This window comes from Solanum dulcamara, chromosome 6 (assembly GCF_947179165.1).
Source record: "Solanum dulcamara chromosome 6, daSolDulc1.2, whole genome shotgun sequence".
In the NCBI taxonomy this organism is placed as follows: domain Eukaryota; kingdom Viridiplantae; phylum Streptophyta; class Magnoliopsida; order Solanales; family Solanaceae; genus Solanum; species Solanum dulcamara.
The window spans coordinates 77651855-77772262 of NC_077242.1; the positions used below are offsets into that span (position 1 = coordinate 77651855).

At 35.4% G+C, this 120408-nt stretch overlaps 9 protein-coding genes and 1 pseudogene across 15 annotated transcripts; 6 read left to right on the forward strand and 4 right to left on the reverse strand.

Annotated features, from left to right (window-relative positions):
• Positions 1-8355: 8355 nt before the first annotated feature.
• On the reverse strand, positions 8356-12748 carry LOC129891635 (receptor kinase-like protein Xa21). The gene is made up of 2 exons (XM_055967050.1): positions 9491-12748; positions 8356-8856 (listed from the first exon to the last, which is right to left on the reverse strand). Exons 1-2 carry the CDS (start codon positions 12486-12488, stop codon positions 8513-8515), a joined length of 3342 nt encoding a protein of 1113 aa, XP_055823025.1. The 5' UTR covers positions 12489-12748; the 3' UTR covers positions 8356-8512.
• Positions 12749-19074: 6326 nt separating this feature from the next.
• LOC129891636 (uncharacterized) lies at positions 19075-28328 on the reverse strand. Of its 4 annotated transcripts, none has more exons than XM_055967051.1 (15): positions 27861-28328; positions 26721-26800; positions 26345-26462; positions 26049-26227; positions 24282-24364; positions 24018-24202; positions 23387-23448; positions 23111-23219; positions 22886-23002; positions 22507-22626; positions 22246-22366; positions 21999-22155; positions 21085-21157; positions 19998-20125; positions 19075-19420 (listed from the first exon to the last, which is right to left on the reverse strand). In XM_055967051.1, exons 1-15 carry the CDS (start codon positions 28087-28089, stop codon positions 19298-19300), a joined length of 1884 nt encoding a protein of 627 aa, XP_055823026.1. In that variant the 5' UTR covers positions 28090-28328; the 3' UTR covers positions 19075-19297. The 4 variants fall into 4 exon arrangements, with proteins under 4 accessions (XP_055823026.1, XP_055823027.1, XP_055823028.1 ...); XM_055967052.1 differs by having other exon boundaries at positions 21999-22095; positions 27861-28217; XM_055967053.1 differs by lacking the exon at positions 27861-28328 and adding an exon at positions 27419-27448 and having other exon boundaries at positions 26345-26506.
• A 5571-nt stretch (positions 28329-33899) lies between these two features.
• Positions 33900-41896, forward strand: LOC129891639 (dihydrolipoyllysine-residue acetyltransferase component 2 of pyruvate dehydrogenase complex, mitochondrial-like). The gene is made up of 19 exons (XM_055967057.1): positions 33900-34140; positions 35223-35316; positions 35480-35601; positions 35713-35795; positions 35890-35930; positions 37994-38049; positions 38145-38219; positions 38329-38421; positions 38893-39129; positions 39227-39299; positions 39471-39559; positions 39745-39830; positions 39907-39982; positions 40640-40707; positions 40785-40851; positions 40947-41042; positions 41118-41220; positions 41296-41391; positions 41492-41896. The coding sequence occupies exons 1-19, from the start codon at positions 34102-34104 to the stop codon at positions 41560-41562; spliced, it is 1665 nt and encodes a 554-aa protein (XP_055823032.1). The 5' UTR covers positions 33900-34101; the 3' UTR covers positions 41563-41896.
• A 554-nt stretch (positions 41897-42450) lies between these two features.
• Positions 42451-43836, reverse strand: LOC129893013 (zeatin O-glucosyltransferase-like). The gene has a single exon (XM_055968505.1). It carries the CDS (start codon positions 43834-43836, stop codon positions 42451-42453), a length of 1386 nt encoding a protein of 461 aa, XP_055824480.1.
• A 1123-nt stretch (positions 43837-44959) lies between these two features.
• Positions 44960-56813, forward strand: LOC129891640 (bifunctional dethiobiotin synthetase/7,8-diamino-pelargonic acid aminotransferase, mitochondrial). The gene is made up of 14 exons (XM_055967058.1): positions 44960-45814; positions 46985-47155; positions 47360-47627; positions 47948-48031; positions 48692-48812; positions 49569-49717; positions 50172-50266; positions 51435-51550; positions 51625-51771; positions 52180-52313; positions 52425-52556; positions 52747-52881; positions 53823-53935; positions 56419-56813. Exons 1-14 carry the CDS (start codon positions 45078-45080, stop codon positions 56582-56584), a joined length of 2568 nt encoding a protein of 855 aa, XP_055823033.1. The 5' UTR covers positions 44960-45077; the 3' UTR covers positions 56585-56813.
• Positions 56814-57128: 315 nt separating this feature from the next.
• On the reverse strand, positions 57129-59189 carry LOC129893014 (60S ribosomal protein L10-like; annotated as a pseudogene).
• A 2406-nt stretch (positions 59190-61595) lies between these two features.
• LOC129891641 (transcription initiation factor TFIID subunit 1) lies at positions 61596-88502 on the forward strand. Of its 3 annotated transcripts, XM_055967061.1 has the most exons (23): positions 61596-61820; positions 62088-62149; positions 64714-64820; positions 66140-66202; positions 66369-66414; positions 66921-67178; positions 68398-68498; positions 69207-69375; positions 69465-70554; positions 71761-71963; positions 72303-72540; positions 76347-76683; positions 77807-78016; positions 78169-78261; positions 80302-80508; positions 80956-81159; positions 81677-82163; positions 85277-85467; positions 85584-85709; positions 85836-85892; positions 85975-86967; positions 87649-87988; positions 88095-88502. In XM_055967061.1, the coding sequence occupies exons 2-23, from the start codon at positions 62104-62106 to the stop codon at positions 88100-88102; spliced, it is 5574 nt and encodes a 1857-aa protein (XP_055823036.1). In that variant the 5' UTR covers positions 61596-61820; positions 62088-62103; the 3' UTR covers positions 88103-88502. The 3 variants fall into 3 exon arrangements, with proteins under 3 accessions (XP_055823036.1, XP_055823034.1, XP_055823035.1); XM_055967059.1 differs by having other exon boundaries at positions 87649-88502; XM_055967060.1 differs by having other exon boundaries at positions 85590-85709; positions 87649-88502.
• Positions 88503-90079: 1577 nt separating this feature from the next.
• LOC129891642 (calmodulin-binding protein 60 B-like) lies at positions 90080-99206 on the forward strand. 2 transcript variants are annotated; one of them, XM_055967062.1, is made up of 9 exons: positions 90080-90201; positions 90414-90523; positions 91092-91167; positions 91885-91943; positions 94329-94822; positions 94910-95070; positions 95170-95373; positions 95576-95813; positions 98284-99206. In XM_055967062.1, the coding sequence occupies exons 2-9, from the start codon at positions 90426-90428 to the stop codon at positions 98853-98855; spliced, it is 1902 nt and encodes a 633-aa protein (XP_055823037.1). In that variant the 5' UTR covers positions 90080-90201; positions 90414-90425; the 3' UTR covers positions 98856-99206. The 2 variants fall into 2 exon arrangements, with proteins under 2 accessions (XP_055823037.1, XP_055823038.1); XM_055967063.1 differs by having other exon boundaries at positions 90084-90201; positions 98278-99206.
• Positions 99207-110181: 10975 nt separating this feature from the next.
• LOC129891643 (NAC domain-containing protein 1-like) lies at positions 110182-112807 on the forward strand. Its single transcript, XM_055967064.1, has 3 exons — positions 110182-110557; positions 111016-111305; positions 111801-112807. Exons 1-3 carry the CDS (start codon positions 110248-110250, stop codon positions 112491-112493), a joined length of 1293 nt encoding a protein of 430 aa, XP_055823039.1. The 5' UTR covers positions 110182-110247; the 3' UTR covers positions 112494-112807.
• A 1761-nt stretch (positions 112808-114568) lies between these two features.
• LOC129891644 (xyloglucan endotransglucosylase protein 7-like) lies at positions 114569-118668 on the forward strand. The gene is made up of 5 exons (XM_055967065.1): positions 114569-114849; positions 115446-115555; positions 116793-117015; positions 117384-117577; positions 118204-118668. Exons 1-5 carry the CDS (start codon positions 114757-114759, stop codon positions 118586-118588), a joined length of 1005 nt encoding a protein of 334 aa, XP_055823040.1. The 5' UTR covers positions 114569-114756; the 3' UTR covers positions 118589-118668.
• Positions 118669-120408: the final 1740 nt, after the last annotated feature.

The window sequence follows — 120408 nt, forward strand, 5'->3', positions numbered from 1 at the left end:
TCCGATATAAAGAAGAACGAGACAATGAAAAGCATATAGCAAATAATAAGAAAACAATGCAAAAGTCTACCAGTGAGAAAAGTTAAAACAACAATAAATTATATGATAGTCGAAACACCATGAACAACATACTAAAATAGATTATTAAAAATAAAATAATAGCCAATGATAAAATCGAAAGAAAAAAAATAAGAACTACAATAATACAATTAATATCATCGCAAACACCAACCATTTAAGCAATACAACACAACACTACCTACTAAATTTCTACCCTAATACTAACCTTCTACCTTAATAAATAATGGCACAGAGTTTAAGAAAGAAAAAATTTGAAACTTGTGATCTAAAATAAATTTTGTGTGGCTATAAATCATTTCATTAAAAATAAAATAGATATTTTAATTGTTACTATAGAAATGTGTCAGTTTTTTTAGAACTGACAAAAAAGGAAAGTAAATTATATAAATTAGGACATCGGGTGTAAATATTAGACATTTTGAGCGTATAAGAATTTCTTTTTATTAAAAATTACTCTTTTATAATCGTCTTACCCACCGAATAATTAGATTAATTAAAGCTCCAATATATGTATCAAACGTTAAATAAAAAGCTAAAACTTCAATATGAATATTGTACATTAGATAAAAAATTCCATTATATGTATGTGATGAATGAATAAACCCTAGCTTTCCGCTCCTGCATTAAGATTGAAAACGAAAACTTGTCGTCAAAAAAAAGGCAATCAATCAAAAAAAAGAAAAAATATGAAGCGAGAGGTTTGGAGTTCAGCTAATAGTGTTGAAATTTTTATTATATTAGGATATTTTTTTCTTTAACGACTTTATATAGCGAATAATAAAACTAATTGAAGTTTCAACATGAATATCGAATCTTAAATTGAAACTTCATTAAAAATTATTGAATATGTGATGATTTTTTTTTTAAAAAAAAAAAGGGAATAAACTAATATAGGCACTATGGATGGTCCAAATTAAATTTGGTGAATATGTTTTATAACTTTTTTGCGAGAATTTTCTTTAGGAAAGTACATCAAAAGTGTCTTCAATTGAGATACTATTTTTTTGGAAAAACAACAAAAAGTGCTTCAAACAAACATTTAGCTTTCTTTCTTTGTAAGGGTATTAGCATTTTTAATCCTTCAAATATTAATAAATTCGATTTTGATCCTTATAATTTTTTATTAAGCATATTTTGTGACAATTATGATGAAAGACGAGTTTATGAGGACAGTTCAAATAAGATTGACAGATTTCTAGACTGATAAGTTTTTGAAAGTGAGGTGCATATAAAATCTTATATGAATTTCATGTCAAAACGACAGAAAAATATGAAAATCTTCATATGATACAATTAAAATTCATATGGTACGTGTGCTCTTAAGCCTCGATATGATATTAACTCAAAAGATAAATTCGTGAAATCTAAATCTGAAGCGAATAATAATGAAAATTTTCATCTATAGTATTTTGTCGCTGCCAAATGCCACATTTCAAATTTAGTTTTTTTCTTTTGTCAATGAAAAGCAAAGCAAATTGGGAGTACTAAGCCATATAGACAATCAAGATAAAGCATCTATTATAAAAAAAAATGATGAACCATTTGTTATTCAGTAATTGCTTATTTGACTAATTCAAATTTATACTATGTAAGTGTATAGGTCTATTATGAAGAATAAAGCGCTAAGAAAAGGATTTGAGATTTAAAGTTTATTGACAATTATAACTAACTCAATTTAATGATATGATAATAACTAGTTTACAGTCAAATATTCATAAATATTTTGTAAATTTCTTAATATATATATACATGATTTCAGCAAAAGGAACTATGCGTTCACGTGAATCCATAATCATCATTGCAGATTCATTTTTAAATGCGCTCGATTTCTACCAAGGATATATTTCTCCATTTGTAAAGCTCAAACTTAATTTCCAATTGTGAGTGAAGAAATTCTAACTATTTCATATCACAACCTTGAATTACGTGCATCCTAATATTTGGATGAAAAAAATGTTCACATGTTTATGTAGCACATCACCTTCAACATACTTATTCAAAAACACAATTGTTTATTGATAAATTAAATCAATTTCAATGATTAAAAGTGTTTTTTAACATTTGATACTTATCGACTACTTTAATCAACTAACTTAAATAAACTCATAGTTATGTCAAATTTATAAATAACAATGCTTCTCGTGTGACATGCTAGAGCATATTTCAATATAAGTCAATAATAGTCCCTCCGATTCATCTCAATTTATGTGATAATGTTCGAATTTGGTGAGTCAAGCAAATTATTGAAGTATGTATTATCATTTATGTGATGTGTTTGGCAAAAGTGGTTCCATTTGAAGCATCATTTTGATATTTATGATGTGTGTTTTCTGCTTTTGTGCCTATCATACTAAGAGCATATGATTCCTTTTGTTGGTCATAAATATACTATGAGACATATAATTATATTTCAAGAGCGCGAATGCACTATTATAAAAAAATAAAAAAATAAAAAAACTAAAATGTCAGATTCAGTAAATTTAATTTTAAGATTTTTATTATTAACTTACTACACTTTTGGAATTATAAATTTAAAATTAAAGTCTTTTTATAATTTTAGTCTTCAAAGCTTTTGTTCGATGACGTTAGTTTTGTAAAATAAAAGCTAAATCTATTAAATTGATATCAATGTTTTAATAGTCAATGTTTTAATATTTATGATTATTTTTCTTTCTTTACTAAAAGAAATTAAGAGAAGTGGATGAAAATAATAATTAAAAAAATCGTGATTCATAATAATTAAAAAAAAAATAGATGTGGAGGTATAATTTTAAATTAGTCAAATAAGTAGGTATCGGATACTAAATGCTTCTTATAAAAAAAATTAATGTAATATTCTCCTTAGCTGCTTCTTGGGAAATTTTTTTTAATGTAACATTGTTTTTAGCAAACAAATTTGATTATGTAAATCCAGATTAGTCAACATTACAAGAGCAACTTTAATGCTACCAAATTAAATACAAATATTAAAATACAAAGTACAACACCATATATGCATAATCCACATATTGTAACTAATTAAGCATTAACACTTGAAAATTGCAATATTAATAATCTATCTTTATATATATATATATATATATATATATATATATATATAAAAGAAGCACCATCAGTTCATCAAATCACAAGACAATAAATTAGTCCAAAAACAATATGGCTAAAAAGAATGAAATTATTCCATTGATGACAATTATGATGATGCTAATTTTGATCTATAATTCAAAATTAGTATATTGTAAATTGGATGAAAATTGCTTTAAGGAGTGTATTAGAGGATGCCAAGGTCAAAAACCTGATTGTTATTTAGTTTGTGAAAAAATATGTCAAGATCTTGGTCAAATGAATTATTGCAATCTTGATTGTTCAATTAACAAATGTACAAGTTTAATCAAAGGTATATTTTTTTCCCTAACTTCTTTTAGGAATTTTTCCACTTTGATTACATTTTTTTAGTATCGAAGATCTATCAAAAATAGGTCTTTATCCCGTACAAAGTTAAGTAGTCTACAAATATCTTAATTTTCTCAAACTTTATTTGTGAAATTACATAGATTAGGTTGGTATTGTTGTTTAGGATTTTGAGAGATCGATTGTATGATTTATTATAAATATTATTTGAGACATGTGCTTTTCACGCCATAAGATCGATTAAGAATAAACTCAATGTTTAAAGTACGGTCGGGAGATCGATTTTATATTGTCGACTCGTTACAAATGTTTATTTAGCCATATGGTCCTTTCGTAGAATCAAATCTGCGTTGGAAAGTCTCACTTTTGGAGATAAAACGCTCACACCAATAAAAACTTTATTCTCGTATTTCGAATTCGAGATATCTGATTAAAGATGAAGGAGTATTTACTACTCTGCCACAACCATTGATAGTTAAGATTATTATTTTTTAAAATTCTTTTGATTTTGAATAAATCTTTAAAAAATTTCAATATTTGAAAGAGGTCGATCACATTATTATTTTTATAGGATATTTTTTTTCTATTCAGCTTGTAACGGATTGTATGAGGTCATTTCCATTTTGTCGTATTTTTTAAATTATTATTTAATTTTCCTCCAAATTTACTACTAATATATTTATTTTACATATTTATTTACAGATGACAAACAATGGAAAGGTTGCATAAATTATTGTTCCAACAATTACTGCAAAAATTAGAGCTTAAGAGGATATAGTCTTCAAAGCTTTGTTTTATGATTATAGTTTTGTAAAACAAAAGCTACTCTATGAAATTATTACCAGAATTTCAATAATATATGTTTTTCTTGACTCTATATTTAGATTAATATTTACAATTTATTTTCTTTTTTTCCAGAAGAAATTAAGAAAAGTTGAAGTGACATTTTGCAGTTAGAAGATATTATAAATGAAAATTTTAATTGAATCATGATTCTTTATAATGTTAAGTCATTTAAAATAGATGAAATTAAGAAAAGTTGATGAAAAAATTAATTAAATTATGACTGTTATACTGTTAAATCATTACTCCATTGTGGGTAAACAGGAAACCCAACTCTATGAACTCAAAAATAAACTAGAGGAAAAATTACTTGAGTGAATAGTTTTTAATAAATAATTATTGATGTTAGCTATACTTTTTATTTATTATCATCTATAACAATACATAACAATACTATGATAAATCTGTTATGTATTAAAAGTGAATTATGAATGCAATATAAATAGATTATAAGTGTTTTAAAATATATTATTCTTGTTTAATAAGAAACCGATACAATGTATTATAAGTATATTAAAGTGTGTGATAAATGTATTATCCATGAATAAAACTTGTATTATATGTGTTTTAATCATGAATCCTCCTCTTAATGCCTTACACCTCATAGTAGACTTACGAAGTGTAATTCTGAAGTAATTAAATAAGTGAGTACTCGAAATCAAATATTTCTTGAAAAAAGAATTAAATGTAATCTCCTCCTTAGCAAATTAAATAAATCTAGATTAGTCAACCATGTTGGTAATATTGTCATAGCAACTTTAATGCTACCAAAGGGAAGTGCAGATATTAAAACACAAAGTACAACACATATATACATAATTCACATATTGTAACTAGTTAAAAATTACACTTGCAATATAAATAATCTATAAGAAGCACCATCAAATCATTAGCCCACAAAATAATAAAGTAGTCCAAAAAAAATATGGCTAAAAAGATTTAAATTATTCCATTGCTTACAACTATGGTGATGCTAATTATGAACTCTAATTCAAAATTAGTATATTGTATATTGGATAAATATTATTTTAAGGAGTGTATTAGAGGATGCCAAGGTCAAAAACCTGATTGTTAATTATTTAATTTGTTATAAAGTATGTGATGATCCTCCAATGAATTATTACAATCTTGGTTGTTGAATTCACAAATGTGCAAGTTTAATCAACGGTATACATTTTTTTTTTCTACCTTCTTTTAAGGCTTTGTATAAATGATTATTGATTATATAATCCATAACAAATATTTTTTCGTTATATGATAGGAACATATCTATATAGTATTAGATCTGTTCACACAAATTTTGTACCTTTGTCCTAACCTTGTGAGATCAATTTTTATGGTCGATTATAAATGCTATTTGAGTCATGTGATGCTTTTCACTCTCAAGATCTATTGATAAGAATAAACATGACTGTGGTTGGGAGATCGATTTTATGTCGATTCGTTACAAATGTTTGTTTAGCTCTTTTTGTAGGAGATCGATAAACAAAATATAAGAGATTTTTATATGGTTATTTTCTTCTCTTTTTTCTTTTAATTATTGATCTAATTTCTGGGACATTCATTTTGGGGTACTTCGATTAATTTGGATTTGAGTCATAAAGTTTCATTTTTGGGGGGTACAACGTTCTTGATTATCAAAGATGAGTCTCTTTTTCATGGTTCGAACCCGAAATTTCAAGTTAAGAATGAAAGAGTATTTATCACTCTATCTCAACATTGATGGTTAGGATCGATCATTTTTTAAAACTTCTTTTGGATTTGAATGGATGTTAAAAAAAATTCAATATCTCTAGGATATCGATTTTATAGTCCGTTATAAATGTTCTTCAATTCATGTACATGGTGTTTTTCATAGGAAATCACAAAAATAAACTCAGCGGATCGATAAATAAAACATTGAAATACTATCTTTATAGGATAATTTTTTTGTGTATTCAGTTATAAACTGGTCATATGATATTACTTCCTCTTTATCGTATGTTTTTATTATTATTATTATTATTATTATTCAATTTTCCTCCGAGTTTACTACTAACATATTTATTTTATGCGGGTTTTTTTTTATATTCATGATTTGAATTCGAGAATCTCTACTTAAAGTGGACCATTCACTCCTATTTTTAACTAATCTTCTCTTTAGTAAATAAATCAAATCATTTCAATATAGCTACATTTACTTTTTATCCAAATATATACTATATAACAGATTTGTTGCTCTTACAAATATATCAACTTTTTAAATATATATCCTTTAATTTCCATGATATATATAAATAATAGATTTGATGCTCTTACAAATATGTCAACTGTCTAAATATATATCCTTTAATTTCCATAAATATGATATCTAACAAATATGTCAATTATTTTAAATATATTTAATTTTATTTCCATTTAAAAAGATAATGGTAATATAATGCAAGATCAGCAACAACTATATAAGTCACATATAATGACTCAAATCTATATATTATAAGGCAAACAAAAACAAAAAGTGAGAACAAATAAGTTAGCAAAAAAATATGGCAAATATTATTCCATTTATGAAATTAATGGTGATGCTAATTTTGATCTCTAATTCACAATTTGTATATTGTAAATTGGATCAAAAATGTTTTAGGGACTGTATTAGGGCATGTTTCCAAAATCCCGGGTGTTATATATCATGTGCAAAAGAATGTCAGGTTTCTTCTGTCAATAATGTTTTTTCTCCAATGGATTATTGCAATCTTGGTTGTTCAATTGACAAGTGTGCAAGTTTAATTAAAGGTACATTCTTTTTTCACCTTTTTTTTGGCTTTGAATAGATTTTTATGACCCGTTACGAATGTTTTTTTAGTTATGCTTATGATTTTTTTTTATTTTTACAAAAAATTGATAAGTAAAATATATGAGATCTTTATTCGATCATTTTTTGAATTTTCAATATTTAGGAAGATTATGATTTATGGGTAGTTATAAATGTTCTTTTGATTATATGATACGGGCAGATCTGTCGTATTAAGTATGAATTCACGTGAATTCAGTGTTCGAATTTTATATTTGTATTAAGAAATTCATGAATATTTAGCTTCAAATTCAATTGGTTGGTTTGATTAAAATATATTAATTTACTTGGTAAAATAATTTATAACGATTAGTAAATGACCCTCTTATTATTTTTCTTGCAATTAATGAACCTTTTAGACCACGATCAAAAGATTCTTTTTGAATAAATTGAAAAATCTTATGAGAAATCGTAGACTACGGTACGTTGTCCGTAAAGATAGTTTTGAAGGGTTATATTTGCACAATTTATAAGAAAATTGGGACAAAATCTAATTATTGGACTAAAAAATGGAACGTTAATGTAAATCAACCCTTAATTTGATATTGTTGTAGAAATTCATAAACTTCAAATTTTAGATATGTCTATGAGTAAATGAGTCATTTTCTTCTATTCAAATCGTAACGGATCATATCTGTGAGATCATTTTTTTCCTTGGCTAATTGTATCTTGTCTTTCTTATTATTACTTTTTTCTTCCAAATTAGCTAACATATTTATTTTGTACAGATGACAAACAATGGAAAGGTTGCATGAAGGATTGTTTTGGCGATTATTGCAAAAATTAGAGCTTAGAAGATAAATAAGAATATTAATTAATTAATGTGATATCAATAATTAATGTTGTGAATGAAAAACTACTCATATGTCACCATTTTTATATAATAGATGTTTTTCTTGAATCTTTGTTAATTAATTAGAAGATAGTAGTATTTTCTAGTATTGTTTTCTCGTTTCGAACTCATAAAATTTAAATTACAATTTTTTTTCTAATTAGTGAACCGAAAACCAAATCAAAACTAATTCTCTATTCCTAAGACTCAAAGTTGAAACCTTCAGTTGAAGAAAAGGAATCCCATAGGCATAGAGTAGAAAGGGAGAAAAAAAGCCCAAAAGGTTCAATTGGCCGAAATAATTTTTTAGATCGCAAATTTATTGACATCAAATTTATAAAACGAACTTAACTACCCGTCCAAAAAAAAAAGACAAACCGATAAATATATGATATATGATAGTTAGGATACAATATATGTATATTGACTACCAAGTAGTAACAACAAATATTTTTGATCGAGCGGTCAAATATGTAACTTCCTTGTAAATAAACAAAAGTTAACAAATTTCACTCTTAAGGTTTTTTCTTTTTTGTCTCAAAGAAGAGGCCCTCTTTAATTTTGCCAAGTCTATTCACAACATCTTTCATATTTATCCTCTCTTCTTGTCTTTCTTTTGTACATTCCAAAGCCAACTCCATCATACTAAATATGCAAATCTCATTTTCTCCTAAGAAAATATTTTCATCAACAATTGTCTTCAAAGAACTTGGAAATGATTCACTTACCCATTGCCTCAAGTTCATGTTTTCATTGAAAAAATCATTTGTTGGTCTTCTTCTTGTCAATATCTCTATTAACATTATGCCGTAACTATAAACATCACCACTCGTGGACACTATTCCCTCCGAGCCATACTCTAAAAACACACAAAGGAAAAGCAAATTAATATGTTATAACGAGTTAAACATAGTGATAGTGTAAAAAGCTTCTCTATTATCAGTACATATAAGTTAAGTCAGGTTGATTCTACCCTAGTCGATAAGGGGTGGAATTTTTCTTAGTTCAAGTGATTTATTGAGTGGGGCACCAATAGCACATGAAGGATAAGCACATGTTTCAGGGGACAATATAAAAGTGGATCCGATCTATTAAAAAAATAACTCTCAACACAAAATACTAAGCTAGAATTTATCAAGATCAATAGGAAGCTAGGAATCTATTGACAGAGTTCATGCCACGACAATCTATATGGAAGGGCAGTTTAATTGATACAACCAATAATCTTTCTTGTCCTTCTACTTGAGGTTAAGGGGCAAAGAGAAGCCCTTTTGCTATTGAGAAAGCGAACGGTCAGCGCAAAGGTTCAAGACTTACCCGAGCGTTAGTGAAGCTAGATTCTCATAGTGAAGTGCTTAGTAGCACCGAATTCACCTTAATTGACTAATATTCTATTTTTTAGATAGAAGAATGACCGAAAATATGCCATAGTAGGAAGAGTAGGTGTATGTAAAAATATATGATAAAAAATTAGTCAGAGAAGAATTGTTTACCTGGTGCAATGTAGCCAATAGTGCCCAATGTGTTAGTTTGTGCCATGGACTTGTTTTGAGCTAGAATCTTCGAAATGCCAAAATCACTAACATGTGCCACTATGTCACCATCTAATAAAACATTTTCAGGCTTCAAGTCACAATGGACTATAGGTGTATCATAACCATAGTGAAGATATTCCAATGCCACTGCAACATCAAGCATTATGTTAAGTCTTTGTAACATGTCTAAGACTTGATGTTCCTTACCATACAACCAATTTTCAAGGCTTCCATTTGGCATATACTCGAGAACGATGGCTCTAACGTATTGATTGGAACATGTAGTGATCACCTTGACAAGGTTTCTATGCTTGATGCTTCTCATCACTTGACATTCGGTATCAAACCTCTTGCATCCTTCCTCATTTTGCAGATTTAGAACCTTTATCGCGACCGTAGTTCCATTAGCTATTATGCCCTTGTAAACAGAACCAGAACCTCCCGAACCAATCATGTTAGAGTCACTGAAACTATCTGTTGCTTGTTGAAGCTCCCGGTATGAGATCAACTGGTGTGTTGTCATTTCTGGTAACTCTTCATGGTCTTGAAGTTTCGTTCTTCTTGATCTTCGCTTAATCCAGACGAAAAGAACAACAAATATGAGGAAAAATGATGCAATCACAGGAATGACAACAAGTAGCACATGTTTCCTAGACTTTGATCGTTTCGTTGCACTATTCGTAGCACATTGAGAAACTTCTGATAAAGGTTTTCCACATAAACCTCTATTTCCAACAAAAGATTGAGGAAAAGATTTTGCAAACACATCACTAGTAGGTATTTCACCTTCTAAATGGTTGTAGGAGAGATTGATTTCTTTAAGGAACTGAAGTTTTTCTAAGGACTTTGGGATGTTTCCTGATAACTCATTTGAAGATAAATCCAAGAATTCCAAGCCTAACAAACTGCCAAATGATGACGGAATTGCACTCCGAAATGAGTTGTTTGACAGTGAAAGATAACTCAGGCTTACGAGGTTTCCAAATGTACTTGGAATCACACCGGAAAGTTGATTGCTTGAAAGATCTATACCTTCAATACCTTTCAATTTTCCAATGTCAACAGGAAGTTCCCCTTGTATCGAATTTCGTGTCAGGTTTAGAAAAATCAGGCTATCCATTTCCCATAGACTTGTAGGTAGGCTTGAGGTGAACTTATTGAAGCCAAATGAAAGCCTTTGCAGCCTAGTGAGTTTTCCAATGCAACTCGGAATAGCTCCAGAGAGCTCGTTTTCGTCTAGAAATGTGTCTCCCAAATTTACCAAGTCACATATTTCCTCTGGAATTGAACCTTGTAGCTTGTTTTTTCTTAGATAAAGCCTCTGAAGTTGCTTTAGCTCGCCAATCTCTGGTGGAATGGTTCCTGTCAATTGGTTATCGCTCAAGATTAGCGATAACATGCTGCTCATGTTGCCTACTCCTCTTGGAATTTGTCCATTGATCTGACCATTCTCTATGTTGAACATTTCTATAGTAGACGAAAGATTGCTAATTGAATCAGGCAAGACGCCATTCAAGGGGTTATTAGCCAATATCAGAAATTGCAGCATCCTACAATCCACCAAAGAATTCAAGAATCCAAGCTCTTGTTGTCCTGGTTCATTTGTAAGCTGATTGGCACCAAGATTCAAGAACTCGAGCTGGCGTAGATTTCCCAAATTACTTGGCACTATGCCTGTGAAAAAGTTATAGGCCAACTCCAGCTCAATAAGGTTGGAAGAATTTGTTATGTACAATGGGATTTCTCCTTCAAGTTGATTATCTGGCAAGAAAATTCCTTTAAGGTTTGGAAGTTGAAGGCCAAGAGTGGTTGGAATTCGCCCTGAGAGATTGTTGTCAGTGAAAGCAATGTACTCCAAGGAAGATATGTTGAAGATAGATTCTGGTATTTCACCAGTTAGATCATTGAAATCAAATCCCAACATCTTCAAGTTTGGTAAATTTCCCAATTCTTGAGGAATTTTACCACCTATATGGTTGTTCACACAACCAAGGGATTCCAAGGTGGAAATATTAGTCACTGAAAGTGGAATTGTACCACTTATTTCATTTTGAGACACATAAAAACTTTCAAGCTTTGCTAAACAACCAATATTTCTTGGAATTTGACCTGTTAAATTGTTGTAAGACAGAACAAGAGTTCTTAACTCACTGAATTGGCATAGTCTTGAAGGAATCTCACCGATGATTCGATTATGACTAAGGTCTATAACTTCAAGATTCATCAGACCCTTTGCTTCATTAACCAAGAATGAACCAGAAAGACTATTGTTAACCAAATACACAGCACGTAACGACGATATGCTGAAAATTGATGCAGGAATTGAACCTGAAAGCTGATTATGTGACAAATCCAATTCTACAAGTTGGCTTAGATTTCCAATCTCAGTTGGAATTTTACCACTAAATCTGTTTCCATCTAACCTCAATCTCTTCAACTTAGTGATGTTACCAACAAAAGGATGAATAGTACCATTTAAAACATTTCCAGCAAGATTCAAGATTCTAAGTTGTGATGAATTGTACCTCAGATTCTTGAATAGACTTTGAGGAACAGTTCCTTCTAGCTGATTGTTGTGAACATCAATGACTTCCAAAAGAGGCAAATTTCCAAGTTCAAGAGGAAGAGTGTCATGAAAAATGTTGTTACTAAGATTAAGCATAGTAAGAAATGACAAGTTGGCTATTGATGGTGAAACTTTGCCTTCAAGATTCATGTTTGGTAGAGTTAAAGCCATGACCCTTTGGTTTTGTGGACTACAAGTGACACCAAACCAAGAGCAAAATGAAGTATTTGTGGTCCAATTCTTGGAAAGGAAGGAAGAGTTATTTGTAATGAGTTGCTTAAAAGATAACAAAGCTTCCATGTCTGTCTCATTTGTGGAAGTTGCATATAGGGAAAAAATGGATTCTTGAAATATTAATAGAATAAGGAAAAGAACATAACTTTTCTCCATCTTTGTTTGCTTTGAGAAGGAAGATTTGTAGTCTTGACAGGATTTTTTCTGCAAGAAATCTGTAATTTGAATTGAGCAAAGATATACTATTCGAATTACAAGCAACAAACAAAAATAAGAAGAGGCTATTGTTAAAGGAGGCTAGTGTCTCTTTGGAAATAGTATACTTATTTCAATTTGTATAATAATCAAAACAATTTGCAATACTTGCTATGGTCTTTTTTCCAATGGGTATCTAGAAGATTTTGTGAGATGTTCATGTTTGACCAAAGATTATAAACTCCTATTTAACTGTGAACATTAATCAGTCAAATGCATGAACCAAGCAAATATATCAAAATTCAAGATGGTAAAAATGGTGTAATAGTCAATACTACTGTACTCTTTACAAATTAAAATTTCCAATTCTTGATGTACTTTTTAGGGATAAATATCTGAAGTAATCTTTAACTGTTAAACAACAAATATGCAAGTGGATTGTCCACTTCAATTATTTTATCTTTTATATGGGGCCCACTTATCCATCGCTTGATTTCTTTCACTACTATAAATATGCCCAATTGCAATGTAAAATACAGAGATAGTGAACACAATACATATACGCTTTCATCTTTCTTTCTTCTGCTCTTCCTTCTCTTCTTTTATTCTCTCCATTTTTCTTTGCTAAATATAGTTTATTTTTATAACACGTTATCAGCACGAGACTTCGGCTATTTTTTTTAAGGTAACAAAAAGCGGTAAGAGTTTCATTAAAAAGCGATAAGAATTTCACTTAATTTTATTTTCATAAAATGGCAAATATTTTCAAACTTGAATTTACTACTCTTGATATCTCTGGAAAAGGCTACTCATCATGGGCACTTGATGTCGAAATTCATTTAGAATCAATGGGTCTAGCAGACACCATTAAAGATGACAATACGGCATCCAATCAAGACCGTGCTAAAGCCATGATATTTCTCCGCCACCATCTTGACGAGAGGCTAAAATTACAATATCTCACATTAAAAGACCCCCTTAAATTGTGAAAAAAATTAAAAGAAAGATATGACCACCTGAAGTTGGTCATGCTTCCACAAGCTTGTCATGATTGGCTAAATATGAGATTAATGGATTTCAAAAATATAACTGAATATAATTTTGCTCTGTTTAGAATTATAGCTCAGTTAAATTTATGCGGAAAAGAGATCACTGAGCAAGATAAACTTGAAAAGACATACTCCACATTCCACCCGCGAATATGCTCCTACAGCAGCAATATCGCGAAAAAAAATTTAAAAAATATTCTGAATTACTTTTTCACTTTTTGATTGCTGAACGCCACAATGAACTATTAATGAAAAATCATGATAGTCGGCCCGTTGGTTCTTTGTCACTCCCTGAAGTGAATCAGGCAAATTATAACCAACGAGAAAGAGGTCATGGCCCCAGTCGTGGTCGTGGTCGTGGTCAAAGAAGAAATTTTAATCATGATACTCGGCTGGCACCGAGAAATGATCAGCAATATAAAAGGCAGGGTAAAAAGCCAGAAGTTTTACCGAAGAATAATTCAGAAAGTATATGTCATAGATGTGGAGGTGTGGGGCACTGATCGCGGACTTGCCGGTCGTTAAAACGTTTGATTCAGCTATATCAGGCATCATTAAAGAGGACAAAAAATAATCCAGAGATAATTTTATCTCTGAAGATAATAATTAGCCCATGCATTTGGATGTAGCTGATTTCTTTAATTTTTCAGACAAAAATATGAATATTGATAGGACTAATAATATGTAAAAAAAAAATTTCTTATCTGTATTAAATATGATGTTTGTATTTTCCTAGTCAATGTAAATAAATAAAATTTGTGTAATGTACCATGTGTTAATACTTATTTTATTTCTTATTAAAGAAAATATAAAAATGCCTCAAATTTTATTTGGATCAATGACCAATCATGAGGATATTTGTGTAATTGATAGTGGAACAACCCATGCTATATTTAAAGACGAGAAATATTTTTTAACTTGCTAAGAAGAAAAGCAAATGTTACTACAATTTCTGGTAATTCAAAAATGATAAAAGACTCCGAAAGAGCTACTATAATTCTGCCTAAGGGGACAAAAATTGTTATAGAAGATGCACTATTTTCTTCTAAATCCCCAAGAAACTTGTTAAGTTTTAAAGATATCCGCAGAAATGGCTATCATGTTGAGACACTAAATGAAATGAATATTGAATATCTTGGTATAACCATGAGTGTCTCAGGCCAGAAATATATTTTGGAAAAATTACCAACTCTGTCATCTGGCTTATATTATGCAAAAATTAGTGCAATTGAAGCACATATGATCGTAAACCAGAAGTTTACTGATCTAAATACATTGTGCTATGGCATGATCGAATAGACCATCCTAGATCAATAATGATGAGACGAATTCTTGAAAATTCAACTAGACATCCGTTAAAGAACCAGAAGATTCTTACAAATGATGAATTTTCATGTGCTGCTTGTTATCAAGGCAAATTAATTGTCAGACCATCGACCCTGAAAGTTGGCATCGAATCTCTTAGCTTTTTAGAGCGTATACATGGAGATATATGTGGACCTATTCATCCACCTAGTGGATTATTTAGATATTTTATGGTCCTAATAGATGCATCATCTAGATGGTCTCATGTGTGCCTGTTATCATCTCGCAACCTGACGTTTGCGAAGTTGTTAGCACAAATAATAAGATTGAGAGTGCAATTCCCAAATTATCCAATTAAGGCCATTCGTCTTGATAATGCTGGAGAATTTACATCCCAAGCTTTTAATGATTATTGCTTATCAATTGGAATAAAAATTAAATATTTTGTTGCTCATGTTCATACTCAAAATGGTCTTGCAGAGTCATTTATAAAGCGCCTACAATTGATAGCAAGACCTCTGCTAATGAAAACAAAATTGCCAATTACTGTTTGGGTCATGCTATCTTACATGCAGCAGCACTTGTACGTCTCCGACCGACACATTATAATAAATACTCTCCATCCCAATTAGTATTTGGTCATGAGCCAAATATAGCCCATCTAAAAAAATTTGGTTGTGCGGTATACGTGTCTGTAGCACCACCACAACGTACCAAGATGGACCCTCAACGAAGGTTGGGCATATATGTTGGGTTTGACTCACCCTTCATAATTCGATACCTTGAACCGTTGACTAGAGACTTATTCACTGCTCGATTTGCAGATTATCGATTTGATGAAATAATTTTTCCGCCATTAGGGGGAGACAAAAAGGAACCCGAAAAAGAAAAAGAAATTGTGTGGAAAGTTTCATCACTATCTCATTTTGATCCACGCACCTGCACATGTGAGCAGGAGGTCCAAAAGATCATCCACTTACAGAGAACAGCAAATCAAATGCCAGATGCATTTACTGATTTGAAACGGATACCTAAGTCACATATCCCTGCAGAGAATATGCCTATCCGGATTGATGTCCCAAAAGGACCATCTACAAGTATCATAGCTTCTGAATCTCAAACACGCCAGAAACGTGATAGACCACTGGGTTCAAAGGATAAAAATTCTAGAAAGAGAAGTGTGAAAAATAATAAAGATGATATTACACAAGAACCTCTTGAAGGAGGTCAAGATTTGAGTAATCCTGATATTCCTGAAGAAATTAGTGAACCCGAGACTCAAGTGAATGAAGAACTTTCAATAAGTTCTACCGGTGATGAGATAAATTTAGATCGATCGAAAATCACAGTTGATAATGTTTTTGCATATAATGTTGCAATTAACCTTATGCAAGATAGTGAAAGTCTTGAGCCTAAATCCGTCAAAGAATGTCGACGTAGATGTGATTGGCCAGAATGGCAAAAGGCAATTCAATCAGAATTAGACTCACTTACTAAACGTGAAGTTTTTGGACCTGTAGTCCAAACCCCTGAAGGTGTGAAATCAGTTGGATATAAATGGGTTTTTGTGCGAGAACGAAATGAGAGAAATGAAATTGTAAGATATAAGGCATGCCTTGTTGCACAAGGATTCTCTCAAAGACCCGGGGTCAATTATGAAGAAACATATTCACCCGTTATGGATGGAATAACATTTCGATATCTCATCAGTTTAGCTATATATAAAAATCTTGATATACATGTAATGGATGTAATTACAGCTTACCTTTATGGTTCACTTGATAATGAAATTTACATGAAAATCCCAGAAGGATTAAAATTGCCTGAAGCATGTAATAAGTCTCGGAAGATGTACTCAATAAAACTACAAAGATCATTATATGGTCTGAAATAATCAGGGCGTATGTGTTATAATCGCCTAAGTGGGTACTTAATAAATGAAGACTATATAAATGATGTTATTTTTTCATGTGTTTTTATTAAAAAAAACAGAATCAGAGTTTGTTATACTCGCCGTTTATGTTGATGACATAAATCTCATTGGGACCCCTGAAGAGGTCCAAAAGGCGATTGAGTATCTAAAGAAAGAATTTGAGATGAAAGACCTTGGAAAGATAAAATTTTGTCTAGGTCTGCAAATTGAATATTTAGCAGACGTGGTTTTTGTCCACCAATCTGCCTACATTGAGAAAATCTTAAAAGATTTTAAATGGACAAAGCACATCCATTAAGTACTCCAATGGTTGTTCGATCACTTAAAATGAAAAAAGATCAATTTCGACCTCCAGAAGAGGATGAAGAAATTCTTGGTCCTGAAGTACCATATCTCAGTGCTATTTGTGCACTTATGTACCTTGCTAACGCAACGAGGCCTGATATAACATTCTCAGTTAATTTGCTGGCAAGGTATAATTCATCCCCAACGCGAAGGCATTGGAACGGTATCAAACATATTTTGCGATACCTGAAGGGTACTATTGATATGAGTTTGTTTTATACTAACAAAGGTTGTGCGGACCTTATTGGTTATGCAGATGCAGGTTATTTATCAGACTCATATAAAGCTCGATCTCAGACAGACTATCTGTTTACACACGGAGGAACTGTTATATCATGGCGATCTACAAAGCAGTCTATTGTTGCTACTTCTTCAAATCATGCTGAAATAATAGCAATTCATGAAGCAAGTAGAGAATGTGTGTGGTTGAGATCGATGATACAGTTCATCAAAGAAAGATGTGGTCTGGAAAATGATGTTAAAATACCCACAATTATATTTGAAGACAATGCCGCATGCATAGCTCAATTAAAAAGTGGCTTCATAAAAGGAGACAGAACGAAACATATTTCACCAAAATTATTCTTCACACATGATCTACAGAAGAATGGTGATATAGATGTACAACAAGTTCGTTCAAGTGATAATCTTGCAGATTTATTCACAAAGGCATTACCAACATCAACTTTTGAAAAACTAAGATATAAGATTGGAATGCGTCGTCTCCAAAATATCAAATGAAGTTTTCATCAGGGGGAGAAAATACGCGTTGTATTCTTTTTTCCTTAACCAAGGTTTTATCTCACTGGATTTTTCTGGTAAGGTTTTTAATGAGGCAGCACTCAAGGCGTATTACCAAATGTGTGTACTCTTTTTCCTTCACTAGGCTTTTTCCCACTGGGTTTTTCTAGTAAGGTTTTAACGAGGCACAACATCTATGGATGTTCAGTGTAACAATGTTTATTGTTTGTTGTAAAACATTTTTTTTTACGTGGACATCCAAGGGAAGTTTTAAACAACAAATGGGCAAGTGGATTGTCCACTTCAATTATTTTATCTTCTATGTGGGGCCCACTTGTCCACCACTTGATTTCTTTCACTATTATAAATATGCCAAATTGCAATGTAAAATGCAGAGACAGTGAACACAATACATACACGACTTTCATCTTTCGTTCGTCTGCTCTTCCTTCTCTTCTTTTATTCTCTCCACTTTTCTTTGCTAAATACAGTTTATTTTTATAACATTAACTTAATTTTAATATTTTTTTTATAATGTTCGCCTTTATTCTTGATTATGACTTTCTTCGACAAAGCAAGTGACCTTTGTGACGTGAGAAATCAACACCAAACGATGAACTCATTAACAAAATGGGAACACGTCAATATGTTTTTGTCTAATCATTTATAAAATGGTTAATAAAAGGCTCAAATTGGTGAAGAATAGTATTCCTAATTTAATGCATTAATTAGTAAAGGGAAAAATACGCCCAACTTCCACCAAACATGACACTGACATTAGTTTGTCAACAAAATTAAATAAAGACTAATAAGTCAAAGGATTCGTAGATTGATTTGATGTACAGCTAATTGATGTTGATGGTAAAATCTCACCAAACATATTTAACTTAGATTTAATAAAGCGCGAATTTCTTATTTGTGTTATATGTATGTATTATACACACATTTATACGTATAATGCATACAAGCAGAAGGAATGGACGCATTTAAGAATACTTTAGTGTTAATGTGAGCTTACAATTTTGTTACTTTTGTTATGTAATATTCGTTTAACTTTGAGTTCTGCAATCATTTCATTTAATCATTTCGAAATGAGTTTAAGTTATATACACTGTCGACCTAAAGAAATTTCAAAACTAGAACTGGAAGATCCCTAGAGGGAAAGAAAACCATATGACATGAACAAGTCAAACAAAATTCCACTGTACATGTGATAATAGTTGAATAGGTGATACATTTTGAAATATCTTTTTATACACCTACATAATGTGGTTCAAAGAAGTGCAGGAGGAAGAGGAGGGGGACTAGGAACTGGCGTCGCGTTTTCCTTCATTCCTGGATGACCTGTTTGTAGCATGTCAAATACCAAAAGGTGCGACAACAATGAAGAATAAACCTCAAGCCAAAGCCTCAGCCATAAGTAAACGATGCTTCTGTTGCTGCTCATAAAGGTCGAGGAAGATGCTGTATTTGGCATCGTGGTACTTCTTCACTTTCATGTCTTTAGACGGATGAACAACCTGCCATCAACCGCATGAGAAACCATAAGAACAATAGGGCAGAATGAACGTTAATGGTAAAGACGTTTTTCCATAGTGGAAGATAAAGATAAAATTACTAGAATCTGGTGTGTGGCACCAGTAAGGGTGGCAGTGGAGGAGAAAAGACGGGATGTCTTGCCATTAGGTTGTCGGGAAGAAGCAAACACACAAACGAAGACAGCCTCTCTAAGCAAGTACAGGAAAGTGCAGTAAAAGACTTCGCCGAACATTTAATCTGTTGTCCCAACAAGATCTTAACACAAGAAATTTTATTTTCTATGATTTTCTGCATCAGGATGTAGATGGTATAGTTCCTAAAAGAGCCAATTTTACCCAATCGACCAACCACGGAGAGGTAAAGTCAGAGTCAATGAATGTTAGAAGTTAAAAATGCAAAAGCATGAGCAAATTGCAAGAGAGAGAGAGAGAAATGGACGATAAATAAATAAATGAATTGTTTTAAAAAGTAAAAAGGAAGGCAACAGCTAGTGCCCGGACTTCTGTAGCAAAAGGTTCCTCTTTTAGTGAGACAGGTAGATAGTGTCAACAGTCACACCTGACCAGCTGCGTTCATTGCCTTCATGGCGTCACGAACAGTAGGATATTTCTTTGAAGCAACAGCACCAAGAATAGCAGACCCCAATAGCACAGATTCATTTTCGCGAGGGAGAATGGTAGGGTAACCTGCACAAGATATGATACAGCTTGGAATTGATTAATATATCCAATCACGGAGAAATCTAGGATTATTCAGTACCGAAGTTGAAGGCTTCACGTAGATACTGAAAATAAATTGAAATTTATAATACACCCTTTCAGCAATTGGGAAGCTCAAGGGAAAGTTTAGGATTCACTACCATCCATAGAAGTCTAGCACTTTCTAACTTCTTGTTTCAGATTATTTCCTTCTATTTCATCGTTTACTGTTCTAGAGGTAACCAAGTTGTTGTAGTATAGTGGTGACTACTCCCGCCCGCCACGGGGTGACTGGGGTTCGACCACCTGGCAATGGAAAGTTTCTATTCAGCTGACCCAACTTGATTGGGACCAAGGCGTAGTCGTTGTTGATCTGTTCTGGAGGAGATCAAGCGAGGATATTGTGCAAGCTTTGATTTTTTGAGTTGGTATCAACAACGAGGATATTAAGCATGCTTTGTTTACTTTTGCCAGCGTCAACAAGGATGGAAGGACAATGAATTTTACAAGTATAGCTGATCTGTGGTCCACTTCTAAGAACTGAAAACAAATACACCAAAAGCTCGATTTGTTCAAGATGCTCTTCTAGACCTAAATGCCAGTTAGCAGCTCCCGGACCACTGGGTAACAGAATAACATTTTAGCTTTGGTTTAAATTTGCTTCAACTGACTAACTGATGGGAATGTTGCGTGAGACACAATCTACTAACTAATCTATTTCTTTCAAATGCCCCACTAGAAACAGATCATAATTTCATTTTATAATACCTCGGGAGCTAATGAAACTATTTTAATAAATTTTAATTCTCTCATTGATCGCTAGCAATGTATTTATGCAGAGAGTAAATGCATTACATATTCATCCAATTCATGTATAATTGTACATCACATAACTCATTGATAAACAGCATAAAAAGGGAATGAGAGAGAGAGAGAGAGAGAGAGACCAATAATATCCGCATGCTCTTGAACAAATAGACGATTCTTTGAAAGTCCACCACAGGCAAGTAGTGTGTCAATCTGAACATAAAGAAACAATATAAGGAAGAAGATCATTTCAAGCAATGCAGTAAATATTGGTTCAGGTATCAAAATGGAATGCATGTACACTTCACGATAAAAGCTCTCAGCATAAGAAAAGCAACAAATAGAAGAGCAAAGTGATGTTGGTAGTTGAACGTTGTCTCGCTTTCCGGTGGGATAGGTTTGGTGGTAGTTTAAAGCATTTTATCTCCATATTCTTTCTTGCTAGTAGTATTAGTATTATTCTCATAGTTTCTTGTTCTTCAATTTCTGTTATTATTTGTTGCTTCTTGTACTTCGGTTATCTTATATTTAGTTGTGGAATGCTGTGTAATGTTTTCCTAACTATTTGTCATGGTTTCTTCACTTACCGTATTTTTTTTGTCCAAAACTGCTTTAGAATGCTTTCCCTTTCTTTATTTTCTTTTCTTTTCCTTTTCTTTATTTGAGCAGAGTGTCTATCGGAAACAGTCTCTCTACCTTCACAAGATAGGGATAAGGTATGCGTACACACTATCCTCACCAGACCTCACTCGTGGGATTACACTAGGTTCATTGTTGTTTGTTGTTTTAGAAGATCAAAGTGATCAATAAGAAACTTTGAGACACAAAAACACTGTATGACTAGGTTCTTTCTCAGACACATCCTAACCTCCCACCACTGTTACCAAAAAGCTTACATCATCTTTTCTTTGAACGACCGAGTCTCAAAATTCAAAGTCTATTCAAAGATGCATGTGCTTGCCAGAAAAGGTCATACAAGACAACAATGTGGAGAACTGAAGCATACCAAACTTAGCTAACTAAATACAAGTAGTATCAGGAAATGAGTCCTCACCTTGTGTCCATTAGCATTGCAGTGCTCTACTATATGGCGGGTTCCATATGCAATGCCCTGTACTGTAGCAAGGTAGAGAAGTGCCAGCTGCTTTTCACTAGTGTCAAGTGTTAAACCAGAAATCATACCTTTTGACTTTGGATCTGCAATAGGGGACCTGACAGAAATTTTGCATTTTGCATGTAATTTTTAACAGATAGTAGGCAATCAAGGTAAAAAGCTTATTAACCATTATAAAACACTATACCTGTTACCATGAAAATCTGGGAGAATATGAATATCATTAGTCAATGCAGCTATAAATGGTGACCCCTCATCTTGCTTCATTGATTCCAGTATCTCATTTAACAAGTCAAATATTGAGATTCCTAGCAGAAGATATAAACTTACAACTTTTAAACAGGAGACCACCGCAAAAAAGGAGAGCAAAAAGCAAATTGCCAGGGAGTCGAGAAAACTTTGACAAGGAAGACATATTTCCATAAATGCCACATCAAGGTCATCTTACTTCGAGATGCAGCACGATTTGCAAGATGAGGAGATGCAACATGATTCTCAATTATATGGTCTAGTAATGAACCAGTAGCACTCTGTCCTCCTTCAGTAAGCCAGTACTCGGGCACCATCGCTGAAATTATTGCAAAGAGAAAAATGATGGAACATCAATTGCTTGTAACAAAAGCAACAGCATATGCAGATGAAAGATGGGAACCCTCCAAGATTAATGTTTCAACTAAATGCAGAACCTATATCTAACCATAAGCATTTCTTTTACAGCTTTTCAGCATTACAATGTCAGTTCAACTATGCATATCCTGAGCGGCATTTACATCATTTGAACAAAAATGGTTTGAAAGAACAACCGCACATTGCAAGTGGAAGTGTACCTGACCAGAAAGGTCCCCAGACTCCAGGTATGAATAATTTTGTCCTGGATACAGCCATGTGGCATGTGGAAGTACCACATACAAGCACCATACGCCTACTTATAGCATCCTCATCAACTTTCAAACATGCAGAAACAATACGTTAATAAGTAAATCTAGTCAACAATATAAGCAAAGATATTTTGATCATTCAACATATCCAGAAGATTACTCAATATTAACAACCTATAGATTCAGAATCTGATGCAGGCACACTTTCCATTACACCAACACCGCCAGCATGAGCATCTATCAGAGCAGTACCTACTGGTGTCCCTGCCATCAAACCCAATTCCTGAAACATAAAGCAGTGACTTAGTAAAGTAACTCAAAAGCATGAAGAAAGTAAGGGGACTTATAACCGCCAAAACCACAAATGCTTGCATCATTGGGAATGATTGTGTGCTTCTTTTCACTTTTGCTAATAATCAAGATGCAATGTGATTCTTATAAATTCTTCACCTTTGCAGCATGCGGTGTTAAACCCGAACCCAATGCATGACCAGGGAATGCTACACTTCGGCCTGCGCATTTTTATTATAAAATCATGAATAAGAATACTAAGCAGTTCTTAAGACAAAGATATTCCACTATACGAACAACATAAATAAATATTGACCCTTTGAGACAATGTGCCTAAACAGTTCAAAAGATATTTTTTTAAGTGGCAGGTTTATAAATCTCAATCCATAGATAAATTAGAAAACAATACAAAACAAAAAGAAATACACAAAAATGGAAAAGAAAATGAGAAAGGATGCTAAGCAGAACTACCAAAGTTTGCCAAGACACAGATCAGTAAATGCTGATAGTGACCTAACATGAAATGATGCACAAATTTGTAATTTTTTCTCTTCTTTTTGGGTGAGAGAAGACCAATTGCCAAACTAATACCTAATATATGAGAGGTGACTGTATCTGTTTTCCCGATACTCATTGCTCAACTTTCAAAGTCTCTTTCAACAGCCACACATTGTAGCACGACTTCAAATAAGATGATGAATAGAGATTGACAAGTTTGCAACAAAGTCAGTTCCATGATTTTTTTTTCAAATCATACATTTTGGTAATTTAGGTGAAGCTTCAAAAATACCTATCTTAGCATGATGCCCATCAACAAGATCGCCTAAACCAATCTCCTCCCAGAATCCATCATCCCATCCACAAGATTCCATATCACGGGAATCTTTCTCATTTATCTGCTGCATGTGTGCATGGCCTAGATATGTCCATTTGCATACAGTGGTGCATAGACTCCTTGTGTCATCTCCTGTTGCTCTAATAAGTTAACAGAACAGATGGCATCACCTCTTCCTGTTAAAACTTCAAGAGTTATAGTTCAGGAGCTATTTCTTACTTGTATGTTAACCAATCACTAAGATCCATCCACCTAAATGCCATCGACCAGGATTCTTGGAGATTTTCCTTCACCCACAAGAGCTGTAAAAACAATTTTTTATTAACAAGCAGTAGATAAAGCATATCAAGAAATGATGATCAAGGAAGTAATTAAGTAGAAAAAACTTTTCCTTTTTTGACTTCCTACAGTAGAAAGCAAGAAGCGTAAGGATGTCAAGAGCAAGCATACAAACAACACATACTAATTTGATCATCAGATTCAGAAGGAAAGTACAGGTGATATTGCTGATATTTATTCACTACTAGGTAAGAAGGTATGCATGTCATCGTCCCCAATAACATCACTCTTTCCACACGGTTCCAAAAGTATCCTTATGGACCACATCGTCCCCAATAACATCACTCTTTCCACACGTTTCCAAAAGTATCCTTATGGACCACACAAAAGCAAGTGCATGTTAAGAATTCAACATTGAAAAGCAAATTTCTGACAACCTAACCTCTAAGTCAGTCTCTTTACAGGACAGAACTTTATTTTATTGCTTTCTTACTCCTATACTCCTGCACCCTTTTTCTTGGGTAGTTTCAGGAAAGAAAGTCGATGTGGCACGGGGCTTAAAAGCTACACACTGAACAAGTGCTTCCTAGATCTCCTTATGCCAAGCAACTACCAAGATAAAAGGGGCCATCCATATGAAAACTTCTACAAATTCACCCGGCCATCAAGAGAGGAAGCATTTGACTACTCTTTCAATGTACCGTACACTATTTAGACACGTTTCACAGGCTTCTAGCTGAAATAAGTATCTATTGGCATTAAATTGTGTTATAGATGTCACCTATGTGGCAAGACAGCCGAGACTAACAACAACAACATACCCAGTGAAATCCCACAAGTGGAGTCTGGGGAGGGTAAGATGTACGTAGACCTTACCACTACCTCGTGGAGATAGAGAGGCAAGACAGCCGAGACTAACAAGCATTTATTTCTACATTATGAAGTAACTACACATATGTGGAACATTTTCTAGTGTATCAGATGGTTATGGCCAAAAAGTTCCTTAAAATTGTTGAAATGTTGGAACAGGGGAGGACATCTTTTCAGACAAAAACAAGATGGAAGATGATACCAGGTTGCATTTGGTGGACTGTTCGGAGGGAATGAAATCTGAGAAGCTTCGAAGGAAAGGGAATACTTTTTTTTTGGACCGACTTAACACTAAATTTTAACATATTCCTTGATACTCAAGGTGGTAAAACTTAAGTTTGATAATTTTGAACAACACTGGGATAATGAACAATCACCGAGCCTGAACCGGAACTAGTCGGGACAATTACCAACGGGGAAAAGGCCCCTGAAAACAGAGTAGTCACTGAAAAACTCACAATCCCACCGGAACGGTCCAGCAAGAGACTAGAATATAAAACTATAAGAAACAGAATGAAAATTCTAGCCGGGTGAATGGCGTGAATTAGAATCTATCAAAATTGTAGAGCTCTGATATTATGTGAAAACAAGAGAACAGATTCTTGGGATAAATAGATGATTCCATGAAGTAATATGAGAGGCGTGAAATACCCTGTTCACTTAGTATATCGCTTCAGTTTGGAACTAATTAATATTTGACTAACTTATCATTAACATTCTAGTAGAAGTGTTGCTACAAGAGGTCAGCTAAACTAACCAATACATGTACTTTAGATAATCAAGAATCTCATTCAGGAAAAAGATCCAAGACATAAGCAGTAGTCCTAGCATATGTACCTTTGGTGGTTCCATCTCGGGGGATACGCCTCCTCCGCAATACTGTAATACAGGTGAATTAGAGGCGTTGATCCTCTCAGCTTGTTTTACAGCTCTATGGTCCATCCACACTATGATGTTTCTTCTAGTATCACCACTCCATGAAACCGTGACAGGTTCACCCTCAGAATCAACAGCAACTGCATAGAGGAATCAATTCATCCATGTTATTTATTACCGTAATTCTGCATATATACCTCAATCAACACGCTGGACAGATTCACTAAGATGAACTGCAGCAGTTAGTGACTACATACCAAGAGAACAAGTAGCAGCGAACCCCAGTCCCTTAACTTCTTCCTTGGAAACATCTCCGAGGGCACATGCCGTTTTTACAGCAGTGCAGATAGCTAACCAAACATCAGTTGAAGATTGCTGGATTCGACAAACCACATAAATGAAATCAGAAGCACAAAGAACTGAAAAGGAAGAAATCAAGCACCACTTCAGCAAAACAGAGTACAGTTTTCTCATTTCTACCTTTTAAAAACATATTACTATCAAGTAACATATTGTAACGTGACACAACCAACAAAAGTTGACCAAAAGAGATTGAGGGAAATCAACCATATAGACAAACAACAAAAAGCAAGAACAAGGAATGTTCATTCTGAAATAGTTACGACATCTGACCTCAACACAGTCACCATCTTTCCATATCTGTATTGGACTACTGGCAGAACCTAGAAGCTTACCATCCTCATTAAAGAGACCTGCACGAGATTGTGATCTTAACATTAGTTACATATGACCACTCAGCGCTGAAAATAGCAACAGAAGCTTAACATTTGAGAATTGCTATCATCAAGTCAACACAAAAAAGAGAAACATAACCAACCTCAAACCCCCGGGAATAAAAACAATTTCACAAGAATTCATTCAAATACAAAAGCCACTAAGCACCACATTCACAAGACAGCAAGAATTCATTCAAAAACGAACACTACCAGTACCAACATCCACACCTTTAAGTCAATGTCAATGCAAAAATAAAGCCACGATTTTTTCACCATAACCAACCTCAGAACTCCAGGAAAAAAACAACTTTACACTTAATTCGAACAAGCACCATATTCACAATACTGCGACCATTCAAAAACCATGATTTTTTCACCATAAACAACCTCAAACCCCCATTAAAAACCAGCTTTACACTTAATTTGAACAAGCCCCGTTACCACAATACTGCAAGCATTCAAAAGACATGATTTTTTCACCATAACCAACCTAAAAACCCTAAAAGAATCAATTCCACAATTAATTCAAACCAACAAGGACCATATTCACAATACTGCAAGAATTCATTCAACTCCCCACACCATAACCACCACCTGCACGAGCACTGCCAGTACAAACATCCACACCGTTAAGTCAATGTCAACACACAAAAGCCGTGATTTTTTCAACATAGCCAATCTCAAAACCCCAATAAAAAACCAACTTTACACTTAATTCGAACAAGCACCATAATCACAATACTGCAAGAGTTCAAAAGACATGATTTTTTCACGATAACCAACCTCAAAGCTCCATAAAGAATCAATTTCACAATTAATTCACACCATATTCACAATACTGAAAGAATTCATTCAACCCCCCTCCCCCCCCCCCCACAACAACAACAACAACCTGCACGAGCTCTGCCAGTACCAACATCCACACCATTAAGTCAACATCAATCTCAAAACCCCATTAAAAAAAAACAACTTTACAATTAATTCATACCAGCAAGCACCTAACTCACAATACTCATTCAAAAGAAAAAAGCCACACCTGCACGAGCACTGCCAGTACCAACATCCACACCAAGAAATATTGAACGAAGCTGCTTAGGAAGGATATTCGTCGTCATTTCCACAGCAGAAGAGTTGGAAATTGGAAAAGAATTAAAACGGTAATAATTGTGCCGCTGGTTTTGATGTATAGAGTCAAGAAGTGGGGTTGTATCTGTCATGGATTTTCTTGAATCTAACTTTTTATCTCTTTCTTCTTTAAAATCCATTTTGTCCTTTTTCCTCTTTCTTTTATTTTTTCTTCTTCTCTTTTTTGTTAATTTTGTACTGTCAGTATGATTATTGGTTTTGATTTATAAAGACCTGCAAAAAATAACTGGAATTTTTTTGCTATAATGATGTGAAGAAGAAGACGATGATTGATGAGTATTAAATCTGGTTGTCTTAATCACTTTTTAAAAAAATTCTTTTTTTTGTTTATGATTAATACAATATCATTATTATCTTTGGATTTTTCTTGTTCTAGAAATAATAGAATGGAAATTTTATAGAGGAATGTTCTTTTTGAAAAAGACTGAGAAAATAGAATTGAATTCAGAATTTCTAGAAATAATGGTGGGTATTCGAATGCAATTTAATGGTTATATCATATGATAATAATACATTTATTGTATATATCTAGTTTAGGTAAAAAAAAATTGTAATTTATATATGTTATTGAAAATCTTGGAAAGTAATTATTAATTGACTGATATTAATGTGTTTGTCAATATTATCTTCATAAAATATTTTTTTTAAAATGTAATTTATTCATGTACATCTTGGAAAGTTAATCATTAATTAAATTGGAATTATTCGTGTATTAGTAATAAAACTAGGAAAGTTAATCATTACTTGCCTTTATAGGTTTTTTAAGCTACTTTTTCTTTTCATCTTTCTTGAAATTTGTTCTTATATATAGCTCATGAAGTACTTCTTAAGCATCGTTTTCCTCATATTTGCGCTCTATAGTATTTTTTTATAAGTTATATATCTATTTGTGTGATTTATCTAATTAATGATGAAAATCTTATAAACTTTTTAAAAAATCAGCAAATTAATTTGTCATTACTAATTTTTAATATGTTTTTTTTTCATTTTCATAATGATTTTATTTTATTGAAGGCATCAAGACAAGTGGAATAAACCATTATCACCTACAAAGCCTTGTAATATGAAAGATTGCAACAACTAAGTTTAGTGGTAAACCTTCACCTCCTGGTATTCATGGACCATTGGAATTAGGAGATTGTGCTTCTGATGGAAGTTGTGATTGCATTTTTTTGTTGTGAAGTTGGGTGTTGATTATTGCTTATGAATTTTATTGTATGTCGTGGTGAAATAAACTTCTTTATTCTTCTCTAAATTGTTACTATTTAACAAAAAGAAAAAGAAAAAAAGAAACTCTTCAGATTTATGTATTTGGATTATACAACAACAACAACAACAACAAACCCAGTATAATCCCATAATGTGGGGTCTGGGGAGGGTAGAGTGTACGCAGACCTAACCCCCACCTTGAAAGGTAGGGCGGTTGTTTCCGAAAGACCCTCGGCTTTAAGAGAGAACAAGATAAAAAGGTCAGATAGGGGCAAACATATAGAAAACAAGATGAAAACAGAAATAGCAAAAGGGAAAGTCGTGGTAGAGTGGTACGGGAAGAAAGAGGCATAACTACAATAAATAAATAAATAAGATAAGATAAGATAAGATAAGATAGATAAGACAGTCAAAGTACAACGGCGCCTCAACTATAAACAACAATACAATGCAGAAATCAAAAGGCAATAAACAATGGACAGAACTACAACTACTATGGTGCAAAAGATGAATCACTTAGCCTTTAATCCTAATCTGGGTCCTCCACGAAGGAAATTATAGTGCGCTAATGCGCCTACTAGTAGGGTAGGGTAACGCGACTATGTACTAGCCTTCTACCCGAATGCGGGTCCTCCACACACTCCTATCTAAGGTCATGTCCTCGGTAAGCTGTAACTGCGTCATGTCTTGTCTAATCACCTCTCCCCAATATTTCTTCGGCCTACCCCTACCTCTTCTGAAGCCATCCATGGCCAACCTCTCACACCTCCTCACTGAGGCATCCGTGTCTCTCCTCTTCACATGCCCAAACCACCTAAGTCGCATTTCCCGCATCTTGTCTTCCACTGAGGCCACTCCTACCTTATCCCGAATAGCCTCATTTCTAATCCTGTCGCTCCTGGTACGCCCACACATCCATCTCAACATTCTCATCTCGGCTACTTTCATCTTTTGGACGTGAGAGACCTTAATTGGCCAACACTCCGCCCCATATAACATAGCCGGTCTAACAACCACTTTGTAGAACTTGCCCTTAAGTTGTGATGGCACCTTCTTGTCACAGAGCACCACGGAAGCGAGCCTCCATTTCATCCATCCTGCCCCAATACGATGCGTGACATCGTCGTCAATCTTCCCGCTGCCTTGCATGATAGACCCCCAGGTACTTGAAACTACCTTTCTTTTGGATAGCCTGGTCACCAAGCATAACTTCTGCGCTAACCTCATAGGGTGTCTCACTGAACTTGCACTCTAAGTACTCTGTCTTGGTCCTACTCAGCTTAAAACCTTTAGACTCCAGGGTGTGTCTCCAATCCTCCAGCTTAGCATTAACTCCGCTACGAGTCTCATCGATCAGGACTATATCGTCCGCAAAAAGCATACACCATGGCACCTCACCTTGAATTTATCGCGTCAATACATCCATCACCAAGGCAAATAAAAATGGACTAAGGGCTGATCCTTGATGTAACCCCATCACAACTGGGAAGTGCTCTGAGTCTCCTCCTCCTGTACCCTGGTTTTGGCGCCCTCGTACATATCCTTGATCACTCTAATGTACGCCACCGATACACCTTTAGCCTCCAAACATCTCCATGGTATTTCTCGTGGAACTTTATCGTAAGCCTTTTCTAGATCAATGAATACCATATGCAAGTCTCTCTTTCTCTCCCTATACCGATCCACCAGTCTCCTCATAAGATGGATAGCTTCAGTAGTTGAGCGTCCCGGCATAAATCCAAACTGGTTCTCTAAAATAGACACGCCTCTCCTAACCCTCATCTCCACCACTCTTTCCCATATTTTCATAGTATGACTTAGAAGCTTGATACCCCTATAGTTGTTGCAACTCTGGATATCTCCCTTGTTTTTGTATATAGGGATTAGTACGCTCGACCTCCATTCTTCGGGCATTGTTGTTGTCCTAAAGATGACATTAAATAACCTAGTCAGCCACTCCAAACCTACCTGGCTCGTGCTCTTCCAAAATTCACCAGGGATCTCATCAGGTCCGATCGCTCTTCCCCAGCGCATCCTACGCACAGCACCCTTAAGCTCTTCGACCAAAATACTCCTGCAACACTCACCAACGCGAAGCCTCCCTGTGTGTTCTAAATCTCCCAACATAATCTCTCTGTCTCCTTCTTCGTTCAAGAGTTTATGGAAGTACGACTGCCATCTCTGTTTAATGAGGGTCTCTTCTACCAATACATTTCCATGTTCGTCCTTAATGCACTTCACTTGATCCACATCGCGTGCCCTTCGCTCCCGCATCCTGGCTAGCTTGAACAATTTCCTATCCCCCACCTTTTTCTTCTAGTTCAGCATAAAGGCGTTCAAAAGCTGCCGTTTTTGCCGTCGAAACCGCTGACTTCGCCTCTTTCCTCGCTATCTTATAAAGTTCCCTATTCGTCCACTTCTCCACCTCATCCTTGCTTTCTATCAGCTTCGCATACGCTATCTTCTTCGCTTCCACCTTCCCTTGCACTTCTCCATTCCATCACCAGTCTCCTCGGTGCCGGCCACGGCTACCTGTTGAGACTCCCAACACTTCTCTTGCTACCACCCTAATACAACTAGCCGTCCTATTCCACATAGTGTTCGCATCCCCACTACTATCCCAGGCCCCCATATCCTTCAATTTCTCCCCCATCTCCAGGGCGCTAGTCGTGGTCAAACTCCCCCATCTGATCCTAGGTCGGTCATCCCCGATCTTCTTCTTCCTCGTCATCTTGATCCCTAAATCCATCACCAAGTGCTTATGTCGGGTCGTAAGGTTGTCGATCGGAATGACCTTACAGTCTTTGCACAGACCTTTATCATCCTTCCTAAGGAGTAAAAAGTCTATCTGGGTCTTAGCCACCGCACTCCGGAAGGTTATCAAGTGATCCTCCTTTTTAGGGAAACTCGAATTGGCTATCACCAACCCAAAAGCTCTTGCAAAATCCAACAATGAGACTCCTCCTCCATTTCTGACCCCGAAGCCGAAACCTCCATGCACATCATCATACCCTCCCGAAGTAGACCCGATGTGCCCATTGAAATCCCCTCCCACGAAAAGCTTCTCAGTAGACGGTATGCCTCCTATATTAAACTAAAAAAATTGTGTATTAACCCTTCCTTGTAGAATATATGAAAAAAAACATCTTTTTTTTAATCATTTAAAAAATATTTGATTATAAAAATGTAATTTATTGAAGAACTACTTAGCTAACAATTTATATTAATAATAAAAATATGTACGTCTGGATTTCACTGGGTTGTTGTTGTTGTAATAAAAATATGTACGTCATAGAATATAATATATTTTTTACAAGTATTATTTACTTTATAAAAATCAGCACTAAAATGAAAAAGAATAATGAATTTGCATTCACGTAAAGTACGAGGAAGGACCTCCACACCCTAAGAAATATAACGTAACAATCTATCATAATACAAATATCATTGACTATTTTTATGATTTAAGCTCGTGACTTATAATATAATTTTGTCATTGCTTTAAGACTTTTCTTACAACAACAACAATATGTCCAATGAAATCCCATCAAGTGAAGTCTGATAGGATAGAGCGTAGACTTTACCACTACCTCGAGGAGATAGAGAGATTGTTTCTGAAAGATCTTCGGCTCAAGTGCATCAAACTCAAGTAAAAGAAGAAGAAAATAATGAAGAAAGCATAGTTGTTAATAAGAAAAATAGTGTAAAGTCTAAAAAAAAACAGCAAAAATAGTGTGATAACTGAAACACAATACACAATATATGACAAGAACTACAAGAATACGATTAGTACTATGGCAGACACTAACAAGCCTAAACCTAGGCACGGCAAGATAACGCTTCACCCCTACTAACTTTCTGCCTTAATATGCAACCTTCTTCCTATTTAAAGTCATGTCCTCGGTAATATGAATTTACGCCAGTCCTATCTAGTCTAGTCTCCGCAATACTTTTTCCGCCTATCTCTACCACTCCAAGTACCTCCTTCAATCAACCTCTCACATTTTTTCACAACGTAAGCGCACCTCCTTTGCACATGTCCAAACCATCTCAACCTCGCTTCCCTTAGCTTGTTCGTCACACAGGCCACTATTATCTTCTCCCGAATAACCTGATTCATAATCTTGTTGCTTCTAGTATGCCTACACATCCCTCTTAACATCCTCATCTGCGCAACATGCATCTTCTAAACATAGAGTTATTGCCTGGCCAACATTTCACCCCATACAACAAGGATAGTCTAACCACCACTCTATAAAACATACCTTTACGTTTAGGTGGTACCTTCTTGTCACACAATACTCTAGAGGCAAGCCTCCATTTCATCCATGTTGCCCTATGTAACAACGTCATCGATGTCCCCACTATCCTGAAGTACGGACCTAAGATACTTAAAACTTTCTCTCTTGTAAATAGGTTGTGTGGCAAGCATCACTTCCACGTGCGCTTTATTTAACTCAACACCTAATTTATACTCCGTTTTGATCATATTTAACCTAAACCATTTGAATTTCAGAGCCTATTTCTAAACCTCCAATTGAACATTAACAATTTTTTTACGTTATATTGACAATAATACCTAAAGAAAAAATCAATATTTTTTTGATAATTCAAAATAAGTACCAAAAAATCAAAATATCAAACGAGAAAAAGGTCGTAAAATTAAAAGGAGAGGTGCATTTTCCAAATCGGAGAGCCGCAGTATCGCTGACCTTAGTAAGTTCACCTACACGCACTTGTAAAATAATAATAAAACAGAAAAAATTTAAAAGAAAAAGAAAAGATTTAATATTGTTCCTCCATTTTTATAGCATCTTTTAGTTTTGTCTGCCCAATTTCGTACTCGAAAAGCCACCACCAGTCACCACCTTCCGCCGCCCCTTTCCGGTTGTCTCCTTTCATCGGAGAAGAAGACCAAAATCATGACTTACGCTACTCACGTTCTTCGTCACTCCAAAAAGGTGCCGATTCAGTTTTTTTTTTCTATGTAATTTTGAATCCCTAAAATCTACAATTGTATGATTGTTGTGATCCGTAATTACTCCGTTGTGGTGCCGCATTTTATAGTTAATACGAGTATTTTTGTTTTCTTCATCGAAATAGACTTGTTATTGGTTTATGTTTGATTTTGTATGAGATTTGGGAATCGGAGCATAAATTTTGTTGTTGTTGAGATATGAATTAGTCTATGAATTTTATGAATTTGGAGTTGGTGTGATTCGGATTGATGTTAGGTTGAATGAGATGGATGAATTTTCTCATGACTGGTAATTTGATAGTCAGAAGCTGGTTTAGTGCTTACACTTAGATGAAAGTTGTATTTTTTATACGACGGTGGTGTCTAGGCTAGCTTATGCCCCTCGATTATCCCATTCCACCAGCTCCCATGGCTTAGGGAGATTGGAAGAAATTGACTAGTATTGGGCTCATGGTTCTCGTCTTACTTCATTGGCCACTAGGCTATACACTTGTGTGCAAAAAGGAAAATCTTTTCATTTTGTTGATAGCAATTTTACTAGGCCACATCATTGCACGCCAAAAAAAAAGAAGATATCTTTTTATTTTGTTGATAGCAGTTTTATTCTTTTAGACTCTTGGCATATGGCTTGCTGCTTGATATGATTCATATGGTGAAATCACTCTGAATCTCAAGCAATTTGGCCAAACCATTTCGTTCATGTAAATAGAATGCCACACATACTTGCTATATGTATTTAGTTATTTTTACAGTCCCTCACCTTCCCTTTCTAGGTAATATAAGTATTCCATCTTCTTCCGCGGTGATAAAAAAAGAGAAAAGAAAGGATATAGTACTTAACCTCAATGAGAAATAAAATGGAGCACCTAACAACACATCTTCGCAGACTAAGAACAATTATATACCTTGGGTGCAGCTAATTCAGGTCATTTCTGTCAAATGCCATAGCCTAATCTAAGTCATTTATCTGGTCTTTCCCTTGGAACATCCAAGTGTGTGTTGAATTATTCCAGAACCTGTTCATCTCATTTTCTTCTGTTTCCCTTGCTTTCAAATTATTTGCAGATCAGGAGTTCTTCGAATTTAATACGACATGACTCTGCTATTCTTGTCCGCTGGTTCAGTAATGGCACGAGGCCTTCTATGGAGAAGGGAGACGGTAATTTAGTAGATTTAACTATTGTTGTTTATGAATTAGTCACATTATCTGATGTTTGTCATTGGTTATTTTTTTTCTTGTTATTGGCTCTTGCGTAGTCTGTAATTGGTGATATTATCATTTTTTATGTATTTCATTATTCAAATATGTGATGCTTTTACAGACAATTTAAGGTGCCAGTATGGTTTCGTATCGGGAGAGAGGCACAGCATTCTTAAGTCCTTCAACAGATGCAACTCAGGTTCAGCGCTTTCCCACAACAGTTGTAGAACAGTAGCTCCCATGGTTGTGACTAAACCTCTATTTCTTTGTTACCCTTCTTTTATAGCTTGATTCCTGTTGAATTTTGAGCAGTAATATTTACATCAAGTTACCTTAATGTGCTTCTAACCGTAGATGTCATTTGGAAATGCTCTGAGAACTACAATTGCTCCATGCACCTCCACCGGTAGCATGTCTTTCATGAGAGGGTCTTCAGGGTTTGTTCTGTGGCTTACGACTGCCTTTTATGTCTAAAAGATAATGTTTGATCATTCTCTTGAAGCAGATTCTGATTTGTCTTCTTTGTGTCAGATCACAAGCGCCTTCAAGGAGGGGTTTCTCCACTGCTTCAGGTACTTGTTTTTAGTGTCATTTTAGCATTTGGCTAATTAATTAGAAACTGTCCTCAGGGCATCCTCCAAAATGCTTATAAATCATTCTTTATTTTAATGAGCATTTATCTAGTCGCTGCAACTTTAGTTCCTACTAATCTGTTAGGGTTCATCGGACAACTTCATGTCAATGCACACTGAGTAAGTCATTTTTATTGTCATTTCCCCTATTTACTACTTTAGTTGTACTCGATAAATGCTGATAGCTACATTGAGATCTGGCTGAAATTTTTGGATGTAAAGCTGAATAGTTTTCCAACTGTATATTTAGGTTTGTCCCTTGGAGCTAACAATAATAATCCCTCCGTTTCAATTTGTTAGTCTTACTTTTTGTTTTAGTCCGTTTAAAAAAAATGCATCTTTCCTATCTTGATGACTCTTTAATTTCAACTTTCCACATGGTATGTTTAAGACCACAAGATTAAAGGAAATTTTGGTACATATCTACATATCTTTAGTTTAAGACAAGATTAAAAGTCTTCTTTACTTTCTTGAACTTTGTGCCAAATCAAAACCTGACAAACAAATTGAAACTGAGGGAGTAATTTAGAGATTTGCAAGGTGTCATTGGCAATTGTGAGAAGAAACTATCTCCTTGGAAGAAATAGTACCTGTTCTTTGGAAGGAAGATTGGCTTTGGTGAATAGTGTCTTGGATTGTATTCCCACATATTTAATGTCACTATCCCCATCCCAAATCTTGTAGAAAAGAGAAACAGGTTCTAAAGGTAGCTCAGAAAGGAAAAAAATTCATTTAGTATAGTGGAAAGAGGTTATGAAAGATAGAAGGGGGAGGAATGGTCATCAAGAACCTCAATCTACAGAACAAGAATCTTCCTTACAAATGGCTTTGGAGGTTAAACGATAGCAGGGAAGAAATATGGAAGTAAGTTGTTTTGACTAAATATGGGAAGTTGGATCACTGAAGGCCCAGACAATCTGGAAACATATATATTGTGGGATGAACTCCAGAAATCTGTGAAGCTGATTGGAAATGAGAAATTAATTTGGATAGATAACTGGTCAGTTATGGAGATTTTGGAGGATGAATTTCCAGTTCTGTATAGTTTAGCTTTGAATTATGACTCTCATGATGGCTGATTGTTTGAATAACACGGGTGACTGATACAATTTAGAAGAAATTTTAATGATTGGGAAATAGATGATATCAGTAGATTATTGGGTATGCTGGAACCAGTTACTCTGGATGTTGCAAAGAGGGATTCACAGAATTGTCTGGCAAGTAAAAAGGGAACTTTTACTGTTACGAGTGCATATATGTTGTTGCAAAAGAAACTTGGATTCCCATTGGCCTTGGAAATTGATCTGGAGAACAAAAGCGCGTCCCAGGGTTGCTTGTTTTGGATGGATAGCACTTGCAGCTAAGAATTCACGCCTAGCACAGGATACTCTTCAGAAGAGGAATGACAATATGCAGCAGATGTTTCTTCGCTGAAAGATCAGCGGAGACCAGTAATTATTTACTTCTACATTGTGACCAGACATGGCAGATTTGGGCACTTTTCCTGGGAGGTTTTGGAGTGCATTGGAGTTTCCCAAGGATGTGAAGAGTCTAATACAATGCTGGCAGGGACATATTGTTGATTGCAGACAGAAACAGATCTGGAGAACAGCCCATTGTGCATCATATGGACTACATGGCTAGAAAGGAATAAGAGATGTTTCGAAGAGAAAAAAACAGCACTTATCTTTTGTAAAATACAGATGCTTTCATAATTTGTATGTATATGGTGTAAGGAGAACATGTTAGAAAATTTAGCACAACTTCCAGACGTTTGGAATCCTTAGTGAAAAGATTGTTGTGGAGTCATTGTAACTCTTCTTTTGCTATAATTTTGCAGTACCTCCTTGGTACTATCTTGGATAATAATACCTCACCTTATAAAAGAAATTGCTAAAGGGATCCTTCTTATCCGTAGTTGGTCTAATTTGGCAACATGGAACCAAAGAGGGAGAACCCTTGATTTTTGGAATCAAATTAATCTGGTATCTTCTCTGTTTCAGATCTTCCTCCACACCAAGAGATTGGGATGCCCTCTCTTTCACCTACAATGACAGAGGTACAATTTCTCTCACTACAGCTCTTCCAAGAATCGTTATTTCTTTACACTTATGTTTGTCTTAGTGCCTTAGCGGTTCTATACTTGTGATGCAGGGAAATATTGCCAGATGGTTAAAGAAAGAGGGTGATAAAGTTTCTCCTGGTGAAGTGCTCTGTGAAGTGGAAACAGTAGGATTATTTTTAGCTGCTGTTATCATGATGTGTTGAGGGAGTGTTCTCCCTTATGTGTCTTAGCTTCTGGATTCTGGTATTTATGCTACTCATTCAATCCCCGTAGGATAAAGCGACAGTGGAGATGGAGAGCATGGAAGAGGGATATCTAGCTAAGATTCTTCACGGAGACGGAGCAAGCAGTATCAAAGTTGGAGAGGTATTGATGCTTAAATCTTTCAATTGAGAGTACCAATTGGGGAGTGTTGTATCTTGGTGTTAGATAGTTTGGACTTAAACCTTGTGGTTAGCACTTGTTAATTTAGGACTTCCACTATGTGGATGTAACATCTCTGCATACTTGTATAGATTAGCTTCTTTATATTTGTTGCATCACAAAGCACATTGTAATGCTTGGTTCTTCTAGTTCCTACATTTGACTTATATTCTAGTTGGTACTTCGTTTCCAGGCTGGCTCTTTGCTGAACCTTTGATATTTTAGCTAATAGCTGAATAAGGAAGCCGACAATTTCCCTGTTTGCATCACTCCAGTCACAATAGGCTCCTAATCTCATATAATTGACCTAGCAGAAATTTCTTTCCTTTGTGCCTTGAGCTACATGCCAACAAAAGCTACATCATTGTGAGAATTAATTATAATTTTTTTTGATGAATGTTGGAAATTCCGTAGGTGATTGCTATTACTGTTGAAGAGGAAGATGACATTGCAAAATTTAAAGATTACCAGCCTTCAACATCAGATGCCACACCTTCACCAAAAGCTCCTGCTTCTCCACCTCCTCCCAAAGAAGAGGTTGCCAAGAAACCTGTTACCCCGTCAGAGCCGAAAGTTTCTAAACCTAGTGCGCCTCCGGCAGATCGCATTTTTGCTAGTCCGCTGGCTAGGAAAATTGCGGAAGATCACAATGTACTTATTTTCTTCAGTTAAATTTGTTTTGAAAATATGATTCAGGTTACATGTTTTAGTGTCGAGGTTAATTTGTCGTTTGTATGAACATGAATAGATACCTCTCACAAACATCAAAGGAACAGGTCCTGAGGGACGTATTGTGAAAGCTGATATTGATGATTATCTTGGTAACCTTCTTTCTAGTCTGCTTGTGTACTTATATGCTAGTTGATGTTACTGTTGGTTTTATGTCACTGAACTTATTTCCTTTTTTCTCTTATGGAAGGAAAGATTTCCCTAAAAAGTTGTTATATGGTCGTAGAAGAATCAATAATCTCTTTTTCCCCTTGATAATGTAGCGTCACGTGGAAAGGAAGCCCCTGCAGCAGCTCCCAAGGCTGACACATCTCTGGATTACACGGATATTCCTGTTGCACAGATCAGAAAGGTACTATTTACACCTCTAGGAGATGCATCATCATGTTCCCAGAATTAGTCAATTTTAGATGCTTGTCTGTGTTATCTCTAATCCATATCTTGTATTAAGTGTTGGGTATAATTTTTGTTTACCCACTTCTTTTACAAGCACAAGGTTTTGTCCTAGTTATACCAGTTTTGGTGTAATCTGTGCAGGTGACAGCTTCTAGGTTGCTGTTGTCAAAGCAAACCATTCCCCATTACTATTTGACTGTTGATACATGTGTCGACAAACTTATAGAGTGAGTATTACTTTCATTGTCCAATAGCCAAGTTTTATTCTTCTGTTATTTATCTTGCCCGCTGCTTGCTCCGCAGACTGAGGAGCCAGCTCAATTCATTGCAAGAGGCTTCAGGAGGAAAGAAGTTATCTGTTAATGATCTTGTAATAAAGGTAAGAAATACTCCATTAAGATCCACTGTGCCACCTGACAAGGAAAAAGGAAAAGAAAGCCATAGTCTTGTTATCTTGTCTCAATGAGACAATTCCAGCGTTCTTTCTGTATTTCATGGAGGGTCCAGAAAAGAGAGAAAAGGTCTTGTCAAAAAACCAAGACAGAGAGAGAGAGTGACTATGCATGGACCTTTGTGCCAACATTTGAATCCGGAATCTCGTATATTTCTCTCATAAGAAGTCTGAATAACTCCTAACTTGCTTTTGCCTTTCTTAATCGCTGGACCTTGTCAAAAAACAGTTGCTCCTCTGTCCCACTTTATATATGACATTTAGAACTATTTTGAAGTCTTAACAAATTTTTCTGGATAATAAATATATTTAGCTGTAAAAAGTTGTTCATTTGATTGACAAAGCGTTTCAACTTTCAGTTGTACTTTTAGTACAAGTTTCTAAATATGTAAATTTTATACTTGTGTTGAAGAAATCAAATGTCTGAATGTGTACTGATACTTGGGTCTTTTGACTTCTATTCCAACGTCATTTTTTATTTTTTTGGAATGGAAGTAGTACATTATACAGGATGTATAAGAGATATTGTCATCTGTTTATAGTGACCTGTCTCAGAGAGAGATGACCTGGGTAATTTCATTGCAGGCTGCTGCTTTGGCTCTTCGGAAAGTTCCTCAGTGCAACAGTTCATGGACCAATGACTACATTCGTCAGTAAGTGGAATATATGAAGTGAGAAGACTTCTAGTTTGCAATGTAAATTAATAGTGCATTCTTTCTTGCAAACACAGGTATCACAACGTAAATATCAATGTAGCAGTGCAGACTGACAATGGTCTTTATGTTCCTGTCGTCCGGGTTTGTTCTCATCCCAATCTAGTGCTTATAATTGGATGTTTCTTGATTCTTACTACCAGTTATATTTCATCTTGGAAAATCTGTGCTGTTGGCAGGATGCTGATAAGAAAGGTTTATCCGCTATTTCTGAGGAAGTGAAGAACTTGGCCCAGAAAGCAAAAGAGAACAGCTTAAAACCACAGGATTATGAGGTGGGCATTTTAGTTAAATATCTTTTTTTTTTTTCGTTGGACAGAAATTCAATTCATTTTTTTCTTATTTCACAGGGTGGGACATTCACCGTCAGCAATTTGGGAGGGCCTTTTGGCATTAAACAGTTCTGTGCCATCATTAACCCTCCACAATCAGCCATCCTAGCAGTTGGATCTGGTAAGTTTGCATCTCATTGAATTGTTTTGTTTCAGCGATGATATCTTGTGCTCATCATTGCTGCTTCTTGAACAGCTGAGAGAAGGGTGCTTCCAGGATCCGGCCAAGACCAGTATAAGTTTGCCAGTATGATGTCTGTAACATTGAGCTGCGATCACCGGGTGATTGATGGTGAGTGACTTGACTGGCTTATTTATATAGTGGGTTCTTCATACCTCCTTTTTAGAAAAAACAATTCAGGGTTAACCTTTAATAATCTCCTTTTGTCTAGGCGCTATTGGTGCAGAATGGCTCAAAGCATTCAAAGGCTACATAGAGAATCCAGAGTCTATGTTACTGTAGATTGATACTTCCCTTTTTTTTGGTCGATCCTTTGAATTCTTCACGTTTTCCTCAACAAATGGGATGTACTTGGATGTATGATAAATGCGATTTTACGTGCCATGGCCTGATCTTATTGCTTGATATAAGCATCTTATTAGTGAAAGTGGCTGAACAACTTCGGAATAAATGAGGCTGCAAGGCTAATGTACCATTGGTTTAGGCTTTTCGTTCGTGCAGAGTGTTAACTCCAGAGTTTTGCTCGATATCATTGAGTTGATTATCTGTCTGAAGTAGATGGAATACTTGCTGTAAATTCATTTTTAAAAAAAATAAGATTCACTGATCTCTTTAAGTTTTGAGATGCATCAACATGAGTCTGTTGCTTGAATCCATGATTATCTTATGCCAGATATGTCTGTTTGTATCATATCGTTCTTCTGTTTGTTTGAATCCATGATAAAGTTGCACGGTGATCGCATTGAACCTTTTGCAGTTTTGGCTGGAAAATTCCTCTCGTGTGTAATTTTTGTGAGAATTCCAAAAATTATGCAAAACACATGAAAAATGTGAGGTACGTGTGTTCTACAAATTATAGTTGTTTGATGGACTTGATTAAGAAAATTAAAGTTGCGGCTTGCTATTAGTTATAACTTTTGATAAGTGCTTGATCCTAATACGCATAACATAATTTGTGCCTTAAGCTTATTTTATTCACCCTCCATCATTGCCACACTAATGAAAAGACATACAACAATAAGCGAATTTAGTGCATCAAAACCTGTTTTTTTCAGACTTTCCATAAAAATGTTGCAGCATTCGTGTCAGATCCTCTAAAAGTGGTGAAGTGGATCTGACTCGCACCTATCGATATTTTTAGAGAGTCTGAACAACGTAGATCAAAACCATCTATCTGCTAAGGTGATCAATGAAAGAACTGAGCTCTAGTTGAGAAACACCTCCTTCATCTCTTGATTGCCAAACTTGTCTACCCAACTTTTCAGCCCTGCTTCTTAACTCCTCCCCTTCTTTAGACACCATCAATCTGTTCACAGCTTTCTCAATAGTTGATGAGTTAACAAGTTCCATTTGGTGTGCTTGTTCTGTCACTTGAATGCCAATTTCTAAAATATCAGTTATGAGTGTAGCATTCCATGGTTGTTCAGAGTGCACTGGCCAAGCTAATATAGGAACTCCCATTGTCATACTTTCCATGCATGAATTCCATCCACAATGACTCATAAATCCACCAATTGAAGTGTGTCCCAAAATTGCCAACTGTGGTGCCCAATCTGTTACCACAATACCAACTCCGTCACTTCTTTCTTGATACCCTTCTTGTAATCTCGCTTTCCTTGTTTCGCCTTCAAAAACAGTACCTTTATCTGCATCTCTCAGTACCCACAAGAACTTTTGCTTGCTGTTTTCTAGCCCCATAGCCAATTCATGAATTTGTTTATCGGTCATTGTAGTCGATGATCCAAAAGAGATATAAAGAACAGATTTTGGAGCTTGTTTGTCTAGCCACTCCAAACTTTTGTGCCTGCTTCTTGAATCTTTTTGTAGTATAGGTCCAATGGACCATTGCTTCTTGTTTGCATTCATCTCCAACTTGTTTAGCAAATCCACATAAGTTCCTTCAATCAATCTGCATGAGTTGAATATATCACCTGTTCTGTAGTGCATAAACTCATACTGATAAGCCATAAAGTTCATGATTTCAAAAGAAAAACACCCTTCCATTGATGGTATTTTTTTTGGCATTCCCTCAACTGGAAAAGGTCTTCCAATAGTATCCCAAAAGCTAAAGAACTGAGTGAAAGCTGATATGCAATGAAATGCATAGGACTCTGCATTTGGAATGGTAGAAAAATCTTGAACCACAGAAGACATAAGAGGATCATGTATAACCACGATTCTCTTCACTTTGTTGGAGAATTCATTGAGGAGATTCGTAAACGGTTCGTGTAGCTGTTTAGAGGCTTCAAAAGATGGTTGGAGATGTGTTGGGAATTTCATGATGGAATTTGGAATTATTGGAGGAGGTGAATCAAAATGTGGAGTTGGGAATTCATGAAAGTTGGTTTTCTGCATATCTTGAAGGTTTCTTGATTTAGCCTGTTGAATATGAGTTCTGAAGCCAACAAAATGAACTGGAATTCCATATGAAGATATCAGACATGAAAATTGTAACAGCTGGTTAAGATGACCTTGTGCTGGAAATGGCACTACAAATACAACAACAGATTCTAAACTGCTTTTGTTGTGACTATCTTTGTGTTGATCATCTGCCATGGATGATACAATACTTCTCTTCTTTACTCTTAAAAGACTTTTTGTGGGGCAAGTTCAGTGGTCTGTCTTGTGTAGATCTTGATTAGTAAAGGACCATTTTATATAGAATTTGTTAAGTTTATCTCTAGACTAGATATTGTTTCTTGGTTACTGAGCAAAAGGAAGTCAACAAGAGAAGAATAGGATTTTAAAATACTGAACTTTGTCAGACTATAAGATATGATTTTTAAAACCTATCTTACCTCATCATCTACAACATATGTCAGCTGCTACTTTCTTATATTTTGCTTGGTTCTTGAGAATAGACTTACTTGGTACTTGAATAAAACAAAGTCAATGATAGTACAAAAACTATTTTAAGCCAAAGGTGATGCCAGCACTTCTGTACAATTGAATAGAAAATCAACTTTGTTAGACTCATAGCATTATTCTCATCTTTCTCTGTTTTCTTTCAACTATCTATTAAAATGATGAATAGAATAAAAATAAGGTAATTCTGAAATTAGGTAACTTCTACTTACTATATTAAAATAATGTTCGTGACTCTTTGAAAATCTCGATAGGTATGTGTTGGTTATTTCAAAAGCTATGAATTTGGGTTCAATTTTAGTATCCAAATATTATGGATAATGATAATTCAAGATGAACTCCTTTCACACAAATAATAATAGTAAACTTTCAAAAGAAGAGAGATGAGATCAAGCTTTGAAGTTGGTAGCTGAGAAAAAATTGTTCATAAAGGTCAGGTCGGCCAGAGCATAAGGAAGGAAGCTTAGAAGCTAATTTTGATTACTATTTTAAAGTATCGAAGCTCAATGGCATTGATCACATTTACAACCAGAAAAAAGAAAATACCTAGCGCCCCGATCCCTTCATTGATTGACTGGCTTAGAATGCATTCCGCACAATGACCAGTTCAACTCACGCATATGTCGATAGAGAGTAATCGAAATCATAGTTCCTACCATTTCTTTGAAGGTCGAAAAATGAAAAAGTGTTTAATTAGATTTTCTGTAAAACAGTCTTATTAAAATATTTTTTTAACCAATCAAGCAAGACAGACTGAAGGAATGCTTCCGTAGGAAACATAATATGTTTATCAAAACACTAGTTAAGATTTGAGCTATCCAATAAAGACCATAATTTTACCAACTAAATTTTATTTCTACACTGCTAGCCATTGCCTTTTCCTCTCACACTCTACACTCTACAGTCTAAATCTCTAGGGTTCATCCTCCGCCATGTCACCTTCCACCACTCTCTTCGCCGGAGTCCTCCGCAGTTACCGCCGCTGGAACGCTGTACGCCGCTTTATATCAACGCATTCACGACCACCATTAACCTCCATTGAGTACCCACTCAGCCACCCAATCTACACCATATGGGCTGCCAACACTTCCTTAGGAAAAACCTTAGTCTCTGCTGGTCTTTCCACTTCTTTCCTCTCTTCCCCACACCGTAAATTCCTCTACTTGAAGCCTGTCCAAACTGGGTTCCCGGATGACTCTGATTCCCGCTTCGTTTATAATAAGTACTCTGAATTTTTCTCAAAAAATCGACCTGAATTCTCCGTTTCTGCCTCGAATCACGTGCTCAAAACATCGGTTTCAGCTTCAGAAGCTCTTTTGAGAGGCGGGTTTGAAGTAGAAAGGGATGAAAATGTGAGCTGTGGGAATGGGGTTGTGAATTTGGGGTTGTATGAGGAGAGTAAATTGCAAGGGTCTGAGAATTGGGAAATGAAGGGTTTTTCGGAGTTGGTTTGTAAGACAATGTACGGGTGGAAAGAGGCGTTATCACCACATTTAGTAGCAGAGAGGGAAAATGCTAGAGTGGAGGATGATGAGTTGTTGGGGATGTTGAAGGGTTGCTTAGAGATTGAATCAGAAAGTGAAAAAGGTGAAGTTTTTTGTGTGATCGAGACTGCTGGTGGTGTTGCCAGTCCAGGACCATCTGGTTCACTTCAATGTGACTTGTATAGGTGCGTGGGTTTTTCGTGTACCTTGGAATTTTTTAACTTTTAATATGCCAAGAGTATTAATTGCGGATAAGAGGTACTTAGATACACAATTGGTTTGTAGATGAAAATATACTAGGAAAGATATATCCGGAATTTTAGTCTTACTGGTACTCCGATGTAAAGCTTACAGCTTTTGTTCTCATCTTGAAAAAGAAAACATACATTTGGTCAAGCTTTGACTTGGTAGAACCATGGAAGTATAATGAGCTTAATGTTTTTTGTTTCTTGTTTTTGATGAAGTATAATGAGCTTAATGTTAAGAGTGCTGTAATATCAAGCCTAATTGACAATGTTATAGTTGCTTGTACATATGTAAGAAAAAACACAAATGAAGAAGTTGGTTATCAAAAAAGAATCTAGTCAGTTGCCTATGTCAAAAGCTCAGCTTACATTCCTAACAGTGATGTGATCATTAGTACTATTCCTCAAAGAAATTTTTTTGGTGACTAATTTAGTGAGATGCCTTTTATAAGTAGGCAACTTTTGCAGCAAGTGCGCTATGTTAGTGACTACTATTTGATGAATTGAGTTGGCAAATGGAATTGCTTGACAGGAAAAATTATAGACAAGGCGATGTGACCGTCAGTACTTCTAGCATACCATCATGATTTCTAGCTATCTTCTCTTGTTTTGAACCCCTAAAGTAGCAATCCATGATTACAAGCCCACTAAAGATGCAAAGCAACAAATATTTTTCAACCTGAACTTGTCGAGAATCTTACTAAGAGTCAAAGTTCTCTAAACTACTTCATCTATCAAGAAGGGGATTAGTGGAAAACTGAAGACAAACAGTAGAATTGTGCGTTCAGCTTTAGGATACGTGCTACTCACATTGTTCATTGTTCAAAACTAAGATGAATAGAATGGTAGAGGTGGACACTCAACCTTATAATACTGCAAAGAAGATCTTTCCTTATTGGTTATCAAATCATGTTTAACTGAATTGCCCACAATTAGATGCATTTCAAAGAAATCAATACGAATATCTGTTTCTCTTGTACGTAAATACTTTAGATACTGCTGCATTTAAGTTTCAAATGTAACAGCTTCTTTTTGTTTCTTGTTTTGGCAGATTCTCACTTTTACTTTTTGCTCAACAGCCAATTTTTGATTTGCTTTCTGCTTTTGCAGACCTTTCCGCTTCCCAGCTATTCTTGTTGGTGATGGAAGGCTAGGGGGTATTTCAGGAACTATATCAGCCTATGAAAGTTTAACTCTTCGAGGTTACGATGTTGTTGCTGTAGTATTTGAAGACCATGGCCTAGTTAATGAGGGTCCATTATCATCTTACTTACGGAGAAGGTGACCTTTAGCTTTTTTTCTATTGACTTGAATTTTTCTTTTGAAGTAAAAATATAGTATAACACCAATAATTGGGCATCATCAGTGAGTATCTTCTACTGCTTCAGTTTAGACCAATAATATCGATGGGTGTACCACCCAATCTTGTTTCCATGTATTTTCATTATGAAACAAAAGGAGCTGAAAGTTCATTTCTTGGCACAGGGTCCCTGTGCTTGTTCTTCCACCTGTACCAAAGGAGATGTCAAATAACCTGATGGAGTGGTTCCAAGAAGCTCTGTCTACTTTTCATTCTCTTGAAGAAATAATGCAGTCAGCTTTTCTGGAGAGAACATCTCGATTACGCAACATGCCAAGAAAGGCACATGATATTTTCTGGTGGCCCTTTACTCAACACAAACTTGTACCAGAAGAAAATGTGACAGTTATAGATTCACGGTGTGGAGAAAACTTCGCTGTGCACAAGATTGAGGTAAGTTATGAAAATGCTTTTGTGTTTTCGTCATTGATCTAGTGAATTTCTGACATTACTTTTGGAAATATATGCTCAGCAGTCGGTACTAGAAATAATCTTCCTAAAACTCTTCGACTGCTGCGAATTATCTACATATTAGTGATATTGTTATTGCTGATATTCTTCTTGTTTTCCTCTATGTCCTTTTTCACCCTCTTTTTTGATGTTATACTGCTTCCATCTATCTGCTGTTTTTATCAGAAGAGAAACTATTTATTCCCTTCTTATGCTGTGTGTTAACCTTCTACTCCTGGTTTCATTTTCTGCTTCTGCTGTAGGTTAATAATAATGTTGATTTAATCACTCAACAATTTGATGCATGTGCAAGTTGGTGGACACAGGGACCTGATGCTACTTTACAGGTCAGTCTGTAGATATGTCCTTGCTAATAGCAATTTAGCCAACATCAATGATTGTTTTATAGCAAGTCAGTATAACCAAGAACTTGTCTTTGGTATGTGCATGCTTGTATTCGAATAGTGAACAAGGGGAATGGAGATGCATATGATTGAATATGATTGACAATTTGTTGAAACGATTATCCCCTTTATGATCAACTTATCAATCATAGATGCAGTCATCTCCGATGAGCCTTAAATGAGCTAATTAATGAGGACTATTCTCCTGATAGCTCAAGAGTGCAAAAGTCACGTGCCTAGATATAATTTAGATATGTAAAGCCCTAACCTTGCTAATACTTTTGCCTTATGCCCTGAAACAGAGAAACCGAAATTCCTGAGAATGGTAACACTTTTTCCTTATATGCTGCTGAATGAAGGTGGCTCTTCCTTGCCAAAACAACAAATAAACCACTAAAATAAAATTAAAAAAAATGAAGCTTTATTTGGTAAATTATCTTTACAGTTAGAGGGACATTTCCTGGAGCAAAAATACTATATTTGTTCGCATGGCTGTTTTCCAGTTTGCTTTGCTCTCTTTTAGACTTTACCCTGTTATTTAAATTGTCTGCATTATATAAGACTGTAACTCGATTTCCTCTGTTTGTTTTTAGATGGTTTCAGATTGAGCTTGCACGAGATATGGGTTATGCTACTGCTAGATATGGGCATGTTATGTTTCCTGAAAATGTTTACGAGCCGGCTTTGGAATGTGCTGAACTTTTGCTTGAAGGCGTGGGAAAAGGTTTGTCTTTTAAACCCTGTCCTTGCTTGCCTGGTCATTTCTCAGGGAAATTAGCGAGCTGGATTTATGAGCCTAATGAGTGTTCTTATCATTGAAACTCTTTGTATTTCTCCATGGGAGAACATGTATTACATGAATTCTCTCTTTATATTTATTTGAGTTTGTTGTAGTTTTTCTTGATTACAGCTCTTTGGGGGACCATGTTGCTAATTGTTCATGCAGCAATTTTTTCATGTGGTAATGTATTTGCATCTTTATCAACCTGTAATCTGTTTTATTCCTACATGTTCGGCAAGAAGTTTACCTTCAAAAAAAAATTGTTCGGCAAAAAATCTAACTATCAAAACATAAGCAGCCAAACACTACCTATATAGGCAAGAAATGCCTCGATTTTAACTTTTATGCTCATATCAATTTTTTTTGGTGTCTTGAAAATTCTGAGAAGTGGTCGTGCTGTTTTGGAATCGTACATTCCTTTATGCTTGTTCCATAACCATGAAAACTATATCTACATGATGTGCAGATAGGAAGCTATTGGAATTCCTTTTCATTTGTTTCTTCTCAAATGTCCTAAAACATATTTCTTAGATATTTATGTCCAAATTTTTAGTTAAGACTGTACCTAAATCTTATGAAATGGTATTGCAACAATTCTTGTGTGGCATAATGTTTTCCGTGTCTGTTTGTATACCTGTATAATGTTAAATACTTCGAGAGTGCACCAAGATTAGTTTTCTAACAACGTTGTTTTTGTAGGATGGGCTTCGCGAGTATACTTTTCAGATAATGGCTCTACTGCAATTGAAATTGCTCTTAAAATGGCACTACGGAAGTTCTTGTTTGATCACAAGATTGTCTCTGATGATTTGGTGGCTGAGAATGCTGAAAGTCGTGTTGATTTGAAGGTTGGTAATACTCAATGTCTTCCAAGTAGTTGCACTTTGTTTTATCCATTGAGTTGATAATGTTGATTGGCCAAATGTGTCCCAAAGTATCGTTTTTCACTGTTGAAAAGTGCCACTTCATTTACTTAATGTACTTGGAGAACAAGGAACGATCAATGCACCACTCCAATTGGGTGCTTGTAAAGATCTGTCATTTCAGTCAATGTCAAGTTTGAGCAAAAGCTAAGTAGCTTTTTTCAAATCACTCATTTTATTTTCTTCACCATATTAAGCCATCTCGCTTTCGGGCACTTGACATTAGTTTTAAGGTCAGATGCTGCTGGAAAATGCTAGATGACCTAGTACTCAAGTTTCTTCCCTTTCACAAACTTGACAGCAAAGCATAAGTAGTATCTCTATCTTATGCATTGCAAAATGCTAGTTTATGTATGGAGCTTTCTGTGTCATGAACCAGGTTTTAGCCCTCAGAGGATCTTACCACGGCGACACTTTGGGTGCTATGGAAGCACAGGCGCCATCACCTTATACTGGTTTTTACCAGCAACCATGGTATGACCTTATCTTTGTGAAAGAATTTCATTTTTTCTTTTGGCGGCAGCTTTTCATTGCTGCGAAAGAATTTTGTTATTTCTTTTGGGAGGTTGAATTATCATTGCCAATAGATATCAGTGACCCATAACTAAACAGGATAATTCAATTATTTTGTGGGTGACTAAATCTTTCTGCATGATTACCAAGGCTCTAGAAGAGGGAAACATTTTTATAATGGTTCTTTTTTCATTTATACAAATCATGCATTTCCAAATCAACAAATCTTACTGTTAGCAAATATATAGAACATTGAAGCAGAACTGATGCTTCCGTGTAAAATATATTATGACGCCATCGTGGTGTCCCCTTGCATAATGCGAGAAAGATGAGCATGGGTCAAATTGCCGTGCAGCATGCACATTACACAAAGTCAGTAGATAGAGCTGAGTAGTGAGTACTGTATTTCTGCTCAAGTTTTAGAAGTTACTTGGAACAGCTTTGGCAATTTGATTAAAAGTCAAATTATTTATTTGAGAAGATTGAAATACATTTGACTGTCCATAATCCATATGGTGAAGTAGGGGGTGAGATGTAATCAGTGCAAACATTTTTACTCGGTTCTTTTGGAACTCCAAAATAGAGGGGCGACTGACAAAAACTTTGTCGGAGTAGTTGGCCTTTTCCTTGATCTGCTTGGTAGGAAAATAATACATCAGCCTGATCCAGCTTTACTTAAAATGCATGGCAGAATGGATCCTTTGGTAGGAGAGCCATGCCTGATTACTTGGGCTCCTATTTAAGGAAGCTATTCCACATGATCAAGTGCCCTAAAAAAAGTGCCAAAACGTAGAGCTATTTAAGATAGTTATGTGAAGTTCATGATGATCATCCTGATTTGTGCGAGCAATTTGATACTGCTGTTTAATTAGTAGTATATGAAATTAAAAAGAAACCTTGTACCTTTCTTTTGGTGCTCATAGTGGTTAAAGAAATATGCTATGCCTAATTTTGTCAGACTGAATCTTCCTGGGTTCTGTTTTGATCTAGGAACTTCACTCTTTTATCCTTTGAACTCATACATTCCATGTCATATTGTGTATGTCTTGGCAGTTAGGGTGACCATGATATCTTTACAGTTTTGTCCTTAGGCAAAAATTGAAGTATTGAACATATTGTAAATTTGCAGGTATAAGGGAAGAGGTCAATTTTTAGATCCACCAACAGTTGCCATGCGTGATGGTGTTTGGAAACTTAGCCTTCCTCAGGAGATTGAAACTCTAAATCCCAGTCTTGAAGATTTGAGTCAGTGAAGCGTAACTTCTGGTGATATTCTTATTTCAATTTTTCAATACTATAAGCATTGGTTTCTTTTTCAGCTTTCAGTTTGCGCGAGAACATATTCAAGGAAAGCCGCGACACTTCAAATCTTGCTGATATATATCATTCGTATATATGGAAAACACTACAGCTAATTATTGACTCAAGCGGATCTACTCGGACTGGAGCATTGATTATAGAACCAGGCAAGACTTTGACATATGCACAAGTTTCTTTTTAGCCTTTTCTGTCCCCCTATCTTTTCCTTCTTGCTCATGACTCATGCTTTACATAATTCTAGATGCATTTACTTTTTTGGATCTTTCTTCTTCATAATCTTTATCATATATGGTTTACTTTTCTTTTTGAAATTGTTGGTGAACAACATGTGCAATGGCTTTCCATATAGGGGTTTTTGGCTATATGAGATAAATAATTTTTTCTAATTCATGGAACTTTTAATTATTTCTTATAAAACAATCAAGTAATATTTTGTAAAATATTCTTAATGAATTTCTTAGTTTACGGTGACAGTTAATTAAGAATATTTTAGGCTATTCATAATGATTCTTCAACTTTCTGTAGCAATGCGGTTTACTTGCAATTATTTGCAGTGATACAGGGCGCTGGAGGAATGGAAATGGTTGATCCACTATTTCAGAGAGTACTAGTTAAAGAATGCCGAAATCAAAAAATTCCTGTTATTTTCGATGAGGTTTTTACAGGATTCTGGCGTCTGGGAGCAGAGGTTTGTTTGCTAGATTACTTGACGTATGAGTTTCTGGGTTCTTAGCCAGATCACTCGATGTGTCACTTCTCTGGTTTTAAGAATTTCAATTTCTGTCTTTTGCTTTTTCAGTCTGCTACGGAGTTTATCCGCTGTAAGCCAGATATAGCCTGCTTTGCCAAGTTGATGACTGGTGGCATTGTGCCCTTGGCTACCACTTTAGCATCAGAAGCTGTATTTGAATCATTTGTTGGAGATTCAAAGGTATGTTCATCAGTGTTTACCATCTGCTTGTCAAGTATTTGCTTCTGTGAGCGAAAAACTTGTTTCAGCCAAAACTTTGTTGGATCTGCTAAAATGCACATTTTGCTTCTCATTGGGTGGTTACACCCAATTCAAGTCCTGAAATATAACATCATATGATTGGTGGTGTAACCTCATTTCTTTGCTTCAGCTCCAGGCACTCTTGCACGGTCACTCTTACACTGCACATGCAGTGGGTTGTACAGCTGCTGTAAAGTCAATCAAATGGTTTAAGGACTCCAAAACAAATCATAATCTGATATCTGAAGCTATGTTGCTCAGGGAGGTATGTGAAAATGCAGTTGGCTGATAAATGTTATTGTACTTTAGTCACCAGGATCTTGCACATTATAAATACAACGATCACTAAAAGTTGCATTCCCTTTCTGTTCCCGAAAACAGTGTCACTCCTCATTTTTATGAAAGTTATAATAGTTTTCCGTTTTCTCTCGATAAAAAAACTGTTTTTTTGGGGGCTCCTGGACTGTTTTGGTGGAAACATGCAAATGTCCTTGTTTCAGACTATTCAGCACAATGTTCTCAGGATAATTAGAAGGGGAGGTCACACATTTGGCTGCTCAGCCAAAAGTATTTATATCTGCTAACCAATATACATAATATGTATATATTATACATCTTCCTGCTATTTTTTGTGGTGTGCGGCTATTTATGCAATTTCTCTAATTAAAAATCTCTTTGCACAAACAATTGGAGCCCTTAAATTTGCAACCTGTCGAAGCTGGGCAAGCATGTTAGTGTCGTATGCCAAAATATTTGGGGCACACAAGTATCAAGTGTGATTTTGATCGACTTTAAAATCACTGTATGGCTTTTGCTATATTACATGGATCCTTCATTTGCCTTGATAAGTGTACTCTCTGCTTATTCTTAGTAAAAGCCACTAAAATATAGCAAAATACCTTTTGTAATCATGCTGGATACTTCCACACACCGTGCTACACACATACCCATAAATGAATCTGCGTAACATAGGTTCTTTGTACCAGCTATTCAAACTAGTACTGAAGATGGTATCCAGAGCCATTACATTGACCCAAATTTCTACCTTTATCCATCGATTAATTTGAACAAAAAATTAGGCAGTAACGCTAGGTCATCTTGTAAAAAAACTTGTAAGGGGCCTGTTATAAAAGATGAATTCCCAACATCTTGTTTTTAACATGTTATTTTGTGTCTCCCACCTCATCATTTCTTGGATGTTTGCAGCTGTGGGATCCAGACATGGTGAGACAAATTTCCTTACTTCCAGCAGTGCACAGAGTGGTTGTGTTGGGGACTTTATGTGCATTGGAACTTCGAGCAGAAGGCTCTAATGCTGGGTATGCAGTTTATTCTACTTTCTTGTAAATTAGGAGTTTTTTATTGGTTCTCATTGTCAATACAGTGATTGTTTAAACATGGAAATTCTTATGCTTACCTTGAATACCATATTAAAGTGACCATATGTAAGCTGTGACATAGAGCTCAAATTAAGAATCATGTAGAAGCTTATTTAAGACATTTGATTAGCTAGAGACTGCTTTTTTGACATGAATTATTTGTTGGTAGTAGCATGCAAAACTTACGTGTGGGACTTATTTGCCTTCCCAAAGGAGCACACTGTTTGGACAATTTTTGGTCGAAGTTGTAAAAACTAGTGTATGACTCTGTCAACAAGTTAAAGCCTAATTGTATACTTTTGTTTTGCTTAGCTGGAAAATGTAAATGAGGCTGAATTAGTGGTACAGATGATAGAATCCGTACTGGACTAGATAGAGAATACTTTTGCTACCTTTGTTGTTTTGCTTCGACAACGTTGTACAGTTCCTATAACACATCCTTTGTTCTACTGTATCAATAAAATTCCTTTACCTTCTCAAAAAGAAAAGAACTAGTATTGGAAGCTGATGTTGCAAAAGAGTTTTTGGAGTTCGAAATTGTGTTTGGATATGAATTTTACTTTAATAAAAAAGGCTTAAGCTTTGTGAGTGAAATGGTTATAGTTTTCACTGAAATACTCCTCAAACTAGTTTTTCAACTCCAAATCCTCTATTTCAAGTTGAAGTTGAAATAATGATCAAAATTAAACAAACATTGATTTGCAAGTAATATTTGTTGAAACACCTATCGTAAAATCTTTTTAAGTGATAAAATGAGAGGAACCACAGTACATCATACCTTAGCTGTGAAGCATTCTCAATGGTCGTCTCCAATTACTGTTCTTACAGTGTTTTCTGATTAGGCCAAGGGTGGAAAATTAAATCTAATATTAACATCCACGTATGTGTCCCTTTCAGAATGGACTGATTGTATTGAAATGTTTTTTTATTGAATAGAGCATTTCTATGAGATTGGCTATACAGTCCGACCCACTTTAGGTACTGCCCCTAAGAGCATGCCTGTTATTCCCCTGCTGACAACCGCTCTCCCCACAAGTGAGTACTGTCTCTCTGGCTCATGACAACCCTGTGTTCTCTCATGAAAACCTCCAAAGCCATAAAAACAATGAGAACAATCGCTAGTTTGATCCCTAAGAGCATGACTGTTATTCCGCCTTGACAAGTGCTCACCATACCAGTGATTATTTTCACTTTGGTTCATGCGGTCATGGAACTTATTCTCTCATGATACCTCGAAAGTTATTAAAACAATAGATGACTAGCTTGGTCCATATCAGATCTGGTAGAGAGATAAATCTCTGTTTTTTAGCAACCTGGTTCAAAGGTATCCTTGAAACATTAGTAATGCTTTCTGGTTTTTTGCTCTGTTGCCTCTGCATTACACCTATATTATGTTTGGTGATATGAAAAGAGAAGAGTTTGAGGAGTGGAAATGAAATTGAGAGATCAGGAAGTGAACTAAAAGTAAAGGCTAATTTCCTCCTTTTGGGGATGTGATTCCTTTTTGTATAGAAGATTGGCGCCTTTGTAGAAAACCACATCTTTTTGTAGTTTTGCTGCTTTTTGATATACTTCTTGTACGCAGGTGTTATTTTTGTGCCAAACATTTCTAAAAATATTACTATTACTTCATCAAAAAGGAGAAAAAAAACCATCTTGTTCTCCATCCTAAAACTATATGGAACTAAAATCTTCCTTTTTTATGGTACCAAACGATTGGAAGTATTTTTCCTTTCCTTTTTTTGGGATAAAGCAATTGGAAGTAAAGTAACCAGACCTTACTCAAGGGAAGTGAACAATTAGTTTCTTTCTCCTTCACTGTCCCACTCTGTTTATTGGAACTAAACATGGTGTTATGTCGGCCTGTGATGCTTTGCTCATCAATGTTTGTACATCTGATTGTTGTAGACTTGTAGTGCATGCATTTGATTAGCAAGAACACCATCAAAGTCGGTTGGTTCCTTAGATTTTTCACAAAAAACCTCAGTTTGTACATCTGTTTGTTGTAGTGCAGGCATTTGATTAGCAAGAAACCAAGAACCACCATAATAGTCAGTTCCTCTCTTAGATTTATCACCAAAAAAAAAACAATGTTCATACATCTGATTTGTGGTGCAGGCATTTGATTCACAAGAACACCATAAAAAGTCAGTTCCTTTCTTAGATTTATCACAAAAGTCAGTCACCATATGGAGGACTGTTGTTATGTTGCTCATATCTGATGCTCATCAGTGTTTATGCATCTGTTTGTTGTAGCTCCGGCATTTGATTTCTAGTCGATTTCTATATAGATTTTTCACCAAAAAAGGTCACTTTCTGTTGTGGTTTTATCTTGCTTGTACTGCATCTTTTAGGTTGCTGTGTAATCCCAAAGTTTCCCATTGTGATACTTCTGAAGCTGAATTTTGTCTCAAAACATGCAGTTATGCTTCTCTATATGCTAGATCTCTCCTTCAGAAGCTCCGTGAAGATGGAATCTATATGAGGCCTCTTGGCAATGTCATTTATCTCATGTGTGGGCCTTGCACATCACCTCAGAGTTGCAGCAACTTATTAAACAAGGTGTATACGAGACTTGAGGAACTCTAAACCAAACCCGTGAATCTATGTCAAGCTCAGGAGGACACATTGTTATGGGACAGAACTAGGGGTGGGCATAGTTTGGGCAGACTCGAAGTCCAAACTTTTTTGGATATTTGATTTAGATTTTTGTATTATAGATTAGACTTCGGATTTTATTTTTAAAATTTATGGATTTCTGATTGGAAAAGTATGAAATTTTATTCCTTATATACAGTCCTACCCATACTGTCACAAATAGACATAAGAGAATGTACACCAATAAATACATAACACAAGCCAAGACCCTGTTGCTGGCTATCTCTTCTTCAAAAATGTTGAGGGGGCGTGTTGGATCTTTCAAAAATAGTGCAGTTTGAGTATCTGACATGAGTGCGGCAACATTTTTGGACAGACCGAGCAACATAGACTAAAATCTGATCTAACTAGTGAAGGATATCAACTAGTTCCTTTATTTCGCTTTATTGTACTTCCTATAGAGCTAAAAAAAACTACACTAGCTACTAAACAACATATGATATAGTGTACATAGCATCATGAATCATATTCAGTCTCAAACAGTCCCTGGTAAAAATGCATGTCCAGGGTTACCTTGCAGCTAATGGTCCATGACAGCCAAGGAGCTGGAAGCCAAAAAAAGAAAAGAACTGAAAGTATGAACTTAGTTACATGTACAATGCTGACCATGTTACATAATACCAGATAGAATATGAGGATTATGCTATGGTAAGTACATATACTTCAGTAACTTGGTTCATGGAAGACAATCTAGCACTATGCCTTATACAATGAATGCATCAGAGAAGGAAATTTAGCTGTTGATTGACTAAAGATAGAGTGATTCTTGGTTTGTTTAGTAAAGTCTCGTTTTTTTATAGGGGCAGGTTCTTGCTAGGACAGCCTAACAGGACACTTATCGTTCTTCATATTAAACTAACAATTGCCGGATTGGGGATTTCTGCCGTTATAAAAAAAGGTTCTATTAGGGGTACAAAATGAATGTCGAACCTTAGCATTGACACCATCTGGCACGATCCTGTTCTCAGCTCTCCATTTCAGGTAATCGCTACGTTTGAAAGGTGTGAACCCCCTGAAATGCAAGAGAAAACGCGGGTATAAGAACCATCTTAGAGTGTCGAGATTTTATAACAATCCTGTGTCTTTGCAGAAAACTTTTATGTCAAATCTGATAGCATTAGCGGCAAATTATAGGAATAAGTTCAGCTGAAGCAGATAAAGCAATACCATTTACTGCTGACGATGATTTTCTGGCGACCAGGAAACTTGAACTTTGCACGACGGAGAGCTTCTTGGGCATGATGAGAGTTTGAATCCCTGCATCTAACAGACAACAGCACTTGGCCAATAGAAATACGCGCACAAGTACCAAGAGGCTTGCCGAATGCTCCCCTCATACCTGTCTGGAGCCTATCAGCTCCAGCACAGGACAACATTTTGTTTATGCGCAAAACATGGTAAGGGTGAGCTCTGACCCTCAGATGAAAACTATCTTTTCCTGCATTCTTGGCCATGTACTTGTTGCACGCGATACGTGCAGCTTCCAATGCCTCACTAGACACATTCTCTTTCTCCCAACTAACCAAATGCACACAGCACGGGAACACATCGACCCCCTTTTTCTTCATGCCACATCGTAAATCCTGATCTTAGGATCAGGCACACCACGACAAAATCGCGATTTCGGATAGGGCTTTCCCTTTATTTGTCGATAACACCTAGCAGGTCCTACAACCAAAAAAGCAATTCCAGTGACCAATGTACGTAATCTAGTACTTTTGCAAGTCTTGTTGAAGTAATCTAAACAGAGTGTAGAACCCAAACTTGCTGTCATCTATTGTATTAATAATTGAGTGTCCATATGATATATTCAGAATAGAACCCAAACTTGACAGCAAAATAAGAGCACAGTAACCTACCAAAACATTTTTTCTTTTAAAAAACACAATTTATCCTCTTCTAATCCAAGAAAATACAAATCCCCACCCCAGAAAGTAAATTCAGAAGAATTCCCATGTTAACATCTTCTCCACACTTCAAAAAATCCAAACTTGACAACTAGATAATATCATAGCAGAAAAAACACATGCAAAAATTCTTAATCCCAAGTTGACAGAGTTATCTTATACATGCGCTCGCATCTATGCGAGGTAACAGGTTCCTCATATAACTCTACACATGTGCTGTTGTGAACATGTTATAAATAATTAAGATGCGCACAAACTAACTTAAACAATATAGATATAGAGAAAAAGACATGTCATAAATAATCAGTACTCAAATAATCCGGCTATAGAGAAAAAGATAAGTCATAATAATCATGGTGTGCACAAATAACTGACTCAAACAATCCGGATATAAAAAAAAAAGATAGGTCATAAATAATAGAGGTACGCATAAACTAACTCAAATAATTTAAATATAAAAAAATAAATACGTCATAAATAATTGAGATAGTGCACAAACTGACTCAAATAATACAGATATAGAAAAAAAGATAGACAATGAAGTGATTTTAGTTTAGAAAACTAACTTCTTCCCATGGCAGTTGGCAGAGTAGATGTTACTCTAGTTGTTTCTGCAAGGTTCCAGCAGCTCAAAATGTAAAACAAGAAAATAAGATGAAATTCTTCAATATATCCCATATTTATACATATCTTCCACCGCATTTTTTGACATACATATGTAAACATCAACACTTGTACTGAAATGGGAACAAGAGAAATTTAGTTAAAATTTCTTTTATCAGTCTTTGTGTAGAATCTTCAAGTCAAAAAGAGATAGAATATATATAATATAATAATATCAACATAATGCCGTTTAATTTGGTTTTATTTGTCATTTATGTTCTTCAATTTTTTTAATGTGCACAAATATGCATTTAAATTTGTATAAAGTTGAATAAATAGACATACATATTCTACTTAGCATCTTACATATAGTATGTCACGTAGAACGCGTATGTCTACTTATTTAATTTTATACAAATTTAAATATTTATTTATACACACTCAAAATTGAAAAATATAAATATTAGATAAAACCAAATTAATTAATATAATAATATGGTACATGAATTCTACTGTAAAGCTACCTTAAAATGTAAGGAATTTGGCTCTAATTTTACAAGTGTCTATTTTTGCACCAAAAAAAGTGAAAACAAATAATAACCAGAGAGGTGAAAAAGAATTTTCAAAAACCTATCAAATCACTTGAATTGAATTGTGTTAAGGTTTATCTAACATGTGTTCAATACAAAAAATGTTTTTCAATTATCTTTAAATCACTCTTTATTAAATGTTACAAGTTACGTCAAAACACATGCAAATCAGAATTTTCAAAAAATTATATATAGCATTAGAAAAATGCAACTAACAAAATTGTTCTTATTAAATACAACTTAATAATCATGACTCATAAAAATAACGATAAATCATGATTTCTAAACATAACCTATTAATCACATAAGTTGCATTTGATAAATGCGATTTAAAAGGAATTATCAAGTTATGAATTACAAACCACATTAGGAGGAAGAAACATATGGTATTGTCTCTAAGCTGCAATAGCCACTTTAATTTGGCTTATTTCATTGTATGCTAAATTTTGTTACAAATCAAAAATACAAAAACAAATAATATATGCATTCTAATTTCTGTGCTTATAATTCATCAACTACAATTTATATATTACTACTAGTCTTTGTATAACTTGCATTTGGACCAAACAAATTCATATAAAATAAATTGAAAAGAATGCAATTTAATTTTGTCAATAACATTCTTTCTGTGTATTTATTCATATACGTATAGGTTTTAATTGAGTAATAAAATCTTCAATTTCATATTTTCAATTTTGAGTTATGTGATATCTAATGCACTTCTTTGAACTTTTTCTTAAGAATTCATTAGAAGAGCTTACAATTACACTTAATTAGTAGTGTCATAGTGTTATTGTAGTTTGTTTACTTAAGAAAATAAAAAGTTGTATCTAAACTTATTAAAGTTTTGTTTGTTAATGGGTATTAAAAAATTGTTAGTTGCTAAAAAAAAGAAGAAGCAGCTTACAATTAAATGAAGTTATTGTAAAATTAAATTTCAAATAAGAGAGATTAAAAGGTTTATATAAATCGTCTCTAAAAATGTCTTTTTTTAATAGTATTTTTCAGTAGGGGTGTGCATCAGTCTGTTTGATTAGATTTTATGTATTATTAATTCAATTTATCAGTTTTCGCTTTTTCAAATACGCTAAACCAATAACCAAACTAATACAATATTTTTTATTGGTTTCCAGTTTATCGATTTTTGGTCCTTAACGATTTAGTTTTCGGTTTAACCAATAAGAAAATGCTCATAAAATAGTTATCTGACTTCTCCAACAATTTGGCACGACAAGACAATAATGTAACTTCACGGAATATTTATAACGTAGAAACAATAATAACTAACATAAAAAGAACTATATAAGTGTAACACAAATAAAAAAACTTGGGCAATAATGTCAATTAAAAGCTAAAGGACAAATATAGTAACCAACAAAGTAGTAATATCAATTATGTAGGGGCAAAGTAGAAATTACTAATGTCATAATGAGTTATCAGTTTACCCAATATTTCAATATTGAAAAATCAATATCAAACCAATAATCGATAAATTTATTTTATTAAATCATTAAAAATCCATTAATCTAATAACAATAATCCAATATTTTTTTTCAGTTTGATTTATTGACTGATTCGATTTTTCAACTCCCCCGTATTTTTCAGCTTAAACTCTTTAGGAAAGGGTAAACTTTTTCAAACTTCTTTGGATTTTAAATTCTCATATACAAATTTAATTATTAAATTAAAAAAATATTTCTTTTCCGTAAATACATAATCAACTGATATTTTTTAAATATTTAGTGTGACTTTACATAAAGAAAGAGTAAAAACATATATTTTTTTTAAAATAAAAATAAAAATAAATTTAATTTTCTATATTGACCCGTGCATGATACGGGTTAACCAAACCACCCGTTTCAGCAAAACTCTGTTCTTCGCCCAAACCAAAAATTCCTTAGAGATGGGATGCGAACGCTGTGAATCTCTGTATAAATAATTACACCCAAAATCTCCTCTCAGATTCTTGCTAAACAATACTCTCGCGCTGTTGCTGTTATCTTGATGACTTTCTTTTGCTAACATTCGAAAAAAGATAAAACTTTTCAGCTTTCTACGAATCAAAGTGTATGTTTTCTCTTCTTCTTGTACATTTAATCATCTATTTGTGTATAATTAGACAACCCCTTTTCGTTTTTGGTGAAATTAATAATGCCCTTTTCGTTTCTTGCAATGAATTGGACTATAACGATTTGAAATGGCACAATTGGATTATGTTTTAGGATGAGGGGAGTGAGTAAAGGAGGTTCTTTTCTGGATTATTATCTTTGGAATTTTATTGGGTGTTTTTGGTTCATTATTAGTGTTAGAATAATCAAGTGTTTTTTGTTGCAGAGTTGCTGACCTAAAGATGGGTTATGAACCTGGTGGCTCATCCCGGGATGACCGTGATGAAGGTAATACTTTTTTCTTTTTGACTTTACTTCTGATAGTTAGTAAGCTGGTAGTGGTAAGGTTGCATACACACTACCATTCCCAGAGCCCACTTGTGGGCGTCGGGTATGTTGTTGTTGAACTATCTGCTGGATGAAGAAAAGTAGGTAATTTTGTGAAGAACAGTATTCTGTGGACAATAATGCGATACTAATCCAGCTCCATTAAAGTTGAGATTCAAAAGTTTTTTCTTTGTTGGATTCGATAATGCCTAGACTAATCCAGCTCTTTCAAAAGCTTTTCGTGAGGATGCAATTGTTTGAAGCAAACACTTTCGTAAAATTCGTAGCGTGACCCATGAAATGATAACCCCTTAGCTCAAGCTGCTTCATCGCTTCAAGTTTCTTTCTGATATCCAACTTGCACCTCGATTTTTCCGCCAAGTACTTGCATTCTCCCATCAAGGCTTTGGCTGATTGAAAGAAATCACCTAGTTTTCTTTTTCCAAATGCAAACCCTGGTCTCCCATAGTCTTAATTGTACCCACATCAATTAGATCACACCCTTGGGTGCTTTAGGAGGTGTGTTTGTTGTGACTTGTGTATCTAAAATGCTTAATTTTCTTATAAAGGTATATATTATAAATCTTATTTTCCTATGCCTAGTTAAATAGGGCAGAAACCTTGTATCTGAAACAAGCGGGGTTTTTAGATTAATACTACTTGATGAGTTTTCAAGTCAAACTATGTAGCATGGAGGTTTAGTGGTAGGCTGCCATGTTGCTTCGATTTTTCTAACATTCTCTTCGGAATTTTTCTATCACTTGGATCACCGGCTGTATAATCTCAGCGACCTCATCTCAAGAAGAATTATGTCAAACTATTGCATCTTTGAAACAGTTACTAAGGTTGTTGGAGGAGCTTCTGTATGATTGATGTCTCATTTCAACCCGAATGCTGAATATATGTGGTCTCGTACATTGTTACAAATTTTTGCTCCTGGATTGCCTACCAGTAATTAGTTGGTTTGTATATGAATTATGAGGACTTTTAGTTCTCCTTTATCCTGTAACTGACAGGAAAGGTATTCCTGTATTTGCAAAGTGCTTTTGATATTTTTATCGATATTATTATTTATTTATTTATTATTGTTGTTATCATCATCATCATCTTTTTGCTGTTGAGAGTTCCATATACTTCTTCTCTGCATATGACTGTGCTCTTTTCCCTTCAATTGAGTGATAAGGAAAGCTTGCTATCCTGTCAGGATGTCACCTCTTCTTTCATTATTTCTTTATTTTTATTCATGTGGGGTGGGTGGGTGGGTGGGGGTGGGATTTGAAGAATCCAAGCTTGAAATGCTATTGAAATAATGGTTGGTTGGTTGGTCTGTCTAATTGATGTATTCCATTTCGTTTGAAGACCCTAGTCATTTGCTTTGCAATAGTTGCTGTAATAAAAAATCTTATCATAAAAATATAAAAGAAGTTTGGTCTCTCGGTTAGTGCAATATGGTCCGGGGTTGATTTTGGGAAGTCTCAAAATCGATGATATATTCAAAAGAGAATGAGGAAAGGTGGGCCAGCGGAATTTCGCTCATCTAATGTTCTTCACTAGGTAAGAAAATTTAAGTGGCTCATTTGATTGGTTTAGATATCAAATATGAAATTGTCTGTGTGTGTGTGTTGGGGCCGGGGGCGGGGGTAGTGTAAAGCTTTGACCGTTGTATTGACAGAAATAGGGGTGGTTTTAGTGCCTAAAAGTTGGAGAAAGAGAGCTGTGATCTGGTGGCTTAGTAGTTACTGCTTATCCTTCAAGAATAAATGTAGTGTGTAAAATCATTTGCAACAACAACAACAGCCCAGTGAGACCCCACGTTGGGTGTAAAATCATTTACCTTATCAAAAAAATAAATATAAAGTTTGGAAAGAAGTGAAGGAAATTGTCAGAGTCTTGTGTTTATATGTTGGTTTTTATATCGTGAGTTTCTTGGCCCACACATGGTCTCAATGGATCTCATAATTAACATGGTAGATGAGAATTTCAGTCTTGTCTTTTGGTGCATCCATGATGTACCAATATGTATAGATGATTGGGTGTTTTTTATAGGGAAATATATTTTGGTAGCTTATCTACTTTTAAAAAGTTTCGGTCTTTGTGCTTCTATCCTTAGTCTTCCAGCTGAGTCCCTTTACACCGACATATGGTCTTTTTGAATCCTTGTACATCCACCAAATCAACCTCATTATTCTTACTTTTTTTTTTGAAATGGGTTAAGTATTATTGACGTCAAAAACCAGAACTAATGTGCCTGTGATTTCAAACAAGAATCCAGAAGAGAGCAGAGGTAAAGAGAAAAAGGAGCAAAGGAAAAAACCCTGGCTATACTATACAAAAAATTCCATTAACTGTAATTGGGTTCATTATCCTCTATCCATTCCTTCTTACACCGAAAATCTATCAACAAAAAACGATCTGATTTGGCCTACAGGGTTCACAGTGTCTCATTATTTCTACTTGTTTCTGCTAAGTGAGGAAGCTGGCAATCTCAGTGTGATTAAATTGACAGCTATGTCTGTTTTTTGCAGATGATGAGGAAGAATATGAGGAAGCTGGCGGTGGTAACCGACTTTTGGGATTTATGTTTGGAAATGTTGATTACTCTGGTGATCTCGATGTTGACTACCTTGACGAGGTGATTTGCTCGTTTCTCCCATGTAATTTGACTCTCAAATAATATGCTGTGAGACTCCAAATTAATATGTTAGTATAGGTATTAAAGTGTCTCCAAGTAGCAGTGGAACCTAACAGAACAATTATTTGCTGGGATTTCAGGATAAGCAACTCCATTATACCTTTACATGGGCCATGTTTTGTATTTTAATGTGGAAAGTGGTCAGCCTGAGGTTGGACATTGATTGAGGGTGGTGACGTGTTCAACCTTCCTTTCACTTATCTTAGTTGTTGCTAGTAGCGAAACCTAAGGAGTACCAATTTTTTGGGAGGACCATGAAGGTCAACAGTTTTTCCCAACAGAAAAACTACTGCGAATTAAAAGCACACACCTGCTTCCAAAATATTTTATGCCTATGCTGCCTACCCCCAAATTAAGCTGCAAATTGTATAGGATCAAATGTCTTTGTGAAGCAAAACAGAGTTTGAATTAAGTTGCAAATTGTATAGGGTCAAATGCTCCAATGACGAGGTGTGATTAGTTGGCTATGGTGAGGCTGATGAGAGGTAAAGGTAGGCCGAAGAAATATTGGGGAGAGGTGATTCGACTGGACATGACACACCTGCAACTTACCGAGGAAATTGACCCTAGTTAGTAGGTTGAGGATTAGGGTAAAAGATTAGTACGTTGTTGCGCATTGTCTAGCTTCTTTATCAGTATTATAATTATAGTTATTATTATTATTATTACTCTCATCTGTATTATTCTTTTTATCATTACATGTTATTTCATTTGCTTCAGTTATTGTATTACTAATTGCTGGTACTGTTCTTCTCTCCATTATTTCCTTTTCAAACCTACTTTGATATGTTATGACATGATTTACTTGAGCCGAGGGTCTATCGAAAACAACCTGTCTACCTTTACAAGGTAGGGGTAAGTTCTGTGTATACACCACCCTTTTCAAACCCCACTAGTGGGATTACATTGGGTATGTTGTAAAAGAATGAAATCAGACATGGTATTACTTATGTAGGAATCAATACATGAATAACTTACCTTCTAACCAACTACCAAACGACCCCTAATTGTAGTTTTTTTTTTCTCGATAAGAACAGTTGCAACAAGAGCCAGATGTTTCCTGTAGCTAATAGCTTAACAATCTCATCCAAGGGAGGATGCTAGCCGGGTTTATCACGTATTTGTGGAAGTGTGGTTCATACATTTTCATGCTCCACAAATTTCTCTTTCAGATTTCGCATGTTGTGTGGTTTGAGCTTCTTCTGGTGTCTTTTTTGCTTATCAAGAGGTCAAACTCTAATGGAAATTATGTTTTTCAGGACGCCAAGGAGCATCTTGCTGCTTTAGCTGACAAGCTTGGTTCGTCTCTGACAGAGATAGATGTATGTAACAGAACACTTTTGTCTCTATAATTTGGAATTGTATCTTCTGAGAAGTGTAAACCTAATCTTTTATCACTATGATTATTTTGAATATTGTTACCCAATTTCTACCTGAGTAGTTTTGGTGCTAATATTTTCTCCATGTCTCTTTCCCTTGTATGTTCAGTTGTCGGTGAAGTCCCCACAAGAATCTGCAGATGCTGCTGAACAAGGTACATGTTTTTCCATGAATGCTGTCTCATGCTGTTTCTTTGATACTTCCGTTGGCAATTCTATAAAACCAGCTTCAATTTACGTGTTTGACATTCTGATAATTCATAGTACTGCAGTGAATTGTGAAATACTGGAAAATATTACTAAGTTGATACTCATGGTTAGGCTAGAAACTGATGTCTGAAATAGTTCCACCAAATGGAGCTCTTTAGCAATACTAACCTGCAGCTGACATTTTTTGTTTAACAGGCTCTTTATGTCTTTTGTTTTTTGTGTTATTATATCTGGACCTTGGTGTGTTAAAGCTCCAGTGGGCTTATAGTTCTTTATTCTGTTTTCTGAATTATTATTCTTGCATTAATTCACAGCACATGGTTCGGTGTTTCGTAGAGCTTATGCTGGTTTTCATCATCATTCTGAAGCCATTAGATTTTATTCGACTCATCTTTTCTTTCAGAAGTCACTTCTCATTACTTCTCTTCCCTCTGCTTCATTGAACACACAGATTATGATGAGAAGGCTGAAGATGCTGTAGATTATGAGGACATTGATGAGCAATATGAAGGGCCTGAGGTACAAACTGTTACCGAAGAGGACCTATTATTGCCGAAGAGGGATTATTTTTCAACAGAAATCTCTTTAACTACTTTGGAGAATCGTGCTTCTGTTTTCGATGATGAAAACTATGATGAGGATGATAATGAAGACAAGGAACCGGAGGTGGTAGAGAACACTGCTGAAGTTCAATCTACTCCTGGAAAAGGTTAGTTTAAAAGCATTGTTTTCTTGGGTACTGGTGTTCTGTAAATTCTTTTATATTGTCACACTCAAGTATTGATGACTGTCTACAATCTTTTAGAGCGTAACTTTACCTTTTGATATTTTAATCTCTTCACTGATTGCTACTACTAGATTTATAGGGCTGTTCTTCATGTTAGTTTGTTACAAACCTCAGTTCTATTACAGAAAGTTGCTGCTTACCTAAAATGAAATTGAAAGCCGACATAACCCAGAGTCCCATCTGTAAGAGGGCAGCTGAAAATAAAACCAGAATTGTGAAAGCAAGATATTATCCTAGAACACAAGATTAAAAAAAAAGTTGATCCTTGAGATGAGTCTTTGTGGTTGGTATTTGTCAAACTCTTTTTTTCCTTGCAGCTTTCTATGCCAAATTTGTGTTTTTTGCTCGCAATTTTCGGTGAACTAAAATTGTTTGCAGCAGCTGTGAACAAGTCCATGAGACAAAATATTTTTTTGGTGGTGGTGGGGTCTTATGAGGGAAAGATCATGGGGGCGTTAGATGCCTTGATGCTACATCAGGTCTCTGAATGAGCAGATGGCTTTTGCAGCAGGAAGAGGCAGGGAGCTGCAGGTTGGATGGACAGAATGTGAATAAGAAGAGACATGTTGCGTACTTTTCTTATTCTATTTTGCTTCAGCTTGTGTTTTTAGGGAAAAGGGCCAAGCTGCTCTTCAAGTTGGTATCCCGTGGAGCTAGTAGAGGCGAGCACAAGCTGGTCCTGACACCATTTTTTTAAATCTCTGTTTGAATTTGGTCCCGAATTTGCCCTTATTGTTGAAGTACTTGCTCAGATTTTTGAGAAGGAATGCTTGGTCAGTTTTGCCTCTCAGAATGAACGAAATTCACTTTTTCTTTTTTAATCAACCTTTTTATTTTATGGCCAAATGTATATTGGACTTCTGTTTTCTAAAACGACCGGTGGAAAACAAACAGAAAAAAAAAATAAAAGAAAAAAAGGAGAATTCTACTCCTGACTGTACCCTTCCTTTGAAGAAAAAAAAAGATGTTAAAATATGAAAATTTGATTGCCTTCCAAGATCTGATGAGATATGAGGAATTAATTAAGGATAGGGGGATTTCTGTAGGAGGAGAAGGAATAGCTCATGGAGTTGCATAATTTCAGTTAAATATTTCTCTTTGCATTTTCACTTTAGACCTATTTGTCATGTTCTGTTTGTAGGAGAGTACAACAATGAAGCTGAAGTCACTTTTCATGAAAATAAGGTTCCAGAAGAAGTTATATCCACGGATGCTCCCGAATCTAGTGAAGATCTTCAGGAGGTTTGTCCTCTACAAATTAAAAAGAAAAACTACTTAATCTTTTTGTGTTCCTTTTATTCTGACTTGTAGCATGAAGTGCATGCCATCTCTTTCTTTCTCTCTTCTTGTCCTTTCCTTCTTGTGAAGTATGTCATCAAATAGTTGATGTCTTTGTGTCACTTACTATTTACGAGCGATATTCTCAATGGCTTCTTGAGATTTTCCTGAAATAGCTATTTGAATAGTTCATATTCTTCTGTGACGATAATTTCTTCTAATGCTTGAAGATTGATGATGCTAGTTCATGCATTTTATAAATACCTTGAGTTATTGTATTTATATTGGCTGAAGTACTCAGGACATATGGATTTTTATGTTAGTTAAAATCCTATAATTTCTGGACGACCTCTCGTAGTAATATACAAAATAGTTTCACTTCTGTTTCTCTTTTCTTCACAGTTTATCACTATTAGGAAGTTGACAAATATTAAAGCACTCTCTTTTTTCTTTTCTGCCTGTGTATTCCTCTGGAGATCTGTGTTTATTTGAAAGGAGTTCTGTTAAGTGTTTGAAATATTGTTCTCCTCTAGTATGTACTTCTACTCTATGCTTGGCATAAGCTAATAGGATAAGTTGCCTTTATGGAGACTAGAATTGTCTAGTTCTGTTGTCTGCTTTAGAATAATTCTTGTTTTCTAAACAGTGCTGCTTTTTTATGCTGGTTGTCAGGAAGAACCTCTTGCTTTGGAAGAGCCAGTTGATAGTCAAAACTCTCTGCCTTTACCTGTTCTTTGTGTAGAAGATGGGGTGGCAATTCTGAAGTTCTCTGAAATTTTTGCCCTTCATAAACCTCGGAAAAAAGCAGAGAAGAGGGAGCGACGTTGCTCTGTGCCCAAAGGTACCTTTTGTGAATAAGCACTTTCTTCAGTTCTGTTTAGTAGTATTAGTACAGTTGAGCCTTTCTGTAGCACATTCTTGTATCAACAGACAAATACAAGGCCATGGACACACTGGATATTGTTGAAGAAGATGAAGTTACATTACTGAGAGGGTCCTATAAAGAGTTTCCTTGGTTGAGGATGACCCATGTACATCATGATAGTGCTTTAACGTTGCTGGATAATGAACCAGGAACAGTTCAAGGGACTGATGACTTAAAGCCAAAAATCGAGAAAAAGGATTCTTGTTGTAGTGCTGAACCAATGAAAGAAAAACTATCAATGGATCTTTCTGCTGATTGGAGCTCACCCATTTGTCCTGAGTTCTATCCTCTTGACCAGCAAGACTGGGAGGATAGAATTATTTGGGATAATTCTCCTCCATTGAGTGATAATACTGCTGAGAGTTGTGAGATTTCTGAACCTGATTATGAAGCATTGACTGATAAACAGCTGGATGTGGAGGCCGAGTCTCAAAGTTTTCAGTCAGAAAAAGAAATTGAACTCCATGAAAAAGGTCATAGCTCCTTTTTTTCTTGCAGTGTTTCTGTGGAGCCTTTTGGTTCAAAACAACCTTCAGGACACCTGGATATTTCATTATCAGAAGGAAGATATCACCCTCAGCTTTTGAGATTAGAGTCTCGCTTGAATGCAGATAGGCAAAAGAGCACAGATACTCCAAAGGATGGAGACACTGATGAAATCCTTAGCAGAGATGCCTTAAGGCGATTTAGCAAGCTTACATTACAAAATAGAGATATACTGGAGGAATCTTGGGTGGACAACATTATTTGGGAACCAGATCAACCCTTTCCGAAGCCAAAGCTCATATATGATCTTCAAGACGAACAAATGCTTTTTGAAGTTTTGGATAACAGGGACGGCCAACAGCTTCTGCATCATGCTGGAGCAATGATCACAACAGGTCTAGTGAAGCCCAGTAATGGTGATTCTGCCGAGTTATATGGTCTCAGTGGTTTATCCGGGCGTTTCAATATTGCCAATGACAAATTCTATTTGAACAGAAAGTCAACTCAACAACTAAAATCACATTCAAAGAAACGCACTGCACATGGTCTCAAAGTGCTGCATTCGATACCAGCTCTTAAGCTGCAGACAATGAAGGCTAAGCTAAGCAAGTAAGTCTTCTGTACTTCATTTCTAAGCTAAGTAAGTAAGTCTTGTGTACTTCATTTGACACTCTCTTATACAAATGGTAATTTCTTCTCTAATTTTTTTTTTTTGATATTGTAATAACTTCATTGATGTGGCGGGAAAAATTCCTGGTATTCAAACGATAGAAAAATATAGTTCTCTAATGCAACACCCTATTATCTATATCCCATGGTGCACTAAACGTTTAGTTGCAACAAAAACATGAAAAACTGACCACATCTGAATGGCAGTAGTTCACACCCTCCGAAAGCTGTCTTGTTCTTTTCTGTTCGAATTTTCTATAGGTTCCAAAAGAGTTGCACACCATTCCTTTTGCTTTGTCTGATGGCGCAACTAAAAACCACATCTTAACTATCAGTGATAGTGACCTCTGTAATTTGAACAAATTCAGCAGTCTCCACCATAACTACCTTGCTACTTGGCAATGCAACTAAAGATATTTCATGTCCTTTCCAAATATTTACATATGTAAGCAAGGGACTTGTGTAATCTTCTTTTCATACAAGTTTTCTGCTGTGAGATTAGCCTCCTTTGCTACAGACAAGTGAAATGAACATACTTTACTCAAAGCATTGGGTGTCTTATCGATGCATATGGGTATTCTACTTCCTCTCTCTTTAGTAAATGATGACTGGCCGACCAAGAAGATTCCACTTCCCTTTCTTTTTCATTTCCAAGAAGATCTCTGTGATGTCATGCCTATAGAGTAGGGGTGATAAATTCAGCCCAAACTCATTTGACCCGCCCATATTTTAATCGGTTGGGCATGGGCTATGTTTGGGCAGAACCCATCTTAACCCATGACAAAAGCTGGCCCAAAGATAACCCATTAAACAACCCAAACTCAACCCATCACTTTTCAGGCTTATTTGCATGCTTTTGTAGCCAAAAGTGACTTTACTTTTGCTGTTCAATGAAAAACTTTGGACTGTATTTACTTTTTTTTTTTTACGTAAGCAACCCAGGGCAAAAAACAGTTTTTTCTTGCATCAGTCTCTATGGACTTGGGGATTAGCATCATAAGTGCATTGCTGCCATCAGTGTTATGTTAGACTACCTAATGACCTCTATTAACAAGATTTGGAAGTGTGTTCTCTTGGATTTATCATATGTATTGGTTGATTGCTTCATTTTTAGTGTTTGCTTATGTGATTTATTCCTCTTTGCAGTAAAGACATAGCAAATTTTCATCGGCCAAGAGCTTTATGGTATCCCCATGACAATGAGGTGGTACTTAAGGAACAGGGAAAGTTGCCTACACAAGGGCCAATGAAAATCATATTGAAGAGCTTGGGTGGCAAAGGAAGTAAACTTCATGTAGCAGCAGAGGAGACCATTTCTTCCCTTAAGTCAAAGGCCTCCAAGAAACTTGGTTTATAATTTTTCCTATCCTTTTAGTTCCTAAACTTCACTTATATTAAATCTATTTTGGGGGTGTTTGGATTAGCTTATTTTTAGGTGCTTTTGGCTTTTAAGCACTTTTTTAGTTTTGAAGGTGTTTGGAAAAGTAAAAAAGTGCTTTAAAGCACTCACCTTTAGGCCAAAAAAGTTTAAAAATAAGCCAAAAGCCAAAAGCTAAAAGTAGGGTATCCCCTACTTATGGCTTTTAGCTGTTGACTTATAAGTTACTTTTTATAAGCTTATCCAAACAGGCTCTTAGTACCTTCATATCCCAGCTATTACTAACTTTCACCATGTTATTTGTCTATAGATTTCAAACTGTCAGAGCCAGTGAAGATAATTTACTGTGGGAAGGAGCTTGAAGATGATAAATCTCTTTCTGCCCAAAATGTGCCACCAAACTCTGTGCTGCATCTTGTTCGTACCAGGATACATTTGTTGCCTAGGGCACAAAAGCTTCCTGGTGAGAACAAGTCCCTGCGTCCTCCTGGTGCATTTAAAAAAAAATCTGATCTTTCCGCAAAAGATGGCCATGTTTTCTTAATGGAGTAAGTAAACCCAAAGATTTTTATTGTGTATTTTCTATAGATATTCTGATGGCCTTTCTTCATCGATTATTTCACGCTCAGTATGGATAGATACCCTATACCTGTTAAATTGCAAGTAGTTTCTCTCTTCTAGTAGATGCTCCATTTTTTTATGGTTTTGTGTAGCTTTGTGGCATTCACTTGACCATTGGATTGTAGATATCTGGGGCACACTCATCTTGAAACATAATTTGTGACAAGGATAGTGACACAATGACAGGTTGTTTACACAACCATCTGTATGTCAAAAATATTGAAATTGCTACCCCTAGGATAATCTGTTTGTGCTGATTGTTGGTTGTTTAGGGACTAGTCTAAATGATTCACACTTATAACTCTTTACCCGCTAATTTTATTAATTTATATATGCTTCTACTGGTTATTGTCAGACTTAGATTTGCTTTGGTGAAACCTGAATCTTAATGTGAGCATGATTGTTTGAGTTTATCATTGAAGACATAAGAAGTAGAGTTTCAAAGAAAAGAGTGATTTATAGACAGAAAGTTGAGGTTGGTGAGACACGAACGGTTGCATGGCTTGTGAATGCTACACATATCCTCTCCCATTTTTTTCGATAAACTATAGTTTTTGCTTTATTTTCAGTGTACAGACTTCAAGAGATGTGGTACCGTCCATCATTACTCTGTTTCCCTAAAATTGGATAGCTGTCAGTCATGTGAAAATATGCCAGGACATGTCAGTAGCTATAAGAGGGATAACCCATTTATACAGAGAAACATTTAAACCGAGAGTAGCAGTCCTATTTTGAAGCTTTCAAATCAGATAAATGGGAAGAAAAAGGAGCCTTGATGGCCTGTACAAATACCCACACATTTTGTATCGTTATAGATGGTCCAGGTATCTTGATGAAGATGTTCTCAGCAGGTGGCTAGTAGGAAGTTTCGATGATGCCAAGGAGTTTCCTACTCTCTCAGACATTGATAGGTGGACCGGCAATAACTGGAACACGATACTAGGGATGCAAATGTATGAGATGCACGAATCAAATTTCCTCTTTGAATTTCCTTCCAGGAAAATGGCAGAACACATCAAGATGGGAGAATGGAGGTAGAGAAATAACTTGCTGAATCTTCAATGATAATTGCTGGAAGCTGGGTGTCTTCCTGAAATTGTGAAACTGGAGTGGGTTTGGGTAAGAATATTGGGAATACCTTCAGTTATATGGTCTCAAAAAATTTCCAAAGCTATTGAAGATAAATGTGGTGGCTGGTTTGAAACAGATGAGGAGACAACATTGAGAAATCATCTAAAATGGGCTCGGATCAAAGTGAAGGGACCTTCTGATCAAATTTCGAAAACAGAGGTGGAGTAAAATGGAGTTATTTTCATCCTCCCCATACCACACTTGTGGTACCACACTGCGTATGTAGTTCTTGTTGTAGTGTGGAGATCAATAAGATCTTAGTGGCCAATTTTTATCAACAATACAAGCATCAAGGTTGGTGATGGAGCAAAGAACTCTTTCTGAGAGTGATGATTGGATTGGCAATGGATCTCGTAAAGAAATGTTTCCAATATTTATAATTTGGTGCAACAACCTCAAGCATCTTTGGCTGAGGTTTGGAGTCTACAAGGTTGAAATTTGAACTTCAGAAGATAATTTAATGATTGGGAGGTTGTTAAAATGGTTGACTTCTACACTCTCTTGGATGGTTTTAAAGGAAATGTGAAGAAAGCGGACAACTTGGAAAGGAAGCAGCAGAGGTATCTTCACTGTGAACTCAGCATATGGTATTGTGAAGAAGTCTGAACAACAACATTTTGGGACGTGGAACTGGAAGCCTAAGTTGCACGCACTCTTCACTTTTGATGCCGCACCCATGTCGGATTCTCCAAAAATACACTACTTTTGGAGAATCAGACACGCATCCATTGACATTTTTGAAGAGTCCGAGCAACATAGCTGGAAGCACATTTGGAAGGTGAACATATCACTCAAAGTGGCATGTTTCTGTTGGCTTGTAAGGAGGCTGTGCTAAAACATGATAGGCTGATGAAGGGAGGGATGCAATTGTGTTCTAGATGTTTCTATGTGGGAGAGAAATGAAACAAATAGCCATCTATTTATCCACTGCAAAGTTACCAGTACTTTGTGGATGGATAATGCCTTGGAAAACTACTGAGTTGTTAGCATGCTGGAATGACCCATGCGCTTTTGAGAGGCAGAAGAGATGATGGAGAATAATTTCTGCAGGCATCTGGTGGACAATATGGAGGGAATAGAATGCAAGTTGTTTTGAAGATGTAGGCATGTTGCTAACACAGTACAGAAGATTAAAATGAATTGTATGTTCTGTTTCATTTTTTGTGTAAAAAGTCCCTAGCAGAAAGTGTAGATTCTGTAGTTGACATTATTGGGTCATTGTAACTAGTTCAGGAATTGGCCTTTTGTTCTTTGGGGGTTCCTGTAACTATTTTCTCTTAACACAGTCATTGTGCTGAAGGATACTCTTTTGATAATATAAAATATGTTACCTTCATAAAAAGAAGAAGAGAATAACAGTCGGTAATAAGTTTGTTGTGAGAAATTAATATTATACAGGCGCCAGTGCTATGACAAGAGTTCTAATAGAGGCACTATCATTGTAGTGACACCGTAACTTGTAGGACCAATGTGATTAACAATTTTGCTGGTATTTGATTAGAGAGGATGGTCATATTGTGGAGATTGAATGCAAGGTTGATTAACTGATTTTTCTGGGGCCATAGTTTCATTCTTCTGGTAAAAGTGCAACACACGATGTGTTGAATAGGCGCATGTCACTAGTTCGAACCCTGTCGTAGAAAAGGCTTGGTTTTTAAGTAAAGTGTAGAGGGACTGACCCATTATCCGCCATGTTTAGAACTGTGCACTAGCTGGTCCGTGGGGATTTCTCGTTTATCAAAAAGAAGTGTACTGGTTGTGTGATTATCATCATCAACTAACTGTAGGAATTTTAATTTTGACCATGGTAAGGATGATCTGATGAGAGGCTTATTTTTGTACTGTTGATACATCCAGCACTCTCTAGGTGCTGTGATAGATGAATAATATACCTTTGTTTATAAAAAGGAAAAGTGATTTATGTCAAAGTTGAATAGGTCTGTTGATTCATGTTGCATATAAGTAGCTTATTGGTATGAATTTATTGAAGTGCTTTTTCTTGTTTCTTGTTGTAATGAAAATTCAAAATATCCTAGTTGGATACTAAAGAATTTTAATTTCTGAGATGTAAAAGGGGCAGTCCGGTGTACTAAAGCTCCCGCTATGCGCAGGGTCCGGGGAAACCAATTATATTCCCTGTGAATTGTGCAAATAGCATGTTAAATGCTATTTTTATAGAGGTGGATATATGAAGCATTAAAAGATCCTTTTCCTTTCATCTATATTTTTGGTGTAAGGAGTAAGATCCCCTTTTGTATAGCAGTTGGATAGATTTGACAGAGGAGCACTCTATAAAACATTCATACATATTTTTGTGATCACCTTGGTGTTATTGATGAATAAAGATCTTTTTTGTTTCAATCTAAATTTTAGGTATGAGGAGTAGATCCCTTTTCGTATAACAATTGGATAGATTTTATAGCAAAGCACTCTATGCAATCACATGGCACATATTTTCGTCACCACCTTGTTGTGTTTCTAATGGAACCTTTTAATTTAAAATATTGAAAAAGAATTTCATCGCTTCTTTTTATGTATATACAACTTTATGATGTGTTTCCTTAGTCTGCCTCAACACTTTTGTCTGCTCTTCTACTTGCAGATACTGTGAGGAGAGACCTTTGCTCCTTGGAAATGTTGGAATGGGTGCAAGATTGTGTACTTACTACCAAAAATCATCTCCAAATGATCAGCAAGGCACCTTGATGCGCAACGGAAATACTGGGTTGGGGAGTGTGCTCACACTTGATCCTTCAGATAAATCCCCCTTCCTTGGGGATATAAAACCTGGTTGCAGCCAGTCATCTCTTGAAACAAATATGTATAGGGCACCGATTTTTCAGCAGAAGGTCTCATCAACGGATTATTTGTTGGTTCGCTCAACAAAGGGTAAGCTGTCCATAAGGCGGATAGACAGGACTGATGTTGTAGGGCAACAGGTTATCTACTATCCTTAACTTGTCTCGTCTGAGTACTTTCTTGATCGCACTATGTTTTATGTTATCATTTTCTGATGAACTTTTTGCTGAAATATTGATTGTTTTAGTAGACTTTATTGAACCATGGCATCATGAAAATTTCTGGATTCACGTTATTATGTTTTGCCAGTATGGTACCTAAAGCAATGAGCTGTTGCATAATAAGATTGAGTTTTGAAATTTGGAAGGCATATGAATTGGTTCTCCTGTGACGGGAATGCCTTTGATTTTCTCATATTTTTGCATTGTCTACATGCATTCTCCTTGAAGCATTCAACTTGTTTTGCTAGATCTGGTGACTCGAGCTTTAATGCTAATGATTAGAAGTTCTCGGGATGTTACATTGCCTGATTTTTTTCATTAGTGCGATTAAAACTACCTTTGATGACATATGCATATTCAGAATACACACCATTACTATATCTTTTAATGATGATGCTAGATTCAGGACATGAGTGTCAGGTCATGCCAATGAATTGATGCTGTTCCAGGCCCAAGATGCCGGAGTATGAGGTCGTAGTTTGACAGATCTGAAATAAATAAGCTAAAATTGGATGATCTGGAATTCGTGAAGGAAAAGGAATCTGAAGCTACATAATTTATTGAACTCATGTGCTTTTTTCCTTTTTTTTATTCCTGGGGAAGTAGAGTTTGCTTTTCATTAGTTGTGGTTAACTACCTTTATTTTTGGATTTTTCTTCTTTCTGGTCATGGAGGTATATTGGCGCCACATTCTCGCTATAAACTCAATTAACTTCCAGCTAAAGTTGCAAATTTTCAATACTGTTTGAGGACAATTCATTTCGTCCTCTAGATTTTGCTATCCTATTCTATTTTGGATTTTTCTTTGTGCAGTATGCTAACACATGCTTCTGTAATGTGTAATTTCGATGTTTATACCTGAAGAGGATAACCATGTTTCTTTAATGTGCAAGCATGCTATAGCTATGTCGAAATCTTATGCTTGAAGAGGATGATCTATCATGAATAATTTATGACTAATATCTGTTCGTTGTCGCTTCTGTATGAATATGTGATGGATCTATTTCCTTGTTTAATCTGCCTTTCCCTGTTATCTTTGAAGGAGCCTCACATGGAGGTAATCTCTCCTGGATCAAAAGGTGTTCAGACCTACATAATGAACAGACTATTGGTATATATGTATCGTGAATTTCGTGCTATTGAAAAACGAGGTTCACGTCCTTTCATCCGCGCGGATGAGCTGTCTGCACAGTTTCCTAGCTTGTCAGAGGCCTTTCTTAGAAAAAGGCTCAAACATTGTGCTGATTTGCAGGTACTTTTGGGAAACATCATTCAGTTCCTGAGTAAATTCTTTAGTACAGACATTAGCGGGAAATAATTTATTAAACTAGTCTTTGTCACACTTCATGTGCTGCTCCCATTTATGTGTCTGTCATAACTAACTTGGGTTCTGACATGATGCAGAGAAGATCAAATGGACAGTTCCAATGGGTTATGAGGTTTAATTTTCGGATACCATCCGAGGAGGAATTGAGGAGGCTGGTTTCGCCGGAAAGTGTGAGTTCTTTCAAAGATCCCTGTTTTAAATTTCCCTCTCATCTCCTCCACACCCCCTGAAAAGATCTCCCTTCCTCCAAACTGAAAAAAGAAAAGGAAAAAGGGTATAAAAAGTATTCTTTATTTGATGCATTAAGAGATGTTGTGCACTTGTCAATATAACTTGGGTACAAATAACATTTTCTTAAAGCTTCGTCTTTCGATGATGACGGAGTTTTCCACTTTAGCACATTTAGTATTGGGAGGAGGCTTAATATGCAGATGCGCAGTCTAATTACAAATGAACAAACGAGTAGGAGAACATTGTTTGCCCCAAATGCAATGTCTCAATAAAGAACTAAAGTGCTAATAGAATCCAAACGCTGTACTGAGCTAGTTACTGGGGACAACATTGTCTAACAAAAGAGATCTAAACATTTAGCTTTAAGAGAATGGCTTGGAGTGGAGATACCATCAAAACACCTTCTGTTTCTCTCATTCCAAAGGCTCCAAAAAATATCAGCAGGGATCATCAACTAGGTCTTCTTGATGGTCTTATCAACTTTCCAATGACTCCAACTCACATATTCCTCTCTCAGATTCTGAGGCATTACCCATCTTATCCCAAAAAGGCTGAAAAACAAGCTCCAAAGGCTAAAAGCTTCTGGACAATGCAGGAATATGACAATTGCAAAGATAGAATCTGTTTACCAGTTGATATCCTTTCCTATTTAGGTTATCTACAGTACGGCTGGCATTAATGAGGGCTAACCAACTGAAGCACATGATCTTAGTAGGTAGTGTCCTCCAAATCAATTTCCAGGGCCATCAGTCAATAACCTGATCTTAGTTTCCAAGCTGTCTATGTGATTCTTTAACAGAACTATATTAAAAGCAATGAGGGCTAACCAACTGAAGCACATGATCTTAGTAGGTAGTGTCCTCCAAATCAATTTCCAGGGCCATCAGTCTCAACCTGATCTTAGTTTCCATGCTGTCTGTATCATTCTTTACAACAACAACAACAACAACCCAGTGAAATCCCACAAGGTGGGGTTTGGGGAGGGTAAAGTGTACGTAGACTTTACTCCTACCAAGGTAGAACGGCTGTTTCCGAAAGACCCTCGGCTTAATAAAAGCATAAAAGGAGGTTAGATAAAGCTAAGAAGTTCAAAGCTATATGGGAAAGCAAATAATGAGAGCGATACAGATAAAATAGAGTAATCAAAGTACAGAAAGTAATAGATAATAACAGAAATCAGAGCACAAGAAATTATAGTGCGCTAATGCGCCTACTAATAAGGGAGAATAACGAGACTATGTATCATTCTTTAACAGAACTATATTAAAAGTATGAAGGTACTTAGAAATGTTGATTGGACTTTTTGCCCTTCATTAATGGACTCTACAATAGATAAAATTGTCATTTACTATTTTCCTCAATTTGTCATTTAATTATTATCCTAATATTTAGGACTTTGAAATAATTAAATTTATAACTATTAAATCTTTACATATTTCTAATAGGTAAGAGCTAATATTTAGTACTTTAAAATTGACTATAATTTTGTTTCTGAAATCTTTCCTTATTTGAACTATATTAAAAATTGGTATTTTTAAATATAACTTTAACAATAGTCGCTCTTCGCTAAGCTACATGTGCAAAACATGTACACTAATAAAAAAACATAAGGCCTAAATCATGCTGCTCCCCACTTTCCTATTAAAGACCTAGAACATAATTCATCAAGAATGGTATAAGTTGTTTTTCTTGTTGAGTAGTTCAAATTGCTGGACTCTGTTGCAATAAGAAATTTAAAATTCACTCCCTTTCATTTTCATATCCGACAAAGTGGGTAGAGATTGTGACTTCTGAAAAGTTATTGACCTCGGTGCAAACTAGGATTCAAATGTTATTTTCCGAGAATGTAGTAATATTTTTTGCTATACTGATATTGCCATAGTAGGGTCTCTCTTCTCTACCATTTCATGTTGACTATGTTATTGGGTTTTCAACCATTTATCGGAAATTCTTTGTTTCATGCTTGTCATTTGATTCAGGTTTGTGCATATGAAAGCATGCAAGCTGGCCTGTATAGGCTTAAGCGCCTAGGTATTACGCGGCTTACTCATCCTACAGGTCTATCAGCTGCAATGAACCAGCTCCCAGATGAAGCAATTGCTTTAGCTGCTGCATCACATATTGAAAGGGAACTTCAAATCACACCTTGGAACTTGAGTAGCAACTTTGTTGCTTGTACAAACCAGGTAGATCATCCTTGCATCATTTTTCTTTGTAGTCTAGTCTTCAACAAAATGTTCGTCTCTTCTTGGATTGTGTGTTCCAAGAAAGGGTGGTATGCGAATACCCAATCCAATAAAATTCGGAATTCTGTAATATATCTCAGAAACTATGTTTGGTCATTCTTGTTCTTGTATGGTCACGTCTGTTATCTTCTTAACCTTTTATCTGGTTATCAGAGATGCACTGACATGGCAGCCTTGATAACTTTAAATAATCCAGAACTTTCTGTTGCCTTGATAGAATATAAGGAACACTCCTTTTATCATAAAAAAAGTATAATAATTATTCTTATTGTAACATCTACTGTTTCATCAAGTTAGTGCTGTGAGATACGTGTACACGTTGTTTTCTGTAATTCATAGCATCCTAGCTAGTCCTGAAACTTGATCTTTCTTGATACTTTTCTGTAGGACAGAGAAAATATTGAGCGTCTGGAAATTACTGGTGTTGGTGATCCATCTGGTCGGGGATTAGGGTTCAGTTATGTACGCACCACTCCTAAGGCACCAATACCAAATGCAATCTCCAAGAAAAAAGCAGTTGTTGCCAAAGGGTCAACGGTAACAGGCACTGATGCAGACCTACGAAGACTGAGCATGGAAGCTGCACGCGAGGTGAGTTGATCGGGATAGTATTAGTATTGGATTTTACAAAACTTCCAGCTTCTTGACTTACTTGGCATCAAATGCGGTTAGTTAAAAGCTAAATTGGCTCTTATATCATACATATGTTTCTATTGACATATTATGTCAACTAGTTGTTATCAATCTGGACCGACCGTTTCTTCTTATGTTCTACTATTCTATGTGGTAAGTTGTGAGGAAAAGAAATTCCCCTGATTTGATTTTGTAAGCTGAATGAATCCTTATGAAAGCTGATTCAGAACAAAATTAATTCTGTTGGAAATGCTTTTATTTAGTTTACAGCCTCGTTGATGGTGCGTGAGTAGTTGATTGTTTAGTCCTATGGCTCTGATGTGCTCATGTTCAGATTGAACCCCATTTCTCCTTCTCATTCTTTTATCTTGTGGCTAGTCGAATGTGGTTTATGGATGAGTTGCCCAATGGGTTTTTTCCTATCAATTCACAAGTATCTGTTTCTCATTCACAAGCGTATTTCCCTACATTTTAGGTTCTTCTCAAGTTTAATGTTCCAGAGGAGCAGATTGCTAAACTTACAAGGTGGCACCGAATTGCTATGATTCGCAAGCTTTCTAGCGAGCAAGCTGCATCTGGTGTCAAAGTTGATCCAACAACAATAAGCAAATATGCTCGTGGCCAGCGCATGTCCTTTTTGCAGCTGCAGCAGCAAACCAGAGAAAAATGTCAGGAAATCTGGGACAGACAAGTCCAAAATCTTAGTGCAGTTGATGGTGAAGAAAATGAGAGTGACTCTGAAGTTAACAGTGACCTGGACTCATTTGCTGGTGACTTGGAAAATCTTCTTGACGCAGAGGACTTCGAGGATGGGGAGGAGGGTAGTCATGAGCCCAAACATGATAATGTAGATGGAGTCAAAGGACTCAAGATGAGAAGACGCCCCTTTCAGGCTCAGGTGGAAGAGGAGATCGAGGATGAGGCAGCTGAAGCTGCAGAATTATGCCGCATGCTCATGGATGGTATGGAACATGGATATATATGTATATATTTATTATATGTTGTTTCTAGTCCATCCTTGTTATCTTGATGCTATAATTTGCAAGATTGAGAAAATTAAGAATTTGGTGTACCTTCTCTGTTGGTGCCACTTCAATGTGACTTTCTATTTCTCCTGGAAAATGGAGATTTAGTTGGAGGAATTTTAGAGGAGACAAAAGGCATATTAGGTGGGTCCTTATGCTGCTACTGGTTGGATAGGGTAAAGATGGGTGGAGTATGATGTATCTCTTCATGCCTACTACAACAACTTACCCAGTGAAATCCCACTAAGTGGGGTTTGGGGAGGGTAGAGTGTGTGCAGACCTTACCACTACCTCGAGGAGGTAGAAAGACTGTTTTGGAAAGACCCTCGGCTCAAGTTTCTTAGACCCTCGGCTCAAGTTTCTCAAAAGCCTACAATGAAGAAACAACACTAACAGCAAAATAGAAAGCCTACAATGAAGAAACAACACTAACAACAAAATAGTGTGATAATAGCGACACGATACACAACAAAATACGCTGATCCTCCACTAATCCCTCACCCCTAGTATGCGTCCACCACTCCTTCCTATCTAGGGTCATGTCCTCGGTAATATTGAGTTGCGCCAAATCCTGTCTAATCACTTCTCCCCAATACTTCTTCGGCCTACCTCTACCCCTTCGATTCCCCCCTACAATCATCCTCTCGCACCTCCTTTACACATGTCCAAACCATCTCAGCCTCGCTTCCCTCATCTTGTCTGCCACAGGGACCACTCCTACCTTCTCCCGAATAACCTCATTCCTATTCCTGTCGCTCCTAGTATGACCGCACATCCATCTCAACATCCTTATCTCCGCAACATGTATCTTCTGAACACGAGAGTTCTTGACTGGTCAACACTCCACCTCATACAACAAGGACGGTCTAACCACCACTCTGTAAAACTTCCCTTTAAGTTTGGGAAGTACCTTCTTATCGCACAGGACTCCAGACACAAGTCTCCATTTCATCCATGCCACCCTAATGCGATGTGTGACATCAATGTCGATGGCTCTACTACCCTGGAGTACGGACCCAAGATACTTAAAACTCTCTCTTGGGAATAGTTTGTGTGGCAAGCCTCACTTTCGCGTCTGCTTCATCTATCACTTCACCGAATTTGCACTCTCTAAATACTCTGTTTTGGTCCTGCTCAACATGAACCCTTTGGACTCCAGAGTCTGTCTCCAAACCTCCAACCTAGCATTAACTTTGTTCCGTGTCTTATCAACCAATACTATGTCATCTGCAAATAACATACATCAAGGAACCTCTTCCTGAATAGATCGCGTCAACTTGTCCATCACCAAAGTGAATAGGAAAGGTTTAAGGACTGATCCCTAATGTAACCCCATCTCCACTGGGAAGTGCTCCAAGTCTCCTCCCACCGTTCTAACCCGAATCTTTGCTCCATCATACATATCCTTTATCGCCCTAATATACATTATCGGGATACCCTTAGCCTCCAAACACCTCCAGAGAACATTCCTCGGGACTTTGTCATAAGCCTTTTCAAGGTCAATGAACACCATATGAAGATCCCTCTTCCTTTCCCTATACTTCTCCATCAATCTCCGCATCAGGTGGATGGCTTCAGTAGTTGAACGTCCTGGCATGAGTTCAAATTGATTCTCACAAATAGACACCCATCTCCTTACCCTCATCTCCACCACTCTTTCCCAAACCTTCAAGTATGGCTTAACAGTTTGATACCTCTATAATTATTACAGTTTTGGATATCACCCTTGTTCTTTTACAATGGAACCATTGTACTCCACCTCCATTCGTCGGACATTCTTGCCGTCTTAAGCATAGCATTGAACAAGTTAGTCAACCACTCCACACCTGCCTTGTCTGTGCTCTTCCAAAATTCCACCGGAATCTCATCGGGTCCAGTCACTCTGCCCCTTCTCATCCTGCTAATAGCGCGTCTAACTTTGTCAACCCTAATACACCTACAGTACCCAAAGTCCCGGAGTCTATCAGAATGCACCAAATCACCCAACACAATGTCTCTGTCCCCATCTTCGTTTAAGAGTTTGTGGAAGTAAGTTCGTTATCTTTGCTTAATAGAGGTTTCCATCACCAACACCTTGTCATCCTAATCCTTGATGCACTTCAATTGATCCAAATTGTGAGCCTTTCTCTCTCTCGCTTTTGCGAGCCTATACAATTTCTTATCCCACCTTTGTCCCCTGGCTTGACATATAAGCGTTCAAACACTGCCGCCTTAGCAATCATGACCGCTACCTTAGCTTCTGTCTTCATCGTCTTATATACTTTCATAAGCGTCCGCTTCTCTTCCTCGTCCGTGCACTCCACTTAGTATAAACAACCTTCTTTGCTTCCACTTTGCCTTGGACTTCTCCATTCCACAACCAATCTCCTTGATGACCACCAATTTTACCCCTCGATATCCCTAGCACCTCTGTAGCTGCTTCCCTAATGCAATTAGTTGTCATATCCTACATGTTGCTCACATTTCTGTTACTACTTCAGGCCCCCATACGAATCAACGCTCCCCCATCTCACGAGAAAGGACTGGGATCAAACAACCTTACCTAATCCTCAGTCGGGAGTATGAGTTGGGAATTTGTATTGTCAAGGATTGGGTTCTTTGTTGATATGTCTCGGCACGGTCAATATTAAAATCCTTTTTCACGTGAAGTTCACAAATGAAACAGCCATGTTACTCCTGGCCTAGAGTTTACTGTTTAGAATTTTATAGAAGTCTTGACAAGTTGTTTAAGTTGCATCTTATCCTTGAAAGACTCACCAACTCGGAATTAGCTTTGGTTAAGAAGATTGTGGGAAATATTACCAAATAGAGGTTGATATATAAATTAATCTAAAATGCACATAATAAAACTGCCTACTCCCTTTTATAGGTATAAGACAACAATATTCCTTTAAGGTGGATTGTAACTGTCTTCTTCAATAGAATAATTTTACACACAGCATCTTTCTTCATGGTAGAAACCATTTTATTTGTTGCCTGCCAGCAAGTGCAGCATATCTTAGAACACATTTCTTATTTGGTATTGTTTATATATAACTACTATCTTCCAGATGATGAAGCTGATCGGAAGAAGAAAAAAAAGGACAAAGCCATGGGCGAACAAGTTGGTTTCATGTCAGATATAAGATACAGGTTTAGTACTGAAAGCACTGATCGGGGTAAAAAACCTCAGATATTTGCCAAGCCAAGCATCAAGTCTGACGGGCTAAATGTGTTGGATTTCATTGGAGATCAGAAGGAGGTTGTTGCCCTTTCTTCCTCAGTAATTCCATTGTGCTCCACTAATAAAAATAGGACATTGTAGGCATGTCATCAATATGTCAACCAGGTGATGCAATTCTCTGATTTTCTTTTTAGCTGCAGGCTGAAGGGTTTGCTGCTAAAAGAGCCCCATCTAGCAAGGTGAAACCCAAGAAAAAATTTGATGTTGTGGACTCTGGATTGTTTAATAAAAAAGTTAAAATACTAGGGGAGGGAATAAAGGTAAATGTCCCTACATAGTTATCTTCTGCATTTAGCTGCATATTTTTGAATTAGAATACATCCTTGCCCAGTGTTTCTTGGTTCTTATAAGATGCGTGACTGATGTGATACTCTCCTTGGACACAGCCCATAAAAGAGAAGAAGTCAGCAAGAGACAGTTTTGTCTGTGGAGCCTGTGGTCAGGTTTGTGGAATATTTGAATAATCATCTTATTCTTTCCAAAAAAGGTATGAAGGCTAATCATTTGACTGGTCTTATCATACAGCTTGGTCACATGAGAACTAATAAGAATTGTCCCAAGTATGGGGAAGATGTGGAGGCACGACCAGAAAGCATCGATCTGGAAAAGACTACAGGAAAATCTATGAGTTCTACTGATCTCTTGGATCAGCCCCAGATCTTCTCCAAGAAAGTCATCCAAAAAAGTGGAACAAAGAATGTGATGGTCGAAGCTCACGAGGATGATAATTCCAGTTCAAAGGCCAAAGTTCTGAAGGTCAAATGTGGTTCAACCGACAAGCTTCCTGATAAACCTACTCCTGCTACCTCACTTAATTCTGACATACCAGTGACATCGGATGCTGAAATTGGGACTGTACCACCCCCCATAAAATTTAATAAAATCAAGTTTTCAAATAAGATGAGAGCTGAGGATGATTCCAATGAAGCTCACAAGCCTTCCATTCTGGTAAGGCCACCAATGGAGACTGCAGACTCACATCGCAGCAAGAAAATTGTAATTAAGCAACTTAAGGACTCCGTAAGTGTGGATGAAGGATTCCTGGATGGAAGCAATGGCATGGAGTTCAGGAAGACAAAGAAAATCAACGAATTGTCGTACTTGGGGATGCAAGAGAGGGAACACTTCTATGAAGAGGCTTTTGGAAGGAAAAGAATGGATGATAAACGATTATGGGAAGAAGAGGAGAGGAGGAGAATTGCTGTGAGGCAGAGAGAAGAAAGAGGCAAGATATATGAGCGACAGAAGGCATTAGAAGAGCAGGAGAAATTAGCGGCAATTGAAAGCTATCAAGACGCCATAAGAAGAGAGAGGGAGGAAGAAGAACGTCTAAAGGAAAAGAAGAAGAAAAAGAAGAAGACTGAAATAAGAGATGATTACTTGGATGATTTTCTTCCCAGAAGAAACGACAGAAGGATACCAGATCGAGACAGATCGGTGAAGCGGAGGCAAACTTTCGAGTCGGGGAGGCATGCTAAAGAGCATGCACCGCCTACAAAGCGCCGAAGAGGGGGAGAGGTAACTAAATATATTATGATTGTATCTTCTGCAGGTAATAATAGTGAGTCCATTACTATGGCCACAGATGCCACAGATCTAGATCATCTAATCCTTATTGCATTTTGTGTTGTGTCCAAGTGGTCTAACTGGCCTTTCTCTCATGTTCTTGTTGGCTATTTTGGTTGCATGGTGGTGTAATTTTCCGATAAGAAATGAATAGTACTGGGTAAGAGCATACTCGTCTAACTACATCATGGTGGGTGGAGGTTTCTGGTTAGTTTTTTTTTTTTTTTGTAAAACCGAGACTCATGCCTCCTTGTATGTGAAATAGAAAGGGAATAAGATAAAGGCCTACTTACTCTCATAGGAATATAGATCGCCTCTACTCTAGTAAGTGTTGTTTGACACAATCATTTACAAGTTTGATTCTGGGAGCAGCTAGTCAAACAATAACATACTGGTCTTGTTTCTCTCATATGGTTGATTGTCACATCTTAAGCAAGGTCACATTCTCTGTATGCATAATTCTGTCATTATTGGTCTAGTAGCTGCAGTTAGAACTGCAAGATTTTAGCAAGAAAACTTCTGATCTTATTTGATTTGTTCTTTCTAAGAGTTGCTTACTTCTTCTGTAGTACCAAGGGGCAGTTGTGCAGTAGTCTTTTCATTTAACTGAGATGTGGTTGAATTTGTTTGAAGGTTGGTTTGTCAAATATTTTGGAAGAAATTGTTGACACACTGAAGAACAATGTGAATGTATCATACCTCTTCTTGAAGCCAGTGACCCGAAAGGAAGCTCCCGATTATCACAAGTATGTAAAGCGCCCTATGGACCTCTCTACAATCAAAGAGAGAGCCAGGAAACTGGAATATAAAAACCGCGGGCAATTCAGGCATGATGTGGCACAGATCACCATCAATGCACATCTGTACAATGATGGGCGCAACCCAGGTATTCCTCCTCTTGCGGATCAGCTTCTAGAGATTTGTGACTACTTGCTGGAAGAGAATGAGTCCATCTTAGCTGAAGCTGAATCTGGTATTGAGCAATGATACTTCATATTTGAACCCTTGTTTCTGTTTGATTTTAAGTTCCATTAAGCAAGCTTTCATTGGTTTCTCACAATCTAGTGTCTATTGTTCAGCGATCTAATGGATAGATCTTCTAGATGTGTCAGTTGCAGCCACCCCAACATATGTATCAGATAAAGAAGACGCGACTGAAGGGATTGTATCCTAACTGTATAATGAGATTTAGTAGTGGATGATTCGTGTATCGACCATTTTGTTTTATTTCATGGTCAAGGAAGGCAACACGATGATGGGGTGTGGAGGAGAGAATGAGTAGTGTATCTTAATTGTAGAGTGGGAGCTCAATTATGTGAAATATATGTGCAGTTTGTGTGAAACATTCTAGTTGTGTAAATCTTAGCAATTATTCGGTTATTCCTCATAGTCCTCTGGGTTCTAGGTTGCCCATTTCAGCTGTGAATAGAATGAAATTTCAGTTAATTAATTGGATTTATTCCTCATATTACATCTTGCTATTTAAATTATTGTAAACTTTTAACTATGTTTTGTAAATTGAGCCCCTACTAATTCCCTTGATTTTCTTCTTGTTGAGGACTTTTCATTATGGTGGCATTTTTGAAATATCTTAGTTTAGTCCTTTTTTGTGATATAATGCAGCTTTATCTGTTTGCCTAACAGATTTGAAAAGTAATAAATGCTTGATACATATATCCTAGATGATCAGGATAGTATTTAACAAAGTTTTATTAGTGTGTGTTGAATAGTCTGGTGATCAAATACTACTACGACAATAATATAACTAGTGTAATTTCACAAGTGGGATTTGAGGAGAGTAGAATGTATGCAAATCTTATCCTATTTTTGAAAAACGCTCGGCTTTTGTATTATATACTACTAATCATGTATCAATGATGTTTGTCTAGATGAGATTTTGATCTTTTGTTTTAAACTTATTTCAAAAGATGGAGTCGAAGAGAAGCAATAGGTGAAAATGAAAGCCTTATTTTTTTTAATGCATATGGTTCCCAAACTCATTTGTTTGAAGTTTTTAATTGTTGAAGTGATGGTTGTTAGGGAACTATTGAAATAGTCATTTGTAATTACTGGAAACTTATTATATATCACTCTTATGTAATTTTTTTTAGTGTCAAATCTTTAATCCTTACCTAACATAAGTTTTTGTACATTAGGCTGCAATAAAGTACCTTTCACAAAGACTCACTTTCTTTATAATTTTAATTAATCTTTATAAATGAAACTAACAATTTTAATTTCAAAGAAATAAGTAATAAGCTTTGTTCTATCTATATTATTTTTAGGGGTTCGACTAATTTGTGAAAATCGTTCTATTTGAGGAAGATTTTTCAAGTCAATGATGAAACGATATATGATAATATGTCTTTAGATTAATTGTTTCAATTTCATTAGATTTGATACAATATTTGCTTTGAAAATAGATAATAATTCCACTTAAAGATAAAATGCTCTCTATTAAAGATGATATTATTTTTAAAGTTGAGACATGAGAAATTTTATTAGGGGAGAGTCGTACTTCTCACCCCACTTTATTTTATTCCATAGATATAAAAAAAACAGAAAAATATAAAAACTCTTGACATATATTAACTTTCTAGAAACGACAAAAGATGACAGCCCCCTAAAATTATGCTGATGTCAGATCACCCAAAATGAACGGCCAAGATCTCATTTATACTCATTTAAGCTAATTGGTCTGTTTACCATTCTATCCAAAGCTGAGACCAGCCACCCAACATTATAAAAGCCATAAAGCAAATATCTTGTTTTTTTTTAATTTGGTGTTCGAAATTCAGATTAGAATATTAATTAAATTCGAATTACACAGTCTCATTTAGGATGATACTTTTAATATAATATTTTTTTAATATTCAGAATTCTAATTTAAAATTTCTGACTAAATATGAAGTAATCCCATTACTGCAGCACACGGTATTGGTATAAAGCAAATACCAAAAAGATATCAAAGTGTTCTTTTTTCTTCTTATAGTCTTCTAAGTGGGACCCTTTTATTACACCCCATGGTATTTCACCCACCCACCCATAGTAACCTATCCCACCATCACCTCAAAAGAGGCAAAAAACAAACTGTTAATAAATACTTTCAGTTCTTGAAAGAGAGAGAAAGGGGGAAAACAGTGAAATCTCAGAGGTTCAACTAAAGTTTCAAGAATTACTAATCAGGTGACTTTTAGGGAAAACCCCACTTGTACAAGTTGTGTTCTTTATGGATATATGTGGATATTTTTGTGTAAATAAATTAGGGTTTTGATGGGGATCTTGATTTTTGTGTATTAGGGTGTTGTGGGAAATTTTCTTGAATGAACTTAAAGATCTGTGGATTGTTTTGTTGATTGTTGTTTCTTTTGTTATTTGGGGTGAATTTGGGAAAAAAGGCACTTGTCTAAATGCAGACTAGGTATATGGAGAGGACAAAATCTATGAAGAGGAGCTTGGAGGGTGATGATGAACAGCCGCCTGAGCGTAAAAGACCAGCTTTAGCTAGGTAAAGCTTTGTAATTTTCTTGAATTTAAGTGATTTTTCTTTGTTAATTTTGGTACATGAAGGGTGGCCCACTTGAGGGATTTCAATGAGTATGTTGTTGGTAATGGTACATGAAGGGTCAGTTTTGGGGCAGCTGAAAAGTTTGTTTTCTAGTCAGTTTAATTTGAATCTGTGGTAATAGAGATTCTTGTAAATTTGTCACTTCAGATTTTATGCAGAAAAGTAAATGTCATTTTTACTGTTTGGTTGGTTTATGATTGTAATTGCTGAAAGGTTAATCCTGTTGAAGTAAAAGTTAGAATCTAGTCGGGCAACATGTTTTGGGTATCTCGAGACTGTTTAACAATTCTCTTTCTGCTGTGTTTTCTTGTTATTTTGGGTTTCTTCTTCTTTTTATGGGGAAGGGGGTTTGGTTAGAGCAATGGGCTCTGGAGATAAATAAGTACATACTTTGTTGGCATTACTTACTTGTTGTGTGCCATCATATTGCTTAAATTGTCATTTACAGAAGTTTGCTTTTTTCTCTTCCTAAAAGAAATCCGAGATTATCAAATGATATTTTATGCAGTGTTATTGTGGAAGCTCTCAAGGTGGATAGTCTTCAAAAGCTCTGCTCATCATTGGAACCGATTCTTCGGAGAGTTGTAAGATCTCCCTCTCTCTCTCTCTCTTCTGAAATATGTTTAATGTTGTAGTAGTAATTCCTTCATAATCTTCAATTTGTTGATCCTGTTAGAAAATATGTCTTCACAGTAAGTTTATCATCTATGTCAAAGCAAGTCTGTTTTGGAGGTCAGGTCTCCATTGCTTTTTTGTTACATCACAATGTTTTGCACTTTCTCTTTTTATGCGGAATTTGAACTTGGGAATTCATCTTTACCGTTTGTAGATATTTTCTCTGATAAGAATTATCTTTCTTCAACTGGAAAAGCCAACTTTGTTCTTTCCTTTATGTTTGAAATTGTACCTGTTGTATTATTTTATTTTATGTTATACTACACTGACTTAGTTGTTATGTCTTATTAATGTTTTATTCTCCTTTTCAAACTGCTTTCTTGTGCGTTACTTGAGCTGAGGGTCTTTAAAAAACAACCTCTATCTCCACGAGATAGGGGTAAGGTCTGTGTACACTCTACCATTCCAGACCCCACTTTTTGGAATACACCGTGTATGTTGTTGTTGTATAGTTGACTTTGTTAGTAGGGTGTGAAGGGTGACCCTTCACATATAACTACATACAGACATGTACATGTATGTGTACAGCATCCAATATTCTAACATGTGGTGAGAATTATCTTTTGTGATTTCAGTTATTTGATGTCTAGGCTTCTTATTGGATTTTCACCATTTGAACTGAACAGGTTAGTGAAGAGGTGGAACGAGCATTGGCTAAATTAGGCCCTGCCAGAGTTTCTGGAAGGTTAGGCTATGAACTATGTTGTTTTGTATCTAAGTCATGGTTTTCTTATGGATACTACTTGGAAAAGTTCTTTCATTTTTATGCTTCTAGGTGAGAGGATTCTACCTTTTTTTTTAAACAGGCAGAATAGCCAAACAGATACCCTTTAGTTGCACTAGATTGTGTTTTGGCCCCCAGCTTTACGGGAGCTTAACGGGGTTTCATTTAGGCAACTATGTGTTCAAAACTAGTCTCTTTAACCCTTTTGACCACCCTGTGTTGTCCTTGATCACTATCCACATGAGGTAATATGCCCTACCATCATTTATATTTCACAAAAGCTATTCGCTTAAAAGAATTCAAATCCATCCCCATTCTTGTTCCTCATCTTCCCCCTCCCTCTGAGCTATTCCCATTTCTCTCTCCCACCCACCATCACCTCACACCACAACCCACCTCTAGCAATTTCTTGAAACCAAAATATTTTTAGGTCCTTGAATCTGATTCACTGCTGATTCAAATGCATCAATTGTGGGTCATAAAAAAACTTACTTGATGGATTAGAAATCAACAAGGAATGGGGAAAGTTTGGCTTAAAGAAATCCTTCTCTAGGTTTGAGGGATGAAGTCATGTAGATCATGTGGACCTTGTGGTTATATTGCATAGTATGTGTGCAGTTCATGTTATTGATTTATCAAAAAATGTTTAAAGACAGAGAAATTGATAAGTATGCTTGTAGAATTTTCAAGGATCCTAAATAAGTTGGTTCAATCTTTGGCCATCACTTCGTACCTTTTTAAAAAATATATATAGTTTAGCTGTAGTGTGCATTATGTTGTGGTTCTTTTTCTGAACGTGGAGGATACTTATCATCTAATTTAAAGAGACTACAATAATCTATACAAAGTTGTGTTCCTTTCCTAGTTGTGCATGTTTAATGGATTTTGGAGGACATTAAACATCTAATTTTGTTATAAAAAGGGATTTTGGAGACGTGCTCCTTTCATGCTTTTTAAAATTATGGTACCTTGACTATTCCACTGGTTACTTGTATCCTATTGGAAACTCCGCCCAACGTGTTTAAGCCAATTGGAAGAAATTACCTTGTATTTATGCCTCTGCTGGTATACGGAGACATTCCAGTTCCAGTTTCATCGACCACCTGGCCATAGGTCATACGCTCAGTGCTTACATGTGTTGAAACACCTTATTCTGGTATCACCATAATGGGTTTGTCGTTATCAGAGATGTGACTCAACCATGTCACAATAGTTGAACCTGTTTGAAAACACTGAGTAAAGAAAATGTTAAAACTTGTAGTTGGCTCTTTAGTATCTCATACCCTTTTTTAGGTTTACCCAGAGTAATGTTTATTTTGAGTGCTTTTCTGATGTTGGGTAAGGAACTGGTGGAGCCCCCCACGGCAAAAAGAAAACACAAATCCCTTCTTTCAAGCATGAAAGCATCTACAAAGGGAAAAAGAAATGGAAAATAGAACATAGTCTGTAATTATTTGTGTTTATATAATCTCTTTGAAGGTCTCTGTTAAACCTTGTTTAAGTTATATCTGTAAACATTTCTTAAGAAAATGAATTCCACTCTAGTCGAAACATAAGTTGGTAGGGTTGCTATAAAAATGAAAAATAAACATTATTGGACAAGATGTATGCACTATGGGATTACACTAGGTATTTATTTGTACAATATGTATGCAAAATTTTCTACATTATTTGAGTATTGCATATCAGCTAGTTGAGGAGATCAGGGTTCAAATCCTAACTTCGACAGAAACCATCTGGTGATTTCTTTCATCTACGTAAGCATTGGATAGAGATACTCGGTACCCATGCTGGTGGAAGGTAGTGGATACTTGGTTGAATAGTTGAGGTGGATGCAAGCTGCTTTGTACACTACGTTATATAATAAGAGCATGTCTAATGAAACAATTTCAAATTTGTGATTTCTGCATACGTATAAGTTTGCAGTGCATTGTCTTGCTGCTGTTGATTCTTTGCTTACAAAAAAACAGATGAGGGAGTGTGCTGAACTTCTTTCTTTCCATGCATATTCACTTTCCAAGCATTTCCATGATATTAGAAACAAAAATAGTTTATGAGCCTCCGGGCTCTGGACATGTTTTTGCACTACTACTATCTGAACCTATCCTTGAACCCCTATATACTATGTGCGATTAAGGTTTCTTGGTAAATCTTAAGCATATCAAGGTTGGTTTAAGAAATTGTATACATTTCTGGTCATATGCAATCAAAATAGGATGTATAGTATGATAACTTTAACCTTGTCATAAGTAAAAAAAAGTATGTATACAACTAAATTTATCTATGTTTCACTGAATATACAATGTAGTTTTTAGTAGATGTCATCCTAAAGTCTTCAGGTTTCAGGTTATCTCCTAAGAGAATTGAAGGGCCTGATGGAAGTAACTTGCAGCTTCAGTTTAGGTCTAGGCTATCTTTGCCTCTGTTCACTGGAGGCAAAGTAGAAGGAGAGCATGGTGCTGCTATCCATGTTGTCTTAATTGACGCAAATTCTGGCCGTCTTGTGACTGCTGGTGCTGAATCATGTATAAAACTGGACGTTGTTGTGCTAGAAGGTGATTTCAACAATGAAGATGATGAAGGATGGACGCAAGAAGAATTTGACAGCCATGTTGTTAAAGAGCGTGAAGGAAAGAGACCTCTTTTAACTGGTGACTTGCAAATTACACTCAAGGAAGGTGTTGGAACTTTGGGGGATCTCACATTTACGGATAATTCAAGTTGGATAAGAAGCAGGAAGTTCAGACTTGGCATGAAAGTTGCTTCTGGATATTGTGAAGGAGTACGCATACGAGAAGCAAAGACTGAGGCTTTCAATGTTAAAGATCACCGTGGAGAATGTAGGCTGCTTGGTCTAAAGTTTTTTTTTTGTTACTTTTCTCTATTCTAACGCTATTGACTATGGCTGAATTTCTTACTCCCTGTAGTGTACAAGAAACATTATCCACCAGCTCTAAATGACGATGTCTGGAGATTGGAGAAGATTGGCAAGGATGGTTCTTTCCACAAGAGGTTAAATAAGGCTGGGATAGTTACTGTTGAAGACTTCCTTAGGCTTGTGGTTAGAGACCCGCAGAAACTAAGAAGTGTGAGTGTATAGTGGGATATAAAAAGGAAAATGAAAAAAAGGATTTTTCACTTAACATTTCATTGCAATTTGTCTTCAATATGACTTGTATTTCTGCAGATCCTTGGAAGTGGTATGTCAAATAAGATGTGGGAGGCTCTAATAGAGCATGCAAAGACCTGTGTCTTGAGTGGGAAGCTTTATGTCTATTATTCTGATGATTCGAGAAACGTTGGTGTTGTTTTCAACAATATTTATGAGCTGAATGGCCTTATAGCTGGTGAACAATACTATTCGGCAGATTCACTTTCAGATAGCCAGAAGGTTGTTTATTCTCTTTTATATATATGACACTGTTTCTTTGATTTTTGAGTTTTATTTGGGGTTGATATTACTGGATTTCTAACATACTGACTTTTTCAAAATCTGAATTGCAGTCGAATTAGAAGTGTATTTTATATAATTGTGGTGCTTACCTTTTGATAAAGAACGTGCCAGCTCTTATGGACTTTAAATGTTCTTGTAGGTATACGTAGATTCTTTGGTCAAGAAAGCGTATGATAATTGGAATCAAGTCGTTGAATATGATGGCAAGTCATTTCTGAACATCAAGCAAAATCAAAATCCAAGCTCTTCTAGGAACGAGCTTCCTGTTGGGCCAGTGGATTACCCCAACACCTTGGTTAATCAGCTTCCGCAGTCACGGCATTCTGTTCCAATTCAATCTGAGCAATCTTCTATGGATCCCAACTTGCTAATTGGAGGTAAACTGTTAATTATCAGAATTTTTTACTTCCCTTGGTGCTAGTCAGGAAGCAGTTGTCTTTTTTCTTTCAAATAGTTCTGTTTGTTTAATTGATTTGGCTGGTCTATGAGTCATTGATGGTAGGCTTAGCGGTACTTTGACCGTTACGCATACCATCAATGACTCCTTGTACTTTGACCACTCCCCTCATTTTCATTTGTTTTTGCTTTAAAAGCTACTTTTGCCTATAGCATTTGTGCAAATGGTTTTTTTCTAAATCGAGAATCTGCAGTGACTTGGAAGGTTGCAGAGTTGTGGTAATGGTTATAGACTCATGGGAACTTGTCTAATGGATTTTTAACATGTAATGAGGAAATATTGTTGTGAGGTATTACAATTTTTTTAATTTTTTTTATGAGGGTGGTATTTAGACCAAAGCTTGTGCGCACCTCGATTCTTCCACCGATTACTTGCTACCTTTTATTGGCATACGTATCGGGTAACTTTGTCCACCAAGGCTTGGGTAGATGAGAAGAAATTACCTAATGTTTTTGTCTCTTTTGGGATTTGAACCTAAGACTTGTTTCTTCACTCACTTCATTGATCACTAGGCCATGTCCTTTGGCAAATGGGGAGAAATCACTTTTATCTTATATGTGTTTATCATTCTTTGCATAAATGATCCTTGGCTTTATTGCTGGTTGAGTTGAATATTATTTCGAGTATGACAATTATTGGGATGGCTAATATGAAGGATGAAATAAATTGAAAGAAAAAAAGAAGGTAATGGAGAAGAACACAAACACTATAGACCTAAAGATCAACAAGGATGACAAAGACTTTGAGTTCTAAACTTTTGTGAATATTGTGAACCAAATAATCAATTTTCTTTGTGATTCTATTAATATATTTTCTCCGGATAATTGTAATAAATCTTATATTTTGTTCCTTATTAAAAAACATTACCCAGTGTAATCCCACAAGTGGGGTCTGAGGAAACGTAAGATATACTTAGACCTTACCCGTATCTTTGTGAGCCGGAGAAGTTGTTTCCAATAGACCATCGACTCAAAAGGAAAGTATGCGACACAAGACTAAAAGAAAAGCGACAGCAAAGTAGCAAGATACAAAAAATGCAACATATAGTAATATGCATCAAATAATATACATCTATACGATACCTGGATAATAATACTACTAAGAGGACAAAAGGAGACTGCCCACACCCTCTCCTACACAGAAAGCGACAACACTCAACTATTTACTAACCTTCTACCTTAATCCTCGACCTTCATATTTTTCTATCTAAGATCATGTCCTTGTCAGATGAAATTGTGTCATGTCTTGTCTAATCATCTCTCCTCAGTTCTCCTTCAGCCTACATCTACCTCTACCACCTCCTGCTACATCCTATAACTAACTTCTCGCACCTCCATACTGGCGCATCTTCAAACCTTTTCTTCATATGCCCAAACCATCTTAGCCTAGCGGAATGCCACTCCTATCTTGCCCCATATAGCTTTGTTCGTAATCATATCTCTGAGTATATGCCCTCGCATCCATTTGAGCATCCTCATCTTCGGTACCTTCATTTTTTGAATGTAGGTGTTTTTGATTGACCAACACTCTACCCCATATAGCAGTGTTGGTCTAGTCACTACTCTGTTAAACTTAGCTTTAAGCCTTAGCGGCACATTCTTATTGCACAGTACAACATATGTGAGCCTCCATTTCACCCACTCCGCTCTAATACGATGTGCAACATCATTGTTAATCTCTCCGTCTCGGATTATGGATCCAAGATACTTGAAGCTTCCTCGATCTTCACTTCCCCCTTCGGCTTAGGCGTTATGTTATTGAACTTGCATTCCAGGTACTTTGTTTTAGTCCTGCTTAACTTGAAACCTTTAGACTCTAGGGTCTCTCTCCACACTTCCGTCATATCATTAGCTCCAACACGCGTCTCGTCAATTAGTCTATGTCATATGCGAATAACATTACACCGTGGCGCCTACCCCCCCCCCCCCCCCCCCCCCCCCCCAAAAAAAAAAAAAAAGTGGCACTTCCCTGGACCTCATGCTTAGCGGGAACTTAGTGCACTGAGCTCCACTTTTTTTATCCGGAAAAAAGTAGGAAGTTATATTATTGCTTTCTTCCTTTTGGCATATGTAGGGTTGTCAACAGACTTGTAAAGAAATGTACAGAATAAGTAAAATGGAGTTCCAAAATTTGCAATACCAGTGTGTGATGAGAAGACTGTAATAAAAGGAACTGAAAGGTGAGGCAATATTTTGGAGGACAAAACGGATAGGTGAGGGGTAGGGGTGGTATGATTTGTGGCTTGTGGACCCATCATGTCTGTAGTTTGGTTTCTTCGACTCTTGGAGAACTTTTGTGGTTAAGCTCTCTCTTTCTTTCTTTCCAAACTTATCTTCTGCACTATAAATGTCATAACACTGTCATCTTTTAATTTGGTGTAATAGGTTCAGGTTATAATGACATGGTTGCTAGGATGCCCACCCAAAGTCCTATGATGAATTCTAATTCCCGCTCACAGTTTGAGAGCATTCCATTTGCACCTCAGCAGCAAATAACCAGCACTCATCAGCTCCAGAGTACGAGATATGACAACAATGTTGGCCTGGCTCTTGGTCCTCCACAATCATCTTCATTCCAGACAACCTTGTCTCTCCCACAATCCAATCTTAATCCTTTTGACGACTGGTCGCACAACAGGGACAAAGGAGTTGACGAATTCTTGTCTGAGGAGGAAATTCGAATGAGAAGCAATGAAATTCTTGAGAATGATGATATGCAACAATTGCTGAGACTTTTCAGCATGGGAGGCCATGCTTCTGTAAATGTGCCTGAAGATGGATATGGTTTCCCATCTTTCATGCCTTCGCCATCTCCTAGTTTCGGTTATGATGAGGACCGTACACGCCCAGGAAAAGCTGTTGTGGGTTGGTTGAAAATCAAGGCTGCAATGAGGTGGGGATTCTTTGTGCGGAAGAAGGCAGCTGAGAGGCGTGCACAGCTCGTGGAACTGGAAGATGAATAAAGTCTGGTTCGGATATGTTAGGGCATTTAGACTTAACCGTCGACCATTTGAATAACTATTCACAAGGCCGTGGTGATGCAGGCCCGAGTAATTAGGTTTCGATGCTAGACAGTATATTTTCCGAGGGATTAGTCAATTCGATTGCTTTTTTTTTTTCATGTACAGAAGCCTGTACAGTAAATTCCCTTTTAACGCTCTCATTGTTAACTCCATTGTGCTCACCTCTCTTTATCTATTTTAAGATGTAATGTATTAGTCTGCAGACCCCAAGGGAAATATGCTTTCAAGAACACCTGTGTGTTGAATTCTATATGAACTTTTGTGATAGAAAGGATGCTGATTGACTTTGCATTTGAGTGTTTAGTTAACTTACATTATGGTTGTTGCTCTCTCCATTGCCATTGTTAGTGCAAAAAATGATGGTAGGCTACAAGAACAAGATACTTTATATTCCTTCTGTCCCATTTTATGTGCCACCTTTTCTTTTTTAGTCCGAATGTAACCTTAGTATAATTCGAAACAATTTAACTTGAAAGTTTCCTTTTTAATCTTAATGAAATGATTTTTAGCCAAACAAATATCTAACGGTTATTTTAGACCACATGTTTTAAAAATCTACTTTTTTTTCTTAAATATTGTGTCAAATCAAAAGGTGCCATATAAAATGTAATGGGAGAGTAGATCTTTTGGTATCAATGCTGTTTTTTTGGGGCCAATTGGCTAACTCCAAAATTTTGATGAATATACGACAACGAGGATTGGACACAAATATTCCAATAAAATTCATGGATAAACATGCTAATTGAAATAATTCTGAATTCTTATTTGGTTATTTATATTATCTAAAAGAGTGATATTTGTCCCTGAGAAATAATGAGTATCATTTACTAGATTGTCATAAATGAACCCATAAATTTAAACTCAAACTAAATTTTTGTTTTGTGACACATTATCTCCAAAAAAAGCCAATGCCCGCCTTTCGAAAACAATGGATAACATTTAATAAGTCGTCACAATTAGATCCACAAATATTGTCTTCAAATAGATTTGATCATACCTATTCCAAAAAATTTATAGATTAACACACATAAAAAATCGAGATTTGATTCCAAATTTTGTAGGAACATTCTTATTTACTTAGTGAATGATATTTTGGCTTCTATAGAATCAACACAACTTATTTTGAGGTTTAGTGGTCATAAATTAGAAATTTAGTATTTTTTCAGTTTTTCGTGAGGATTAGCCTATGAATATTTGTAAATATACCTGTCCAAAAATTTTCGAATCCAAATTTTATAGGACCATCCGAAATTACCTAGTGAATGACATTCATATCTTCTATAGAATTCATATAACCAAAAATTTTACCGAAAGATATATAATCAAAATAATCACGAGCTAACACAAACGAAAATAAGAGAAAATCACCCGGTCATTTTTCATGTGTGTTAACCCATAAATACTAATTTTCTGGTTACCAACGGAGGGTCCCATAATGGTTTCGAAAAAAAATTGACCGACAGCCAGTTTACCAAAATATTCATGGGCTAACACACGAAAATGAGAAAATCGCGTAATTTCACTGGTGCGGCCTCTAAATGCTATGAATGTGCCGTTGATTGTGCTGAGGCCACACATACCGATCCCCCGGGTACCTACGGAGGGTCCCATAATGGTTTCGAAAAGAAATTGTCAGGAAGCCAGTTCACCAAAATATTCAAGGGCTAACACACACGAAAAATGAGAAAATAGCTTTATTTTGCTTGTGTGGCCCCTAAATGCTTTGAATCGTCGTGGATCGTGTTGAGGCCACATGTACTGATACCTTGGGTACCTACGAAGGGTCGCATAATGTTTCGAGAAGAAAATGATCGGAAGTCATTTCATCAAAATATTCATGGACTAACACACGAAAAATGAGAAAATTACCTAATTTTATTTGTGTGCCCCTAAATGCAATGAAAGCGCTGTGGATCATTTCGAGGCCACTCTTACTAATCTCCTAGATACCTACGGAGGTTCCTATAACGCTTTCGGGAAGAAATTAACCAAAAGGCAGTTCACCAAAATAGTAATGAGCTATTACAGACAAAAAATGAGAAAATCGCCTAATTTCACTTTTGCGGTCCCTAAATTCTATGAATGCATCGTGGCTCATGCCGAGACCATACGTACTGATCCCGCTGGTAATACGAAGGGTCCCAATATGGTTTTGGGAAGAAGGTGATCGGAAGCTAGTTCACCAAAATATTTATGGCTAACATATACGAAAAATGAGAAAATCACCTAGTTTCTGCTTGTGCGGCCCTTAAATGCTATGAATATACCATGGATCTTGTCGAGATCACATAAACTGATCCCTCGGGTACCTACGGAGGGTTCCATAATGATTTCGGGAAGAAATTTATCGGAAGACAGTTTACCAAAATATTCATGGCTAACACACATGAAAAATGAGAAAATCGCCTAATTTCGTTTATGCGATCCCTAAATGCTTTGAATGCACTGTGGATCATGTCAAGTTCACACGTACTAATCCCCCGGGTACCAACGGAGGTTCCCATAATTTTTTTAGAAGAAATTGATCGAAATCTAATTCACCAAAATATTAAAAGACTAACAAACACGGAAAAGGAGAAAGTCGCCTAATTCTGTTTGTGCAACCCCTAAATGCTATGAATGCATCGTGGATCGTGTTGAGGCCTTACATACTGATCCCTCGGGTACCTATAGAGGGTCCTATAATAGTTTCAGGTAGAAATATAGCGGAAGTCAGTTCACCAAAATATACATGTGCTAATGCACATGAAAAATGAAAAAACTGCTTAATTTTGCTTGTGTGACCCCTAAATGCTTTGAATGCATCGGGAATAGTGTCGAGGTCACATGTACTGAACTCCCGGGTATCCATAGAGGATCCCTTAAAATTTTTAGAAGAAATTGATCGAAAGTAGTTCACCAAAATATTTATGGGGTAACACACACGAAAAAAGTGAAAATCGCCTAATTCCGCTTGTGCTCCCCTAAATGCAATGAATGCACTGTGGATCGTACCGAGGACACATGTACTAATCAACCATATACCTACAAAGAGTCCCACAATGTTTTCAGGAATAAATTGACCGGAAGCAGTACACCAGAATATTAATGGGTTAATATTTACGAAAAATGACAAAATTGCCTAATTTCACTTGTATGACCCCTAAATGTTATGAATAAGACGTGGATCATGTCAAGGCCACAAGTAATGATCCACTGGATACATAAAAAGGTTTCATAATGGTTTTGAAAAGAAATTGACCAAAAACCAATTCACCAATATATTCATGGGTTAACACACATGAAAAATGAAAAAATCGCTTAATTCCGCTTGTGCGGCCGCTAAATGCTATGAATGCACCGTAGATCATGTCAAAGACACACATACTGATTCTTGGGGTACCTACGGAGGGTTCCATAATGATTTCAGGAAGAAGTTGATCGGAAGTTAGTTCACCAAAATATTTATGGGCGTTACACACGAAAAATGAGAAAATTGCCTAATTCTACTTTTATGGCCCCTAAATGTAATGAATGCATTATGAATCGTGCCGAGGCCACATATACTTATCCCGTTGGTACTAATGAGGTTCCTAATATGGATTCATGAGGAAGGTGATCAGAAGCCAATTCACCAAAATATTATGGGCTAACATATACGAAAAATGAGAAAATCTCCTAATTTTTGCTTATGTGACCCCTAAATTTTATGAATATTCCATGAATCTTGTCGAGATCACACAAAATGATCCCCAGGTACCTACGAAGATTCCCATAATGTTTCAATAAGAAATTGATCAAAAGTCAGTTTACCAATATATTCATAGGCTAACACACACGAAAAAGAAAATGCCTAGTTCTATTTGTGCTGCCCCTAAATGCAATGAATGCACCGTGGATAGTGTCGAGGCCTTACATAGTGATGCCCAGAATATCTATGAAGGGTCCTATAAAAGTTTCATATAGAAATTGACCAGAAGCCAGTTCAACAAAATATTCATGGCTAACACACACGAAAAATGAGAAAATTGCTTAATTTCGCTTGTGCGGCTCCTAAATGCTTTGAATGGGCTGTGGATGGTGTCGAGGTCACATGTACTGATCCCCCGGATTCCTACTGAGGGTCCCATAAAATTTTGAGAAGAAATTGACCAAAAGCTAGTTTATCAAAATATTAATGGGCTAACATATACGAAAAATGAGAAAATCACATAATTTCACTTGTGCGCCCCTAAATGCAACGAGTGCACCGTGAATCGTGCTGAGATCAAACGTACAGATCCCTCGGATACCTATAGAGGGTTCCATAATGCTTTTAAGAAAGAAATTGACCAAACGCCAGTTCACCAATATATTTATTGGCTAACACACACGAAAAATAAGAAAATCGTCTACTTCCGCTTGTGCGATCACTAAATGCTATGAATGCACCATAGCTATTGTTAAAGCCTCATATACTGATCACTGGGGTACCTACAGAGGGTTCCATAATAATTTCGTGAAGAAATTGACCGAAAGTCATTTCATCAAAATATTCATAGGCTAACACACACAAAAAATAATAAAATCACCTAATTTTGCTTGTGCGGGCTCTGAATGCTATGAATGCACTGTGGATTATGACGATGTCTCACATATTGATCCCTCGGGTACCTATTGAGGGTCACATGATGGTTTTGAGAAGAAATTGATCGGAATCCATTTCACAAAAATATTGATTGGCTAACACACAAAAATCTAGAAAATTGCCTAATTTCGCTTGTACGACCCCTGATTGCTATGAATGCATTGTGGATCGTGCTGGGACCACATGTACTCATCTCCATGGTACCTAGGGATGGTCCAATAATGGTTTCGTGAAGAAATTGACGGAAAGACAGTTCACCCAAATATTCTTGAGCTAACACACCCGAAAAATGAGAAAATATTCTAATTTGCTTGTGTAGCCCCTAAATGCTATGAATGCATAATGAATCATGCCGAGGTCACATGTACTAATCTCCTGGATACCTATAGCGGTCTTATAGTGATTTTGGAAAGAAATTGATCGGAAGCCAATTCACAAAAATATTCATGAGCTAACATACATGAAAAATGAGAAAATCACTTAATTCCGCTTGTGTGACCTCAAAATTCTATGAATGCACCGTGGATCGTTCTAAGACCAAACATTGATACCTGGGTACTTACGGAGGGGGGTCCATAATGGTTTCCAAAAGAAAATTTTCAAAAATCAGTTCAACAACATATTCATGGGCTAACACACAAGAAAATCTTCTAATTTCACTTATGTGACTCTAAATGCTATGAATGCATCGATAATCGTGATGAGACCATAAATACTAATCTCCTGAGTACCTATATAGGGTCCCATAATAATTTCGATAACAAATTTACCAAAAGTCAGTTCACAAAAATATTCATGGGCTAACACATACGAAAAATGAGAAAATCGCCTAATTCCATTTGTACGACCCCTAAATATTATGAATGTGCCGTGGATCATGACAAGGCCCCAATTACTGTTCTTTCGGATACCTACGGAGGGTTCCATAACGGTTTCGGCAAGAAATTTATCAGAAGTTAGTTCACCAAAATATTAATGGGCTAACACATACGAAATATGAGAAAATTGCATAATTCGGCTTGTACAACCCCTAAATGCTTTGAATGTGCCGTGGATTGTTTAGAGGCCACACGTACTGATCCCCCGAGTATCGGGCTCCATTATGTTTTGAGAAGATATTGATCAGAAGCCAATTCATCAAAATATTCATGGCTAACACACATAAAAAATATAAAAAATCGCTTAATTCTGCTTGTGCGGCCTCTAAATACTATGAATGCATCATGGATTATGCCGAGGCCACACGTACTGAACCCTTATGTACTACAAAAGGATACATAACAGTATTGGAAAGAAATTTACTAGAAGATAATTTACCAAAATATTCATGGGCTAACACACACGAAAAATGAGAAAATTGCGTAATTTTGCTTGTACGGCCACTAAATGCTTTGAATGCGCCGTAAATCATTTCAAGGCTACACGTACATCCCCCGCGTACCTATGGAGGATCCCATAATGTTTTGAGAAGAAATTGACCATAAGCCAGTTCACCAAAATATTCATTAGCTAACATACACAAAAAATGAAAAAATTACTTAATTCCGCTTGTGCGACTCCTAAATGCTATAAATACATCGTGAATCATGTTAAGTCCACACGTACTAATCCCCTGGATATTACAGAGGGTCCTATAATGATTTAAAAAAATATCTTCTAATTCTGTTTGTACCGCCCCTAAATGCTGTGAATGCACCATGGATCGTGGCGAGACCACATGTACTGATCCCTCGGGTATTACGAAGGTTCCCATAATATTTTTAGGAAGAAATTTACCAAAATTCAGTTCACCAAAATATTAATAGTCTAACACACACGAAAAATGAGAAAATCGCCTAATTCCGCTTGTGTGGATCCTAAATATTTTGAATGCGTTGTGGATTGTGTCGAGACCACACATACTAATTCCTCGAATACCTACAGAGGGTCTCATAAAAGTTTTGGGAATAAATTACTGGAAGCCAGTTTACAAAAATATTTACGAACTAACACACATGAAAAATGAGAAAATCACATATTTCCGTTTGTACGACCCTTAAATGCTATGAATGTTTCATGGATCGTCTGTGACCACACGTACTGATCCTATGGGTACCTATGGAGGGTTCATAAATGTTTCGAGAATAAATAGACCGAAAGTCTATTCATCAATATATTCATGTGCTAACACACACGAAAAATGAGAAAAATCGCCTATTTCTCCTTGTGCGCCCCCTAATTATTATGAATGCACAATGGATCATGCCGAGACCACACGTACTGATTTCTCATGTACCAACGAAGGGTCCCATAATGGTTTTGAGAAAAAATTAACCTGAAGTTAGTTCACCAAAATATTAATGGGCTAACACACACGAAAAATAAGAAAATTATCTAATTCCGCTTGTGCGACTATTAATGCAATGAATGCATCACTGATCATTCTGAGGCTACACGTATTGATCCCACGGATACCTACGGAGGGACCCATAATGTTTTTGGTAAGAAATTTATCGGAAGCCAATTCACTAAAATATTCATGGGCTAGCACAAATGAGAAATGAGAAAATCGCTTAATTCTGCTTGTGCGGCCTCTAAATGCTATGAATGCACTGTTGATCATGCCGATCCCATATGTACTGATCTCTCGGGTAACTATAGAGGGTTCCATAACGATTTCAGAATAAATTGATAGGAAATCAATTCACTAAAATATTCATGGCTACTACAAATAAAAAATAAGAACATCACTTAATTCCGCTTGTGCGGCCCCTTAATGCTATAAATGCACTATTGGTCGTGTTGAGGCCAAACATATTGATACCTCGGGTACCTACAGAGGGCCACATAACAGTTTTTGAAAGAAATTGACCCGAAGACAGTTTACCAAAATATTCATGGGCTAACACATACAAAAAATGAGAAAATCTTCTAATTACGTTTGTGATGCCCTAAATGCTTTGAATGTGTCGTGGATTGTGTCAATGCCACACGTACTTATATCCTGGGTACCTACGGAGGGTCCCATAACGTTTCAAGAAAAAATTGATCGAAAGCCAGTTCATCAAAATATTCATTCGCTAACACACACGAAAATGAAAAATTATCAAATTCCATATATGCGGCCCCTAAATGCTATGAATACGCCATGATCGTGTCGAGATCACATGTAGGTCCCATAACATTTCGAGAAGAAACTTATCGGAAGCTAGTTCACCAAATTATTCATGGGCTAACAAACACAAAAAATAAGAAAATAGCCTAATTCGACTTGTGTGGCCCCTAAATGCTATGAATGTGTCATGGATCGTGCTGAGTTCATATGTACTGATACCTCAAATATCTATGGAGGGTCCCATAATATGTTTGGGAAGAAATTTATGAAAAGTCAGTTCACCTAAATATTCATGGGCTAATTTACACGAAAAATGAAAAAATTGCCTAATTCTGTTTGTGCGGCCCCTAAATGTTATGAATATGTCGTGGATCATGTCGATCCCACACGTACTGATCTCTCAGGTAACTATGGAGGGTCCCATAATGGTTCCAATATAAATTGATAGGAAGTCAATTCACCAAAATATTCATGGACTAATAGAAATGAAAAATGAGAAAATCACCTAATTCCGCTTGTGCGGCCCATTAATGATATGAATGCACCATTGATCATGCCGATGCCACACATACTGATCCCCCAGGTACTTACAAAGGGTTCCAAAATGGTTTTAGGGAGAAATTTTGCGAGGCCACATATCAATTTTTGAAAGAAATTGATCGAAAATCAGTTCACCAAAATATTCTTGAACACAGACGAAAAATGAAAAAATCGCCTAATTCCATTTGTGCGGCCCTAAATGTTATGAATGTGCTGTGGATCGTGCCGAAGCTATACGTACTAATACCTTCGGTACTTACAGAGGGTTCCATAATGGTTTCAGGGAAAATTTTTCCAAAAGTCAATCCACCAAAATATTCATAGGCTAAGACACATGAAAAATGAGAAAATCATCTAATTTCGCCCGTGCAATCCCTAAATATTATGAATGCACCGTGAATCATGCTAAGGCCATACATTCTGATCTTCGGAGAACCTACGGAGGGTCCCATAAAGTTTTTGGAAAGAAATTGATCGAAAGCTGATTCACCAAAATATTTATTGGCTAACACACACGAAAAATGAGAAAATCACTTAATTCCACTTGTGTGGCCCCTTAATGCAATGAATGCATCATTGATTGTGGTGAGGGCACATTTATTGATCCCCAGGGTACCTACGGAAGGCCCCATAATGGATTTGGGAAGAAATTGATTGAAAGCCAATTCACCAAAATATTCATGGACTAACATAGACGAAAAATTAAAAAATCGCTTAATTCTGCTTGTGCGGCCCCTAAATGCTATGAATGTGACATGAATCATGCCGAGGAAACACGTACTGATCCTCCAGGTACCTCTCCATAACGGTTTTGTGGAGAAATTTACCGAAGGCCAATTCATCAAAATATTCATGGGCTAAAACAAACGAAAAATGAGAAAATCACTTAATTCCTCTTATGCGGCTCCTTAATGCTATAAAATCACCATTGATCATGTCGAGGACACATGTACTGATCCCCCATGTATCTACGGAGGGCCACATAACAGGTTTTGGAAGTAATTGATCAGAAGCCAGTTCATAAAAATATTCGTAGGCTATTATAGATGAAAAATGAGAAAATTGCTTAATTCCTCTTGTGCGGCCCCTAAATGTTATGAATGCACTGTGGATTGTGCCGAGGCCACATGTATTGATCCCTCTGATACCTACAGAGGATTCCATAATGGTTTCAGGGAGAAATTTACCGAAAGTCAATTCACCAACATATTCATTGGCTAACACACACGAAAAATAAGAAAATCATCTAATTTCGCTTATGCAGTCCCTAATTATTATGAATGGACCGTGGATCATGCCGAGGCCACACGTACTAAACTATCGGGTACCTATAGAGGGTCTCATAATGGTTTCGGGAAGAAATTGACCGGAAGCTAGTTCACCAAAATATTCATGGGCTAACAGACATGAAAAATAAGAAAATCAACTAATTACGCTTGTGTGGCCCTTAAATACTATTAATGCATCGTGGATCGCGCCGAGACCGCACATACTGATCCCTCGGGTACCTACGAAGGTTACCATAATAGTTTCGAGAAGAAATTGATCAAAAACCAGTTTACCAAAATATTCATGAGTTAACGCACACGAAAAATGAGAAAATCACCTAATTTTCTTATTTTTCATGTGTTAGCCCATAAATATTTTGGTGAACTGACTTTCTGTTAATTTTTTCTCGAAAACGTTATGCAAACCTCCGTAAGTATTCGGAGAATTAGTACATGTAGCCTCGACATGATCCACGACACATTCATAGCATTTAGGGGTCGCACAAGCAGAATTAGGCGATTTTCTCTTTTTTTGTGTGTGTTAGCCCATGAATATTTTTGGTGAATTGGCTTCCGATCAACTTTTTTACGAAATCACACAAAAAATTGGGATAATTCTGAATTTCTATTTTGTGACACATAATTAAACTTCACAAAAAGTGGCATCCGCCCTTAAAAAATAATGAGTATCATTTAATAGGTTGTCACCAATGGACCCACAAAATTTGAGCTCAAATAAAGTCGATCACTCCTATTTTAGAAAATTCATGAACTAATACACAAGAAAAATCAAGTAATCCTCAATTGATTTTTTGTGACAATTGAACTCCAAAAAAGTGACGTCCTCTTTTCGATTACAATGAGTATCATTTAATAAATCGTCACCAATGAACTCACAAAATTTGACCTTTAACAGAGTTGGTCACACATATTCCAAAAAATTCATGGTCTAATACACACGATTCTCTTCGAGTTGTTATTACATGTTGATGTTTCATTATGTATTCTATTATCTTGTATTGTGTTTTACTTTATTGTACTATATTATTTGATGAATACAACATTTTTGAAAGATTACATCATTTTTTTATCATTATATAATGCCATACACAATAATTTGTAAGCTTATCAAAAAAGTAGGGTATGTGATAAAATTATTATAAAAAAAACTTAAATAATAAAATAGAACTATTTGAATAATAAGCGAAGACAATGAGACTTATTGTCATTATATAACAATAAATTTAACTATACAATACATTGAAACTTAAGCAATAACTAAAACAAACATTATATTTAAAATTTAAAATTAACAACATGATACACTACAGTAGATATAGTTAACAACCATCCCAAGAGTTGGCGTCAAAGCTGGTTCTTTTGCCAAGTGTATTACAAGGATATTATTTTGGTAAATTTAAATTTTAAAGATATATTGAAAATATCTTGAAAATTATACACAATTTTTACCCGTAGAGTTTTGTAATATTGGATCAGTTGTTTTAATTGAGTAGGCTGTCCATTAGATAACGAGTTTTTGATTAAATTTCCAATTATTTAAATTAAAAAAAGATTTTGGAAAACTTCAAACTGTATTTCATCCAATCAAATTAAAGATGCACAAAATATCTTAGGATTACTAGTTATCTCATCCGAGTACAACTCATAGTTGTCAACTCCTTTTCCTATTTAAATTCCTAAACACCATTTTGATATTATAAAAACTCTTCTTCCTGTTAATTAGACTTTTAATTACTATTAACGTCTTCCATCTAATAAGGTGTAATTAGGGTTTTAAGTTTTTTCTTGAGAGTCCATTGCACTATGGAAAACCATCACTCATCTCCTACAAACAATGCTAATATGTCTAAAGATAACATAATTAGTGTTAATCATATAAATGAGCTCCCAATTAGTGCTGTGTTTAGCAACAAAAACAGCAATGGTGATCAAATTAAGTCTGCCGAAGAAATTGAAGCTTTGATGAAAAGTTTCCCTCCGGGTTTTCGATTTTACCCTACTGATAATGAGCTCATTACACATTATTTGGAGAAGAAGATTGCTAATTTGCCTTTGGAACCTAATAAGATTTATGAGATGAATGTTTATAAGTACGACCCCGAGACGATTGCTGGTATGTATAATGATTAATTAGGGTTTATGTGTTTTATCTTTTCTTGTTTAAGTTTTTAGGGTTTTGATTGGCAAAATATTTCAGGTTAAAACAAAATTTGCTTTCCTTTAATAAGTAGCTAGCTATATATGTTTACTTTAATAATAAATACCTTATCTTGTTCAACAAATACTATGTTTATTAATTTATTTTCTTCGTTGTACTTTGATGCTTTCCTTAAATACTGATCATACAACCTATCTTTAGTCGATTTTTTGGGTGATCTGATAGTACAAGGTTGTTATATATATTTACGTTAAAGTTTATCTTATAGTTTATGATGATGATGTCATTGTTTAATTGCTTGTAGACATGCTAATTACCCTAATTCTAGCTACAGGTGTAACGTTTATAATACTATAACATGTTAAAATACATTGATAGTGTAAGAGTTGTTCAAACGATTATCTTTTTTGCAGCATATGTTAAGCCAACGACGGGAGAAAAAGTATGGTACGTATTTACTCCAAGAAATCGTAAGTACAGAAACGGAGATCGACCCAACAGAGCTGCTGGGAATGGATATTGGAAAGCTACTGGAGCTGATAAAGCAATAAAGGATGATAAAAATAGTATAATTGGATTGAGAAAAGCTTTAGTTTACTACAATGGAAAGCCTACAAAAGCAAAAAAGACTGATTGGATTATGCATGAGTATAGAGTTCCTGGAATTCCAGATATTTCTAAAAGACATGCCAAAGATTTGAAGGTAATTAACTATCTTAATTACTTTTTTAATTTTACGTTCTATATATTTACTCAATCAGGTCACTTAAAAATCGTATGATACTATATGGATATATAACGTAGAAATCTTTTTCCTAGTCTATTTATTTGGTTTATCAAGTACAATAGTACTATGTAGTTGTCGTATATGGATTCGCGCTGGGAAGTCCCACATTGGGGATGAAGCGCTCCCTAATAAAGATGACTCCATATTCAAGAGGATTCGAACCTGAGACCTCTAATTAAGGATGAAGGAGTACTTACCACTCCACCATAACCCTTGTTGATAGTGAATTTAGATAGTTTATCCTAATACAAGTATCACGCTCATGTGGTTTTCTTATTTGTCTAGTGAGATTGTAACTTTATCATTTCATTGCTTTCCTATTTTAATTTTTTGTTATGTACATGTCCTAATTTAAAATTTTATATATGTTACTGGTTTTCCTATATTTAATTGTTCTTTTTTTTCTTGTAGTTGGATGAATGGGTTTTGTGCAAGTTGTACAATAGAAAAAATATGGATAGAAGCATGTTCACCCAAAGAAAGAGAAGTAGGGAAAGTCATGAACTAATTATTGATGAAGTTAAAGACACTTGTGATGGGCATGGGCAAGTTCATGAATCCTCCAATGAAAATTTAAGCAGTCATGAATCTTATGGTACTTTTTCCGATGCTGTAGTTGAAGACTCTACTAGAAACGACCCCACAAACTGCAATAACAACAACAATCATGTAATAACATACCACCCTCAAGTTCCCACAGGACTTTGTACCTTCCCTCAGTGCTCTTACATGCCAATATTTTGTAACTACCAAAGTTGTGTACCTCAATTCAACAATGGTAACAATTTTCATGAAGTTGGTACATCTATGACAAATGACATTATTCACCACCAAATCGCCCCTTTACCTATGATGATCGAACCTATATCTTCTACGAGAGCTTCCAGCAACGCAATCGGACATGATGACACCATGAAAAACGAAGGATTTGATGTATCTTTCTTCAGTTCATGTATTGGTGGCGGTTATGGTGAGTATGTTGGACATGATCAAATTGATCAATACCTTGTGAATAATTATGAGATGGATATGTTATATTCATCAGAATATAACATGAACAACTTTGTCAATGGTGAGAGTAGTAAATCAAAGGGAGATTGCTAACATATGTGGTATAGTTTTACCACAATTGATTAGCTTTAAGGTATTAGTTACGTTAGATCTAAGTTTCAGCAATTATGGTTTGATATTTGATTTAGTATGAACTCTTAAAGGATGATTTAGCATGTGTGTAGTACTTGCTACCTCATGAAAAATCCTATTTAGAATTAGTGATGCATTTGTTATCTATATAACATATGTTGTGATAATGTGTTACAATATTGTTTGAGTTTATATTTTATCTCATTTGCAATACTTATATGTATGGTAGCCCAGTGCACTAAAGCTCTCGCTATGCCCAGGGTCCGGAGAAGGGTCCGACCACAAGGGTCTATTGTAAATGTTAAATCAACTTTTCAAATATATATATATATATTAATTATTAGTGTTGATTGAAGTTTTCTTAATAGTTTGTTGATAATCTTTTATCAAGTATTATGAATTGATGTAATTATGATTGAAAGTCGTTGGCAATTTAATTGCAGTTATTTTCTACTTCTCAATTGTTACCTAATTCACTTCAATCTTAATCAATAATGTCTTGTAAGATTTTCTTCAATTTTTTGAGTGAATTTATACACATTTCAATTTCAAACTTATTGAATTATCAAATGATTATTAAAGTTTGAAGGTATTGTCTTAACTTTGAATGTATGATATTTTGATGATTTAAATCTATTTTTGTGATTAAAAGTAACATGAGATATTATACAAGTAAAAAATGATACTCTAGTTGGCCTACTCAATTAGATGAAATCGTAATTCTATTTTTAAATATTTCTACTATTCCTAGAATAATTTATAATAACATATGTAACAATTGACTCAATTAAAAAACAATTCAAAACTAAAATTAATAAGAACTTATCTAAGATCTAAACACTTGTAATATTATGTGATGTACAATAATTTTCATGATAACATGCATTGTGATGATTTATTACATTTTTTATGTTTATATTTTACCTCATTTGCAATACTGATATGTATATATATTATATATATTGAATCTTTATGACTTCTTCATATATTTACGTTTTATATTTTGATTTCTCATGATGGATTAATCTGGGGTTAGAGATTTCAATTGATTGATTATTTGTTTGAAGATACTCGATCATATTAATATATATATTAAACATGAGTGCATACTGCATACCAAGACATCGTGTGTTAACAGAAAGTAGAGTGAAATATCAACCATTGTTAATTATCATTTTCAAGCGGTAATCTAGTGAGTTAGTATTAATTAACCTTTTGATGGATGAAATAAGGTAATAATTTGGTCAATTAACAGGGTATTAGGTAGAGACGTAACCTTGAGTTTTTTTCACCAATAAAGAAATAAAGCAAAATTTTGATATTTGAACTTTTTTCTTTTCATCTGTGAACTTATTTGTAGCTATCAAAATGGACTATCTAACTAACAAATACTATCTTTTTTCAGTGTTAGAGAGAGAGAGAGAGGAAGAGTAGAAATTAATAATAAAGTCAAACACATATTTATCTTATTCGAATAGTTGAAGAGGAATGCATGGTTCTCTAGCACTTCATGGGACACCCATTCTCAATCCTTCTCCATGTCTTGTCTATTCTATTTTCCTAAAGCATATAGGCTAAAGACTCTTTTTTGAATTGTCTAGTTTTCAATTTTCAAAAGCATATAAATGAAATACACTTATTTTTTTGAATTGTCTAGTTAATTTTCAAATCTTCTCAATCGTTTGCCGATTCTTCACTCTGTTGTGTCTGATATGTCCTCTAGGCACTAATATTCATTAACAAATGGATTTAAAATGCACATTTTAAATAATTGATAGATTAAATAAACTTAGTCAAATACAAAAGACAGAAACAAAAAAATTTCAATAACTAAAAAACAAAATTTGTCAATAATTAAAGAAAAATAAATTCTTGTCATGATGTGGAAGAGATGCGGTGCAATATTAAATATCACCGATAGCATATTCCATGTTGTAAAGAAGAGAATATTAAAACAATGAGACTAATTATTAAAGCACAAAAGAAGATGCAATATTTACATTTAAATATGAATGTTTGACCACAAAAAAATTAGGTGATGATGATTGAAGCCAGCTAGAAAGAAGGAATGGACATAGTTGGTTACCAATATGAACCCACTACCAAAGAAGAAGAAAAAAATAGTAATTAATCAATGAATAAAAAAATTCCATTTGTATGTTGATTATATTATGATTAACACAAGAACAAGAATGCAAGAGTTTTCAAATAGCAAATTAGTAGAATGGCATTATTTCCATCAAAATATTCATCAAGGTCTAGGTCCTCTCTCCCATTCTTGGTTTTCCTCTTAATTGCTGCCTTTTTTGTTTTCAAGGTATGTTCTAATACTTTTCTGTTTCTTTAATTATCATCTCAAAGATTGTATATAGTCTTTCATGGATTTGAATCTTGTTGATCAACGTTCAATATTGAAAAAACATCAAGTTCCAATGAATAACTTTTGATAGAATCAATCGAAAATTGACTTGTCGAAAATGTTTCTAGCTATTAGATGGCATTTCGATTGGAACATTTCGTGGTCTGGGGGCATTTCCGTGTTTCTTAATATTGGTTTAACATGAATATTTTTAATGGAATTTCGTGGAGATTGGCTTGTCGGAAATATTTTCTGATGATTTTTTCGATGATAATGTTGAAATTCGTGTTTTTTTAAATAGTGATTTTAACATCCATTGACATGAAATTTCAATCAGTAGGATCATTTTGTTTTTACTTCTCTGTCACAATCACATTCCTTTTCTCTTTATGTGTTAACATTTTGATGCTCGCCTTACGAATTTTCGCTCAATCTTTTACTAATTTTTCGTTTTTTAAATATTAATTCCAATATATGATTCTACATATTAAAAAGAACAAAAAATTAAGAATTAATCATGTTTATGGAATTAAATAAATTAATTACATGAGCAGGTAGATATATTGATATCTCAGTCGTTTAGTTCAGCCCGTCGCAACCTGGAAAACACTCCTAATCGTATCGTTGTGAACTCCAACAAACCACCACAACAACGTGTTGACAGGTACGCTAATCTTTTTCCGTTATTGTTATATTTATTTGACCTACTTTAATTCGACACGTAACTTTTTTTAAAAAAAAATTAAAAATATTATGGTAAAAAATAAGTTATTGATATTTGTGTAGTTATAAATCATATTATTAAAAATAAGGGTAGTTATAAATTCTTAATATTTCCGTGGATGTTCTTATATATCCCAAATTTTATTTTATTTTTTTAAAGAAAATTGAGTAAAGAAGAGAGAGAACAAATTATACCCACATAAGGCATAAAACGCATTAGGTAGATGCGATTTACCCAGCGCATTATAAATATGTTTTTCTTTTATTTTTTTAATTTTAAAAGGAAGTTTCTTTATAATAAAAAAGATTATATTGCTCGCATAACTAACACTCTCAAATTTGATCTTAAATTTATTTGATATAATCTTTCAATTTAACTACGTGGCATTTATGTGTTTTACATACTAAACAGATGTGTGAATCTCTTTCATATCATTGCATATAATACTACCAAGAGTGCAATAAGATGGTTGAAACTTATTCACTCTTTGAGTTTTAATCATATATTGTATGAGAGTTCTCGAAATAAAAAATTTCTTAGTATTTTCATGAAAGTTCCTATATATCCCAAAATTTATTTTATTTTTTTTAAAGAAAAATGAGTAAAAAAGCGAGAGAAAAAATTACATCCACTTAAGGAATAAAGCGCGTTTGTTACATGCGATTTACAATGTGCATTATAAATATGTTTTTCTTTAATTTTTTGATTTTTTATTTTTGATTTTTCTTTTAAAAGGAAGTTCCAATATTATGAAAGAGATTATATTGATCGAACGAGTAACTAACACTCTCTCTGCCTGCAAATTTGATCCTAAATTTATTTGGGACAAATCTCGCTCGCCTCCCTTTTATCCTGCTCGTCGCTCTCCTATCCTATCCTAGATACATGTATCTAGTATGATTCGCATGTATCTGAGATACATAGACAAATCTCGCTCACCACTCTCCCTAGCTATTTCAGCTTATTTGATAGTGATTAACAAATGTAAAATGAGAGAACTACCCACTTATGTGTCATATATAATGAACTTTAAAACTAATGAGTTAGACATTGAATAAATAAGAGAATTTAATTATATACATTGATAACATAAATAATTTTTATATTGCAAAGTGTATTTTCTTGGTTTTTTACTATGGCAAACAACTAAAAAAATTTTGGTGAAATATTGCTGCAGCCTCCCTTTAGTTTTAGTAAATGGTACATTTGACCAACACATTTTGATATCATGGGGAGATGACAGAGGAAAAATACTTGAAAACGGAGAGCTTTTAACACTCTCCTTAGACAAGTTGTCTGGATCAGGATTCCAGTCCAAAAAAGAGTACCTCTTTGCTAAAATTGATATGCAAATTAAGCTCGTCCCTGGAAACTCAGCTGGCACTGTTACTACATTTTACGTAAGTCCTTTCTACTAACGTTTCATCAAGAAAACTCGATTTTATTTAATATAATACTTGTGGTCCTTCAATTATTAGTATATTATGATTTTGATCCTTGTGTTATCTGACTAAACATATTTGACCTTCGATTAACTGATGAAATATGTCTTATCGATCCATTTATATGAGAAGTAAGGCATATTTGGACAAATTTTCGAATTATGTTATCATCAGCAATAGAGTAACAATACAAACTTAACATACCACATGCTGGATCAATTAATAATTATAGTAAATTTGTGAATATTCACCAGCAAAGAGATCAAAACAGTACATTTCCATTTCTTTACTTAGTTTATACCTTTGTTTTTTGGTCTTTGTTGCAGTTATCATCACAAGGGAACAAGCATGATGAAATAGATTTTGAATTCTTGGGGAATTCAACAGGGAATCCTTATACTCTTCATACTAATGTTTTCAGTTTAGGCCAAGGCAACAGGGAACAACAATTCTTCTTGTGGTTTGATCCAACTGCAGATTACCACACTTATTCAATCCTATGGAATTCTAAATGTATTATGTAAGTACTGCTCATTATATATTAACTTTCTTGCTTTACATTTCTCTTAACATTATATGTTTACTCCGGTTTAGAAAATTCCACTTCAAGTTTCTTTTTTTTATCTTCAAGTTTAACAGAGCTAGTTAATTACATAATCCATTCTCATATAGATAGGTAGGATGACGATTTATCTCTTTATATAATCTTGGTCAATACTCGCCTCAGGAAACAGTACCCTAATTAATTAAAGGCAATAGCTAAACTGTCGCTAAATATGTCTTTTTAGAGATAATTAGCGTTCTTTGTAAATCTCTCTAAAGCCTACAACAACATTGAATCCAATAACAATTAACTAATGCCGGTAAAGACTTTAACACTCTTCGTTAATGTGCATATTTATTGTCGCTAAAAACTATTTTTGTTGTACTGAAATAGCTTTAGGGGGTTGAGTTAGGCTCAAAGTCCTTCTTTTTTTTAATCGTAGTATTGGTATCACAATTGGGCTCGCCCAATTCTTGACTTTCATAGTTTCTTGTCCGCATTTTAGTGGTCAGACCTCGGGATGTCAATTTATCTTGTTATATAATCTTCAATCCTCACCCTTTGACCTATTCCTCATTTGTTGTTGTTATTTTTCAATGTAGATTCTATGTTGATGGAATACCAATTAGAGAGTACAAGAATCCAGAGAGAATTGGTGTTTCATATCCAAAATTCCAACCAATGAGACTATACTCAAGTCTATGGAATGCAGATGATTGGGCTACACAAGGTGGTCGTGTCAAAACTAATTGGAAATTGGCACCTTTTGTTGCTTCCTACAAAAATTTCACATATGAAGCTTGCATTTATTCAAGATTAACTAGCTCCTCTTCATGCGATAGCAACAACGCATGGTTAACGTACGAGTTAGACCGAACAAGTCGCCTTAGAATGAAAGCTTTACAGAAAAAACATATGATTTATGATTATTGCAATGATAAATGGAGATTTCCTAAAGGCCCTGCACCTGAATGCAAGCTTCAATAACAATACAAACATTATAAGCTTTCACATAGATCTTGTATTTTCGGAATTTTATGTTTTAAATTCCTCGGAGAAAAGAAAGAAGGAACATTTTGGTTTCCTTTTAGAAATTAAAAGTTATTATTTTGGGCCATTGTGCCTAGTACTTTGAGCATTTTATGAAAAATGTGAACATTGCATAGGATTACACAAATTTTATTATGTTAAGAGTTAATTATATTTTATTTTTTAAAAATTATAAAAAATCTCTTAAATTTAGTAGAATTCAGATACATCTCAAAATATCATAATATATCACGTAAAATGATGTATCCAACTGATACATCGTGTAAAGTGATGTATTCGATCGATGCATCGCGTAAAATAATATATCAGATGTTCCGATACATCACGTCACGTAAAGTGATATATCCGAGAATAGAAAAGAGTAGAATTTTTTATAATTTTATCAAATGATAGAGAATTTTAGAAAATATAGTAAAATAAATTTTGTATTTAGATAATTTTTTCTAAAACATTATTCTAACTGTCTTGCATTGACCAATGAAAAATGAAAAGATCATTCTAGTAAAATCCGAAATACACAATATGGTTCTTCAACTAAAAAGCAACATGTGAAAAGAAAATTGGGAATGTACTAGAAAAAGAAAAATAATTCATTGGTTCTTAGAATTTTCTACACTAGCCAATAGAATTTTCTAGAGTTTTCCCCTTTCCACTTGCATATATTATCCCCATATTTATAATCAATACATTAACAGTGTGAAATTATATCAGCATTATAAATTAAAGTTGTTTGTATATGAATTTCATACAAAAAGTAGCTCGATTGTTTCTTACTAAAACCCATTGTTTCACTTGAAATACTCAATTCAATAAACTTTTATCGTTTAGTCAGTATTAATTTCAATTATCACTATAACAAATAAATAATTTTATGCTAATTATTTAGTGTTAATAATATATTTATTGCTATATTATATTAATTAACAATAATAAATATAAGTATTTATGACCAACACTTTAAATAAATACCTTTAAAGACTTTATCGACTTTGAATGCAATTACATTAACTCAATTACCGCTAAACGTTTTTGCAGCAATAAATATTGACGCAAAAATCTGTTGCGATTAAATATCTCCTTTATTGTAGTATACAAATAACAAAATGTGGCACACACATATATATATCATTCTTCTTTGTTAATGTAAAATTTAATTACAAAATATAATAATAATCTCAATTGTGTAACTCCTATATGTCAGTGCATAATATTAAAATTTTGTCACATTAAAAAGAAAAGTAGGTGAAGAGTGATCTTAGCCATTAGATTAAGTCCTTTTACCTTGCTAGATAAGTACTTAATTAGTTTTGCCAACCTATCCCTCAAAAGTTATGTTTTGACAACTTGTAACGGTGCCTAAGCCCATTAATTAATTTAAGGAAAGAGCCGCTATCAATATATTTTTTTATTCTTAATATTCAAATTCGAGATTTCTGATTAAAAATGAAGAAATTATATTATTTTCATGACGACTCTCAATGATACGTACTTTTCAGTTATAAAAAATTATAGTCTTATAGTATCTAAGGAGCTTTTCACAAGATAATATAAATTTGATTCAATTACTATCACACAACCCTAATTCTTTCCCCTTTTCCTTAAGAATTCAATTTCAAAATATATTGAACTACCTCAAGACAATATAAAAATGGTTAATTGGACTTCTTAAAAGTAAAATTTATCACTTAATATGACACAAGAAAAGGTGTTTATCTTATCCAAGAAAACTAAAAAAAAGTCTAAAACCGTGTCAACTT

What these genes read in the sequence shown, in the direction of transcription:
- LOC129891635 (XM_055967050.1), bottom strand. Translation starts at nt 12,488, where the DNA reads ATGGAGAAAAGTTATGTTCTTTTCCTTATTCTATTAATATTTCAAGAA. An exon ending in TATTGGCTACATTGCACCAG is followed by an intron (nt 8,857 to 9,490) that starts GTAAACAATTCT and finishes GTGTGTTTTTAG; the next exon opens with AGTATGGCTCGGAGGGAATA.
- LOC129891636 (XM_055967051.1), bottom strand. Translation starts at nt 28,089, where the DNA reads ATGGATTTTAAAGAAGAAAGAGATAAAAAGTTAGATTCAAGAAAATCC. An exon ending in AAGATGGTGACTGTGTTGAG is followed by an intron (nt 26,463 to 26,720) that starts GTCAGATGTCGT and finishes TGTCGAATCCAG; the next exon opens with CAATCTTCAACTGATGTTTG. An exon ending in CCGAGATGGAACCACCAAAG is followed by an intron (nt 24,365 to 26,048) that starts GTACATATGCTA and finishes TTGTTTTTACAG; the next exon opens with CTCTTGTGGGTGAAGGAAAA.
- LOC129891639 (XM_055967057.1), top strand. Translation starts at nt 34,102, where the DNA reads ATGACTTACGCTACTCACGTTCTTCGTCACTCCAAAAAG. An exon ending in TGATATTGATGATTATCTTG is followed by an intron (nt 39,300 to 39,470) that starts GTAACCTTCTTT and finishes TTGATAATGTAG; the next exon opens with CGTCACGTGGAAAGGAAGCC. An exon ending in TAAAACCACAGGATTATGAG is followed by an intron (nt 41,043 to 41,117) that starts GTGGGCATTTTA and finishes CTTATTTCACAG; the next exon opens with GGTGGGACATTCACCGTCAG.
- LOC129893013 (XM_055968505.1), bottom strand. Translation starts at nt 43,836, where the DNA reads ATGGCAGATGATCAACACAAAGATAGTCACAACAAAAGCAGTTTAGAA.
- LOC129891640 (XM_055967058.1), top strand. Translation starts at nt 45,078, where the DNA reads ATGTCACCTTCCACCACTCTCTTCGCCGGAGTCCTCCGCAGTTACCGC. An exon ending in TCGCTGTGCACAAGATTGAG is followed by an intron (nt 47,628 to 47,947) that starts GTAAGTTATGAA and finishes CTTCTGCTGTAG; the next exon opens with GTTAATAATAATGTTGATTT. An exon ending in GGTTTTTACCAGCAACCATG is followed by an intron (nt 50,267 to 51,434) that starts GTATGACCTTAT and finishes GTAAATTTGCAG; the next exon opens with GTATAAGGGAAGAGGTCAAT.
- LOC129891641 (XM_055967059.1), top strand. Translation starts at nt 62,104, where the DNA reads ATGGGTTATGAACCTGGTGGCTCATCCCGGGATGACCGTGATGAAG. An exon ending in ATGTTGACTACCTTGACGAG is followed by an intron (nt 64,821 to 66,139) that starts GTGATTTGCTCG and finishes TATGTTTTTCAG; the next exon opens with GACGCCAAGGAGCATCTTGC. An exon ending in TCAATCTACTCCTGGAAAAG is followed by an intron (nt 67,179 to 68,397) that starts GTTAGTTTAAAA and finishes TTCTGTTTGTAG; the next exon opens with GAGAGTACAACAATGAAGCT.
- LOC129891642 (XM_055967063.1), top strand. Translation starts at nt 90,426, where the DNA reads ATGCAGACTAGGTATATGGAGAGGACAAAATCTATGAAGAGGAGCTTG. An exon ending in AAAAGACCAGCTTTAGCTAG is followed by an intron (nt 90,524 to 91,091) that starts GTAAAGCTTTGT and finishes TATTTTATGCAG; the next exon opens with TGTTATTGTGGAAGCTCTCA. An exon ending in TCCCAACTTGCTAATTGGAG is followed by an intron (nt 95,814 to 98,277) that starts GTAAACTGTTAA and finishes TTGGTGTAATAG; the next exon opens with GTTCAGGTTATAATGACATG.
- LOC129891643 (XM_055967064.1), top strand. Translation starts at nt 110,248, where the DNA reads ATGGAAAACCATCACTCATCTCCTACAAACAATGCTAATATGTCTAAA. An exon ending in CGACCCCGAGACGATTGCTG is followed by an intron (nt 110,558 to 111,015) that starts GTATGTATAATG and finishes TCTTTTTTGCAG; the next exon opens with CATATGTTAAGCCAACGACG. An exon ending in GACATGCCAAAGATTTGAAG is followed by an intron (nt 111,306 to 111,800) that starts GTAATTAACTAT and finishes TTTTTCTTGTAG; the next exon opens with TTGGATGAATGGGTTTTGTG.
- LOC129891644 (XM_055967065.1), top strand. Translation starts at nt 114,757, where the DNA reads ATGGCATTATTTCCATCAAAATATTCATCAAGGTCTAGGTCCTCTCTC. An exon ending in CCACAACAACGTGTTGACAG is followed by an intron (nt 115,556 to 116,792) that starts GTACGCTAATCT and finishes ATATTGCTGCAG; the next exon opens with CCTCCCTTTAGTTTTAGTAA. An exon ending in TGGAATTCTAAATGTATTAT is followed by an intron (nt 117,578 to 118,203) that starts GTAAGTACTGCT and finishes TTTTCAATGTAG; the next exon opens with ATTCTATGTTGATGGAATAC.